This window comes from Artibeus jamaicensis, unplaced genomic scaffold (genome assembly GCF_021234435.1).
Source record: "Artibeus jamaicensis isolate MK-2021 breed Jamaican fruit bat unplaced genomic scaffold, CSHL_Jam_final scaffold_1283, whole genome shotgun sequence".
Classification (NCBI taxonomy): Eukaryota; Metazoa; Chordata; class Mammalia; order Chiroptera; family Phyllostomidae; genus Artibeus; species Artibeus jamaicensis.
In genome coordinates this window covers 23,132,543-23,276,721 of record NW_026522028.1, presented here as the reverse complement: position 1 = coordinate 23,276,721, position 144,179 = coordinate 23,132,543, and the positions used below count along the sequence as shown (strand labels likewise).

Below are 144,179 nucleotides of genomic sequence, written 5' to 3'. Positions count from 1 at the left end.
CCAACTTTTTTGGTACTCTCTGGGCTTCTTGGATTTCTTGGAAGTCTATTTCCTTTGCCAGATTGGGGACATTTTCTTTTATTATTTGTTCAAATAAGTTTTCCACTGGTGGCTGTGCCTTTCCCCCTTCTGGTACCCCTATAATTCGGATATTGGAGCGTTTAAAGATGTCCTGGAGGTTCCTAAGACTCTCCTCATTTCTTTGAATTCTTGCTCCTTGACTCTTTTCTGTTTGGCCATTATTTGCTTTCTTCTGGTCCACTCCATTGATTTGAGTCCCAGTTTCCTTTTCATCGCTATTGGTTTTCTGTGGAATTCCATTCATTTCCATTAGTTTAGCCTTCATGTATTTGTCTAATTTGTGGCTATAATCAACCAGATCTGTGAGGATCCTGATGACCAGTGTTTTAAACTGTGCATCTGAGAGTTTTGCTATTTCTTCGTCGCTTAGATTTATCTCTGGGGCTTTGAGGTCTTCTTGCGACATTTTTGGTCTGTTCTGGCCCTTTAAGTGTGAGAAGCGGCGCCTTGGACTCCCAGGTCGCTGGGTTGTGACGCTGTATGTGGAGGCATGGTCAGAGCGGGGAAATGGAGGCGCCCTCTACCGCCGCGGCCGGTCCAACCGCCCACTCCCTTGCCTGTCCACTCGCGCGCAAATAGGCGACCGCAGTCAACACGCAGCACCGCCTCCCCACTGTCTCCTCTGCCGTTGCTCACCTGGTGGGTTGCTCGGTCGCTCACTAGGTCCAATCCTGCGTTTGGAACCCCTGCGTCTGGATTCGCGCGTCTGGATTCCGCGCCTGGGTCTGTCGGACCGAGTCCTCCTGTGCAACCCCTCACCAGACGCCGGTTTCGCCCCTTACCGGTCGGGCTGAAGAATTTGTTGTTAATGGACTTCCGAAAAGTTCAATTTTCCGTGTTCTGGTTGTGTTTTCTGATGCTAATATTTAGTTGTCCCTAAACTTGGTTGCGTGAGAAGGCACGGCACATCCACCTATACCTCCATCTTGGCGGAAGTCATCCTCTTCTTGCTTAATTTCTTTCTTCAGTGTCCTATAGTTTTCCAAGTACAGATCTTTTACCTTCTTGATTAAGTTTACTTCTGGTACTTTATTTTTCTTTTTGCTATGATAATTGTTTTTTTTTTCTACTTTCTGTATGATATTTCATTGTTGGTGTAATAAAATGCCCTCAATATCATGCCCTGGCTAGTGTGGCTCTTTCATCCTGGCTGGATTGAATGTTGGCCTGTGACGGTGCACATGCCTGGGTTCCTGGCCCAGTCCCCGGTAAGGGAACATGAGAGGCAACCACACACTGATGTCTCTCCCCCTTTCTCATCCCCTTGCCCTCTCTCTAAAAATAAATAAATAAACATTTTATTAAAAGGAATGCCCACAATTTCTGAATATTGACTTTGTACCTGCTATTTTGCTAAATTCCCTTATCAGGTTGAGTCATTTTTTGGTGGAGACTATAGGGTTTTCTCTGTACACTATCATGTTGTCTTCAAGCAATGACAGTTTCACCCCCTCCTTTCCAATTTGGATGCCTTTTTTTTCTTGTCTGATCACTGCGGCTAGTCAACAAATTGTTATGTGCATTCCCCTGTACTCTCCACTCAGATCAAGACACAGAATAGTCCTGTGTCTCCCCAAAATCTTTCATGCCTCTTACCAGTCAATAGCCACAAATGCCTAACCCCTCTGCCCTCATCCCTTGCCCTCATGAATTTGGGTTCCCTTTGTTCAGCATCATGTTTTTGAGAACCACCTGTGTTGTTGAGTGTCGTACCACCTTGTTTATGTTTATTGTGTTTCACGGCAACTGTGCATATACCCAATCTGTATAGCCATTCTTCCACCAATGAATGTTTAGGGTGTCTTCAGTTTGCACATATTATGGGAAGAAATTTCCTTCTTCCTTCCTTCCTTCCTTCCTTCCTTCCTTCCTTCCTTCCTTCCTTCCTTCCTTCCTTCCTTCCTTTATTTAACTTTAGGAACAGAGGAAGAGAAAAACATCAATTTGTTGTTCCACTTACTGACACATCCATTGATGGAATCTTGTATGTGCCCTGACTGGGGACTGAACCTGCAACCTTGGTGTATTGGGATGATCCTCTAACCAAATGAGCTACCTAGCCAGGGCCAGGGAGGAATTTATTGATATTTCGAAAAGAAGGCAATGTTTTCTCTGTAATTTTATGCCTATGCTCCAGCAGCAGGAAGAAATCTATGCTTTGCATGTTTAGGTTTGTAATGAAAGTGAGGCCTTGGTAGGCCTTTGGACATTTCCCAGAGTGCCATGCACGTTACTGTGGCTAGGCTGGTTGTCTCTGTTGGGGGAGCCTGCCCCCAACCCTGAGATGAGCACTCTAGGCAAGGCCAATGGGATTGATCTTCCATCTGCTGTGATCCGCCTCCCAGAGGGAGTACAGGTGTCCTAAGGAGAATATGCAGAGGACATTGTAATGATGTGTGACATGTCCAATCAGACACCTCAGCCATGGGAACAATGACCTTCGGGATCAGAAAATATCTCTCCAGGGAATTCTGGCCAAGATGGAGACATAAGGGGAAACTCTGTGCCCCCCTTTACAACCAAGTTTAAAGACAACAAAGTTTTAGAAACAAACACGCAGCCAAAACACAGAAAATTGAACTGTATGGAAGTCTGACAACAACAAACTATTCAGCCAGACCGGTAAGAGGGGCAGAGTCAGCGGCTGGTAGAGCCAGGTCGGGCAGGAAAGATTGGCTGGGCCAACCCTGGAGCACAGGCAGCGGCTGGCGATTCCCAGGCATGGGGTGGCAATGGGCAGACCCAGTGAGGGCGCAAGGTGGCTGGCTGACTGCGCTCACACATTTGAGCGCAGATAAACCAAGTGAAGGAGCAAACAGTGAGACAGACGGCTCAGGCGAGGGCCCCAGCGAAGGGAAGTAGAGCCTGAAAGCACCAATTGGAAAAAATTTGGGGGTCGAGGTGCCAGGAGAGGCTCCCAGGCTCACAGAGAGTTCGTTGGGGAGACCCACAGGGTCCTGGAGGGTACACAAGCCCACACACCCAGGAACCAGCACCAGAAGGGCCCAGTTTGCTTGTGGGAAGCAGCAGAGGGAACAGAAATCTGAGAGAGAGCAAAACAAATGCCATTGCCCCTCTCTGACCCCACCCCCACATACAGTGTCACAACCCAGCAACTGGGTTACCCTGCCCCAGTGAACACCTAAGGCTCTGCCCCTCATACGTAATGGGTACACACAGACCAAAACATTATGGCTCAAGAACAGCTCAAAGCCCCAGAGCCAATAATTCTAAGTGACCAAGAAATAACCAACCTTTCAGAGGCACAGTTCAAAACACTGGTGATCAGGGTGCTCACAGAACTGGTTGATTTTAGTCACAATTTAGAGAAATGAAGGCTAAACTAACTGAAATGAGGGAAATGCACAGGAAACCAATAGAGATGGAAAGGAAACTGGGACTCAAATCAAGGGAGTGGACCAGAAGGAAGAAAAAAATGACCAAACAGAAAAGAATGAAGAAACAAGAATTCAAAAAATAAGGAGAGGCTTAGGAACCTCCAGGACATCTTTAAATGTTCCAACATCCGAATTATAGGGGTACCAGAAGGGGAAGAGGAACAGCCACAAGTGGAAAACTTATTTGAACAAATAATAAAGGAGAATTTCCCCAATCTGGCAAAGGCAATAGACTTCCAGGAAATCCAGGAAGCTCAGAGAGTACCAAAGAAGTTGGACCCAAGAAGGCACACACCAAGGCACATCATCATTATATTAGCCAAGACTAAAATGAAGGAGAGAATCCTAGAAGCAGCAAGAGATAAGGGGACAGTCACCTACAAAGGAGCTCCCATCAGACTGTCAGCTGATTTCTCAAGAGAGACCTTACAGGCAAGAAGGGGCTGGAAAGAAATATTCCAAGTCATGAAATCCAAAGACCTACATCCAAGACTGCTCTATCCAGCAAAGCTTTCATTTAGAATGAGAGGGCAGATAAGGTGCTTCTCAGATAAGATCAAATTCAAGAAGTTCATTATCACCAAGCCCTTATTATATGAAATGTTAAAGGGACTTATCTAAGAAAAAGAAGATAGAAAAGATGAACAGTGAAAGGACAGCAAACTCAGTTATTAACAACCACACCTAAAACAAAAGCAAACTAAGAGGACAGCTAGATCAGGAGCGGAACCATAGAAATGGAGATCACATGGAGGGTTAGCAACAGGGGAGTGGGAGGAGGAGATGGGGGGAGAAGGTAGAGAAAATAAGTAGCATAGACAGTAGATAGAAAATAGATGGGGGGGCAAGAATAGCATGGGAAATATAGAATCTAAAGGACTTGAGACACATGGTCATAAACTAAAGGGGGGTAATGGTGGGGATGGGGGGTAGGGTGGAGGGGAATGAAGGGGGGGAATAGAACAACTGTAACAGCATAATCAATAAAAAAATTTTAAAAAAAGAAAAAAAGAGCTTCCCAAAGAAAACTAGAGTTCATCATTACCAAACCATTGTTATATGAAATGTTAAAGGGATTTATTTAAGAATAAGAAGAAAATCAAACCATAAGTGATAAAATAGCAATAAATACAATTTCTATCAATAACTAAATCTAAAAAACAAACTAAGCAAACAAGAAGAACAGAGATAGACTCATGGTTGTCAGATGGGAGTGGGGAAATGGGTAAAGAGTTAAGGGGATTGAGAAGTACAAATAAGTAATCACAGCATAGCCATGGAGATGTAAATTACAGTATACAACATGGAGAAGCCACAGAACTTATACACATGACCCATGAACATGAACAATGGTGTGGGGATGGCCTGAGGGCGTGGTTATGCTGGGTGTAGAGGGGCAAAGGGGAAAAAATTGGGACAATTGTAATAGCATAATTAATAAAATATAATTTTAAATGTTAAAAAAAAAGAATTTAAACCCCAAAGAGGCATAGGGTCTGTTGACCATTCTAGCAGAACACCCATCCCACCCGGAACCATAGGCAGTGTTTTGAGAATATATATTTATATAGCTGATAGACTAGCCCTGGCTGGTGTGGCTCAGTGGATTGAACACCAGCCTGCAAACTGAAAGGTTGCATGTTCAATTTCCAACACAGGGCATGCCTGTGTTGTGGGCAAGGTCCCCACTTGGGGACATGTGAGAAGCAACTGACTGATGCTTCTCTCTCTCTCTTTTCCCCTCCATTCTCCTCTCTTGAAAAATAAATAAATGAATAAATAAAAGAGCTGATAGGCTTATGTCCTGGGGAAAATAGTTCTCAAACACTGTGCTCTCACAGACTTGAATGTGTTTTGAGATGAAGGACATTGCAGATCAGCCCTCGGTTTCTTTCCTGGGAACTCCCCGTGACCCTCTGTGTGCGACAGACACCAGGGGAGAGCGTCTAATTTTTAACCTATGAACGACTTCTCCCCCAAGTCATCCATTTAGTTTGGATGGAGTCCTTTTCCACTTTGGAAGAGCTGTGAGCTGTCAAGTAGAGGTTTGTGACATGCATATGCTATGCCCCCAAAGTTCTTGACCAAACGTTTTAGAACACACGTCTCACGTGAAAGACGTCCAATTAATATTTGCTGAAAGAAGCCATCGGCGAGTGAGGCAGCTGGTTGGTGTCTCTCCTGAGTTGGCCTTAAGCATAATTTTGGAATGTAATCAACTGAGGGCATTAAAGTTAGTTAGGCCACCCATGAAGTTTGAGAGAAAAAGGCATCTGTTATCCCACAAGGGCACACCTATTGGGTGGGGTTCTGGAAGAAGTTACCAAGATCGGTATAAACAAGACCTGTGCTTCTAATGCAAATTTTGTAACACTTATCTGAACTGTTGTATTGCTAGTCACTAAAAGGGCAGAAATACCACCAGCACCCAGAAATAACTATAGGTGCTGAATGGAGTGAGCAAACTATGGGTTGAAGGTATGAGAATGACTTACCACACGCCCCAGCCATTCTGCTCTGCTGTATCCAGAGTAATGAAAATCTGCATTCATGTTAAGTCCAAGTGCACATACTGACAATCTGCACTCATGCGTAAGTCCAAGCACGCCTGCGTACAATAACTTTTTTCATAACGTCCCCATCCCGGGAACAACCCCATGGAAAGGAAACTGCTTTACACATTCCTCAAAGCACATTTAAAAACTTGAATAAAAGGCAAGACAGACCACATTCTTGAAGAAGAGGAGTCCATATTATCAGTATGTCAAGTTTGCCTACATTAACATAAACTTAGCACCACCCTCAGAAAAATAGAAAGACTTTTTTTTTCTCAGTCTGGAATAAAACAAATGATTTTGTTTTCTTTATTTCTCCCCATAGAAAAATATCAAATATACCCAATGTAAGGACCTGCTGGTGGGAGCTGCAGTGATGGGCTTCTGTCACTTTTTCTAGTGTCTGTGACCACTGGTCCTCCTCACCCACCCCTGGTGGCAGCTCCAAGACTCCTTGCCTTTGTCCTGGTGACATTAGAGGAAATGATGCCATTAACCTTAACCTTTTTTAATATGACCTGAATTTTAGAATAAGCATGGAGCCATACTTGGTGAGGGAAAGTTTTTCGTTACAGAAGCCTCCCAGCTAATAAATCTGGCAAGAATGTTTGCGTTAGATTGTCACCAACCACTTGTAACCCTTGGTGCCATACGGATTCAAACAAGGGATGTCATGCACTAGGTGGTCGATGGGGTGGAAGTTGGATCAAAGTTACAAGAGGGATTGGCCTGTCCTCTCCTGGACCCACCTGGCTGTCTCAGCATCGCTAAAAAGGACAATTACCATATGCCATCAGTATAACGCACTTCAATACAAGGCACCAAGTTGGAAATCCTCTTCCTCAAAGCGCTGGCCCAGAGTCTAATCAAATCTCAAGAGGTAATAAGTTTAAAGACAGGACAATTGAATCACTGCCCTCTGTAAATCAGTCTGGGATTTTCTTTTTTTTTTTTCTTTTTCTATTTTTTAAAATTTTATTTAGTTATTTTTCAAGTACAGTTTTTTGTCTATTTCTCCCATCCCAGCCTCCCCCGCCCCATGCTCCCCACCTCCCTGCCATTTCCACCCCCCTTAGTTCTTGTCCCTGTGTCCTTCATACTTGTTCCTCCAAATCCCTCCCTTTTTTTCCCCTTAAATTCCCTCCCCTCTCCCCTCTGGTCACTGTCCCCTTGTTTTCTATTTCAGTATCAGTCTTTGTTTTTATTCTGCTTGCTTGTTTGTTTTGTTGTTTAGCTTCCCGTTAAAGGTGAGATCATATGGTATTTGTCTTTCAACCCCTGGCATATTTCACTCAGCATAATGCTTTCCAGTTCCATCCATGTTGTTGCAAAGGGTAGTACCTCCTTCTTTCTCTCTGCTGCATAGAATTCCATTGTGTATATGTACCATAATTTTTTGATCCATTCATTTACTGACAGGCACCTAGGTTGCTTCCAACTCTTGGCTATTGTAAATTGTGCTGCTATGAACATTGTGGTGTATAGGTTCTTTGAAATTGATGTTTTAGGATTCTTGGGATATAATCCTAGCAGTGGAATTGCTGGGTCAAAAGGCAAGTCGATTTTTATTTTTCTGAGAAAATTCCATACTGTTTTCCATAATGGTTGTACCAGTCTGCAATCCCACCAACAGTGAACTAAGGACCCCTTTTCCCCACAACTTCTCCAACATTTGTTGTTTATTGCTTTGTTTATGATAGACATCCTGACTGGTGTAAAGTGGTATCTCATTGTGGTTTTAATTTGCATCTCTCTGATGGCTAGCGATATTGAGCATCTTTTCATGTGTCTCTGGATCCTCTGTACATCCTCCTTGGAGAAGTGTCTGTTCAAGTCCTTTTCCCATTTTTTAATTGGGTTATTTGTCTTCTTAGTGTGGAGTCATGTAAGTTCTTTGTATATTTTGGAGATTAAACCTTTGTCTGAGGTATCATTGGCAAATATGTTTTCCCATACAGTTGGTTGTCTTTTTAATTTAATACTGTTTTCTTTAGCCATGCAGAAGTTTTTTACTTTGATGAGATCCCATTTGTTTATTCTTTCCTGTATATTCCTTGCTCTAGGGGACATATCAGTAAAAATGTTGCTGCGTGAAATATCTGAGATTTTCTTGCCAATGTTCTCCTCTAGGACTTTAATGGTGTCATGGCTTATATTTGAGTCTTTTATCCACCTTGAATTTATTTTAGTGTATGGTGTAAGTCGGTGCTCAAGTTTCATTTTTTTGCACGTAGCTGTCCAGTTCTCCCAACACCATTTGTTGAAGAGGCTATCTTTACTCCATTTTCTGTTGATGCACCCTTTGTCGAATATTAAGTGACTGTAGAGAGTTGGGTTGATTTCTGGGCTCTCTGTTCTGTTCCATTGGTCTATGTGCCTGTTTTTTATGCCAGTACCAGGCTGTTTTGATTACAGTGGCCTTGTAATACAATTTGATATCAGGTATTGTGATCCCTCCTACTTTGTTCTTCTTTCTCAAAAATGCAGCTGCTATTCTGGGTCGTTTATGGTTCCATATAAATTTTTGAAGTGTTTGTTCTATGTCTGTGAAATATGCCATTGGTACTTTAATAGGTATTGCATTGAATCTGTAAATTGCTTTGGGTAGTATGGACATTTTGATGATGTTAATTCTTCCAGTCCATGAACAAGGTATATGTTTCCATTTGTTTGTGTCTTCCCTGATTTCTTTCTTCAGTGCTGTGTAGTTTTCTGCATACAGGTCTTTTACCTCCTTGGTTAGGTTTATTCCCAGATATTTTATTTTTGTTTTTGCTATATCGAATGGTATTTTTTTCCTTGATTTCTGCTTCTGCTGATTCATTGTTGGTATACAAAAATGCCTTTGATTTCTGGATATTGACTTTGTATCCTGCTGTTTTGCCAAATTCATTAATTAGTTCGAGCAATTTTTTGGTAGAGTCTATAGCATTTTCCATGTACAATATCATGTCATCTGCAAACAGTGACAATTTTGTTTCCTCCTTTCCAATTTGGATGCCTTTTATTTCTTTTTCTTGCCTCTGATCACCAACCAGTGTTTTGAACTGTGCATCTGAAAGGTTGGCTATCTCTTGGTTGCTTAGACTTATTGGTTCTGGGGCTTTGAGCTGTTCTTGAGCCATAATGTTTTGGTCTGTTTGCACCTGTTATGTATGAGGGGCGGAGCCTTAGGTGTTCACCAGGGCAGGGTGACCCAGTTGCTGGGTTGTGACGCTATATGTGGGGGGGGGTCAGAGAGGGGCAATGGCGTTTGTTCTGCTTTCTCAGATTTCTGTCCCCTCTGGCTTTTCTGGTGCTGGTTCCCGGGTGTGTGGGCTTGTGTACCCTTTAGGACCCTGTGGGTTTCTCCAACAAACTCTCCCAGCACCTCAACCCCAAAAGTATTTCCAATTAGAGCTTTCATGCTCTAATTCCTGTCGCTGGGGCCCTAGCCTGAGTGGTCTGTCTCACTGTTCACTCCTTCACTTGGTTTATCTTCGCTCCAATGGGTGACTGTGGTCAGCCAGCCGCCCTGCACCCTCACTGGGTCCGCCTGTTGCCACCCCGCGCCTGGTATCCGCCAACCACCGCTTGTGCTCCTGGGTTGGTCCACCAATCTTTCCTGCCTGACCCCACTCCACTGCTGACTCTGCCCCTCTTACCGGTCTGGCTGAATGGCTCGTTGTTGTCGGACTTCCGTACAGTTCAATTTTCTGTGTTTTGCGTGCGTTTTTGTTACTAAAACTTTGTTGTCTTTAAACTTGGTTATGCGAGGAGGCACAGTCTTTCCACCCACGCCTCCATCTTGGCCAGAAGTCTCTTGCTCAGTCATTTTGAATGCAATAGCCACACAGTACACATGCTCACTCGATGGCGTCTACCACCCCCACTGACTAGTACAGTGAAGTTGTCATTGTTCATGCATGCGCATTCTAGTTCATTCTAGTTCATCTAGTTCATTGGCTGCCAGATTACGTCAATGTCACATAAACCATTCTCATTATATTAACAATGGCTGGACATTTTTCAGATAGACCATATCTCATACACACACACATGTTATATATAAGATGTCCATCGAAATGCTTTTTAATTACATTTTATTGATTATGCTATTACAGTTGTCCTGATTTTTGCCCCTTTGCCTCCCCTCCACTCAGTGCCCCCTACTCCCTCAGCCAATCCACCACCATTGTTCATGTCCATGTGTCTTATGTATAAATTCTGTGACTGCTCCATTCCCTACACTGTACTTTACATCCCCATGGCTATTCTATAACTAATGACCCATTTGTATTTCTTTTTTTTTAAAGATTTTATTTATTTATTTATCTTTAGAGGGGAAGGAGAGAGGGAGAAACATCAATGTATGGTTGCCTTTCATGTGCCCCCTGCTGAGAACTGGCCTGCAGGGAACTGGCTTGCAACCCAGGCATGTGCCCTGACCGGGAATCAAACCGCGATTCTCTGGTTCGCAGGCCTGTGCTCAATCCACTGAGCTACACCAGCCAGGTCTCCATTTGTATTTCTTAATCTCCTCACCTCTTGACCCGTTCTAACTCTCCCTGCTCCCATTTGGAAACCATCTGGTAACTTTTTTTTTTTTTTGCTGCCTTTAAGATTCTCTCATTATCTTTAACCTTTGGCATTTTAATTATGATGTGTCTTGGAGTGGGCCTCTTTGCATCCATCATAAGTGGAACTTTCTGTGCTTCCTGGACTTGCATGTCTATTTCCTCCACCAAATTAGGGAAATTTTCTTTCTGTATTTTTTCAGATAGATTTCCAATTTCTTGCTCTTTTTCTTCTCCTTCTGGCAACTCTATGATGCATATGTCAGACCTCTTGAAATTGTCCCAGAAGCTGCTTATACTATCCAAATCTTGGGGGGGATTCTTTTTTTCTTCTTGTTTTTCTGCATGGTTGTTTTTTGCTTCCTGGTGTTCCAAATCATTGATTTGTTTCTTGGTTTCATCCACTCTACTGTTGTTTCCCTATACATTGTTCTTTATTTCAATTACTGTATCATTTGTTTCTGATTGGGTCTTTTTTATGCTGCTGTGGTCATCTCTAAGTTCTCTGAGCATCCTTATAAACAGTGTTTTGAACTCTGCATCTAGTAGATTGCTTATCTCATTTCATTTAGCTCTTTTTCTGGAGTTTTGATTTGTTCTTTCATTTGGGTCATGTTTCTTTGTCCCCTCATTTTGGCAGCCCATCTGAGTTTGTTTTTATGTATTAGGTAGATCTACTTTGACTGCACATCTTGGTAGTGTGGCCTAATGTAGTAGGTGTCCTGTAAGTTTCAGTGGCACAGCCTTCCCTATCACCCAAGCTGGGTACACGAGGTGTGTCCTTCATGTGGGCTGAGTACACTCTCTTCTTATAGATGAGCCTTGGTTGCTGTTGGAAGATCAATGGGAAGGATTTGCCCAGACTGGTCAGCTGCAAGGACTGGCTGTGACCACTCACCACCACCTCTACCCTCTGTGGAGGATCAGCTGTGCAGGGGCAGCATGGTGGTGCTCCAACATGGTTTGTAGCTGTCCACTTGGTGTGCTGGCTCTGGGTTTTCCCAGATGGTGCAAACCAAGGTCAGACCCCATCTGTGTTTTGCCTGGTGCCACCCTTCCTGAGCTATAAAGCAATCTGAGATGGCTGCTACTTGTGCTGGGTTTGGAGGTTCCCAGGCTAAGTCAAGCTGTGAATCTAATCTGGCTGCCAGTAGGGCTCACTGAAGCCAGTTGTTGTTTGTTTGTTGGGATTTAGCAGCCAAGACCAGCTATCCTTAAGGAAAAGCAACCTGGGTGGGGATGTAATTTGGGTAGGGCAGAGCACCTGGGGACCTCCATGATGGGTCAAAGAGTGTGAGCCAGATTGATACAGTCTAAGATATGGCTCCAGCTCTGTGTCTCTGTGTGGGGAGGGTTTAGCAAAGGGACAATGGCCTCTATTTGCTTTGTTGCCATACACTTCATTTTCTACCTGTGTACCACTGCTGCCTTCAAGCTGCTACCTCAGTGCTGGACTCAGAGGGAGTGAGTCTGAGTAGGTGAGTCCATGTGTGGGTTCTTTAAGATGAACTGCTTGAGGCTCCAGAATTTTCTTCCACTGACTCAATCCCCGCTGGATTTTGCAGCCAGAAGGTGTGGGGACTTCTCTTTTTGGCACTGGAACCCTGGGCTGTGGGACTTGGGTCTCTTATCTCCTAAGATATCCCTACCAAATTTTTATTCACATGGATGTGGGACCAGCCTGTTCTACATCTGCACCCCTCCTGCCAGTCTGGATGGATATGGTTTCTTTAATTCTATAGTTGTCAGACTTCCGTTCAACTCAATTTCATAGTGTTCAGATTTTGATTAGGCTTGATTTCTGATGTTCCTAGGTGGTGGTTGTTCTATATTTTAGTTGTAATTTTGATGTGGTTGTGCAAAGAGATGAGCGATGTCTGCCTACAGTGCCATCTTGACCTTAAGTTCATTTTTTTAATCATAGCAAATGACCAAACGATAATCAAAAACAAGAGACAGAACTTGAAGAAAACCAAAATTTCTGGGACAGAAATTTGAAGGATCAAATTACTATTCTTTTTTAAAGAGGCTTCATGATAGGTGAGCAAAGCAAGATTAAAGTAACAAAACCAATTTCAAGCTTAATACCAAAATAGCAGAAAAGTTGACTTCATATGTAATAACAATACACATTTTTCCTTTAAATTATATTTTATTGATTATGCTATTACAGTTGTTCCAATTTTTTCCCCTTTACCTCACTGCACATATCACCCCCACTCCCTCAGGCAATCCCCCCACCATTGCCCATATCCATGGGTCATGTGTATAAGTTCTTTGGCTACTCCACTTCCTATACTGTAGTTTACATCCCCGTGGCTATTCTGTGACTACCAATTTGTACTTCTTAACCCCCTCACCTCTTGACCCATACCCCCATAGCCCCCTTCTATCTGGCAACCATCAAAACACTCTCCATATCCATGATTCTGGCTCTGTTCTTCTTGTTTGGTTAGTTTTGTTTTTAGATTAGATTGTTGATAAGTATATGTTTATTGCCAGTTTATTATTCATAATTTTTACCTTCTTTTTCTTAAATAAGTTCCCTTAACATTTCATATAATAATGGTTTGGTAATGATCAAATCCTTTAGTTTATTCTAGTCTGAGAAGCTCTTTATCTGCCCTTCACTTCTAAATGATAGCTTTGCTGGATAGAGCAATCTTGACTGTAGGTCCCTGATTTTCATTAGTTTGAATATTTCCTGCCAATTCCTTCTAGCCTGCAAAGATTCTTTTGAGAAATTAGCTGACAGTCTTATGGGAATTCCCATGTAGGTACCTAACTGCTTTTAAGATTCTTTCTTTATCTTTAACCTGTGGCATTTTAATTATGATGTGTCTTGGTGTGGGTCTGTTTGCATCCATCTTGTTTGGGGCTTTCTGTGCTTGCTGGACTTGCTATCTATTTCCTTCACCAAATTATGGAAGTTTTGTCCCTCACTGCCTGGGTTATTTCACTTAGCACAATGCTCTGTAGTTCCATCTATACTGTCAAAAAGGGTAGGAGTGCCTTTTTTTTTCCCTCTGCTGTGTAGAATTTCACTGTGTAAATGTACCATAGTTTCTTTTTATTTTATTTTATTTTTTAAATTTTATTTAATTATTTTTCAAGTACATTTTTTTGTCTATTTCTCCCATCCCAGTCCCCCCCCCCCCGCCCCATCTCCCCACCTCCCTCCCATTTCCCACCCCCAGTCCTCATCCCTGTGTCTTTCATACTTGTTCCTCAAAATCCCTCCCCATTTTTCCCCTTAAATTCCCTTCCCTCTCCCCTCTGGTCGCTGCCCACTTGTTCTCTATTTCAGTGTCTTTGTTTTTATTCTGTTTGCTTGTTTGTTTTGTTGTTTAGCTTCCTGTTAAAGGTGAGAGCATATGGTATTTGTCTTTCAATGCCTGGCCTATTTTCTTGATCTGCTCATTTGCTGACAGGCATTTAAGTTGCTTCCAGCACTTGGCTATTGTAAATTGTGCTGCTATGAACACTGGGATGCATAGGTTTTTTTTGTTTTTTTTTTTTTTTTTTTTTTATTGGTGTTTCAGGGCTCTCAGGGTATAATCCCAGTAGTGGAGTTGCTGGGTCAAAAGGGAGTTCTATTTTCAGTTTTCTGAGGAAATTCCATACTATTTTCCACAGTGGCTGCACCAGTCTGCATTCCCACCAACAGTGCACTAGGGTCCTCTTTTCTCCACAACCTTGCCAGTACTTATTGCTTGTTGATTTTTTATGATGGCCATTCTGACCGGTGTGAGGTGGTATCTTATTGTGGTTTTAATTTGCATCTCTGTGATGACTAATGATGCTGAGTATCTTTTCATATATCTCTGGGCCCTCTGTATGTCCTCTTTGGAGAAGTGTCTGTTCAAGTCTTTTGCCCTTTTTTTTTTGTCTTCCTGGAGTCGATTGAGTTTTTTATATATTTTGGAGATCAAACCCTTGTCTAAGGTATCATGGCAATTATGTTTTTCCATATAATTGGTTCTCTTTTCATTTTAATGTGGTTTTCTTTAGCCATTCAGAAGGTTTTTAATTTGATGAGATCCCCTTTGTTTACTCCTTCCTTTATGTCCCTTGCTTTAGCGGACACATCAGTGAAGATGTTGCTGTGTGGAATGTCTGAGATTTTCTTGCCAATGTTCTCCCCTAGGACTTTTATAGTGTCATGACTTATATTTAAGTCTTTTATTCACCCTGAATTTATTTTTGTGTATGGTGTAAATGGGTGATCAAGTTTCATTTTTTTTGCATGTAGCTGTCCAGATCTCCCAACACTCTTTGTTGAAGAGGTTATTTGTACTCCAGTTTATGCTTCTTCCCCCTTTGTCAAATGTTAATTGACTATAGAAACTTGGGTTTATTTCTGGGCTCTCTGTTCTGTTCCATTGGTCTGTGTACCTATTTTTTATGCCAGTACCAGGCTGTTTTGATTACAGTGGCCTTGTAATATAGTTTGTTATCAGGTATTGTGACCCCTTCTACTTTGTTCTTCTTTCTCAAAATTGTTGCAGCTATTCACAGTTGTTTATGGTTCCATATAGGTTTCTGAAATGTTTGTTTTATATCTGTGAAATATGTCATTGGTACTTTAATAGGGATTGCATTGAAGCTATAAATCACTTTGGGTAGTATGGTCATTTTGATGATGTTAATTCTTCCAATCCATGACCATGGTACATGCTTCCATTTGTTTGTGTCTTCCTTAATTAGTTTTTCAATGTTGTATAGTTTTCTGAGTACAGATCTTTTACCTCCTTGGTTAGGTTTATTCCTAGGTACTTTATTTTTCTTGTTGCTATATGAAATGGGATTTTTTTTTCTGATTTCTGTATCTGATATTTCATCATTGGTATTCAAAAGTGCCTTTGATTTCTGAGTATGACTTTGTATCCAGCTGTTTTGCCAAATTCATTTATTAGGTCAAGTAGTTTTTTTGAGGAGTCTATAGGATTTTCTTTGTACATTATCATGTCATCTGCAAACAATGACAGTTTTACTTCCTCCTTTCCTATTTGGATGCCTTTTATTTCTTTTTCTTGTCTGATTTCTGTGGCTAGGACTTCCAGTACTATGTTGAACAGGCATGGTGAAAGCAGGCATCCTTGTCTTGTTCCAGATCTTAATGGTAAAGCTCTAAGTTTTTGTCCACTGAGTATTACGTTGGCTGTAGGTCTCTTATATATGGCCTTTATTATGTTGAAGAATGCTTCCTCTATTCCCCCTTTGCTGAGTGTTTTTATCATAAATGGGCACTGTACCTTATCAAATGCTTTTTCTGTATCTATTGATATGATCATGTAATTTTTGTCTTTCATTTCGTTTATATGATATATTATGTCTATTGATTTGCAACTATTGTACCATCCTTGCACCCCTGAAGTGAATCACACTTAATCATGGTGTATGATCTTTTTAACAGGTTACTGGATGCGGTTTGCCAACATTTTGTTGAGGATTTTAGCATCTATGTTCATCAGTGATATTGGTCTGAAGTTTTCTTTCTTTGTTATGTCTTTATCTGTTTTGGGGATTAGGATGATGCTGGCTTTATAAAAAGAGTTTGGGAGTCTTCCATCTTCTTGAAATTTTTGGAATAATCTGTGGAGGATGGGGTTTAGCTCTCCCTTAAATACTTTTTCAAATTCTCCTGTGAAACTGTATGGTTCAGGGCTTTTGTGTGTCAAAAAACTTTTTGATTACTGCTTCAATTTCATCAGCTGTTATTGGTCTGTTCAGCCTTTCTGATTTTTCTTCATTAAATTTTGGAAGATCTAGAAATTCGCCCATTTTACCTAGGTTTTAAAATTTCTTGGCATATAGTCCTTCATGGTAATTTTTTACAATCCTTTGTATTTCTGCGATATCAGTTGTAATCTCTCCTCTGTCATTTCTGACTGTTTATTTGGGTCCTCTCTCTTTCTTTCTTGATGAGCCCGTTTATCTTTTCAAAGAGCCAGCTCCTGGATTCATTGATCCTTAGAATTGTCCTTTTAGTCTCTGTCATTTAATTCTGCTCTGCTCTTGGTTATTTCCTTCCTTCTACTTGCTCTGGGCTGTCTTTGTTTTTGTTCCTCAAGTTCTTGTAGGCATAAGGTTAGGTTGTTTATTTGAGATGTCTGTATGTTTTTTAAGTAGGCCTGTATCACTATGAACTTCCCTCTCAGGACTGCCTTCACTGTGTCCCATAAATTTTGGATTGTTGTGAGTTTATTTTCATTTGTTTCCAGAAACTTTTTGATTTCTTCCCTAGTCTCATTCTGGACCCATTTGTTGTTTAATAGCATGCTAGTCAATCTCCATGAGTTTGAGTGTTTGGGTTTTTTTTTGTGGGGTGTGTGTTATTTCTAGTTTTAGTCCCTTGTGGTTGGAGAAAATGCTTGATAAGATTTCAGTTTTCTTGAATTAGTTGAGGCTTGTTTTGTGACCTATCATGTGGTCCATCTTTGAAAATGTTCCATGTGCATTTGAAAAGAATGTGTATTTTGCTTATTTGAGATGAAGGGTTCTATATATCAGTTAAGTCCATTCCATCTAGGGCATTGTTCAATGCCACAATATCTTTGTTAATATTTTGTGGAAGATCTGTCCATTTTTGACAGTGGGGTGTTAAAATCCTCAACTATAGTTGTGTTGCTGTCAATATCTTTCTTGAAGTCCTCTAAGATTTTCTTGATATATTTGGGTGCTCCTATGTTGGGTGCATAATATATTTACAATGTTTATGTCTTCTTGGTGGATTGTTCCCTTGAGTATTATGAATTGACCTTGTGGGTCTCTTTTTATGGTTCTTTTTTTGAAGTCTATTTTGTCCGATGTGAGTATTTCTACCCTGGCTTTTTTTTCCTGTCCATTTGATTGGAAAATTTGTTTCTAGCCATTCACTTTCAGTCTGTGTAGGTCTTTTGTTCTGAGGCAGGTCTTTTGTAGGCAGCATATGTGTGGGTCATGTTTTCTTCTCCATTCCTCTGTATCTTTTGATTGGAGCATTTAATCCATTTACATTTAAGGTTGTTATTGATAGGTACTTACTCATTGCCATTATTTCATACCTGTGTTCCTCTCTTTTACTGTTTTTCTTTCTATTCTTAAAGCACACCCTTTAGCATCTCTTGCAGATCTGGTTTGGAGGAGATATATTTTTTGAGGCTTCTTTTGTCCAGGAAGCTCCTTATTTGGCCTTCCATTTTAATTGAGAGCCTTGCTGGATAAAGTAGTTTTGGTTGCAGACCTCTGGTTCTCATTATTTGGAATATTTCTTGGCATTCCCTTCTGGCCTGGAGCATTTTCATTGAGAAGTAAACTGCTAGTCTTATTGGGGCTCCCTTGTATGTTACTTCCTGTTTTTCTCTTGCTGCCTTTAAGATTCTCTCTTTATCTTGGAATTTTGCCATTTTAATGGTGATGTGTCTTGAAGTGGGCCTCTTTGGGTTCCTCTTGATTGGGACTCTGTGTCTCCTGGATTTTTGTGACTTTCTCTCATCATACTAAGGAAGTTTTCCAACACTAATTTTTTAAAACAGGTTTCCTATCCCTTGCTCTTCTTCTCCTTCTGTTCTCCCTATTATAGAAATATTATTACATTTCATGTTGTCCTGCATTTCCTTTAACCCCTCTTCATTTTTTCTGAGCCTCTTTTCCTCTTCTTGCTCATTCTGGGTGTTTTTTTCTACCTTGTCCTCCAGCTCGCTGATCTGATCCTCTGCTTCATCAAGCCTGCTTTTCATTCCTTTGACTGTGTTCTTCAGTTCAGAAATTGTATTCTTCATTTCCTCTTGGCCCTTGCTGATAGCTTCTATTTCCCTTTTCATGTTGATGTAGTTTGCAGTGAGTTCACTGTAGTTTCCCTGTAGTTTTTGGTAATTCTCTGTGACCTCATTGAGCTTCTTTATAGCCATTGCTTTGAACTTAGTATCTGATAGTTGAGTTGCCTCTATTTCATTTAACATTCTTTCTGAGGCTTCCTCCTTTCCTTTCATTTGGAGATTGTTTCTTTGTCTTCTCATTGTTTGTGAGATCTTCTTGTTAGCCTCTGCTTCTTAAATTGATCTGCTCTGATTCCCTGGGTTTATGATGTGAATTTCTATGGTAGAATGCCTGTGAAATTCAGTGGTGCCCTTTCCTTGATTTCCCAAGCTCACTGGTCTTGGGCTGTCATTTATGTTGGCTTTGTGTTTGTCTTTGGGTTTTGAATGTTGTTGAGTCTTTCTTTGGTGGGTCTTTCCCTCCAGCTGGTTTACTGAGGGTCACTCTGTCCACCACATCTTGTATTCTGTTGTGCAGGTGTGGGCAGGTTGTGTTGAAGCTGGTTCTTCTATGTGTACAAGGTTTGGAGGATTCTCTCTTGCTCTTGTTCAGTTGTTTGTTCTGAGTAATTTCTCCACCATTTAGTTGTATTTCCAGATAGTCCTGGGATGAGTTAGTGTGGCTTCCACACCCTCCTTCACCTTCTTCTATTGCTATCTGTTGGTGGTTCCTCTGTTGGTGGGTTTCCTCTTCCAGCAGGTATCCTGGTTCACAGCTTCCACCTACTCATCTGATTTTTCAATGTCCTCTACAATTTTTGGTCTTCAATCTTCATCTGTGCTGGGATACTGTTGGCTGTTCGCTCTGTTCCTCAGAAGATCAGCCAGGTGTTTCACCCATGTGCAGAGGGAAGTGGACTCCACTCCCACCTATCTTGCTGTTATCTTCCCCTCCCCCATTGTTTTTTTCAAATAAATTTCCAATTTCTTGCTCTTTCCCCAAGATATATATACAAATATATTCACAAACTATATATAAGATGTTAGTTGCAATATTTTAATCATACCAAAAAAAAGCCCCCAAACCAATAACTAGAGAGAAAATGTGGAGAACCAAAGTCTCTTAATAGAGCCAAATTACTAACATCTTTTTTTTGTTAGAGGCTTGATGATAGGTGAAAAAACAAAAATCAAATATCAAAATCAAATTCAAGGTCAGGACCCAAGTAGCAGAAATCTTGACTTTATATGTCAATATTGAAATTCTGACAGTCAAGAAATCTTGACTATATATGTCAATCTTGACTATATATGTACACACACACACACACACACACGCACAGAAAACAACTGTACCTTGATCTTTCTATCTCCCCTGCACAGGAACTCAGAGTGCTGAACCAATGGCAAAGTGAGATTCTCAGCATTTTTCTTTGTTTATACGTTTTTGGTATTCTAAATTTTCTAAAATTACCATGTACTAATTTTTATGAAGCTATATGTGGTACCTTTATCAATAAATAAAGGACAAAATCATGGAGACTGAATGGTATGCTATTAAACGATGAATGGCTCAAGAATGAAATTAGGGAAGAAATCAAAAAGTTTCTGGAAACAAATGAAAATGAACTTACAACAACCCAAAACTTATGGGACACAGGAAAGGCAGTCCTGAGAGGGAAGTTTATAGCAATACAGGCCTACCTAAAGAACATAGAAACATTTCAAACAAACAACCTAACCCTATGCCTGCAAGAACTCGGGGAACAACAACAAAGACAGCCCAGAGCAAGCAGAAGGAAGGAAATAACCAAGATTAGAGCAGAACTAAATGACACAGAGACTAAAAGCACAATCCTAAGGATCAATGAATCCAGGAATTGGTTCTTTGAAAAGATAAACAAAATAGGCAAGCCTTTAAGTAGGCTCATCAAGAAAAGAAGAGAGAGGACACAAATAAACATAATCAGAAATGAAAGAGGAGAGATTACAACTGATACCACAGAAATAGAAGGGATTGTAAGAAATTACTATGAAGAACTGTATGCCAAAAAATTTGAAAACCTAGTGGAAATGGATACATTTCTAGAAAAATATAATCTTCCAAAACTTAATGAAAAAGAAACAGAAAATCTGAACACACCAATAACAGCAAAAGAAATTGAAGCAGCAATCAAAAAACTCCCATCACACAAAAGCCCTGGACCAGATGGTTTCACAGGAGAATTCTACAAAGCCTTTAAGGAAGAGCTAACCCCTATTCTTCACAGACTATTCCAAAAAATCCAGAAGGATGGAAAACTCCCAAATTCTTTTTATGAAGCCAGCATCATCCTAATTCCAAAACCAGATAGAGACACAACAAAGAAAGAGAACTTCAGGCCAATATCGCTGATGAACATATGCTAAAATCCTCAACAAAATATTGGCAAATCGCATCCAACAATATATCAAAAAGATCATACACCATGACCAAGTGGGATTCATCCCAGGGATGCAAGGATGGTTCAATATTTGCAAATCAGTAAATGTAATACATCACATAAACAAAAGCAAAGACAAAAACCACATGATCCTATCAATAGACATGGAAAAAGCTTTTGATAAGGTACAACACCCATTTATGATAAAAACACTCAGCAAAGTGGGAATAGAGGGAGCATCCCTCAATATAATAAAGGCCATATATGAGAGACCTACAGCCAATATCATACTCAATGGGCAAAAACTAAAAGCTTTTCCACTAAGATCAGGAACAAAACAAGTGTGTCCACTTTCGGCACTTCTATTCAATATAGTTTTGGAAGTTTTGGCCACAGCGATCAGGCAAGAAAAGGAAATAAAAGGCATCCAAATAGGAAAGGAGGAAGCAAAACTGTCACTGTTTGCAGATGACATGATAGTGTACATGGAAAATCCTATAGACTCTACCAAAAAAACTGCTCAAACTAATTAATGAATTTGGCAAAACAGCAGTATACAAAGTCAATATCCAGAAATCAAAGGCATTTTGGTATACTAACAATGAATCAGCAGAAGCAGAAATCAAGGAAAAAAATCCCATTCGATATAGCAAAAGGAAAAATAAAATATCTGGGAATAAACCTAACCAAGGAGGTAAAAGACCTGTATGCAGAAAACTACACAGCACTGAAGAAACAAATCAGGGAAGACACAAATGAATGGAAACATATACCTTGTTCATGGATTGGAAGAATTAACATCATCAAAATGTCCATACTACCCAAAGCAATATACAGATTCAATGCAATACCTATTAAAGTACCAATGGCATATTTCATAGACATAGAACAAACACTTCAAAAATTTATATGGACCCATAAACGACCCAGAATATCAGCTGCAATTTTGAGAAAGAAGAACAAAGTAGGAGAGATTACAATACCTGATATCAAACTGTATTACAAGGCCACTGTAATCAAAACAGCCTGGTACTGGCATAAAAACAGGCACATAGACCAATGGAACAGAACAGAGAGCCCAGAAATCAACCCAACTCTCTACAGTCAATTAATATTCGACAAAGGGTGCATCAACAGAAAATGGAGTAAAGATAGCCTCTTCAACAAATGGTGTTGGGAGAACTGGACAGCTACGTGCAAAAAAATGAAACTTGAGCACCGACTTACACCATACACTAAAATAAATTCAAGGTGGATAAAAGACTTAAATATAAGCTGTGACACCATTAAAGTCCTAGAGGAGAACATCGGCAAGAAAATCTCAGATATTCCACCCAGCAACATTTTTATTGATATGTCCCCTAGAGCAAGGAATATACAGGAAAGAATAAACAAATGGGATCTCATCAAAATAAAAAGCTTCTGCATGGCCAAAGAAAACAGTATTAAATTAAAAAGACAACCAACTGTATGGGAAAACATATTTGCCAATGATACCTCAGACAAAGGTTTAATCTCCAAAATATACAAAGAACTTACATGACTCCACACTAAGAAGACAAATAACCCAATTAAAAAATGGGAAAAGGACTTGAACAGACACTTCTCCAAGGAGGACATACAGAGGATCCAGAGACATATGAAGAGGTGCTCAATATCGTTAGCTATCAGAGAGATGCAAATTAAAACCACAGTGAGATACCACTTTACACCAGTCAGGATGGCTATCATAAACAAAGCAATAAACAACAAATGTTGGAGAGGTTGTGGGAAAAAGGGGTCCTTAGTTCACTGTTGGTGGGATTGCAGACTGGTACAACCATTATGGAAAACAGTATGAAATTTTCTCAGAAAAATAAAAATCGACTTGCCTTTTGACCCAGCAATTGCACTGCTAGGATTATATCCCAACAATCCTAAAACATCAATTTCAAAGAACCTATGCACCACAATGTTCATAGCAACACAATTTACAATAGCCAAGAGTTGGAAGCAACCTAGGTGCCCGTCAGTAAATGAATGGATCAAAAAATTGTGGTACATATACACAATGGAATTCTATGCAGCAGAGAGAAAGAAGGAGCTACTACCTTTTGCAACAACATGGAACTGGAAAGCATTATGCTGAGTGAAATAGGCCAGGGGTTGAAAGACAAATACCATATGATCTCACTTTTAACAGGAAGCTAAACGACAAACAAACAAGCAAGCAGAAAAAAAACAAGACACTGAAATAGAGAACAAGGGGACAGTGACCAGAGGGGAGAGGGAAGGGAATTTAAGGGGGAAAAAGGGGAGGGATTTGGAGGAACAAATAGGAAGGACACAGGGATGAGAACTAAGGGGGGTGGAAATGAGAGGGAGGTGGGGAGCACGGGGCGGGGGAGGCTGGGATGAGAGAAATAGACAAAAAACTGTACTTGAAAAATAACTAAATAAAATTATTTTTAAAAGTTATATGCGGTACCTTTATCAATAAATAAAGAACACATCTGGATTTTATGAATTATTCTGTTTTCATAAAGCATTCCTCTATTTTCCACTGGGTGGCAGCATAAGCCTATGAAATAAATAAAAATGTCTTCAGGGTGTTTGGTTTGAAATTGGAATTATTCTACATTCATGAAGCTTTCTTCTTTTTCACAGGATGGCAGCATAAGCACATCAAATAAATAGCAAAAATGGCTTCAATGTATTTGGTCTGAAGTCGAATGTGTCTGTTATATAACTCAGTGATTTTTTTCAAAATTTTTAAATTTATTGTTTGGTTTTAGAGAGAGAGGAAGGCAAGAGAGCTAGTGAGAGTGAGAGAGGCAGTGAGAGCTGGAAAGAGAAGTAATGAGGGTTTTTCCACTTGTTTATGCACGTATTGGTTGCTTCTTGTGCTAACCCTGACTGGGGATCAAACTCACAACCTTGGCGCATCAGGACGATGCTCTAAGTCAGGGGTGTCAAACTCATTTTCGCCAGGGGCCACATCAGCCTTGTGGTTGCCCTGAAAGGGCTGGATGTAATTTTAGGACTGTATAAATGTAACAATTCCTTAACGAGGGGCAAGGGACTCGGCACTGCCGCCAGGTAGAAATAAGGTGCGGGGCCAGATAAAACAAGGTGGAGGGAGGGCCGGATTCGGCCCGCGGGCCTTGTCTTTGCCACCTGTGCTCTAAGTAAATGAACTACCCAAGCAGGTTAATACATAATAAATTTATGAATGCATGTACCTACTGAGCAAGACCCTGTTTGGAATTTGCACTATAGTTATGTAATTTTACATATATATTATATATAAAATGTGAATTGAAAAAAAAATTTCATCATAGCAAATAACAAAATAAAAACCAAACACAAGAGATGAAACTTGAAGCAACTAATCTTTGAACAGGGTCAAATTAGTATTTTTTAAAGAGTCTTGATGATATGGGAACAAAGCAAGAATCAAGTAGCGAGACTAAGTTCAAATTTAGCACTCAAGTAATTGAAAATCTGACTTTATATGGAAGAACAACTGCACCTTGATCTTTCTATCTCCTGTACCAGGAACTCAGAGTGCTGAACCAAGGGCAAAGTGAGATTATCGGTGATTTTTTCATTCTTTATGCTTTTCTGGTACTCTAAATTTTCTATTATGAGCATGTGTTAATTATTAATAACTTATAGGTGGTATCTTTCCATGTATAGAACACATCTAGATTTTATAAATTATTCTACATCTATGGAGTAATATTTCCTCTATATTTCCACAGGGTGGCAGCAGAAGCACATGAAATAAATAGCAAAAATGGCTTCAGGGTATTGGATCTGAAACTGAAATTATTCAACATTCATAGAGCATTTCTCTATTTTTCCACTGGATGGCAGCATAGAAACATTAAAAAAAATAGCAAAAAGTGGTTTTAGTGTATTTGGTCTGAAATGGAATCTGCCTAATTTATGAATATTTCAGTGATTTTGACTTTTTTTTGCAAACACAAATTACTCATTAAATTGTTTATTTTTCTGATAAGATGATTTTATATGAATTATAAAAATTGATATATAGGAGAAAGTATATCACCTCTGTCACATTACTTGGATGTAGACAAGGTTGACAATCTGGTACTTATCTTCATGTTTATAGATATATGATGAAAAGAGGAAGTTGCACAGCTTTAAATACAATGTGCCCTGTATACAATTGTTTTCTAATTTACCCTTTCTCATTAAATGTGTCTTGAGGATGTCCCTGTTTCCCTAAATTATTAGATCTGGTAGTTTTTATAGTTTGCCTGATGTTACCAGCCTGTGAACACATTGTGACTTGTTTAACTGGTTCAAATTGGCCAGGTAGGCTTTTAAAACGGGCATTAAATTATAAAAGCTTTCCCAGGTACACAGTACACATGGAAAGAAATAATAGTTGCCCAATCAGTACTCATATATGATACATTTTAATTATTACCATTTACTTTACATATTTTTAAGAAAGAAAAGTTTACAGGAAGAGTTGAAGGTGTCTCGATCCAATTAATTTCTATCAAAAACAAATCTGAGGTTGGTTTTTCATTTTCCCATCCTTGATCTCAGGCTTTAATTCAAAAGTTTGTTCCATAAGCAATATAGGATTGTTTGAATATTTAAATTCTACACATAAATGTAATTATGGTATTCATTATTCACTTAACGTGATTTCAGGATTTACCTGTGTTGATGCAGACCTAGTTAATTTTACCCGCTCTATTATTGTCTGTAAATATAATTTATTAACCTTCCCCTATTGGTACACATTTAGGTTGTTTCTAGTAATGGGGAACCACTGCTCTCCTGACGGGGCAGGTGTGCGTGGTTAGTCTGGGAGCTGTGCCTAGAGAATGAAGGGCTCATTCAAGAGCGTGAGCTTCTTCCGTTCTGCAGCGCACTGCTGAGGCACCCTGCCAAAGTACTCCAGTTTATAATCCAGCCAGTCGTGAAACGAGTCCCATTTCCCCACATCCTATGTGTGGTGTGAGGCATGGCTTTCTTACAGCATCTTTGAGGTTAAGCATCTTTTCACACTCATTAGCCAGCAAGTTTTGTCTTTTGAGCATTTCCACTTCGTACCCTTTGCTTATCATCCACTGGAGTTGTTTGTTTTTACTCACGGATTTGTACAATAGATTTTTTGTGCATATTTCTGATTCAGACGGGGTCCCTGAAAGGGCGCCTGTGGTATGCGCAGACCCAGTAATTTAAGGTGAACTTAATGGAGGGTCTGGTAATTTAAGGTGAACTATTTACAAAAGCAGGGGCTGGTTCAGAAAACCAGCGAGGGACAGTGCAGTATCCACAGTGGGCAGCAGGTGGCAGTGTTCACCGTCTCGGGCCCCAAGTGGCCCGGTAAGTGTTGGGCAACAATTCTCCCAGGGTTTCTGGGCGTTTCCGCCTGGTCCGGCTTTTCTGAGCAAAGGGCGCTGGGAAGCTTTGTTCAAAGATGATTGGATAGCAGCCAGCCTTGAGAGCTGGAGATAGTGGACATAATAAAGATAAAGAACTAGCCCTCTGGGGAGACACTGCAGGATCCTAAAGCCTTCTCCTTCCCATCCGTGAGACCTTTGCTCACCTCCCGGGGAAACAGACCTGGAGAGCCCTCCCCTAGGCCCCTCAGGAGATTTGCTTGCATTCCGGATGGCGGCATCTGTCTGCAGGGGAGGATGGGCAGGCCTGCGGTAGTCCTGATAACAGCTGAGTTTCCTAACTCAGAGCTCCTCTCCCGACCTGCCTCCTCCCACCCGGAGCAGGTGAACATGGGCCCTTTGTCACGTAGCTCTGAGGGAACTGTGGAGCTGGGTACCAACTCAAGGTATCACTCTGGCTGCTGCTTTTTGCTGTAACAGCCTGCGTGACCAGGGCTCTGGTGCCTTCAGTCAGGGTATGTCTCTGAAACTGGGCAGGCTGAATAGTCAGCTTGCAAAAGGGCAAAACCTCAGAGCCCTTAGAGTTTCTGAGGTCGCAGAAGTGAGCAGAGCCCAGGGAAATGTAACTTAACAGGAGTTAAGTTTCTGTGGTCGGACTCAGGCAGCTCTGTCCTCAGGGCAGGAGCCAGAGCAGTAAACACACACCACCTGCCTTCTGGGCTCCCGGGTGCTCCACCTGGAAATCAGAGGGGACTGGAGCACCTGGCTCAGGTCACACAGGTCAGCGTCACAGGCGCAGAGCAGGTTGGACAAGTGGAGGTTGGACAGGGGCACAGGAAAGCCTTCAGGCACAGTAAATGGTCTGGTGCTTTGCAAATTTCCTCTTTCACACTATGGCTTGCCTTTCCTACGGAAAGATGGTCCCCTTGATACTGGCTTTTTTGATATGCATTCAGACTTTGCTGTATGTATTGTACCTGGTCCATATTGGTAAATGTTCCATGTGCGTATTGACTACTTGTTGTAGCTGGCTTCTGAGTATGGCCACTAGCTCAGGATAAATGGCAAGAGTAATAGAGACTAATTGGAGCAGGGTGTGTGTGAGGGTTAGTTAAAAAAAAAAAGAAGAAGAGTGGAGATATAGTACTCCGCAATAAGAACATGCAGGAGTCCCAGTGTCTGCCATTGAAAGTGTCAGAAACCATGACTTCTCTGGGTCAGGCAGTGAGCACATGTAGATCTCTTTTCATCAGAAGACCACATGTGGCTGTCTCCAAGGTTGGTGGAATCACCAGCTTCCTGGTGGTGTGATGGACCTAGACTTGATCATTTCTCTTCTCTATTGTCCTTCTTGTTTTTATCATGTTGGGAACGAGACACTTGTAGCCATTCCTGGTATGTCATCCAAAGAGATAAATATTGTTGTTGAATGACTCTCTTAAAAAGAGAAGAAACTTCTGGAAGCCCTCCTATCAGGTTCCCCTCATCTCTCAGTGGCTACAGTTGGGTCACACTGGCTTTTCTGAAAACATCACTAACAAGGCAGAAGATAACAAATTAGTCATATTGAGTTAATTCTTGAAGCAGGAGATGGGCTTGGCTGTTCCTTTCAGAGACATGCTATGCAGTTGCGGGGGGTGGGTGTTGAACTACAAGCAACATTTGGATTCTTTTAGGTAGAAAGGCGAGTGAGTGGATTCTGGGTAGCCAACCCAAAGCCTCCACTACAGGGGAGACCAAATTAAAGCTAACTCTCCAAACTCCACGGTAGGAAACAAACTAGCCCATTGGGAAACAAGCAAAAGACATGAAGAGACATTTCACTGAAGAGAATAAACAGATGGCAAACACATGAAAAGATGTTCAACATCACTAGCCATTTGGGAAATACAAATTCAAAGTACAATGAGATATCATTACACAGCTATCAGAAAAGCTAAAAAAAAACCAAAACAGTGGCAACACCAACTGCTGACTAGGATGGGAAGAAACCAGACCATTCACAGTAGTAAAATGTAAAATGGTAAAAGCAGTCCCTGTCTTGGTAGGTCAGTGTCACATCTTTTATTCCGATGACGGTATTAAAGCCCCAGCCCTTAATAGTGATGGTCTGTATTGGAATACAGTCTGCTTCTGACCCAGGACAGTGCTGTTTCTCTCTAGCTAGTTTGTGTATTTCATATTTGTATTATATTTTATACAACATGTCTATGTATTTGCAGAAATATGAGGGGCATGGGATGCATTACTCAATCTGCCCAATTGCCAGAACTGAAAGTTGTAGTCTGTTTCCAATTATTTAATATTATAAATAATGCTATGATGAATATCCTTGCCCATTAATCTTTATGCACATCTCTGGTTATTTTCTTTGGAGAAAAGCCTAGAAATGGTCAGAGTATGAACATTTTTAAGGTGTTTGATATATATAATGTCCCATTGCCAACCCCAAAGAATGCCCCACTTTACATTCCCTGTGAATTCCTGTTTTCCTGCACCCTTTCTGACATTTGGGAACTTCAAAAAATTACCATTTAGTTAGATAAAAAAATAAAGTGTGAAAACATTATTTTTTGCATTTTAACTGGTTAGAAAAATATCAAAAGAAGAATAAATTTGTGTGACATGTGAAAGTGATATGAAATTCAGATTTCAGGGCCAATAAAGACAGTTTTATTGGCACACAAAACTATCCATTCCTTCGTATATTGTCTCTGGCTGCTTTCAGCTACAGTGGCACATGAGTTGTTTCTATAGAGACTATGGGCTGAAACACCTAAAATATTTACAATCAGTCCATTTTCAGAAAAGGTTTGCAAGCCTTTGTTCTGGATAAAATCAGCCCATGCACAGATACATTGTAGTACAGTCAGATGATAGTACTGACATCATCATCATTGAGACCAAATCAACTACAGCTACACACAATGGTATGAACAGATCTCACAAACATAAAGTTGAAAAAAAGAACCCAGATACAAAAACAATATGTGAGCATCCTGTCAATGGAACATTTAAAAACTGGCAAAACTGACCTTCACTGATACAAGTCAGGAGAGTGGTAACCCTGTGAGGGACAGTTCAGTGACCAGAAGAGGCCATGAGGGGGTATTGCCAGTGCTGATCTGGGTGCGATTTAGATGGGTGAGTTCACTTCATGAAAATTCATTGAGATCCACACTTACGATCTGTACATTTACCTGTAGGTAAGTGATACTTCAACAAAAAGTATAGAAAGAAAAAAAAGTGATGGGGGTAGGGGGGACCCCTTGGTCACATCTGGGAACATATAGTTAACTCAAAGCAGGCCAACAGTTATTGATTGATTGATTGATTGATTGATTTTGAGAGAGAGAGAGAGAGAGAAACATTAATTTCTTGTTCCACTTATGTCTGCATTCATTGGTTGCTTCTTGTATGTGCCCTGACCAGGGATGGAACCCACAGCCTTGGCGTATCGAGGTGATGCTCTAAGCAACTGAGCTACCTGGCCAGGATAAAGCAGGCCAATATTTCTTCTGCATTTTCTCACTTTCTGTTTCTTAGTTCTTCTATATTTCAGCTTTCATTGCTTTTCATCCTTGCTACCTCCCCTTGCCCTCGTGTTAGGGGGAGGAACTCCTCTTAGGAAGTAAGTTGGTGTTATAGAGGTCTATCCATTTGTGACAGATATTTATTGCTGTGTAACAAATCACCTCCAAAATCAATGGCTTACACAACAATATTTTGTTGTTTACCCATGATTTGGTGGGTCAGGCATGACTCAGCTAAGAGATGCTTCTGCTATAGTCATGCCCTGGGCTGCACAGCTGTCCAGGATGGGAGACACAAGAAACCTGAACTTACAGAGTTTGACTTCTCAGTGCTCCTTCCCACATGGTTGTCCTGGGCAGCCCTTAGCATGATGGGCTCAGAGTATTCAGTCTTCTTACGTGGTGGCTAACTTCCAAGAGCAAGAATATGGAAGTGCCTGTTCTCTTAAGTCTGGGGATAGAAGTCCTAGACCACTACTTCCACCATATTAGATTGGGCAAGTAAGTCATGAGGTGTGCTCATTCAACATGAAGGCAAATAGACCCCCTTTCTTGATATGAACAACAGAAATGCATTTGTGAACTTCTTGAATCCACCCAGAACTTTATCTAGGGTGATAGAAGCTGAGCTGGCTGGAACTTACCACACTTTCTAAGGTACTAAAGCCTCAAGTCATTATAGTGAATATTCCCTGCCCCTTCCATGGTATGGGAGACTTCTGTCGACCCATTAATGTAACATGTTCATATTCCAACCATCCAAGTGCCACTTGCACTAACTCAGTAACAAACACACACATAATTTAATAATTTGTAGAGACAGTTTATGGAATTAATTGAATTGGAACTTGCCAGCTTTTCATTGAAAATAAATGCCATGATCTACTCTGTTGAGCGTGAAACTCAAGCAACACAGTATTACCATAACAGTGCTGCTGCCTGAGCTCTGGTCTGGACCGATGCTTCCTAAACTTTAATGTGCATGGGAATCACCTGGGGCTCTTGTTAAAAAGCACTTTCTGATTCTGTAGGTGTGGAGTGAGGCCTGATTGTGCTGCTCTGTGGACCACAGAGTGTGACGCTCACCATGGTTGGGCACAATCAGACCACATTGTAATTCAATCAGTTGGAGTTCAGTACCTTCCAAAGCACACACTGGTGCAAACACCCCCTGGTTAAATTGGCTTAGAGTTAAGCTGGTCCTTTATAAGAAACATAAATCAGTCAGTTAGGGATGAAATAATGTATTCAGATGACAACCAATCACACACACATATACACACACAAATCTATAAATGGATGAGAACATGACAAGGGCAGAAAATTAGATTCAGGTTCATGCACAAAATCAGAAATGCAAGCACTTTAGGAGGAATGCAACTCGAATCATATCAGACCTTATCAGCTTTGAGCAGACTCTGGAGGGCTAAGCAAGGTTTCTGAGTTTGGGTGGAATGTATTTGATAAACAATATTGGTATTCGATCATATTGACATAGGGTTGCAAAGATGGACTTGTGATTTTTTTAACATAAGCACTGTAATTTGGACATTGTACTGCTCTTCAGAAGTAGTGATTACAGCTCTCAAAAGTGGTGTGTGTATATGAACACAAGAAGATTTATTTAGTGTTACAAATTTTATAGCCAACTTATTTAAGTTACAAATTCAGATGCCTAGTCTTTCTTTAGCCTTTTAAGTTCAGCCTAGAATCTTCATTCTTCTTTGCCTTAAAATTCATTTTTAAGTCTAGCAAACAATAGCAATGACTTTTAAGGGGCCTTTGGAAAATACTTGACTCCACTTGCCAACTTAGTTAATTCAACACTTCCATGAATTTCCAAGTACATTTAAAACTCTTAATGTACTGCACTTAGTTGTCTTCTTAATCACTTCGATGGTCTCAATTAACAAAAACACTCCCAAGTACGCAAATAACTTTTAAATCCAATAAATTAAACTCATAAATATAGTGAAACTTAAGTTCTCTTAAAATGTGCTACTCTTCTGTATAAAATTCGTTTTCAACTACAATCACAAGTTTATACTAATTACTCAATTGTACACTTTACAATGGTTTCCAAAGCTCAGAAATTGCTCGAAACTTTACAAAAGCAAGAAATGTCAACTACGCACACATTCCTTCTTCACCTCAAATGTGAAACCTATAGTTTGGAGTCTCTGAAAAGCTTCTATACTTTTCCTAAATGCTACTGGAGTTTGGAGAGGCACCCCCATCATGGTGGTAGTCACCATCCTGTGACTGGCCTGCTGGCCCCTGGCTAGATTCTTGTCAGTGACCCTAATGGGCTACTTGAAGCCTATTAATGATTGCTATGTCCACAATGCTCTACTTCCCAGGGGGCGGCCTCAAGACCCTGACCCTTAGACTGAAGCTGTACCCATTATTGACTCTTCCGTGTAATCAGGGACATTTGCAGGATGGGCGGCTTGACCCCTGGACTGGATTTCGCATTTCTGTGTTCTCAAAATATGTACTTTTCCTCCAGACCTTTGCTCTCCACGAATCCTAAGATACACTTTTATCTGCTAATAAGACCTTCGGAATCCCCGGAATCTTTCTAAGATGCTTTGATAAGATTGGGTTTGGATCTTAGGGCAAAATTGACTCATAGGTGGGGGTATTTCCTTCCTTAGAGGCATTTCATGTCTCAGTGTCCCTTTTTAGGACTTCAACAGGAGCACGTACGTTTTCGGATATTGCAAATTATAGAGTACTCCTTGCTCTCCTCCATCCTTGCTTTCTGAGGTGGAGCTTTTGGCACGTGCTTAGGTCACGATGGTGGGGCTTCAGGAATGGCATCCATGTTCTTTTATGTATTTACTTTTAAATTTTAAAATATGTTTCTATTGATTTTAGACATAGAGGAGAGAGAAAGAGAGAGAGAGAAACATCCATGTGAGAGAGAAACATGGATTGGTTGCCTCCCATACCATGCCCTGAGCCCTGACTGAGGATTGAACCCGAAACCTTTTGGCATACCAGATAAGCCCCAGCCAACTGAGCCACACTGTCCGGGGTGGGATCAATGTTCTTTTAAAAGAGACTTCTCAGGGCTCCCTTGCCCCTACCACCATGTGGGACACAACCAGAAGTGTATGACCCAGTGTGGGCCCTGCCCGCACCTTAATCTTGGACTTCCAACCTCCATACCTGTGAGAAATACATTTCTTTTGTTTAGCCACCCAGTGTGTGGTATGTTGTGAAAGCAGCCGGCATAGACTAAGACAGGGGCCAATATTTTCATTTTGTACCACAAAATATAGACCCCAAATTATGCAGCCAGTCCTGAGTGGGGACACCAAGAAAATCCAATCAGGCAAAACTCCAGTGTTGCTTACAGTGTGGTTGGCTTGGAGCTGGCTTTTTGCCCATTTCTACTTCTGTGCTAGGTAAGTCTGGCTGAACTTCATGGGGACATGGCCTACAGCTGAGTGGCAAACAGATTCAGGTTCTTAAATGTGCTTTTGCAGAATGAGTGTGAGGGTTTCCTTGGTGGCACAGCTAGGGCTTGGTACCTCTTAGCTGAAATATATGCCCCTATTGAGTATGAGGTTGAGTAGTGAGAACACTACCCAGACGGCTCTCTGAATCAATATCATCAAGTCACTTTTCTTGGTTGCCACATGCCCACCCTCTTCTGTGTGTGTAATTCAGGGCTTTGCAAACTAATAGGGCCAGGCTTTAATGGGATCCTCCACTGTGCTGCTGTTGCGTGAACCGCTCTGTGAGCAGAACGAGTCCTAGAAACAGAGCAGCTGGTGATGGAGTTGGAGTGTGATGGGTCATTCATGTGCCAACCTGACCTTGGGTCAAATGTGATTCTGGGTGCATCTGTAAGGGTGGTTCTGGATGAGCTGAACCTTTGAATCAGTAGACTAAGGATCGCACAGGTGGGCGGGCCTCATCTGATCAGTGGAAGGCCCCAACCAAACAGAGAGATCCCCTCTTCCTCAGATAAGGGGAAGCTGCTCCTGCCTGACTGATTGAGCTGGGACATTAGTGTTTTCTGCCTTTGGACTTGAACTGAAACATCAGTTCTTCCTGCCAGCCTTGGACTGGAACTATGCCATCAGCTGTCCTGGGTTTCCAGCTTGCTGACTGCGGATCTTGGGACTTGTCAGCCTCCAGAATCACGTGGACAAATTCCTTATAATGAATCTTGAAATTTACACACACACACACCCCCTATTGCCTCTGTTTCTCTGGAGAACCATGACCACTATGGAGTTCAGATGGGGTAGCTGAGCTTCAATACTTGCCAGTAGGACCCCTCCCTTCAGTCATGCCAACTAAAAATGTCTCCAGACACTGCCAAATGTTCCCTGGGGGCCACAGTCGCCCAGCTGACAACCACTGATATATAACCACCATCTCGGGTTGTTGCTCTAGGATCTAGTGAGGTTACATGTGTTCCAAAACTGTTCCATTCATGCTACAAAAGAGACTAATTTATAATGCTAGTGTCATCAAATGAAAAAAAATTGTTAATGACCCAGAGACTGTTCATTTCTGTGTTGGCTAAATCCTCCTGCTTGTTTCCGTAAGCCTGAGACTTCCAAGCTGCTCTGCTTGGCTCAGAAAGCAGAGGTCTGCAGTTTAAGAATCTGTTTTTCCAAATACACAGGGGACCAGAGTCATAATCCTAAACAGGAGAGAACGCAGCCAGGAGGAAGCATTTTGTAGTATGCTGGCTCATGGCAGCTGTGTCTTCCTGAAATGATGCTTTGCCTGGAATCCATTTCCAATGGGCTTGTTAGCATTTTGTTGAACACAACCCCCGGGTTGTGAAGAAAAAGAAGTAAAAATGTAGCTTTAGGAGAGGAGACCTGGACATGAAGGAAGCGGAAGACTAGGAGTGTTCTAAATTTGGGAGAGAAATTGGTCTAGCGTTTTTTAAATTCTGGATTTTAATCACTCAGGTACAAATGGAGTCTGCCTACAATATGACAACCATGGACTGGCTCCAAGGACATTGCTCTGCTCTGAGAAGCTGACACAGAGCAGGATGAAACACTAAAATGGACCGAACACAGACTGCCTGGTTTAGCCACACGGCTGACTCCGGAAGAGAATACCCTTCATCTCTTTGCAGCGGAAGATTACCAAATGAGAAAAACCCTTCATCTCCACGCGACGGGATGCATCTATACAAATCAAGGAAGTCCCATTTGAGAAAAGTGCTCCCAGTCTCCCTATCCGCACATCAAATCTAAACAACCGCTTTTCCGATCACAAGTCATAAGTGTCTAAGGTGAAGAGATAAAGGCATGAAATAAGGGCTCCCGGAATAACCCCAGGCCTTCCCCATTCCGATTCCTGAGCCTGAGGGTGGAGGGGAGAGGTGCGGGCTTAGGGACCTCAGCATTTCTCTCTTCCTTTGCAGTTCCTAAACCAGCAAGACAGGAATTAGCAAGAATTACATCTAATCTCTTCCCAAGTGTGTGGATTTGCATTATTTAAATACATGGGGAGCACCCATAACCGAGTAATTATTACAGCATTTGAAGAGTGCCAAACAATGAGCCATTTCTTCTTCAGACCCAATCTGGCCCATTTCCGTTTTCCTCTTAGCACATTGTACAGAATTACCCAATGTGTCACTTCCTAGAACACTTGATTGTTTACACAAGTAAGCAAGAACTTCTTTGGCAGTATTTATTTCTCTCATTTTAGACACGATGATTGCAGCCTTCATGGTGCTCTTCTTTCTAGAAGCCTCTCAAGTACTGAATGTGTATAGACGCAATTTTGTACCTTTCTTTTTAAAACGAAGGTTATCCTTTGGCAAGAGGGGCAGGGAGAAAAGGCTGAATCCAATTGAGAGTAAAAAATTCTTCAAACTCTGTACTTGCTTGTTTGACATGCAAGGAGCGTGCTGGGTTGACTCCTTAACAAGCATTTTTAAAGAAAATATTCTGCAAGGGATTTCCCAGAGGCTCTGCAAGGAGGACAACTATTTGCATCTCGATTACCCAGAGCCCAAGTGGATTTTTCCTGAGCCATTTTTCCATCAGAAATCTCAGTGGGAGGAGAGGTCACTACGATGTTTGTACTTTTGTCGTTGGTGAGGCTGAGGTTTTCATATGGAGGCAATAAAGAATGCATAATTGTGCATTCAGCTAAAACTAAAGATTCCTTCCCCTACAGTGAGTTGTGTGTGCATGTGTTTTGTGTCCAACACGGAAAGCCCCACTTGACTATAAGACAGACAGGCCTTATTCTCCCTAACAATTAACACACGCACACACGATTTCCCAACTTATGGTAAAACTGCAGAGTTAAGAGACCCCTTACCCGTTCCCAGCTTCTCTTCCACCCCAACCCGCCCGGCACAGGTCTTTAGGGACAATCGGCAGCTGCCTGGACAAACATTATAAATCAAAAGGATTAATGGTCCAGTAGGCAGGCCTTGGTCACCCCAAGTTCTGGCATCTTTTAAGTTGGCTCATTTTAGGAAGACAAATGCAAAGAGCCTCCTTCACTTATCTGCGTCAGAGCGGTCCAAGGGCTGCAGATAAAGCTTCTTCAGTGACGTCTACAGTCTGTCGTCTCTGGCAGGCAAGTGCCATTAGGGTACAGGTATGTAGATGCTATTTTGACGATCAAACGATTCATATTTGGTACGTGCTTGGAAGAGAGCCAGGGAAGCAGACTCTCTTACGTCAGGCCTCCTCAAAGCAGTACGTGAGCTGGGGGTTCTCATGCGAGAGATGCTGGCTGATGCGGGCATGGAGGTAGGCTAGGGTGGGGAGGAGCTAGCAAAGCCACTGGTAGCCCTTGGCAGCTCTGGAGTATGAAGTGCGCTAGCATTTGATTTACCAGGGCAAGGGATTTGGGCTCTCATAGTGCAGAATGGGTCCCTGCAGGGTGGGGGGACCATTTCAGACATCTGTCAGCCACTGGTGACCCTCTGAATGGGTGAAGCCCCAGCTAAGGGGATCTGGGTGGGGACAAGTGTTTGATGACAGCAGCTCCACGTGTGGAGGAATAAGGGCTCAGGACTCAGGAATCTGAAGACCTGAGCCCCAGTGCCTTGGTTTTCTCATCTGAGATACCTTCCTTTTGGTCTTCCAAGGCCTCCTGAATCTCCCGTTTGAGGTTGGCACTCTGGCTTCATCTGTAGACAAGTTGAAGTCATAAGTGCTTATTTCTTTGTGTAGTACCAGACTTGGGCAGTGGGGAGTGCACAGACTCTGTCCTGTTCTCTGCAGCACCCCAACACCAGCACAATGCCGGCACACAGTAAGTCTGCAGTGCATCCTTGCTGCCAGTCTGAATGGCTACATCACACCTGTCACTCTCAGTGAAAGGCCTCAGCTCCTAATGGATGGAGCTTCGGGGGATGTGGAGTGTGGGGGAGAGAGAGAGACATTGCTTTGTTATTCCACTTTTAAATGCATTGATTAGTTGATTCTTGTATGTGCCCTGCCTAGGGATGGAACCCGCAACCTTGGTGTATTGGGGATGATGGTCTAACCAACTGAGCTAACTGGCCAGGGCCCCTTCCTCTTTATGGATGCTTCTCGGCTTGCCTTTTCTTCCGGGAGTTGGGAGTTGTTGCTGTGGAGGGGTGTTCTCCCTCTCTTTCCATCTTCCTCTGTAGAGGCTGGCTGCACTCCAATATGCTCCAGCCCCATTCAGAGCAATTTCCAGTGAGAGTGCCCAGATTTGTGACATTCTGAAATGACATGATGCCTGGGAGAGCCATGTCAGGTAGTAAGGTATGTGCAGGGGGTCAGGGAGAGAGGGGAAGAGAAGGCAGTGGCAGCCCTCTGGGCCATAAATCATGCCAACCAGCAAGGCAGATGTCAGAGCATTCCCTGCAACTACACAATCACCAAGGATTTGGGTTTTCGATACTCTCCCCACTTTCCCTTGGACATTTCATAACTGTCCAGGTTTCACTAAAAGGACTCCGGTGATGGAATTTCCGGCATATAACAGGGGGGGTGGGGGGGAGTGCAGATACTCCAGCAGCGAGGGAGTTTCTGTGTTGTGGTGGGAGGAGGGGGGAAGGGCCTTCCTTGGATATGTCCCAATGAGCAGTTTCCATGCCTTCACATTCTTCCTTTTTAAAAACAACTTTCCCCTTCTAAAAGTAATATTACCATTTTACAAACAATTTGGAAGGTAAATAATTAAAAAAAAATTCATTCCTCTGAAAGAATGCAAATGACTGTGAGCATTTTGAACATCCTCCCTCTAGTCTCTTTCTCTGTGCATCTCCGTCTGGATCCGTGTTGGGAGTTTTCACTAGATAGTTTTGTGTCACTGGAATAGTTTTATAACCTCCCTGATAGTTTCCTGCATTTCCTGACATTAAGTCTTGCGGCCAGGGATCTGGAGCACTAAGTAGCTGGGGGTTTTGGAGCAGGAGAGAACCCTAACTCTGGACTTCAGTTTCCCAGCTACGAGATGTGAGTGGAACATAAATTATCATTGAGGTTTCACGTTTTAGGAGTTGTCCTGGCTTCCTCCCCAGCAGGGGCCTACTTGGGTCTCTACTCAAACTATGGGATCCTCCCGACTGGAAGGCGGGACCGCTTAGGGCAGGTCAGGGGGCCTGGCCCACAGCGGTGATTCAGAATGAGTCCTTCTGGGGCTCTCGTGACAGGGACACGAAGTAGCCACCTGTCCAGCTGTCCACTTCCAGGTGGTCCTCCCTGCCCCACCCAAGAGGACTGGCCTCGGGTTCCTCCTGTAGCTGTGAACTCCATTGGCCTCCCCTCGGGGGCTTCACCCACATTCGCGAGACCATCCTGGATACTGGGAAGACCCAGGCCACGGCACCCCCACACCCCAACAGGACAGAGCGTAGGATCCCAGGCTTCGGGCAGTGGGTGAAGTGAGGTGACCGCCCTCTCCCCCGGGAATTGTTTGGGCCCCAGGAGTCAGCCCCAGGCAGGCCGCGCCTGCAGCCCGGGTGGGACGCCGTTCTCCCGGCCCCCCTTCCTCTCCACCGTGGCCCGGGGGCGGACGGACGCGGTGGCGCCCATCCTGGCCCCCGTGCGGTTTCCCCGGCGAGGCCCGAGGAGGTGCCGGAGCGGGAGGGGAGGAGGAGCGCGCGGGGCGCGGGTGGGGAGGAGTAGCAGTGAGTGGGGGGAGAAGGAGCAGCGGGCCTGGGCGGAGGAGGAGAAGCGGCGCATGGGGTGGGGGCTGGGGGTAGAGGAGGGGAGAGCCGAGGAGCCCCGGGGGAGAATGGGGGCGGAGCAGCTGTGGGAGATGGAAGGCGTCGCGGCGGGCCTGGGACCGGAGCAGAAGGGGGCGGAGCCGAGGGCGTGCCGGGGGCGGGACCTACGGGCGCCCCGCCCATCGCCGCCGGGCTGCGCCGAGGAACGAAGATGGCCGGGCGCACCGCGGGAACTGAGGAGTCGCCGGCAGCAGCGGCAGCGGCAGCTTCGGGGTTGTGACTCTGCGCGCGGCAGCGATCCGAGCGACCCAAGCGGAGCGGGCCGGCTGCGCAGACAGCGACGCGCCGGGCCAGCGAGCGGCGGGTGGGCGCCGGTACACCGGCGCCGGGCGGAGGATGCACCGGGCGCGGCGGGCGGCTCCCCGCAGCCGCCCCCGCGCCTCGGGCGCCCGGCCTTAGTGCTGGCTGAGGAGGCGGCGCGCGCGGGGCGGCCGGGCGGCGGCGGGGCCCGCGCCGTCATGCCGTGGTTGAGCGGCGGCCGCCGGCGGCGGCGGGTACAGACGCGAGAGGCCCCGCGGGAGCCGCCGTCGTCCGTGCAGTCCCCGCGGGAACCGCCGCAGCCCGCGACCCCCGCCGCGGTCCCCGTGCCCACTGCGCCCTCCGGGGCTCCGCTGCGGGCCCGGGAGAGCTCCGAGCTACCGCTGCCCGCCGGCTGGGAGGAGGCGCGCGACTACGACGGCCGCGTCTTTTACATCGACCACAACACGCGCCAGACGTCGTGGATCGACCCCCGAGACCGGTAAGGGCGCCGACGGGGGTGCGGGCCCGGGCCCCGTCCCGGACGTCCCATTTCTTGGGCTCTGGGAGAGGCTCGAGGACACAGGGAGGTCTCCGGGTCTGGGCGACGGACAGGGAGCCCACACGCCCCCATCTCCGGGGCTCCGGCCGAGGATCGAGGCGCCTCCTCTCCCGGCTTCGAGCCCCGCAACGCGGAGCTCCAACCTCCTCCCGGTCCTCGCCGCGGCGGACACACTGACTGGGTTCCCTCACGTCACCCGCTGACCGGCGCCTGGGAGCTGGGCGCCTGGAATTTCCTCTCCCGGGGCTGACGGATGGCCCTCTTTTCCTTTTTCCGCCGCGGCCTCGCCCATCGCTGCCGGGCCTCTGCGGCCCACCACCCCCGGCTGTGGCCCCACAGGCACTCCGGTCCCGCCATGGCCAGATGAGCTGTCACCTTGGAGCACGAACGTGCGCCCTAGCTCGGTGGTGTGGGCTCCTGGTCTGGCGGGCTCACCCTGGTTTCCGTCCACAGACTGCTGCCGCTCCGGACACCTCCGGGGTTCCCAGTTCTGGGCGATTCGGGACAGCCTCTTCCCAAACTGGGATGGTTAGTGTACTCTGTAGCGCCTTAAACATTGAGTTAAAGTTCTGATTGAAACAGCCTTGTGTATTGTGGCCAGAATGGATTATGATTAGACCCAGATGCTTTTGGAAAGATCGAAAAACAAGAGTAGGATTTTACGTTTCCTCTTTGTGCAAGATATGAATAGGGCACTATGTTATCTTATTATTTATGTAAATAAATCCTATGCAGTAAAAAAAAACCCGGATTCTTGCATTTAATTATGTTCATGTAATGATGATGCTTTTCTTAAACTCTTTCAATGGTTCAGCCACTTTTGCAGAGATGCATTTTTCGTGGGATTGGGAATTCTGTTGAACCTGAGTGTTTCCAATGGTTATGTGATATCTTGTCCTGTTTGGAACAGCTCCTGTCCATTGCTTGGGTGCCAGAAAGGAAATATACTCCAGGTTTCCCAGTGATTTTAAGACTCGAAAAGGCCAAGAGTGGTGACACTGCACCTACTTCCTCCTACCTGCACAGGAAAGGCAGCGCTGCATGGCACTAGCATTTGAAAATAAACGTTGGAGGGGGGAAGCTGCTGAATTATTGTTTGAATATTTCTCTGGGTTCAGATAGGGAAAAACAAAACAAAGCAAAACAAAGCAAAAGGATCATGGTTCCCTAATATTCTCTCTGAACATCGCAAACTCTGAACTCAGAAACTTAGATAATGCTGGCACAGTTCGATGGGTTAAAAGGATGCTTAGTTATTTTGAAAATCAGGTGAGATCATATTATAATTTTAACCAAAGGCTAGAGCCACAGCTGTTTGATCAAGCCTTGGATGGTTCTGGAATTGCTAGAACTGCTTGGAATGTGGTGCCCTTTTATGCTGTATGTGTGTTAAAAACCCAAACAACTGGAAAATGAACCAATTAAAAATACCGTTTTGCTTAGAAAAGGCTAAGGCTCATTTTATGAGGGTAATATAAAACAGTTGTGGTTACATTGGAGTGGGGATTCCTGATGAAAAGTGTAAATGTAAGAATTTCCCGTTTTCTGGTATGACCCAGGACATAGGTAAGCAGATCCTACACAAGTCAGCTTGTAGAATCCTCCTTTCCGCACATTTCATGCACGTTTCCTGTGTCTCTCCTTCCAGAAATGTGTTACCCAATGACATTCTCCCCGTTTGCAGACATCGCTTATGTTAGAGATTTCTAAAAAGTCTTGTTTCCAGCTCTTGCCTCGGCAGCACATATACTAAAAAGTCTTGTTTCTAATGCTAAAAGTGTCGTTCGACTGAACAAAAGTGGATATTTTACATTTTTTGTAAAGTAAAAACATGTGTATACTTTTATGAGACATTGTTTTTATAGTGAGTGAAAATTCAGCAGGGGACAGCTTGCACTTCAGCTCCCATAATACCTTGCCCGAAATATGTATGGAATGTTCGGCAAGCCACAAACATTTAAGGGGAGTCTCTGAAGGGTGTAAATGGTGTAATAGTCATTCTTCTTCTTCTTCTTTCAAAACAGAACCCTGCCGATTTTTATAGGTGACTGGGTATCCTTTAAAGTTGGAATTGTTTTATTACATGGAAAAAACTGTGTTGGAGCATGTTTTCTCCATGTGCATCTGACAGTTAAAACCCCTTTTGAGTTGCCTTTGATTCACAGTCAGAGAACAGTGTTCAAGAAATGAGGACTTTCCCCCAAACTGCTCCCAGAGAGAGAACTGACAGGGGAAAGGCAAATAAATAGGGTTTTAAAGCAAATGAGAAATGAAATTGAAATTAGGGAGGAATTTCAGTGTAGTAGGTTAGTTGCAAATTATTGCTGACTTAAAACACTTCATATATAATTCAGCATGAACTGTAATAGCATAACATATACTGCTGTAAGCAAAGTAACCAAGGGCCAAGGGTGGTAAACAATCTCTTCTAGAGTTTTCTATTCATTCCATTCATTGTTGTGTTTAACAGCATTTGATATTGCCAGCTCAGGGCGTGTTGGTGAATTATTGTAGCTGAACTTTCTTTTTCAAGTCACGACAAAGAGGTTGCAAGCCTAAGGAAACATCTTTACAGATGTGGCCATAAACATCCCACTATTTTCAAAACAGAATTCTCTTAGTTTGATGATCAAACCCCCCCCCCCCCTTAGGTTTAAATTGACTGTCTCTGCAGATCAGTGCTGTGAGTATAAGTCTCATAGTTTTGGGGATTGTACCAAAAAACTTTCTTAAAAAAAAAACACAGTGAATTCACCATTGCTGTGGCTGGTCATTTCTGTGGGTGAGTCTTATGTGGTTTACACAAGTGGCACATATATGTACTACGTATATTCACTCAGAGTTCAATGACCACTTTATAAAAAGGTATTTACCATTTAGGCGGAAAATTATGGAAAGAACATTTTTGCTTCCTTTGGAAAAATTCAGTGCCTTCAATGGTTGTATATATATACATGTGCGCTTCCTTCGGGTTGCGTTGGTATTATCCTGTAGATTGGGACTAGGTGGTTGACACTTTGTTCTGTTTGCCTTAGCTCATTTATTTTTATTTTAATTTTTTATTATTTATATATATATTTTTATATCCTCACCTGAGGATATGTGTATTGGTTATTTCCTTCTGGAGGGAGAGAGGAAAGAGGAGGGAGGGAGGGGGAGAGAGAGAAAGAGCGAGCGAGAGTGAGAGAGGAGAGAGAGGTATCGATGTGAGAGACAGAAACATCGATTGGTTGTACGTGCCCTGACTGGGGATTGAATCTGCAGCCTAGGTATGTGCCCTGCCCTCAAGTCGAACCCACAACCTTTTGGTGTATGGAACAATATGTTCCAACCAACTGAGCCACCTGGCCAGGGTTAGGGGCAGTTTTTGTTGCATACTACTGGAAATGCCAAGTGTCAGCAGCTGAAGGATGGGGACCATATCACATTTGAGATCAAAGCAGAGTATAAATGATCATGATGCTGGTGGAAGGCCCAGATGATATCATGGCAGAAGCTTTCAGGACATTTGTTCCCGTGATGGATTTGACCTGTGTCACATAAAGGGACTCTGTGGTATATGAAAAGTCCTTTGGGCGGGCTATTGCTTTAAGGAGAAAACAGTTCTTGATTGGTTCAGGAATTTGCCAGGCTGGAGCCCCACTGATCAGAGCCACATGACTCATTGATTGCTCCCTTCTTGGAACCCTTATTCAGTATTAATTAATAAGATGTTTACTATATTTACCTCACAGAGTTTTTTGGGGGATTATAGAAACTCTGATAAACAAGTAATGCTTTCTCCATTTTCCACTTACAGGTAGTGTTTATATGAACATGGGGGAGTGTCTCGATTTTAAGGACATTGGGGTGGGATCCTAGAAAAGTGTTCTTCCATTTAGAAGATCAACAATCACTTCTCGGTCTGTTCTTGGTCTAATATCTTTCCTTTTCTTTCCTTCCTTTTCTTTTTTAAGTGAATGGAAAAGTCATTCATTTCCAAAAATAGCTCCCGGATGTTTGGAAATCTCTAAGTTTCCTTTTCTCCCCTTTCACTCTGATTTTGGAAGTGAAAATAATGTGCTTCACCTTCTCTGGTAGGTTCTACTTCAGGAGCCCTGGGGTCAAGTGACATGTTAAGGGTCACCTGTGAGCCTGGCAGGCTGCTTCTAGCCCAGGTCCTTTTGCTAATGTTGGCTGCCTTGCCAATAAATGAAAATAAAGTTAATCTGATGGAATAAAAGCAGAGTCAAATTCTACTGAGCTCAGTTATTCCCCTTTAAATCCAGTAAAGTGAAGAACTGTTTGCAGAGATTTTTGGCCTCCTGTGTGCAGGGATGGTAGGTGGAGACTCCGTTCCGTCCCGCAGATAAGAGACAAAGACAATGAAGACAATGCTAGTTACCAGGTGCTATTATCAGCTGGTGCTGGCTTCCAGGAAATGGAGGGAGGGCTCACTTGAGCCTGGGGGATCTTCATTATCTTCCATCCTCCCCTGGATTTAGGGTTTCTTGTGCTTTCTCAGTGCTAGAGAAGTAGGGATGTGAGAAAAGTAGTGGAATTGAGGAAGTGCTTGGTGTGTTCAGAGTAAACGAGGGGATCAGAGAGTTTGTCCCAGAGTCCTTGTAAGGGAGATAAGACTCGGGCAAGACCACACATACCTTAGAACCCTACAGCGTTGGGGTTGGAAGAGCTAGGGCTGTCCTGTTTGAACTCCTCATTTCTCACTTGAGGGCCACAGTCAAAGGCTGCGTCCTTCCGGGAGTTAGAAGGACAGGGACTTGAGCTGTGCCTTTTGACCAGGAACTTCCACAATTCCACCCAACTGCCCAACTCCTACTCCGTCCTTCCCTCCCTCCTTCCCTCCCTCCACTCACTGTTGCACAGCCTCTCCATCTCAGGCACTCTCCCAGGGTTCAGGACTCCATGGTGTGCATCAGCAGACAGGTCCCTACCTCCATGGGGCTTACAGCGTGCTGGTGTCTTTTTCCCTGAGGTTTCACCATGCTGTTGCTGCCTCCCAATTTCCCCCACTGGAATCCCTTGGGTCTGTGGTTATGGTGGACATATGTGGAGTGCTTACCATGTGCTAAGTGCTCTAGGCATTTGTGTGGATGCTTTTACTGAAAGCCCACAATGGCTGCCCAAGTGGAGGTGGACGGGTGATGAAACTAGGCCAAGGGACGGTGACTTAGTAACCTTGCTTCCCATAGCCAGTGAGGGGCAGTATCTGTCCAGCTCCAGAGTTCAGCCCTCCCTTGGCCGCGGAGGTCTCCGCGCCTTGCATGGTGTTATACCCACCGGTTATTACCTTGCATTCATTGTTGGTATTTAGCCCCTCCCTCCGGAAGGTAGAATAACAGCCCCCCAAAGGTGTCCATGTCCCAGTCTCTGAAACCTGTTAATAAGTTACCTTCCATGGAAAATAACATTTGTAGGTGGGATTAAGTCACGAATTTCGACATGAGGTGATTATCCTGGATTATCTGGTGGGCCCAGTGTAATCACAAGGGTCTTTACAAGAGGGAAACCGGAGGGTCAGAGTCGAAAGAGGACATGTGACAGCAGAAGCAGATGTTAGGAGTCATGTGGCCGTGAGGCACGAATGCGCGCAGCCTCTAGCAGCTGGAAGAGGCAAGGACGTAGATTCTTCCTTAGAGCTTGGAGATGGAATCCAGCCCTGTTGACCCCTCAATGTAGCCGAATAAAACTGATTTTGGACTTTGGACCTTCAGGGCTGTGAGATAACACATTGGTGGTAATGTTTTAAGCCACTCGATTTGTAGCAATTTGTTACTGCAGCAGTGGGAATCTAATGCACTCCATGCGATGGTTTCCCAGTGAGCGCGGAAGCATCTGGTCAGCCTCGTGTCTTTGATAACAACCACAGTAGCTGATGTTCATTGCGTGCTTAGGGGGTATCATACTAAGCATTTTATATCCATTTCTCCCTGGCTCCTCACAGCACCCCTAGGGGTCCTCATTCCTTGCGGGCTGAGCCTGGAGCCTTGCTCGCATTAGGCGCCAAGTGAGATCTGATGAGCTAGCCTAATACAGGACGGTGGGTGGGGTAGATTTCCTACAGAAGAGGCCAGTTGGAAATTGTCAGCGGTTTTCACAGACGATGATGGGCCTGAGCTAGAGAGATCCGGGGCACTAGGCCTAGAAAAGGCGGGGATTATGTCAGAGGAACTGTGAAGGCAGCAAGAAGTGCCTGGGATTCAGCTGATGTGTGAATGAAGGCAGGTGGAATCAGAAGGGCCCCAAGGGAATCTCGTTGACACCCTGGGAGGAGCTGAGACTTACCAGTGGTCAACCCGAAGGCCTTCTATTAACCCCACTCATAAATCTTTGCTGTTTGGCCGCTGCTGTTGATTGTGTATATTCAGGGACCTGGTTACACAGGCAAGTGTGTTGAGTTGCTCACCATACTGTACTGCTGACGGGCAGTGTCCTAAAATGTGGCCAGACTTGGGCAGGTGTTGCTTTAGAGCAGCGTACTCAGCTTCAACACTCGATATTTGGCGCTGAGTGTTTCTTTGTTGCGGGGCTGTTCTGTCTAGTGTATGATGTTTAGTGGCATTCGTGGTCTCTATTCATAGGTGCCAGGAGCACACCCCTCTAAGTTATGATATCCACAACTGCCCTCAGACATTACTAAGTGTCCGCTTAGGGGGCAGTACAGCCTGGTTGCAAACTTTGAACTACTTTTGTCTACTTGATTACAGTGATTCATGTTTAGGAGCTGAGTTTGTTTCAAGCAGATTGACACAACAGTTTCTGAGCTGTTACATAAGAGAGGAGAAGACCTCAAAGGCCCAATTTGCATGTTTCCATGAAGAATGGATGTTAAACATACTTATATGAAAAACCCTGAATTTACTATACCACAGCAAATAGTAATACCAGCATATGAAACTTTGGGGCTGTATTGTAGTATGAGTATGTTCTTCAGTTTTGAGAATGTTCTCAATTGATAGGTTGTTGCTGAATGTCAAGTGTGTACGCATACATGGTGGAACAGAAGAAAGTGAATCTGTGAAAGCCGCAGTGTTCTACAGCAGCCCAGAGTGCCGGCCTGGCATTCTGAGTGTGTGTGGGGGGCTGGGTAGGTGGGTGGGTGGGGGTAGCGGTCTGCCCAAGGCGCCCCGAGACATTCCAGTTTCTTCTGTGCACGAAGGAGCCGTGCGAGGATAGCCTCCACCTTTGTTCAGAAGCCCTAGAAGGACAGGACAGGGGTGTCTTGAAAGGCTGCTTGTGGGGCTGAGGGAGAGAGGGAAGGAGAACCAGTTCCTAGGGGACAGGCCCCGCAGTCCATTGGGTGGGTCAGGAGTCAGACCGGAGGTCTTCTGAGTGACCCTGCACACTAGCCCCAGTGCCACCAGGAGACAGCACGGCCAAGCCAAGTAGGTTTCCAGGCTGCATGGAGCTCGGGCAGGACACTAGGTAGCCATTGCAGGAGATGGATTCTTTTTGCCTCTGGGAGCTCTGCTTGTGGGAAGGTGCTCGTCTCCAGTGTGGGGGCGCCCTGAGTACATGGGTGGACTGGATTGGCCTTGAAAATTGTCACCATCTATTTGAAACAATTGAGGTGAAATCCACATATCATAAAATGCACCATTTAAAAATACACAATGTAGTGGTTTTTAATACATTCCCAAGGTTGTGCAACCATTGCCACTATCTAGTTCTGGAACATTTTGATCATCCCGGAGAGGAACCTTGTGCCCATGAGCAGTCACTCCCCACCTCCCTGAGCTCCTGGCAACCACTCATCGGTTCTCTGTCTTTATAGATTCGCCTGTTCTGGATTTTTTGCATAAGTGGGGTCATACAGTCTGTGGCCTTGTGTCTGGCTTAGCCCACTCAGCATACTGTTTTCGAGGTTTATCTGTGTCGCAGCATGGATCATGCTCCATTTCTTTTCCTTGCCAAGCACTGTTCCACTGTGTGGCGAGAACACATTTGGAAGCCGCCCTGAGGTGCCCCCCCTGTTGAGGCGTTCCCTGCAGAATACAGGAAATAGCTATGTCTTGGATTCCGTTATGTCAACTCCCAACTGTTTTACTCACAGAAAAATGACCATTCATATGTTTACAATGTCAAAATATAAACATGACCTCGTGGACTCGATGGAAAAAACGAGATCTGGGCTGGCTCTGGTCAGCTGTCTGCTCTGTTCGTAGGCTGCTGGCTTGGGCTCCTTGATAACCAGGACTGGGCCTTCCTGCTGGGGCAGTCGGCGCGCAGGCCACCTGGCCTGGGAGCTTCAGGTGTACCTGTGTCCTCTGCCCTTGGGGCCCAGGCAGCCCTGTGCTTTAAGCTCCCCCGGGGATTACAGTGTGTAGCCAAGAGTCACAACCGTTCTGTGCCAGGGCTAGTGGAAAAGTGATATAGGACGTATTGGCATTTAACCAAATTGGAGTTGGAAATCTTAAAATGAGAGACTTTATGAGTTGATCGATTTTTTTCTCTGCAGAATGGGCAAAGATGATTATTTGTTTATTTTTCAAGGAGAAGGTGCCCTTGTACTGTGGACCGGCTGGACAAACCTGCCTTAGGGTTGTGGCTGTCATTTATCTAACTGGGCCTCCTTCAAAGCTCTTTGAGCTTTGCTTTCTTTCCATAGAAACTGGGGCCCGTGTGGGCTGTGGTGAAGGCCCACGAGTGAGGGGGGCCGTGCACAGAGCCTGGATCCCACATACCAGCAGCCCCAGCCACAAGGCAGCTTGAATGGTTCACATGTAGAACACCACATTGCAGCCGGGTTGGGAAGTTGCCGGTCTGGAGGACAGAGATGAGGAAGTCCATGGCATGTGCAGGTGAGAGAAGGGGCTGGGCATGCGTGCCTTAAGAGGGAGGAATGAGTGTCCATATCCAAATTTGTTTGTGTCCCCACTTGGGGGATATGGTGCTGGGAACGGGGCAGATGGGGCTGGGGGTGTGCAACAGATCATTTTACCCGTTTTGCTTTTTGAACCATGTGAATACATGAACTTTTCAAAGAATTCAATGAAAAACAAAACGGCACAGGAGGACACGGTGGTATTGTTTGTACATGTGAATTTAAGAAGCACTTGCTGCTGCTGCTCCTCCTTCATCCCCCATTGCCCCTTCCTTCATCTAACTCTGTCACTTGCAGGTAAATTTCTCAGGCAGGTTATTACTCCCTAACTCGAGCTCTGAGTACACTGGGTTTCTAACGTGGTATTAACAATTCGGTACAGTGTAACGATGTTGATCCTAGGCGGATATTTTCAGCTTGTCACTGTGCATTTGGAATTTCAATATTGTAACAAAAACTTACTGCATACTACATGAGAATTGCTTATCCCATCTTTTTTGAAACTTTTTTGTTGCCCTTTTTTTTCCTGGGTCTTTGGTAATTTTTGGAAGTGGCAGTTATATTGGGACCAGTGGGCATGCTTGAGTGAAGCCCGTGAGGGTTTGGAATGGAGGAGTTATGGGCTTCCTGGCCCAAGGTGACCGGCAGACCTTGCTTGTAGGTCAGAGGCCAGGCCAGGGGCATGTCCCGCTGGTCTGCCAGACTTCGATCTCCAGGGTGGGGTCTGGCATTGGGAGAGCAGCTCAGGGATGATCTGGCTGCAGTGCTCATATTCACACCGTCCCCTCCATTTTCTTCTGTTTCGAAATGTCCTCTGTGCATACTGGCCTACTTCTAACAGAAAACTCAAGTTTTTAAAGAGGAGGTGATGTGGTCCTAATAGTTGGCTCTTACGAAGCCCGTTGTACTCGTCTATGAAGTTTAATGCACTGCATGTGAGACTGATCGACCAAAGGATGCAGAGAAAGCATTATGGTGAATTGCTTGGCATCATGGTGTCCAAAGAACTGCCTTGAGTTTTCTTTGTAACCAGCTGTGCTTGTCTCCTGCAGACCTCATTCTCAATCCTCAATTGGTTCTGTACTCCAATGCGGATGGATGTGCTTGGAACCGACTGTGGGTGCCCTTTAAAAAAAATGCTCAGGTCCATGGGAACCTGGGGTATTGTTTCTATTACACAGGGACCCATGGAAGCATTCTTGATATATGAGAACAGGACCATGCTTTGTGTTCTTCTAGTCCAGGGGTGTCCAACATTTTGGCATCTGTGGGCCACACTGGAAGAAGAGTTGTCTTGAGCCACATACATTAAATACATTGTGACACGTCATCACACACAAAAAATCTCCTCATGTTTTAAGTAAACTCACGATGTTGTGTTGGGCTGCATTCACAGCTGTCCAGGCCTCCATGCAGCCCATGGACCGCAGTTTGGACACCCATGTTAGCCCCTTCTCTGCACCTCTATCTAACTATGCAGGCATACACCCAGACTTTTGTTTTGGGGTTTTACATGAATGGGATTAAACTACTAATGTTTTTTTCTGTGACTTGCCAGTTTCACTGAAAAATATGTCTAGGTGCTCTTTCCACCATCAGAACACAGAGAGCTATGGCATGGTGACTAGTTAACAATACTATAGTGTATATTTGAAATGTATACACTAAAATCTACTAAAGAAGTAGATTTTAAAAGTTATCATCACAAGAAAAGTATTTTTGTGTCTATGTGTGGTGTGGATATTAACAAACATTGTGGTGATCATTTTGCAGTGTATACATATATCAAATGATGCACACGTGACACGAAAATGGTATTACAGGTCAATTACATGTCAATTAAAAAAAAGAAGAAAATAGAATCCACAGATCTACCAGTATTCTTTTTATTTTTATTTATTTAAAAAGTTTAAAGAATATATTGATTTTCGAGGGACAGGGAGAAAGAGACAGACAGACAGACAGACAGACAGACATCGATATGAGAGAGAAACATTGATTGGTTGCCTCCCATTTGTGCCCTGACTGGAGATCGAACCTGCAGCCTTATGCTGTATGGGACGATGTACTGACCAACTGAGCCATACCAGCAAGGGCTACCACCATTCTTTTTAAGAGTGTATTTTTATTGAGGTAAAATTAACCTAACAAAATTACTCATTTTAAAGTGAACAATTCCGTGACATTCAGTACAGTCACGGTTTTTTGCAGCCACCCCGTCTAGTTCCAAAACATTTTTTTCACTCCAAAAAGAAGCCCTGTACCCATTAGCAGTCACGCCCCACCCTTCTCCCCCAGCCCCTGACAACCAGCAATGTGCTTTCTGTCTCTATGGATTTGCCCGTTCTGGACATTTCACGTGAACGGAATCACACAATATATGTGGCCATTTTGTGCCGGGCTTTCCCTCAGCATCATGTTTTTGAGGTTCGTCCATGCTGTAGGGATCTGGTGTTGTGCTTCTGCTTTTGGTTTCATGCAGAGGACACACCATCTTGTGATCCTAACTGAGGGCAGCTGTGCGAACTTTGCCCACAGAAGCAGCCGGCACCCTTTAAGAAAAATGAATTGAGGATCAAAGGAAAGACATCAACTTAATTTAGCTTTTAGTTTGTTACTTTGAGAAAGAGAGAAATAGAACACATTTCACATTTCTTTCTGAAAGTAGGGATGGGAAACCCCCACACTAATGTGTGGTAAGATATTAAGGCTGCGATGGAGCATAAAAACTCATTAAGCTCACCTGGGCCTTTTCCTCAAGGAGGTGAGAAGGCAGGTCAGAAACAAAAGACCTACGGAAAATGGTAAAACCCAAGGATGGGGGCGGGTCAGCCCTCGAGTCAGGATGGGATAGTCAGCTCCTACCTCCTGCACCACGCCACCACGCAAGCTCCTGAATTTCTTTGTGGCTAGATTTCCTTCCGTGCACTATGAGAACGACAGTGCTTACCATCGGTTGATGAACCAATTTTTGAGTGGAGACTGTCCCAAATGATCATGATGGCTGACCCCATGAGGACAAAGTTTTTCAGAAAGCAACCCAGGGGCTCAATCCAGTCTACCATCTGTTTATGTATAGCCTGCAAGATAAGAATGGGCTTTCCATTTTTCAGTGGTTGAATAAGAATCCAAAGAAGAGTGGTAAGTATTTTGTTAAGGCTACGTGAAACTCCAGTTTCAGTGTTGGTAAATAAAGTTTTATTGGAGCACGGCCGTGCTCACGTGCTTATTGTCTGTGGTTGCTTTTGTACTGCAAGGACAAAATTGAGTCACTGAACAGAGACCCTGTGGCTGCAAAACTGAAAATATTTACTATCTGGCCTTTTAAGAAAACAGTTGCTGACCCCTGATCTTAGGGAAATATGGTGTCTAATCAAGGTAACCATTGGTCAGTGGGGGTGGATGGGATGTGGGGTTCAGGATAAGATCCCAGAGGGAAGTCTAACCAACTAGAGAAGGGACTCAGAATCATAAGAGCTAGCGGGAGCCAGTGGGGGACCTGTTAGGGAATCCTCAGTAGAAACTTCTCCCCCCCCCCAAAAAAAAAAGAGATGTTGCATGTGTCTTAAGACATTCAGGGGAAGTTAGATCACTTAAATAACAGGCAAATTAAAACTATTTTATATAATAAGGCAGGACAATAACCACTTCTAGAAAGATTTTCATTTAAAATAATTCTAGGACGGGCCTGCAAACCAGACAATCGAGGTTGGATTCCCAGTCAGGGCACATGCCTGGGTTGCAGACCAGTTCCCTGCAGGCCAGCTCCCAGCAGGGGACGCACAAAAGGCAACCATACATTGATGTTTCTCTCCCTCTCTCCTTCCCTTCCCCTCTAAAGGTAAATAAATAAAATATAAAAAAAAATAAAAAATAAAATAATTCTAGGGATCTGATTGTGAATATTGGTAATGTATACATGAGAGCTGCGAAGAGAATAGATGTTAAGTGTTCTCACTGCAAAGAAAGAAATGATAATTATGTGATGTGATGCAAGTGTTAGCTAATTACAGTGGTAATCATATTGCAACAAATAAGTGTATTAAATCAACACATTATACCCCTTAAACTTACACAGTGTTATATGTCAGTTGTATAATTGTATCTCAATAAAGATGAAAAAAATACACCATTAAAAGTTATGGTTTAATGCTACAAAGAGTTTTAGTTGCTGGGAGAATTTGGGTGTAGGACAATTTAGAACAGGAAATGTGTGATGGCTATATTTCATTCTTGTTCTTTAGCAGTGGAAATGTATACCTTATGAATATGTCTTTAGAGAAGATTTAGATATGCTTTTGGAATGTGCATATAATGTCCCGATTTGTTTGTGTTTAGAAACGGATGTTTTTTATTATTATTTAAAGAAAAAGTGGTGGATAGTTGCTTTTGAATGGTTGGGTGGTTTGGGATCTAAACCGATAACAGCGCCAGCACATGGTGGCCAACTCCGCAGAGTTTTTTCCATTGTGACTTTCCTTCAGAAGCACCGTGACACCATTTTGTATGCTTCAGAAGGCATCTCAGATAGATCATTCTGTGCTTGCTTTGGCTCAGGTCAATCCCAAATTGTCATGTCATTAATCTCACTATTAAAAGCCAAGGCACCAGAAATCAAACCCTCCCCCCTCCAATATTATAAACCTCCAAAATGTCACCATGCAGATGGCATATTGACAAAAATGTCAAGGATTACCAAAAATAGCTTCTTGAGTTCACATGTACTCAGGGGAGAAGTTCGGAGTAGCATTTGCATTTTAAGTGCTACCATGGTGGCCAGAACCAATAATTCCTGTTGGAGCAACTCCCAACCCTCAGCTCTATCTCGGGGCTTTAGACATACTTTCAATTTTTAAATAAGAACTCATGTACTTATCATACCTTTGAAATTATTAATAGAGAGAATTCTCTTTCTTCTGCCATTTCTCACCCAGCTGCTTTAAAAATATGGATCACTATACGGTTTTATATAAACATGTAACCAATAAAATAACTTGTTTTTCCTGAGTCATTGTCAACAACTCAGTTCTAAATCTAGTGCCAGCTCAGTAAATATTTGGAGTCCAAAGTCTGCATTTCCTTCAGATGGGCTAATTTTTATCTTGTTAAGTAAAGTGGAGAAACATATCACTGGCTTTTCATCTGTTTCAGGGTGGCTAGTAGCCACTCTTTCAGTGGGCGGAATGGATGCCATCCCTTTTTGCACTATTCAAAATAACACCCTGGCATGTCACTTTGGGGACAGAAGCTACCTTGTCCTAAAAATCCTTTTTGGAGTTCTGAAACCTTGTGAATTAATCCCAACCAGGTGGTGGGGTAGGAGCAAGAGCGAACCCTGGACTTCACAGCAGGTAGTCGAGTGTCAGCGGAGAGGCTGTGGACTGTGCGAGGGAAACAGCACGATGTGTCTGTGTCTTTCCTCCTCTCTTTCATGTGCTCTCTGATGTTTCAGGGGTGTTTGGGTGCTTTACCTGTCTCCACCTGCAGCTAAAGAAGGTGCCTCGCATGTTCCAAAGTACTAAAATAAATGAAAACTGGGACATTTTCTGTGAAGCAAGCCAGTGACATAGCGGTACGACAGATGTATGAGTTACTGGAATTGGTTTTGGGAAGCAGTTGGCTGGTCATGTTGGCAAAGGTGGGAGGTGTTAAGAAGTGGTTGAGGTTTTTTTTTCTCTTACCAAAAAAGCAGTCCTGCATTAGAGTTCCTGTTCTTGTATTAATTAATGGGTTTTGAAGAAACGGAAGTTCAGTTCTTTTTCCCTCCCATGAAATTAAAGGTGAGACAGAAGTGTGACTTTTAGGCCATCGAACTTTTGAATTAGGTCTTACATTTACTGGAAAGATAGGATCAAAGGCAGAACTGTCCGCAAGCAAGAAAAAGAAAGTGCTGGAGAGAGTATCAACTGTAGTACAGCTCCTTCATAAAGGAGCAAAGGAATACCACGAATAGTGAGGACTACCTCCACCGCAGTAGACTTGTTGAGTGAAACAATGGCTCCTCATCTCTGATCGATATTGGTAAAGCCAGCTTGCTGAAATGCCTAGAGGAACCATTTGCAGTGAACAGAATCGGAACATCATAGGCTTGAAGCCATAGGCACCATTTCCGTTTCAAGCCCCGTCTTGCTCGTCGGGCTCCCACAAGAATCACAGACTAGATGGTGACCGTCAGTGGTCAGGCGTCCTGGGCCTTCCTGCCCAATGACATCTCTAACCATGGGTCGTTAGCCAGCTCAGGGTTCAGTCATTTTTTCTTTGTTGAGCTGGTCTTGCCTACAGCTTCGCCTACCCCTTTGGCCCTTGTCGTTTCTCATAAAAGTCTGTCAACGCTTGCCCTGACTTGGTGTTTGTAACCAGCACAGCGTGGTTCCTTGGTATTGAGGACGCCTCTCTCATTTGTTTTGTGCTCATCTTTGTGGACTAAACTATGGGCCCTTCCTTCATTCTGGGAGCATGATTGTGAATTCGTATAACTTGCTGGTTATGTTGCTCTTGCAGGCCTCATAGCTGTGATTGCCGTCATTGTTGTGAATGTTACACGTCTATTTCTGTTTTTCTACAGTGCATAGATTGTTTTTCAGAGAGAGGACGGGGCATATTCTTTATCCTCCTTACCCATGGTGAGTGTTGCATCAGGTAAGCTTCTGAGGTCTCAGCCGTAGAAGTGTTCTCATTTTTATAAAATTTCAGATTACACGCTCTCCAGTCCTAGATGCATGTAAAAATCTCCTGGGGAGATGTATATTTGCATTTGTATACACACCTACATACATATCCCGCCCTATCCCAGGAGATTCTGATCAGCAGGGCCCAGGTAGCCCCCTGATATCCATTTCCCCACATGTTTTATTTATTGATTTTAGAAAGAGAGAAAGGAAGGTGGGGGGTGGAGAGAGACAGAGACAGACAGACAGACAGACAGACATTGATTTCCTGTTCCATTTATTGATGTAGTCATTGGTTGAGTCTTGTATGTGCCCTGACTGGGGATTGAACCCTCAACCTTGGCGTATCAGAACGATGCTCTAGCCAACTGAGCTACCTGGCCAGGGGCCTAATTTCCTCCCATCTTTAAAGATTGAGGTAGAATTCAATAACGTAAAGTTAACCACTAACCATATGAAATGGTTAATTCAGTGGCATTTAGTGCATTCACAGTGTTGTGTAACTGCCATCTCCATCTAGTTCCAAAATAGTTTCACCACTGAAAAGAAAAGAAAACCTTGTACCCATTAAGCAGTCACTCCCCATTGCTCCCTCCTCCCCAGCCTCTGGCAACTACCAGGCTGTTCTCTGTCTCCGTGGTTTGCCAACTCTGGACATTTCATACAAATAGAATCAGAGAATATGTGATCTTTTGTGTCTAGCATGTGTTCTAGGTTCATCCATGTTGTGCCATGGATCAGGATTTATTCCTTGTCATGGCTGAATATCATTTCATTATAGTATAGATAGCAATTGTTATTTTCTGTTTTTTTTTTTGTTTGCTTTTTTAAAAAAAATGGTCATCCTCTCCGGTGTGAGGTGGCATCTTATTGTGGTTTTGATGTGCATTTTCCTGATGACTAGTGACAGTGGGCATCTGTTTTCTCATGCACTTGGTGGCCACTTATGTATAGATTGCAGAGAAATAGCTACTCAAGTCCATTGGTCGTTTTTGCTTTGGTTTTTGTTGTTGGTTTTAGGAGTTATTTATATATTCTCGTTACTGTACCCTTATCAGATGTATGATTTGCAACTAGTGTCCCTTTTTCAAATGTTCTCCTGGTGGGTTTGATTAACAACCAGGCTTAAGAACCCCTGATCTGGACCAGCGATGCTTGGAGTTTCCTGCCAAATGCCTGGGAAGCTTTCTTAAAAAACAAACCAACCCCATATGCAGCCCCTTAGCCTCAAACTGCCCAGGGTGTTCCCATAAGCCCCTCCTCTACCCTAAAACACAGAATCGGGTACTTCCACAGAGAATTGGCTGCAGCTCCCTGCTCCCCATTCCCCAGAAAGTTCTGTGCAGGGCGTTTGTGAAATGAGCAGTGGCAGCTCTTTATCCTGATTGCTTGCATTATAGGCTGGCCCAGCCTCCCTGAAGTCTCACCAAGGCTTGTCATGTTGGCAGGCCTTTCAGGATGTGCCATTTTGTCTGCTGCTTTCCTCTGTGCCTACAAGAAGGGCACCATGGCATTGACATATGAGGCACTGAGTTCTGCACACATTTCTTTTCATGTCTTTCTGATGGAGAGAGCGCTGCTTGCCAGAAATGTCACTTCAATCATGTGAGTGTAGCATGTCGTGGGTTTCTCCTCTGAAGAAAGACAACATCAGCCTACTTCCCCTACCCCAAGTTCTCTTAGCTCCAGAGGATGGCTGAGAGGGTAGGATGGCTCTGGGGCTGGTAGGGGAGCTTTCTAGTGACAGAAGGTCTCATGTGGTAGGTAGCTGGGCATGGGAGCTGGAGAGGGTGGGATCCCCCAGGTTCTGTGCTTCTAGGAGTCTCTTAAGAGAAAAGACCCTGGCAGACCAGGCAGCGCCACCTGCGGCACCCTTTATCATCACCCCAGTGGGGCCCTTCTGGCACCTGGGCTCCTAGGCGCTTGGGGGCTGCCACATTCCCTGTGCAGACCCCCTTCTCCAGCCCACCCCTTGGATGCCCTCCCCTGTCTCCTGCTGGTTTAAAATGACTTATCGCACCGAAACTTTGGAAACAATGCAGGGATTCCTAAGAACAGATTTTGACAGGTGGGAAGGGAGAATAAAAACATACCACTCAGGGATTCCGTTCCATAGAAGTGCGTGTGTTTTCTGAAATTTCAAGTCAGGGTGAAGGGTATTTTTGCCTGGGCAGTTTCTATAGATCATTTCACGTATGTGCCGAATCATGTCCAACCTTAGAGAAAGAAGGCAAACGCACCTGGTTCGAATATTCTCCTGGTTAGCTGTACATCTCATGCTTAGCACGTGCTCCCTGTGCCAGTTTTCAAAACTGATGACCACTTTAGGACTGCCATCTCCCTTCCTGAGGCTGGCGTGGCATTTTACCATGTCGACACACACCATCGTGAAGTGCATTGTCTCCATGGGTCTCACCGGCGCTTTTCTTTCCCCCCACGTTGCCAGGCCTTCTGGGGCTGGTCCTCATCTCTCTCGTTTCCCAGAGCTTTTCCTGTACTTGGCAAACAGCAGTGCCATCACTCACTCACCCCTGGGTGGATGAACCAATAATTATCTGATTACAGCTCCTGAAGATATTTTAAGTATTTAAGGTGGAATTCGCAGTTCAAAAAGCAGAGATTGATGACAGTGACTGATCATGTGCTCCCCATATATGGTTCCTGACTCCACTGACCTGCCATCTTCTGATGATGATCTGAAGAACCTTTAAAAACTGCTGTTGCTCACGCTCCACCACAGATCGATGAAGCCCAGCTTCCTGGGCCGATCCCAGCGTCCCCAGTGATTCTCACTGCGGCCAGTGTGGGAGTCCACTGTCTATGGGGCTCCATCTTGTTCACAGTAGTAAACGAATATTTGTTGATGATTTCAACCCCTGCATGAAACTTGGGCAGATAAGCCTTGACCTTGGAAACTAGGAATGTTGAAGTTTGTAAAAGGGCATAGAAAGGTCAAATAGTTATAAAATGCCATCGCATTATTGTTTTGGAGTATGAGATGGGGACATGGGTTTGATATTTTGCTGACCATAAACATAGTTTATATTAATGTTGAATCGTCTCCTCCTTTGAATTTCCACAGCCCTTCTGTCTGTGCCCCTACCATTCAGGGAATTTATTGTGTAGTGGTGATTTGTTGTTTATTTGCTCCCTGGCTGAGCTGAATTCCTTGAGGTTAACTCCTGGCATCTAGCATCTCAAATAGCGTTCCTGCAGTGAATTTCTAAACAAATGAATAGCACTTTACAGTTTTCATAGTGCTTCTCCTAGGGTGGGGTCCCTAAGTTCTCTCATCCTTAGCCAAGATTACATGCCTGAGACCGTGAGCATCATTTCTACCAGGCTTCATGCCTGCCTCCGCTTGGCAGGGGCTCCCTTATGTACCTTCTGTTTTCCGGGCCATTCCTGAGGAAGGATTTCCCCACCTCTGCGCCTCACCTCGGGGTGGCGATTGCAGGCTCAAATGCCCACCAGGGCTGGGCTCCCAACCAAGTGGCCAGATGTCAGAGGTAACAGAGTAGTGGGGACTGGGAAAGCTAGTGAGTGGCCCTCATCAGCTTCAGGCAGTTTCTGCCTCTGGGGATTATAATCCCTGTGTTCCAGCTCTTCTCAGTTTCAGGAGAGTTAGACATCCAGGTGTTTGTAATGAAATCTCCTGAGTTTAAGTGTTGGCAACCTGTTGGGGTTTGGGGAGAACATTCCTAGGGCCAGCACGGCAAACCAGAAAGAACACGTCTGTAGGGTGAGATGGCCCTGGGCGGTCTTGGAGTCATGTGCTCCCAGCTCTTACCGCCGGGCTTGCCCTCCTCTGAGGCAGAGAGGAGCAGGAACCCAGGAGCATGCAGTGGCAACATTTGTCCTTGAGGCTCATGGGATAGGAAGCGTCTATGCTGGATTCTGGGTAAACTCCTTTAAAAAAAAAAGACTCATTTTATTTACATAAACAGTCCTCTCCAGCTCTCTACCTACAATTACTGCTGTGTGGGGTGTCTTCATTGGGCTGTTTTGTTTTTGTAAACAAAGGATCCCAAACTAGATCATATCTCAAGCAATTTTATGGCCATACTTTCTCCCTGATCAATAACCAAAGCACTTACAAGTTATCACAGTGTATGAAAGTGTCACTAAGCACACTTTAAAAATGATCCCAGGTGGGCCTCTCAAGGATGGGAATTCAGTTTAGTTTCTGTTCTGTCCATCCACTGTGCCTGAGCAGAGGCCGCTGTGTATTATAGTAGGTACTCGGGGAGTAACTATCAAATGACTATGACTGTTGGTTTGCCGCACTCTTTTGAATCCCATCCTTATTGCTGACTACTTGTCTTGTCTCCTTTTTCTTGTTATTGTGCATAGTACTGTGATGCACCTCCCGATTCATTAAGTCTTTACATGTTTTAGATCATTTTTACAGGTATACTGTTTCATAGGGTCATTCTTTGTGGTGGGTCTGTCCTGGACACTGTAGGATGTTGAGCAACATTCTCTGTGTCCAACCAGCAGACGCCTGGAGCACCTCCCCTCAGCCATTGGGACAACCAACAATGTCTTCGGAAATTGCTACGTGTCCGCAGGAGGCAAAATGGCTCCTGGTTTGAGAACCGCTGTGCTAGTGGGGTTCGTGACCTGAAGGATGCCAATGTGTTTAAGATTTTGAACCTTATAATATGTGTTGCTTGGAGAAAGTCAGTGAACTGTTGTTTGCTGCCTCTCCCTACTCCCCTGTTTTTCCACTCTCCTTCCCATGAGAGACCAGTGTCCTCTCCTTGCCCCTGGACTGTGTACAGCCATGCCCTCCAGTAGGACACTCTGTGATGAGGGAAGTACTCAGTATGGCAGCCACTGGCTGCTTGTTTCTTGAGGACTTGAACTGTGGCTGGTGCAACTAAAGAATGCACTTTCCATTTTCCTTCATTTTAATTCATTTAATTTTAAATAGCTTCATGTAGCTAGTGACTGCCACATGGGCAGTGCAGGACAATCTCTCTCTGTGGCACCCCAAAATAATCCACCCATTTTCACAGTGGCCCTGCTGAAAATCAAACCACTAGCAAATTTGGGGGCAACTTCTCCGTGGCTGCTATTGGGTTTGGCCCTTTCTTTTGTTACCTTCCAGCGTCCCCGTTAGGAACGTGATCTGTGGAAGAAGGCACAACTGGGATAGGAAGGAACCGGGCTGCCCTCCGCCCCTGTAAGCCTGCCTGGAATGTGTTTGCCTATAAATCCTGAGGGACCTGCTTTGGGAATTCTGGTTTATAGGAGAGACGTGATAGGAGGCAGGAGTCTTCTCTTGACTAATAACATTTGCTTCCTCCTTTTCAAGAGGTTTCCTCTCCACTGGCCTGTGTAGATGGGTTCTTCATCTGTCTGCCTGCCCCTCCATCTATTCCTCCCTCCCTTTCTTCCTCCCTCCCCTTTTCCCGCCACTCTTCTATCCATTTCATCCATCTTTCTGTCTACCCATCCATTCTTTCATCCATCCTCCTGTTCATCCTTTGTTCTTCTGTTTGCCTAGCCATCCATCTATCCTTCCATTGACCTACCCACTGATCCAAATTCTTATTTATCTGTCCATGCATCCATCCCTTTGTCCATCCTTCAGTTCATCCCTTCTTCCTGTTATTCATTCCTCCACCAATTTTTTCCTCTCTCTCTCCTTTCCCTCTATCTGTCCACCCCTCCTTTCTTCCCTCCCTCCATCTATCCATTCATCTCTCTGTCACACCATTTCTCCATCCATTTGAGCCTAGTTCACTGCTGCTACAGGGTCAGGGCCTGTGTTAGGTACTAGGCGGGGGGGGGGAGGCAAGACCACTGTAATACTTGGCTTAGTGGTGGGCAAAGTCCAGCTGGGGTTCCTGAAGACATTTGCCCTTCAGTGAAGATTCAGAGCAGAGCAGAATTTTGAGGGAAGGTTTTCTGGGTTGTGGTGAGGCAGCCTCTCCAGGGAAAGGGGGCTGTGGATGCTTGGAGCCAGAAGATGAGTTAAGATCATTTCTGGATTCAGAGCATTGTGCCAGATTTTTGGAGGGTACAAAGACGGGCCTGTGTCCTCGCAGTCTCATCATGATCCACAATTGGGTTGCCTGGTCATTATGTCCAAAAGCCAGGCAGGTAAGATCCTTTGGTCTTCCTTGGTTTCTGGTCCTTGGAATAACTCCTCGCTTCCTCACATCTCTCTGGCACACGAGGTTTGCTTCAGTGAAAGAACTCACTGCAGAGGCCTGATAGAGTGTTCCCTTGGTGTGAGGGATCAGATCGTTCTGCATGGGTAATTAAGCAGGTCCCATTGACCTTATCACTACTTTTTCATGACAGTACTGAACTCTGCTGAGATGGCTCAGGCTCCAGGTGACATGGTCTCAGGGATGTGCACTGGTAAGTGTGACAGAACAGATGTCTTTCAGAAAAATAACGAGTTAGGTGTTCAAGGTGTTACTTTCTGGTTTGGAGACAACTGGGTGTTGTGCTTTTGTTTTAACGGGCTGGGAGTGCTACTCAGCCAGACCTCCGGGCCAGAGCTTCAGGTAGCCATGTGCATCAGCAGAGAGGGGGAGCCCAGGCACAGCCACAGGCATCTTTGCAGGGTCAAAGGGACAATTCCACAGGCTCCCTAGTGGGGGTTTTACAGATGTTACAGGACACCCTGAGTCCAGCCTGGTCGCACCTGGACTGCCTTACCCATTCATTTGCTCTTGCAGCCATGTCTCAGGCCCTGTGGGTGATGCTGTGAGAAGGGCAGCAACCCCTTGTTCCTGTCTCCTTGGAGAGTCTCAGGGTAGGCCGGTGTGGGCAGAAACTTTTATACCCATAACGAGTTATCCTTTGGGCAGGCGTGCATTAGAGCGGATACACTGCAGAAGACCTCGACTCAGTGCCTCCATCACGGCCCTTTGAAGGGAAACTATTAGGGTCATGGAAGTATGCACAAATGGTTACAAAGGATGCTCGTGTTCCCGTCACACTTCCATGGTATACACCTGAGATGATGATGCACACCTTGCCTTGCTCAGGGGCCTGGTGAATGGCTTCCCAACAACTCAAGGACCTAGGCCCTGTCACTTTCCCTGACCCAGGAGTCTTCAGGTGTCATCATTTTCTGGCCACAGCTCTAGCCCCACTCCCTGCTATCCACTTTCTCTGCAGCCCAAAGATCTTTCTGCAAAGCAGATCTGATGATAGCCCCCGCCCTGCCTCCCATTCCCTGATCTTTGTCTGGACAGCCCACACCTTCGGGGGGTGTGGGGAGGCTTTTATCGGGCCACCTGCACCCTTGCCCCACCTGCATGGGGCCAGGGCAGGTCCACAGTCCATCAGTGTCATCCCCTGCCCTTTCTGGGCAGGTTATAAGTGGCTCTCTCTCGGGTGGGTTTGAGACCTTGACCCCACCACTGGTGAAACCAGCCCTTCCCCCACCGGAGCTGCACTCTCCACCTGGTGCCTCTTCCCCTGGGCGGGGAGCTGGAAACAGGACTTGCTGGACTGGCAGCATTTCGCGCATATACGAGGGCAGCATTTTGGGTGTATGTGGAGGCACATTTTTCTAGGGAGGAGATTGACGGCTTATCTCAGGTTCCCAGAGAGATCCAAGACTTAAAAGCACCGCTGTCCCTGCAAGCTCTCCTTTCCTGGCACATGGTATTTCTCATGAGCTTGATGGATGACTGAATGTCTTAGATGCTCAGGCATTTCCCCCTGTGCTTTGGTTTATGGATTCAGTGGGTGATGTATGCAAAGATGACATCTGTAAAGAGTGGAATTCTCATGCCAAAAAGAAAACAGATGAAGTGACTGCTGAAAGTTGTTTTTGAGGGGTGGGGCAGGGGGAGCGAATGAATGCAGACAAGGGTGGGCAGTAAAATCCTTTTGCTCTTACTCTTAGAAGCCTAATGCGGGACTTTGCGACTGGGTACAACACACAGGGAGAGTTTGATCTTGGCGCTATTTGCGAAGCTCCAAGTGAGATCACAGAGCCCTGAGGACTGTGACGTCCCTGCTGCTGTGTGCCGCTTGTCTGAACAGATGGCCAGAACCGTCTGGGTCGCCTCCTTCTGTGATGCCATTTCTAAAGAATGTGATTGTTGGGCCTCTTCACTCCCCTTGGCCAGGCCCTCTTTCCTCTCCCATTTCAGCTGACTTGACTTCTTCCGTCAATTGTCACTATTTGTTTCTTTCCTCAGAATCCTTCCTTAAAACCTCCCCTTTTAATTTTTACACATCCTTTCCTGTCCATTATATTCAGTCGTAAGTTAACCAAACTCTTGTAACAATGTAGTTTACTTTAAAGGACCGTGTTGAGACCCTCATCTAGCGCTTTGCACAAATGAAAAGGCAGCAGTCATGACTTCCCTACCTGTACCCTCATCAGAGGAATCATTAGAAATTTGTCAGGAGGGTAAGGGAGGTACAAAATTATTCAAAAGGGGGGAAATGGTACATGTCTGCTTCTTCCTGTAGCAGTCATGCAGCATCTTTATTTCTAGTTTTCCTCAGGGATGGTGGTGTCCTGACTCATTGGCTCTTCGAACTGATTGATTTTTGCTTGAAATTTCTTCCCTGAGTTCAGTGGGAGTACAGAGAGCTGCTGGGTACCCGAGCGGGCTTCTTCTGAGTCTGCACTGCCCACTTTTGTGCCTGGGACTCACCACTTCTTAGGCGTGCATCCCCGAGCTCCCCGAGGTCAGGTTCCTTCTGGGTGAAGTAGGGTTGGGATAACGGACCCACCTCTTAAAACTCCAGTGCCGATTAAAGGAAACTCTCCTTGTCCACCTGAGCTCAATGCGGGCTTTGCCTCGGGCTGGTAGGTGTGGCTGCAGGTGTTTAGGCCTGTTTGCGAAACCTGTGCACTGACCTCTTCGGTGCTATGTGACCGGACATGTGCACCTGGAGGCATAGCCTGGAGCACTGCCTTTCCAGGTGCTGCTGGCTGCTTCCGAAAGGAAGGACATCATTTTGTGTCCAGTCCATACATCAGGAGCAGTTTCCTGGCAGTACGACTTGGGATTCGTGGATCAGAATCACTAGTTGTGTGTGACAGCCTAACATGAGTGAGGTGGCAGTGAAGCGACCGACAGTACCCAAGATTTCTGATTGGTTTCTTCTCCTGAGTATTTCAGATGACTTGGCATCCTGAAATGGTTTCTTCCAACTGTAAATGAAGTTTTTACTAGAAACCTCAAAATGGGAGGAGGGGTATAAGGGGCCAAAATGGTATTGGGAAAAAAATTCAGTTAAGATTAAAAAAAAAAAAAAGACCCAGAAACCTCAATATGAGTGCATGTGAGTGCATTTTTTACACAGCTTAGTGAAGTGTCATTTACTTAACACAAAATTCACCCATTTTTGTGTACTTTGGTGAATTTTGGTAAATGTATATGGCTGGTGAACCATCACTGTGGTTTGGTCTTAGAACATTCCCACCTCCCATCCTCCTTGCCCCTCCATGTCCCCTTCCTTGCTCCACTCCCCAACAACCACCGATCCGCTTTCTGCCTGTGTGTATATCTTGGAATACCGGCTCTTGTGGTTCCTCCTTGGAAAGGCGGCTTCCAGGAGTCAGGCTCTCCTGGGAGTCATCATTTCTCCACCCTCCCTGCTGAATGAACTACAGTGGCTGGGCTTCTCCCTGGTGGCCAGCTTCCCGCGGTTGGGGGCCCATGGAGGAGGACCCACGTAGGCCCATCTGGAGAAGACTGGCTACTGGGGTCTGGTCCGTGTGCACAGGGGGCAGCTGTGGAATACTGGCTGGTCCAGAGCAGACTTTGGGGTCTCCTAGCGAGGGCCCTCCAGCCTGCACTGGCTCTTCTGTGATAGCACTGTCCGTCCAGGATGCCATTCCTAACCCGACAAGCCTGTGTTTCCTATTGCGCTGGTAAGCAGATCCTGGGCACCTGTTAGTCCCATCCCCAAAGAGGAAGCGATGTATCCGTCACGCTGCAGCCCACTCTCTCGGATCCAGTCTCTCAAGCCCCAAATCTGCACACCTGCTCATGGGCATATATTCTCTTAGGACAGCACCACCCCAAAACAGCTTTAGAGCTGCCATAGTTATAGATGTGGTGGCAGACTCCCCTCGCCATGGCTCAGGTCGTCTGTGGCTCGCCCTGTGTTGGAGCGGAATACCTACTGGGCAGGTCAGACAGCTGGAGGAAAGGCCATTCTTGCCCAGAATTAACAAACACTGGGGGAGATGCGACGTGAACAAATAACCACTCACAGTTCTACTTATAGTTTTTTTTTAAGATTTTTATTTATTTATCTTTAGAGGGGAGGGGAAGGAGAGAGGAGGAGAAACATCAATGTATGGTTGCCTTTCGTGCATCCCCTGCTGGGAATTGGCATGCAGGGAACCGGCCTGCAACACAGGCATGTGCCCTGACTGGGAATCGAACCGCGATTGTCTGGTCCGCAGGCCTGCGCTCAATCCACTGAGCTACACCAGCCAGGGCTTACTTATAGTTTTAATAAAAGTCCAGGAGGAGGAGAAAGTGCTGAGGCTGCCCAAAGAAAGGACAGCTTATTTCCCCCTGGGGTGGCCTGGGCCTGGGCAGGAGGAGTCTGGGCTACATCTGGGAAGATGCCTAAGGGTTTCAACACAAAGTGGGGGAGGAAAGCATGGCAAAGGGAGAGAATAGTCCCCTTCGGTCCACAGTGGGTTTCGCAGGTTGCTGGGAATACAGAGGGACGGAAGGGGGTGGGGCGGGAAGCTGAGACTTCCCCGCATAAGGTTTTATGGTCTTAGAAACTTGACTCTTTAAGGTTCCCAGTACAGGCTTGTGGAAGATGGTTCTCAGGCCAGATAATTCTTAAGTGCTCGCAGTCTCAGCTGGTGGGTTTTGCCACGATCTTTCATAGGGTCAATTATAGAACTAGGTAAGGCCCCTGAGCTGTACCGTCTGGCACAGTCGGCCCTGCCACGTGGGCTACCAAAAGCCTGAGTTGTGGTGAGCCTGGACTGGGATGGGATCTAAGTGTAAAACACACAGTGGAGTTCAAACATTTTGTAGAAAAAACGGATGCCAAATATCCTGTTTATAATTTTATAATCATTACATGTTGACAGTACTTTTAATCTATCGGGTCTAATAAAATATGTTATTAAACTTAATTTCACTGGTTTCTTTTACTCTCCTAGCTGTGGCTACTAGAAGTTTTTGAAATAAGAGTTTGTGACTCTTATTGCAGTTTTATTAGATAATGCTGCCCTAGAAAATCCTCTTTACCAATTGGGTCCAAGTGTGTCTTTATTTTACTCTAAGTTGTATTGTGAGAGCTTATATATGGAAATGAGCAGTGTTTTTAGGACTGTATACTTGATGGGCTTGATGAGAGATTCTTTTTCTGTTATTTTTATGACAGCAGGACCCTGCTGGGTGACGTGTGTTAGGATTTCAACCTGCGAATTTGGGGGCACACAAACATTCAGACCCTAGTGGCCATCCTCTGCTGGCTTGCCTGATTTTGGGCATGGGGGGTCCTGCAAGAAGCTTATGGGACAAGCCAGGAAAGGGTGTACATTACCTCTGTCCCCCAGCCCAGTCTCATGGTTCTACCTGGCTGTCCAGGAAGTGGGGGGATGGGCTATTTCTGTGTGCCCAAGAGGAAAATGAAGTAGGGGTCTGGTGGAATTGTTGCATTGTTGCTCCTCCATTGCTTTGGGGGACTGAATGCTAACTTACCAGAGGCAGCCTTTAAATATCAGTTCAGCCTGATGGGGCAAGGCCGTTTTGTTGTGACTATGAAAAGATGCATTTGGCATGATTTGAAGTGGAGTGCTATGACCTGAGTAATATCCCCATTGAAGTATCGGCAGCATTGACCTTCTAACTCAGGTGAATTGATTGTGAACAGACTCTACCATCCATCTCCCTGCAGGCTAGTCAGTCCATGACTCCACTATGAAAAGCTGTGCCCCTCGGAATGTGCTGGCCCCTGGCTTTGCATGTGGCAGTTCAGGAAGACAAATGCATCCATAAATGATGTTTTGTTCTGAGGAATGACACCTGGGAGTAGCTGAGTGAGATGTACCTGGTAGAGGCATAAAAGCTAGTGGTAAAACCTGTCTATACTAAAGCATCGAGTCTGGTGGTGGACCTTTTGTTTTTTGAAATGAAGCCATGGAGAGTGGAGGTCTCCCACAAATGCAGTTTTGGGCTACTTGGGGAAAGGGATTCACCCACATCCTATTCTCTGCGATCATTTGTCTTGTGGCTACACTGCCATTCATAAAACCTCCATGTCTTTTCTTTCCTAGAGATGTCTTTGAGGAGCCGTTTGCTCTTCAGATTAGTCTGGAAATTTGTCCATGAACCGTAACTGTTAGCTTTCTCTTGAAGTTGATGAAAAGACTGATGATGTAGAATTTATTTTTTATTCTCAAGAAGACTTAATCTTTTCACACAGAAATCATGAATGTAATTCGAGAATGACTGTAAAACTCTTAGCACTAAAATCGGGTCCCTCGTGCTATATTAACACACTGAAATGTCGATTGCAGTGCTTCGACTGAGTTCTAGGTGTGATTAGTCTTTACCATAAATTCTAGAATTGAGACTCGATGACAATTGCCAGTCAATATGTTATTCGAAATAAATGTGTGGAGTTAAAATGTAAATGTTGTGATCATTCGAGTGACTTTTCAAGATGAATGTGGTAGGTTTGTGGTATATTCACTGCTCTTTTAACCTTGACAGAGAAATGAGGAATCTTTCTAAAAGAGCTTCTCGTTGGTTAAGCTCCACTTAAAGGTAAGATCATATGGTATTTGTCTTCCACCGCCTGGCTTATTTCACTTAGCATAATGCAAACAAGCAAGCAAAATAGAATCAGAGACATTGAACTTAAGAACAATCTGACAGTAACCAGAGGGGAGGGGACAATAGGGATAAAGAGGGGAAGGGTTTTCTGGAACAACTATAAAGGACACATGGAGAATACCAAGGGCAGGGGTTGGAATCAGGGGAGGGAGGTAGGGACGGCTGGGGTGGGTGGGAGTGGTGGGGGGTAAATGCAGACAACTGTACTTGAACAACAATAAAATGATTTTAAAAATTTAAAGAGTTTCTCAACTTTGTTTCCCGGGGATGATTATCATCTCTGGGAATATGCTGAAAGTCCCGGACTGTGCTGATCAGTTTTAGTGCAGTTTTAGGGAGTCCAGGGACCTGCTCAGTGCTAAGTGAGAACCCTGGCTGTCGAGTGTCCACGTTAGGTCATTGGAGCTGGGAAGGCACAGCTCATGGGTCCTGAGTCACCTCATGGTGTCCATGTGCTGGCAGGCTCTGAAGCTCACTGTGAGCCGGATATGTTAAAAAAGGTGAAGGAAGTCTTTGTAGTTTCTCGAAGGTTGGTCTGTAACTGAAATTGTAAATGAAGAGGATCCTCTATGAACAGAATACTCTAACAAGTAGAACGTGGAAATACAAAGGTCATCTTGTTCCAGGAAACTGGAGAGTGTAGTCCACTTGCCATAGGGTTGTCCTGGACTTTTTTTGTTTTGTTTTTGTTAAAGAAAATGTGTTAAGAATCAGTGTTCATACTTTTGTCTCTGCTCCCACTGTCTGCTGCTCGCCTCTTAATTTTCTGCAGTTTGGTGTAGCCGATGTCAGGTTTTCCAGGCCCCTGAGCCTGGCCAGGAAGACGAGCGTGGTCTTCAAGCCCCTGCACTGCCTGCCACCTGCCCTGCCCAGCCTCTGGCCCTGCAGTCTCCCCCGAGGCTGTCTGTAGTTGGCAGAATGATGGCCTCCCAAGATGTCTGTGTCCTGATTAGGACTAGAACTGGTGAATATGTTACCTTACATGGCAGAAGGGACTTGGCAGATGTGACTAACTAAAGGATCTCGTAATGGGCAGATTATTCTGAATTATTCAGGGGGCACCCGATGTAATCACAAGGGTCTTTGTAAGTGGAAGAGTGAGACAGAGGAGGAAGAACCAGAGACAAGGCCTCCTGAGAAAGACTCAGCCTGCCATGGCTGGCTTTGGAGGCAGAGGAAGCTGCTGTGCATGATAGACCGTCTTTAGAAGCTAGACTGGGCAAGGGAGTGGATTCCTCTCTGCAGCCTCTGAAAGGAACACAGCCTTATTGACTCTTTGGTTTAAGTTCAGAGAAACCAACCTAAACTTCTGCCCTTTGGAACTGTAAGATAATAAGTCCGTGTTGCTTAAAGCCACCAAGGTTGTGGTCCTCTGTTAAGCAGCAAAAGGAAGCTCATACAGTGTGAAGCAAGCGTACTGGGGCAATGAGAGGGAGGCAGGAGGTGCAGTGGATGGAACTGGTTTTTGCAGAAACCGAAAAGGCTGTTCCAGCTAATGTGACCCTGGGAGGTTTGTCTGATCATCCTCATTTTCAGGATTAGGAAACTGGGCTCTTTTGGAGCTGGCACAGACTGGAATGGCCCAGGGCTGCTTCTAAAACAGCCCCTTAGGATGCAGCATGCAAAAATGAATGAAAAGAAGTCCAGTGTTGGTGCCTCCCACCCTTTTCTCCCTTCTTGTGGACCAACTCTGGTAAAAATCCAAAATGTATCCGTTTTCTGTGCTGAGGCCAGGAATGGGAATATCTCTGAGTGGGGGGTTGGAGCAGGGAAAGGGGGCGCCTTTCCCGGTTGAGGTTGCTCAGATAGGGAGACGGAACAAGGAGATCAGTGAGAGCTGGCCCTGGGACCTTGAGATACAATGTTAAAGCACACTTTGAAGCGTGGGAACAGTGGGTACCCTGCTTATCACTTCATTGCTCACCATGTTTTTCCAACTCCTCCACATTCTGAAAATGCTATTAAACTTACACTGTACTCCCTACCAGCTTGTTCCTTGAAAGTAACGCATGCTTGTGCTGTATGGATTTTTTTCTGAGCCCTTGAACAAATGTGTTAAAGGTATCTATCTCCAGAGGGCGGTGAAAAAGACCACCACTTACTCAGTGGTAGGTGTGTATGCTGATGATGTTAAGCACCTTGGCCATACACATCAAGTGTTTACTATAAGCTCCTATCTGTTCTTTACAATAAAGAGCAGAAAATTGGAACATGCTTAGATAGATGACTTGAGATGCCTGGTAAATAAATTATGGTTTACTGTACACAATGGAAGGTTCCAATGTGATAGAAAGTGATGCTAACAAAGAGTTAAAGAGCCTGAAGAAATACACAAACAAAAGAAATCAGTGTATGAAATAGTATCTAGTATGATATCAGCTGTGGAAAAATGTAGGAGAGAAATGCAGGAGGAGAGAAAATAAGCAGGGCTTCTGGATTATAGGTGACTTCATGTCCTTTATACTTGACTGTCTGGATGTTTCACATTACATTTAAGATATGGTTAAGGGAGCTTCACATCTTTGACTTTGTAAATTTACTTCTGGATTCTTTAAAAAAATAATTGTAAATACAGATTATGAGCTTTACACACAGAGATGTTCCTTTCATTGTAGATTTAAAACCTGAGATATAGTTCACATATACCATAACATCTACCATTTAAAATGTACAGTTTTTTAAGGGTTTTATTTATTTATTTTTAGAGAGAGGGAAAGGGAGGGAGAAAGAGAGAGAGAAGCATCAATGTGTGGGTGACTCTCACGTGGCCCCCACTGGGGACCTGGCCCAAAACCCAGACATGTGCCCTGACTGGGAATCAAACCAGCGACCCTTTGGTTCGCAGCCCACACTCAGTCCACTGAATTACACCAGCCAGGGCTGTACAGTTTGTTTTTATTGCATTCACAAAATTGTGTGACTGTCACCACTATCTAGTTCTAGAGCTTTTTTTTTTAATCAACTCCAGAGGAAGCCCCGTATGCATTAGTAGTCATTCCCAGCCCTTGTCTCCCCCAGCCCCGGCAGCACTGGTCTACTGCCTGGCTATAGATTTGCCTCTTTTGGACATTTCTTATAGATAGGACCACATGGCGTGTGGTCTTCTGTATCTGGCTTCTTTAACTCAGCACAATGACTTCAAGGTCCATCCATGTTGTAGCCTATGGCAATACTTTATCCTTTTTTTTTTAAGGTTTTAAAATTTATCTTTAGAGGGGAAGGAGAAAGAGAGAGAAACATCAATGTGTGGTTGCCTTTCATGCATCCCCTGCTGGGAACTGGCCTGCAGGGAACCAGCCTGCAGCCCAGGCATGCGCCCTGAGTGGGAATTGGACCGTGAACCTTTGATTCGCAGGCCTGCGCTCAATCCACAGAGCTACACCAGCCAGGGCTACTTTATCCTTTTTAGTGGGTGAATAATACTCCACCGTATGGATAGACTGTGTTTTATATGTGCATTTATCACTTGCTGACCTAGTTGTTTTCACCTTTTGGCTGTTGTGGGTAATGTCGTTATGGACATTTTGTGTGTGTGTGTGGGCGTGCTTCCATTTCTCTTCAGTGTACACCTAGGCATAGAATTGCTGGGTTATAAGGAAACTGTTTAACTGTTTAAGACATTGCTGCCCTGGCTGGTGTGGCTCAGTGGAGTGAGCACAAGCCTGTGAAGGAAAGGGTCGCAGGTTCAATTTCCAGTCAGGGCACATGCCTGGGTTGTGGGCCAGGTCCCCAGTGGGGGGCGCATGAGAGACAACCACACATGGATGTTTCTCTCCCTCTCTTTTTCCCTCCCTTCTTCTCTCTAAAAAGAAATAAATAAAATCTTTAAAAAAATCACTGAACTGTTTCCCATGTAGCTCTCATGAATATTTATACTAGTGGAAATTAGAAAATAAAGTAGCTATTCCATAGTGGGAACGTGTTTAGATAAATGATATCAATCCCCTTAGCGAACTCTTTGTAAAAACTGGAAGTTATTTATTCCTAGACTTTATTCCTATGCTTAACCGGGGCTGGCGGAGCCGCTTCCAAGGAGGTTTGCTCATACAGCTGGCTGTTCGTGCTGGCAGGAGGCCTCCGTCCTTCCCCACGTGGGTCCCTTCACTGGGCTGCTTGAGTGTCCCTCATGGTGTGGTGCTGCTCTCCCCCAGAGCCAGCTCTCCAAGAGAACATGGCGGAAGCACCGTGTCTCTTATGAGTCTACCTCGGAGGCCACACACCGTCCTTTCCACAGTATCCTGTTGGTCGTACAGGTCAGCCCTACTCAGTGTGTCAGGGGTTCACAAGGACCCGAACATCAGGGGCAAGAAGCGTTGGGAGCCATCTTAGAACCTGGCTGCCGTGGCTGTGCTGCTGCAGGCGCCGTATTTCACAGTGTGACGGATGAATCTAGTGAGTGGCTGTATGGGCCCCTCTGTGCTGGCAGCTGCCCCCTTTGCTGCGTGGGATCCCTGTCCTTGCCTTCTAGTGCGCCACTTTTATCTTAGCCAGAAAACTTCATCACTGTCCAGGCTGCTGACAAGTGAGAGTAAACGAGCTCAAAATGTGGGCCTGTGGAGTGGGTAACTTTTCTCGGGGTGCAGAGACCGAGAGCCATGAGTCCTCATCATCGGCTTGCTTTGAGGCACTGATGCTGTGGATGGTCCTGCCAACCCCGTGCTTTGTCTAGAAGGGCAGTGGAATCAGAGACGTGGACTCTATAGAAAGCCAAACTGACATTCACCAAAATGGTCGATGTATTAGATTAGTTTTGGAGCGAGGAGTATGGAAGTGTTATTATAATGACCTGCATTGGTTATTGGACAGAAAATTGAAAACTATGAACTTAGAAAGAATATTTTCATACCAGTTCTGAATTGTAAAGTGAGCAAGGTAGGCTCAGCGGCACTGTGAGGTCCGGTCTCCCACCCGTGTCTGTGAATTAAGTGAGATCACATATGCAAACATGCTTAGACTGTGCCTGCGACTGGGCACTGTTCTCTAGGCTAATTCGTGAACCTAGGATAGCAGAGGTGTGCTCAGGACTCAGTTCCTCTTAAAGCAGCATTGCCTTTGTTGTGGTTTTGTCCCATTTACAACTTGAATCACACACAAAATCCTGCTGTTCCCTGCTTCACTTGGAGCCAGTTCAAGCCAGTCAAACAGATCGGTGCACTGTTCCCGACCCGTAAAGGAATTGTGCTGTGGACGTTGTGTTGTGGGATGGGACCAGCACACAACAGGCTTGCGTGATGTCATGGGGTTTTGAGTACATCGTGTTTGGGAGGACGCCCATGGTGACTGCTACCTTTTGTATGTTTCTCTTTTGATACAGGCTCTAATTTCTGAAAACTGTATGTTTAAAATGAAGAGGAATTGCAATCAGTGCCTTTCTCGTGGTGTTCATCAACTTCTAAATGCTACTAGGAGAGACAAAGCTTTGTTGCTGAACCAGTTTAGGGGACTAACATGTTCAGAATCTGTGGTGGTCTCGTGGGGTTTGGCCGTGGTGGTGGCTTCTCCCTTTCCTGGGGCCGGGGACTCAAACAGAGGTTGTGGGAGGATTGAGTTAGTGAAATTTAGGTTATCGGCTTCCCATGCATGTCAGTCCGTGCATTTATGGAGACTACTGAATAGACAGCTGCCCAGACTCAGACAATTACAGGTGTGGCCCGTTTCATACAAGAGCTGTCTTGTCAATCAGTGTGATTGCAAGGTGTGGGGAGGGGGAGTTCTACTTGAAGAAGCCCATCTGGAAACCTTTTATCTCTCTGTGTCAAACCAAGGTTTTAAATGAGCTGTACTTCAAGGAGAGAAGTCTGTAGACAACTTGATTTTGTTGTTTTTCTCCAGAAAACAAGAGGGACCCTTTCCAGTCTTGATCCCAACTGCATCAGGCACTGAGGCAGTAGTCAGTACGCATCTCCTTGTATCGTTACCCTGCGTGTTTGGATTTTTGTGCTTGGGCAACTGTTATGTTTAACTCCTTAATTTATGATCACCGGCCATAGAAAGATCACATTTTGGCTAGATCGCAGCTGCAATGTCTGGAAAGTTGGGAGCATTTCGCAGGAATGGAGAACAAAGCGGGGCTGCCGTCCTGTTGTTGTGGAAGAGCCGCATTCCACTGTCACCACCTCATTACACACGCTGCTTGGAAGAAGATGCTTGTCTTACCTGTTTTGTAACTTTTGATATGTTTTTGCTGGTATTTAAAGTTGCACTATGAGATAGCGATGATTTTAACTGTGAGTGTACTGATATTGTTACCAATTATTACTTGGGCAAAACCAATGACTTAATTTTCCAAAAGTTGGGGGCAAAACTGGTCAATGAAATAATGTATCATTTCGTATTACAGCCTGATTCTAGAGTTGATTCAGCGAACTCTCACAAAATTGACCCGATATTCAAATTTGCTTTTGTAATTTTATTTTGCAGGATAACAAAGCCACTAACCTTTGCTGATTGTGTTGGAGATGAACTTCCCTTAGGATGGGAAACTGTATATGATAAACAAATTGGAATTTATTACATGGACCACATAAATAGTAAGTAGAATGCCACATTTGAGTTCTTATACATGAGCGAGTTTTCATGTTGATCTCAGAGATGCTAAAAGCTCTTTTTGTAGAGCAAAAGGATCCTTACTGCCCGGTGCATCATTAAACTGGACTTTATAAATGTAGTCTGAAGTTTTCATTAGCTGATTCCTTAAAAAAATGAAGCAGTATGTAGCTGCTTTGCTTGTATGCTGCTGAGGACTGTATGACGTGTGTTTAATGGAGGGTCATAATATCTAACATAAGAAATATCTTTTCCAGACACTTTGGACCTAGAAATACCTCTCATAATGAAAAGGTTGGTTATCACAAAGTGGAGGCTTACACATTCTTGGAATAATTAGCTGACCAAGTGGTTACCTTAACTTCATTTTGGCTTATACGTGTAACTGGAATCCATCAAACCGTTTTGATCTCTGTGAAGGGAGGGAATGGTGTAAAGACTACAGCTAAGACAGCGGGTCCCTGACCACACCCGCCTGCTTTGGAGGACTGTTTAGAGCAGTGGTTCTCACCAGGGCTTATTTTGCCTTCCAGGGACACTAGGTAATATCTGGTAATAGTCAACTGTCACACAGGACAGAGGGGCCTCCCGGAGTCTAGTGGGTAGGGGCCAGGTATGTTGCCAAACCTGCAGTGCACAGCACAGGATGGCCCCACGAGAGAATGCGCCGACCCCGAATGTCAGGGTGTGCCGCGGGTGACACACCCTGCCTCACAGGCCCCATTTCATTCTAGATCTGTTCTCCATCACTGACTCACTGCTGTGTTTCTGTCATTGTCCTTTTTACTAGCAGGGACATAAAGCATGGCTTCCCCTAACTGTGTTTTCCGTCCTCTGGTGTGTTAAGTGTGGGGCAGGCTAGGGAGCCCGACGATGCCCCATGCCCCTCACATGAGTGACTTCGAAGCTCTTCCCTCCCTCTAGTCCCATGGCTTTGCATGTCCTCTTAGTGTGACTGGCCCAGGTTGGTGCCTTTAGGGTCAATTCCTTCATTGTCACTTGCCAAGTTAGCCTCTGAATGGCAAATGTGAGTGGCAGTCATGTACTTTACAGAGTGGTCCTCCGATATTTAATCTGAAACTTATACAGAATAATATTGAATGTAAACTGAAATTGAAAAACAAAACCAAATAAAACAAAACATAGAAGGAGTTGATACACACACCATTCCCTGAGGATAGTGTTGTTGTACACCCAACCCGGATTAGATAGTTAAACAAGAAAGAAACATGCTCATTTGTCACATTAAAAACTTAAAAATATTAATATGCATGGTGTTTACTCAAAGTATGCAAAAATGGTCTAATCTAGAGAATTACTAATTCAAGCATAATTTCTTCAGTTACAATCGAAGAACAAGAAATGAGTTGTAGAAATTCTCAGGATTAATCTGAAATGCACATTTTTAATGAGCAAGTTTTTCAGTCATTATTTTCTCTTTTCCTTTTATGTTTGTTCTAGTTCTATTTATTGAAATTTAATTTTATGTTCATTCAATCAGATAATAAAAAATTTGAGCTAAAAAAAAAAAAAAAACCTGAATGGCCAGGCTTCTCATGTCGGCCCTGGGGCAGTGCCATTTCTGAGACGTGGCACTCAGCCTTGCGCTCTACTGTAGCTCTTACCCAAAGATTGGGCACTCGGCATAGGTGCTAGTGGCAAGAGGGCTTCTAGGTGAATTCACCACCCTGGCCGACCCGCTAGTATGTTTTTGGGGTGTCTGGCCATCTGGGCTTACTTTCCCAGCTGCTGGTGGGAGCGCCCACAGTTGAGGGCCGCTCCTACAGGGGAGAGTAGTTCTCTTAGGGGAGGGCCACTCCCACAGGTGAATGCAGCTTGCAAAGGTGAAAGCAGCTCCTACAGGTGAGGGCAGTTCCCACAGGGCAGAGCCACTCCCACAAGTAAGGGCAGTTCTCACAGGGAAGGGCCACGCCCACTGGGAGGGCCACTCCCACAGGGGAGGGCCGTTCCCACAGGTGCAGGCCCCTCCCACAGGTGCAGGCTGCTCGGCCGGGTCGCTGTGTTATGGGCCTGCGCACAAAATAGCTTCATCTCCAAGCTTTCGCCTCTAGGGCCCAGGTGGTGTGACTGAGCAGCAAAGGCATCTGCCTTACACAACCTTTCTGGAAAGTCGGCCTGCCTGCCGCTGGAGGCCCGGGACCTGTCCTGGCTCGTCCCTCATAAACTCATCCCTCCATGGCCCCTGCTCATCTGCTGCTGAATCACAGCAAGTGTGGTAGAGGTCTCTCTGTTCTGGCCCCTCTTTAGGCCCTGGGGACTCAGGAAAGTGAAACCCAGTCTCCACCCTGAAGGATTCGACAGCACACTCTAGACATTAAGGACTTTCTTAATGCCACCTTGAGCGTAACTGGGTTGACACAGCACCCAGAGGGGACATGAGTAAACACATCACCTCCAGGGTCACGCCACCTCTTCCCTCTGAGGTCTTTAGAAAATCCCCCCTTTTTTTCCCTAGGAACAAGAAAGGTTATTATCGTTGTAATAATGTGTACATAGGGGGCCAAAGACCCCATTCTAGAAAACTCACTCCTGAGAAGCCGACTCTTGGTAGCACAGCTTTCAGAAAGCACAGAACCTGAGGAGGCAATTCTATTAAATTGGAGCTGTGCAGGTTGACAGTGGGATAGGGATCAGAGGGACCCTGGGTTGACCACCTTGAGGAGCCCAGGACCCTCTGGTGCGCTGGACAGAGTGCTGACAATGCTGGTCATTGCAGCAGGTCTCATAGCCGAATAAATGTCAGAGACATCGGGCAGTTACAAACAGTTGTGGCTGTACTGCCCCAGGCCCACTGAATCTGAACTCCGGGGCTAGGGCCAGACTCTGCTTTTTGCTGTTTTCTTATTTCCCCATGTAAGCTTTTAAAGCCAGGAATGGCTTTCTAGGAGGGCCCTGGGGTGGCAGTGTGAAGGGGGGGTGAGGGGTGTTGGTGGGAGGGGGTTTGAAAGAACTTACTTGAAACATCCTAGGAAGCATTCATGTGTGTGTGTATTAAAGTAAACTAGACATAAAATTTCCATTTTTAACCATTTTGAGTTGAAATGCACAGAATATGAAATCAACCATTATAAAGTGTACAGTCCAGTGGAGTTTGGTGCCTTCTCAACATTATACAACTGGCACTCCTGTCTAGTTCCAGAACATTTCATCACCCCAAGGTCAAATCCCGAACCCATGAGCAGGCACTCCCCATTTCCCCTCCGTCTCCGAGCCCCTGGCAACCACCAATCAATCTCCTTTCGGTCTTCATGGATTTGCCTGTTCTGGAATTTCATGTAAATAGAACCAGATACTATGTGATATTTTGTATCTGGCTTCTTTCATCATGACGGCTTTGAGGTTCAAGCACGTGGTAGCCTTTGCTTCATTCAGTGCTTCGTTCCTTTTTACGGCTGAATAATACTCCACGGTGGATCCATTATACTTTTTCATCCATTCCTCAGGAGATGGTGGAATTAGGGTTGTGATAGCGCTGCTCAACACCCACTGCAGGGGTTATTTTGCATATTTATTTAGAATTTGGGTGGGGGGAATTGGACCAGCCTTTCTCTCCTATGAACTATCTCTTACTTTGTTTTGGCTGCCAGCAACCTGCATATGCTTATCAATATGTCAACATTATAGCAGAGCCACCATAGCCTGGGGACACTAACGTGGAACAGGGACAGTGCTTTCCATTTTTCACTTGTGTTGAAACCACCCCCAGCAATTTCTCTTGCAAGAAGAGAGTTAGCCTTTCCTGAGTCTGGGCGTCTCGTCTGTTTGCTCAGTTCGCCCCTCTGCGTAAGGATCTGATTTCAGGACTGTAGTCCTCTGTCCTTGGAGCAGACTTTTTCTTCCGTTCCTCATTCAGTGAGCCCGCAGTCAACAATTGATGGCTCTCTGGGTTTCAGGCTGATGAAGGGTCCTGAGAATATGAAGATGACCGAGGCTGTGTGCCCGCCTTCTAGGGGTTCGCACTTTATGTAGGAAACAAATATAAAAACGATTACATGCTAGTGGGAAGAACAGCAGTGTTGGCCATTGTATAAAGACGTGTGTTCTCTGAGGGCAGAGAAGGCTTCAGAAAAGAGGTGTCTTGGCAAAAAGGGACTTGGAAGAGGGTAAGGTCCTCAGTGGGCAGGACAGGAGCAGCAGGAACAAATGCACAGGTGAGCAATGCCAAACATGGGGACTTGGAGGAAAAGTCAGTCTGTTTAGAGGATGTTTGTGGGGGAAAGGACAGAGAAGCTGGCAGCTGAGTTTCAGGACTCACAACATAACATGCGGAGGATGTTGGACTTTGTGCTTTAAAAGAGGCTCATGTGTTCAGGAATTTCAAGCAGAGGTAGAAAGGCAGCATGAGCCCTTACGGCAGCTTGTGGGGTGAGAAAGGCAAACTGGAGAGTGGGGAGTTCATGGATCGGAGGAGACAAGCCAGTCCATGAGGAATGCAGATGGGCTGCAGGTGTGAGGTGGGAGCGATCTGGGCCTGAGGGCAGCGGAGCCGCCGGCACCCTAGTCAAAGAGGTCAGTGAGCAGAGGGCTGGAAATCGTTCATCTCTGCCAACAGTTGTTTATAGTTTGAAAAGTTATCTAGTATTGTCTTCCCCCTCCAGTCAACCATTTCATATTTATGGACTTTTCTCCGTATTTTAACTGTGGATGCAAAAATAGAAGTGTTCCATACTCTGGGGAGGTTTGTTATGTAGACTCTCTCATAATGTGTATCTTGGTAATTCATTTTCATATTGACGCGTCCCATAACCACACGACTATTAGTCAACCTCAAGATTTGACTTTGAAGTCACTTGCATTCTTTGTGTGTGTGTGTTTTACTTACATCTCATGCTTTTCATTTCAGAGCTGACCCAGATTGAGGACCCCAGAGAACAGTGGAGGCGAGAGCAGGAACGGATGTTGAAGGAATATTTAGTTGTAGCCCAGGAGGCTCTCAATGCCAAGAAAGAAATCTACCAAGTTAAGCAGCAGCGGTTCGAGCTGGCTCAGGAGGAGTACCAGCAGCTGCACAGAATGTGCGAGGATGACAGCCGCTCGTACGCCAGCTGTGAGTTGACTGACTCCTTCAGTTAACATGTGCCATTTCAAAGCCATTTCTCTGCTAGGTTATCTGCAAACACCAAACTTTACTCGGGCAAGAGTGCTTCATCAATTTTTTATTCCCGTACCATTAGGTCATCAGCAGGCCGCAGTGGAATCAGATGGTCATCTGCTAGCCACTCCTTTAGCAAATACTTATCAAGTGCCCACTTTGTGCCCAGGCACTGCGGTACCGTGGCGCGTAAGAGACGACGGGCCCCTGCCCTCGTGGAGCTTACATTCAGGTGGGGAAGGTGAAAAACACGCACATTTCAGGTAGTGACATGAAACAACCTCGTGTCTCCTGTTTGTCAGTGTGGAAAAGACCTCTGCGGTTAGAACTGTGCCGGGTGATCCTTGGGAAATCTACACAATGCTTCAATGTCATGTACCTGTCTCTTTGTAGGGTCCTTTCTTGGGCAACCACCAGAGGTGGAGGAACTCAGGGAATCCGGGGAACTCTTTCTGCCCCTCTAGTTAGATAGACACACACCAGTGTTCTCAAAGGGAGCCGCTCATAGTTTAGGAAGCTGCCAAAGGTAGGCCCCTGTTTTGTTAGTAGTTAGTAGATACTCAGGTATTGAAGGAGCCAGGTCCAGTCTTGGAAGTCAAGGCATTCTGTTATTAACTCCATCAGTCTGGCTGAGTCAGTCCCTGGCCACGTTTAACAACCCACCACAGGTACGCATGGCCGTGACTGTCCTGGGTACCACAGAGCCTGGGGAGAATGAATGTACCTGCTGAGCACTAGGTTTTATTTTATAAAACCAAAGTGTACTTGAGACATGAAAAGACTTACCTGTGACATGACTGCCACATTGCCAGGTATTTGGCTCTGGTGACACAGCTCTGAATATTAGACACATGGTCAGAGCTTTTCTTCTGTGTTGCAAGTCAGAATGGAGTTAAGGCTAAGGGGCCATAGATCTTTATTTTACTGCAGCTGTTGTTGAAGGCAAATAAGCCATGCAAGCTGTGAGGGAGAGAGAGAGAGAGAGAGAGAGAGAGAGAGAGAGAGAGAGAGAGAGAGAGAGAGTGAGGTGTCTCCCCCACCCGCAACAGCAATTTCAGATCGTTCTCTTAGCACATGCCTCAAGAGAATGTAGGGCCTCAGGTATAATGATATGTTGTTTCCAGGTGGTTTTCTCTCTTGTTCTTCAGCTATTGGTATGTCCTAGACATTTTTTCATTTTTGTTTTTCTATTTTAACTTCTCATCAAAATGTGACAAGTCAGCTCCGTGCTAAATTTTAGGGGCTGGTTTCTTATCTCCATAGTTTTTCTTTCTTTTTTTTTTTTTTTAAAAATGTGTTTTTCTGATTCCGATATCAGGATAATACTGTCCTCACTGAACGAATTGGGAAGTGTTCCTTCCACCTCTCTTTTCAGAAAGAGTTTGTGTGGGAGTGGTATTAACGCTTCCTTGGCCATTTGCTAGAATTCACCAGAAAAGCCATCTGGGTCTGGATTTCTTTGTGAGAATGTTTGTAAGTACAAAATCCATTCCTCTCATAGATAGAGGTCTGTTCAGATTCTCTGTTTCTTTTTCAATCAGTTCTAGTATTTGTATTCGTCAAGGAATTGGTCTACTTCATCGGATCCTACTGTCAGTAAACTTTCCTCTAAAGGGTCAGGTAAAAAATATTTTCAGCTTTGTGGGCCACATGGACTCAGTCGCAACTACTTACTCAACCCTCTTCTACTGCAAAAGCAGCCAGAGACCATGTGTGTGGCTTGTTCTGAGAGAAGTATAAAAACAGGTAACAAGCTGGAATTAGCCCACAGGGAATTAGTCAGGTTTGTCGAGTTTTCTCAGAGTTCTCTTATAGTTCTTTTAATTCCTGGGGGCTCTGAGGTGGTGTCCTCTCTCTTTCATTCCTGATCTTTATCGTATGTCTCTTCTTCCTTCTCTTAATCATCATAGCTGACGTGTTATCAATTGTATTTATCTTTACAATCGACTGGCTTTTGGTGTACCTTTTCCCTCTGTTTCTTGTCTGTTTTTATTTTATTGCATTCTCCTCTTTATTGTTTCCTTCCTTCTATTTAGTTTGACTTTGATTTGTTCTTCCTTTTCTAGCTTCCTAAAGTGAAAACTCAGATAATTGATTTTAGACCTTTCTTATTTTCTCACATGGACTCTAAAGGTATAAATTCTTGTCTAAGTGTCACTGAAACTGCATTCCTCAAAATTTGGTGTTTTCCTTTTCAGTCAGTCCAGAAATGTTCTCATTTCCTTTGTGATTTATTTTTTGACCCATGGGTTCTATGAAAGTATGTGGTTGGGACTTTTTAAAGGTGTCATGTTGTTGATTTCTAATTTAATTCCACTGAGGCTGGAGACTACACTAAGATTTCAGTTTTTTGAAATCTATTCAGACAACTTTTATGGCCCAGCACATGGTCCCTTTTAAGTGATCTCGTAGGGTTGGGAGCCCATATGGACTCGGTTCCTCGAAGTCACACCCAGCCGAAGCACGGGCTTTGAACTGTTTCTGAGAACACATAGTTAGCAATTCTAAACTTTTCAGAAAGTTACTCAGTAGAAGCTAGGCTGGCCCATATAAAGTTGTCACTTCTGTAGCTTAGACTGGGCTGAATATTGGTAATTTCATATGATTCAACCTTCAGACACCTTTTCTGTTCCATGGTCCCTTTTGGATAGGTCTCCAAAGAGGCTCTCCAATCAGTGTTTCCAAGGATGGAACGGGAGAGAAGGACATATCAGGAAAACTTGAAAGGAAGTTTCTTGCCAGTGACGGAAAGGAAAAATTGCCCAGGGAAGGTGTGTCTTACCTACTGGCTACTATACCAGGGCAGTCAGGACATCAGTTGCAGTGAGCTTGGGGACTCAGGACTGGAGCCCTTGAGGATGCAAATATAGCGGGACCTTATTGCAGCCCTGGGATTCCACACCCAGCCCGAGGGGGAGTGAGGTTCTAGGTTAAGGGCATTCAGAACTTGTAGTCCTATGGAGCTGGGACATCCATCGGCATCCATTTTTATATTTTCATGGGCTTTGTACTCCCCTCACACTTGGTCAAGTAGGGAATCACAGTCAGTTACATTCCTTCCTGTGCTCAGGGAATTTTATTAATGCCCAGTGAAAAAGAAGCTCTGGAGATGCTGTCTTCAGAGTGGTGTACGAAGAAACCTACAGTACAGGAAGCAGGTGACTGACTCTGTGGTGTTGACTTGAAATTCTAACATGCTCATCAGATTCCATTTCCTGACCCACTACAAGTCTCTGCGTAGATACAGCCCCCACATCTACTTGTGTAGGTTGCCTTGGAGGTCAGATTGGGCCTGCCTGTTTTCATGAAGGGCTGGAGATGCCACCCAGGTCATATGTCAGAGACCATGAATGGCATCTAGAGTTAATCCAGGCAGTTTATCAGGTTTCTGCTGCCCCTGGGTTTTGACCATGCTCTAGCAATTTGCCATTTACCCTAAAGTTCCAGTCGCAATGAGGAAAATTCTTAGATATGACTCAAACGTATTCTTTTTGGCCACAAAATAAAGTTCAAGAGCGTGATCTCACCGGCTTGAATTGTCATGATCTAACCGATGTCGCCTGTAGAGGTCTGGGCCCACGTCAGGAGCTGCTGGTGGTAGGATCCAAAGCATTCCTGAGCTGCACGCGGCCAGGCCAGCCAGGTCTCCCACAGCCTAGCCCCCTCGCAGCGCTAGTCCTGTAAAGTGGGGAGGTGTGCCCTTGTTCTGCTCCTAGAAGCAGGTTGACATTTGGACTCATTTCCCATTATTCCTTCATCGTTAATGACTTGAAGCTAAGGGAAGCAATATTCAGTGAACTACTGTTTTCTGTGCATTGTTATGATTGTAACATTGTGAAGCACACATTGCAATGTTATCTTCATTGGACACACGAGGGGCTGATGTTGGGGAGGCTAAATTACTTGGAGGTTACATACTCAGTAAATGGTAGAACGTGGATTTGAATCCGGAACTGGTTGTGTATGTAGTCTTCAGTGCTCTGTACTGTTTCCTAGATATGGAAGAGGCAGCTTACAAGAACCGATTGTGTTTTTGGAACACCTTGCCCTCCCATTGTTCAAGTTATCTGGAATTAAAGACCGGTTGTAAGTTGACAAGTCATCTATTTTGCAACACTCAATGGGGCAAGTGGAAGGCAGAGCACTTTCTACTTTTTGACTTTCTCATGGTCCACGGTAGGATTGCTAAACTGTTCATTTAGTTTTCAGGAGATATTTCTGTAGCACCTGGTGTTGCTATACACTAAATGTTGGGGACCTAATTTATGCCTAATGGCTAATTATAGGGGGAAATGAAGCAGTAATGGTAAACAAAAGAATGATCTAGAACAGCCATTTGTCATATTGGGGCTGAAGGGTATAGAGGAGGGCGGAGGGAGGAGAAGTGCATCTTGCTCACACCCTTCACAGATTTTCCCGGGTTATGGAAATCACCAGGTTAAAACTCCATTCATTGGAGACTTTGTATGAATATTGTGCCATCTGGTATCTAAGAATATGTAAGACTTGACTTTTTGTCCCTGACCAAAGCAGACTTAGATGCTTTGGTGGATTTGAGCATGCATGTCGCCAGAAGGTTAAGAACCCAACTTGATTTGTATGAACTTGTGAGCTAGCTGGTTGGTACCCGGTCCTGGTAGGTTTTCCACAGCTCCATTTTGCAAGAGTTTTTGTCTACTTTGTTTACGCTAATATGTTCTTCTGTTTGCCTTCTTTTTCACATCAAATACATTCGTTATTTCAGAAAGTTTTTTTTTTTTCCCTGGAGTTACTCTTTCATTCTTCCCAAGAAACTCTAGCCTCCGGACGCGTTCAGATGAAGTATATGACCATTTACAGCATCTTTTGGAAGGGATTCTTGCATGGGGTAAACTATAGTCTTAACCACAGTTCACCAAATTATGGATGGCCCACAGATTATAAAGTGTGTCCACTCAGGGTATTTGTAAATAAAGTTTTATTGGGATACAGCCATGTCTGTTCATTTACCTATTGTCTATACCAGCTACAGTGGCAGAGTGGAGTTGAGACAGAGACTGTATGGCCCACAAAACCAAAAATATTCACTATTGGGCCCTTTGCAGAGAAAATTTCCCAGCCCCTGGTGCACACCAATTGTTCTCAATGATGCCTGGCTGCATCATGGAAATCTCCTGGAGGGCTTTTAAAACCCCCTGCCGCCTGGGCAGAGATTTCAATTTAATTGGTCTTGAGCGGGGCCAGACAGTTTTTTAAAAAGCTCCCCAAGTGATTCCCAGATTTGAGATCCACTAGTTTAGATCTATTCTTTTAGCAGCAGGAATATGGCTGTATTTGTTACCTTAGCTCCTAGGAGCTCCCAGAAGTCCGCACCAGAAGTCTCTTTGGGTGGCTGGGAAAGAGTCAGCCTTATCTCTGTTGGGAAAGTGCTGATCCACCCTGAATTCCTGAGTTAGGTGGTGGTGAAGCTTGACCTTATCAGTGATCAGTGCTGCCAACATTCTTTCTGAAGCCCCAAGGCCCTCCCACAAAGACTATCTTCCTTTAGTTCTCTGGTAAAGGGTTTCTCATCTACTATCTAGATTAGGCTTCGGGCCAAAGTCCATCCATTTAGCCTTTTGTTTCCCCTCTTTGGAGCATGTTGGAGCAGGCAGGGGAAAAATGGATCACACAGCATTTTTCACAGGTATTAATTGGCAAGACTCAGTCTTGAATGTTGTAGTAGAGCACGTGTTTACTGAGAGATCATCCCCCAGTCTGTTCTCTTTGCATTTGGTGGCTTCTTGTGTTACTTCGGTAGCTCTTGAGTAGGCCTGATTTTTTTGATCCTTTGCTTATGGTACCTTTAAAAAATGTTCATGCCCTCCTTTGTTGACCTCAGTTATCCCTGCTCTGGTAATTAGTACCTGTCAGCATGGAGCCGGTCAGGGCTTGCCTCCTTTCTGCCAGTCTTTGCTGGCTCTTTTGAGCAACCCCTTACAGTGCTGATGCTGGGGGTGCCCCTGGTCTTGAGCCATCTGTCCAGAGGATGTCTTTGGAGAGACAGGGACAGACACACACACAGCTTCCCTCTTCCAATAACCCGTGCAATTGAAATCCATGATAAGTACTGTGGTCTGTAGCACTTTGAGTGTTAAATCCACAAGTCTAGTTCAGCTAGCAGGCAATGGGCTTTAGCGAGCCAGAGGGCCATTTCTTCTTCCACTGGAAAAGCTAATCAGATGAGAGGATGTTGGATAGCTGACCCATTGGAGGCCAAGTTCCAGGCACAGGTCCCTCTGTGACTGATGGCATAAAGCAGATCAAGTCACTGCACACTCAGTCTGGAATCTATAAAGTGGGGGAGTATCATCATCACCTCTCACAAAGATTTTTATGAGAATAGATGAAATAAATGTGAAAGGCACCCTATAATAGCAAGGACCAATAATTTACATTGTTGTGGTCCAGATGAACGAAAACCTTGTTATTATGTCATTGAAAACAAAGTGTGTACCTGAGTGGACTCCTTAAGCTATTTAATAGCTCTGCCCACTCAGCTCTTCAACAGAGAAGAAAGCTTCAGAGGTGAAAGTCTGGTATTTATCATAAACCCTGAGATTGGAGACATGTCTTAACAGAGGAAGATAGTTTTTCTCTAAATGATGTACAGCACACGCTGTTAAAAAACAGAGTCTAGACTCCTGAGCTATTTCTTGGATTCCAGAAATGGATTCCATTAGTCTTACTGGCAGACATGAGGAACTGAGAACTTGCATAAATCGAATTATATTATTAAAAGTTAGGCCAGTGTTCACAACTTTCCTTAGCATTTGAAGATAAGGTATGCTCATGGTCTTAGGTGCCTGAGCTGACTTTTCCTTTATCCCAGGCCTGGAATTTTATAATTTTCGAGGCTGTATCAAGGCTAACATGAATGGTATCAATAGAAGCAAAACCTAGTCTATCATCTGGGATGGTTTCAGCTGTTCAGTCACAGACGAGACTAACTCCCATGGGCCTAGACAATAAGGAAGTCCTCCAAGGTGGAGTGGCTTCCTGTTGGTGGATTCGGTGGCTCAGGGATGTCCTGTTTCATGAGTAGACTCCTTAGGGAGGAGTGGTGGATGCCCAACAACCTCAGGCTACTGGTAGTCAGGAGGGAGAAGGGGGGGGCAGGTTGCCATGTATTTGTCCAAGTGTACCTGCCACACCTCCCATGTGCATTTCACATTTTGTGGCAATGATTTCAGATCATTGTTACTGATGTCTAACATTGCGCTTCACTTCCCTGGACTTTGGTGGCGGGGTTACTTTCTACCCCAGTGGGAAAGATCCCATGTGGTAATTGTTGGCATGGTCTTCCTCAGCTGCAAGGTGACAAGTTGACACAGTGGAAATGAGGAGTCAGCAAACCTTAGGCTCATTTGCATATTGTCTGGCTTCCAAGTGAAAGCCCCTTAAGCTCAGGTCTGAGAAACTTTTAAGTCCCAGGAGTTTAATGCGGAGATTTTATAGAAATGATTTCTGCCTCTTCAGGGCATTGTCTGAGGTGTTGCTTTCATTACTGATCTTCGGTGAAACCAAAGAGTCAGACAGAATAGAATTTGTAGGATTTGGAGATAGACATTCTTCATCTAAGAAAGAATTCTACTTAAAAACCATTTTATTCCGTGTCTTGAGAGATTACGATTCTAAATATAAGAACATAAAGTTGGCAAACACTTAGCTCCTCCAGATATTTATTTCCAGTGGATTCTAGAGGTTCAAAATTCCGACAGAGTAGATTTGCCATAGAACTGTTTTTTTTAAAAAAGAGGTATCTCAACTCCCCAAATTAACTTTGAATATAATTAGGGCTGTTAAATAATCTTGCTGTTGAAGCCATTTGATGGTTTCGAGCCACCCTTTGCCATAGAAAGTCAGAACATGGTTTTGAACTAGTTTCTAGGTGTTGGCAGCTAGTTATCTGAATGACAGCCCTCGTTCCCCAGATCAGAGGAGTAAAAGAAAGGATGCTGGCCCTGCTGATGGGTATTCTGAGCAGGTGACATTAATGAAACTGACCTGGAGGCAGAGGACACCAGTGTGGGGTGACCATAGAAGCAGACAGAGCAGTGCTGCACCACCTAAGGAAGGCATGGAATGCAAGTCACTGTAGCCAGAAGCTGATGGCTTGAGGAGCCTCAGAGCAAGGAGAGAGAAGCGTCAGGAGCTGGCCATGCTCAGGGGTGTAATGAGAAGCAGCCACTAGCTGCTGCAGCTGCTGAAATGGCAGAAGGGGCTTGTGGCTTTCAGTGCAGATAGAAATTGGCTAACGGCTTAGCATCCACAGGGGAACGTCTCTTTGTGTCTCCCCTACCCCCAGATATTGGCTCCTCATAGAGATGCCGTGGCCGTAAGGAGGGTACGGCCTGTGCACTGCACCATTTAAGAACACATTTAGGTCTGTGATGTACTGTAGCTAAACAGCCATCAAAAACAAGGTGCCAGAAAAAAAGAACGGGTGCTTCCCTTTTGTTCGTGTGGAACAGCCTAGAAGAATAGCTGTTCTACAGCTATTATCAGCCAGTATCTGACAGGCACATTACTAGAAAGTTGTCTTTTTCATTTTGCAGATCTTTAGTATTTTGTTCTTTCTTATGTCAAAAATTGTTCCAGACAATCGCAGTTCGAATCCCAGTCAGGGCACATACCGGGTTGCAGGCCAGTTCCCTGCAGGCCAGTTCCCAGCAGGGGATGCACAAAGGACAACCATACATTGATGTTTCTCTCCCTCTCTCCTTCCCTTCCCCTCTACAGATAAATAAATAAAATCTTTAAAAAAATTGTTCATCTGGGGACTATAGATATGAAGGAAATAAGAATAAAATCTTTTGTAATGAAATCATTGAAAATAACCATAGTTGACTTTTTGGCTCTGTCCTTCCAGAGACTTCCGTGTGTGTGCGTTTTAAAAGAAAGTAAAAATGATTCATAGTACATGTACTATTTACACAGTAAGAGCAGTTTTTCATAGTTAATCATACCTTTCCCTCCTCATACGTATGTGGTTTTTAAGCCTACTAGTTTTGCAGTCGATGTAAGCAGAGTTTTGATTTACCTGTAGCCACCTATTTTACTATGTGGGACCCTATAGAAAGGCCTCATGCAGAAATCAAACATCCACACTTGAGGGTGGGAAATGCTGATTTCTCTAGGAGCCAGTGCCAACTTGTAAATCTGAGACTTAATTATTTAATACAATGAATCAGAAATTCCTATCTATGTGTATTTATTTATTTCAAAGGATCCATTCTAATATAAAATATTTTCCTTCTCTTTAGCCTTCTCTGGATATTCAGCAAATACAAAGTATGACCCACACCAGATTAAAGCAGAAATAGCAAGTCGCCGGGATAGGGTGAGTAAAACAAATGTTCTCACAACGACATGCCCCGTATGTATTTTTACATAACACCACTTATCCTGGTTTATTTGGGGGTGGTCAGTGTGTCTAACACTTGTAGTTTAATAAGATTTTCGATTTCATGGACCATTATTGTATTTGGTTGTACTCTCCACTTGTTTTCAATAGGAGGGAAAACGTTTCATTTTAAAACCTCAGCCCATCTAACAAGAGTCGCCTGTGTTCCCGTGTGTACCTACCTTTCTCCCCCTCAGCCCCTGCTCTTGATTGCGGGGGGAGGGGGTCTGTTTTGTCGCACTGGCATGGAAGCCTGGGAGACACCTCGGAGATGAAGCCTCCTGCTGTGGTTGGTGTCTCTGTCCCCAAAGCAGAAGGGTATCTTTCGGGGCTGTGGTTCTCAAATTCTAGTGCACCTAAGAAAAGCACCTGGAGAGTTGGTTCGCCAGGCGAGCTCCTGGGCCCACCCCCTGAGCTTTAACACAGGCCTGGGGCCGGTACCAGAACCTGCTTAAATGAGACCATGCTCTCAACAGCCGGGCTTCACACTGGGCTCTGTGAGTAGCAAGAAAAAGGGAAGATGGACAAAATGTTAACACACTTTGCTAATTGTAACGAGCAAATCGATACCTTGGAAGGGAAGATAGTTGCCATTCCACCTGCATAGGAACAGTCTGGGACTTTGGTTTGTAAGCAAAGCAGTTCATTCTTCCAGGGTGGCTGTTTTTTTTTGTGTGTGTGTGAATGGAAGTTCATGGAGACAGTAGATGATACAGTACATTGCAAGCTAATCAGAAACTTCAATGACAGTGATAACAACTGTAGAAATAATTTTTCACAGCAAGTTTTTGTGAAAAAAATGTTATTTGTCTCTAGCTTTCCAGATTGAAACGGGAGCTGACCCAGATGAAGCAAGAACTGCAGTACAAAGAAAAGGGGGTGGAGACCCTGCAAGAGTGAGTTGCCTGGGGTCATAGACGGGAGCTTCCCGAGGTTTCCTTCTGTGCTGACCTTGCCGGTGCCTGGACATGAGTCCTAACGCTTCAGGGGCACCCACTTCTGTGCTTTTGTTTGTGCCCTTTCGTTCTCAGCCCAGAGCCTCAGAATCTCTGTTTTGCCTGAAGAGGTTTCGTTCCTTTAAATGAAATGACTGGGGAAATGGGACCTTTATTTTATTTTTATGCACATTCTCAATAGCTGCACATGGCTGCTTCCATTTGAATTCCAGTTTTGTTAGTTTTAGTCTCTTACATTTTTTAATTCTAAAGGTTAAAATCAAATTAATTAAAATAAAAAAATTACATCCCCCAGTCTCAGTAGCCACGTCTTAAATGCTCAGTAGTCACATGTGGCTAGCGTAGACTCTCTTTACCTCAGCGCCATTGACCCTTTGGACCAGAGAACTGTTTGTGGTGGGGCTGTCCTGTGCACTATAGGATGTTTAGCAGCATCGTTGGCCTTGGCCCCCTAGATGCTGGTAGCACCCTCCTGCCCATCTGTGACAGCGAAAAATGTCTGCAGACTTTGCCAAGTGTTCCCTGGAAGGCCCATTTGCCCCCAGTTGAGCACCAGTGGGCTAGCAGCTATTGCATTGGACAGCACAGTTCATGGAATATTTCCATCCCCACAGACCATTCTGTTAGACAGTCTGGTCTATAGATCTTCCTCCTGTTGGCATTTTTACAATGAAAACTTCATCCCTACTAGGAGTTTGGGGATGGGTTTCTTATTATTTGTGAGCTTTATTAAGTCAGCAAATTCAATGAACAAAAGTTATTTTATAAGCGGTGATATTGCTGGTCTGCAAGAACTAATTTTCTTAAGAAAGGGCATCGTATGCTTGTTGGTGAAGATTCTCTCTTCCTGCAGAGCCTGGCTTCACGTGCTGAACTTGGGCATGTGCTTCACCACTTCTGTGCCTACTCTTCTCACGGCCAATGGGGATTGCCTTCGCCAACTTGGCTGCTAAATACCTTAGATCTGGGGATGTAAACAGGAGACATTTCCTGTCACAGTTCCTACTTCTTGCTGTGCCTTCACAGGGTGGGGGTGTTGAGGGAGCTCTGGTCTTTGATATCTCTTCCTTCTCTTCTAAGGATGCTAATCCCATTTTGGTGCTCCACTCTCAGGACTTTATTACCTAGGTCTAATCACCACACAAGGCCCCATCTCCAAACACCATCCCATTGGAGAGGGGCTGGCACGATCCAGTCCCTAGCAGCTGTCATCGGGATAAATTGTCCAGAAGGCAGCACCAGCGCCTGCTACCTAGTCAGCCTCAGCAGACGGCAGGAATTGTGGGTGTTTTCAGTGAGGCGGGCAGCTTGCCTCTCTCGTGCAGCCTGTGTGCAGATGCAGGGATGGTGTCAGATGCGACTGCATTATTGCTCTTTATAGGGAGGTGCTGTGTGAGTGCGAGCATTTGACAAATGTAACTATCTCTGCCTCACATAAAGGGTAATTACCGGGCATGTCAAACCTTGTGGTTTAACACTAGGTTCAGCCTCGCTTTTTGAATCATCCAGGATTGATTTGGGTGATGATTCATTTGGCCATTTCTTTATTAAGGGCATGTTATAGGCACCTGGGCAGACACAACAGAAAGGTGAGCTGGGTCCTGTCTGGAGGGGCTTGGCTCTCTCTGGCGCTGACGCCTGGCCCTGCCCCTGCAGGTTCTGCCAGGCGTGGATTTGGGTACGCGCTTAGTGTCAGCTGGAGTCTTACCCTTACGGCTGCTCTATTGGTTTCTCCGCCATTACCCAGCAGTTTGTGTGCTCATTCTCCTGCAGTTTGGATGTGCAGTGGGGCTTCCTTAAATTAGCCTCAGTCGCTACAACTTGTAAAAAGTTTTGCTGAAGCAAATCAAGCAGCTTTTCCCCTATCAGCCACCGGTGTTGGTGGTGGTGGTTGCTCACTTTTTCCGTTTGTGGCAATGTTTCCCATCGCACCACTGCGTGCTCAGTAGTTTTACCCCCAGGTAAAATTGGGGTACCCCCAGGTACAGCCCAGCCAGCCGCCAGAGCACGGACGCCTGCCAGGGTGCTTCTGTGTGTGCGGTGGCTCCGTCCTCCTGGTCACTTCTGCTAAGAGGCTGGATAAGAAGTAATAAGAAGTAAGCAGAACCAATCATTGAATTTGGTAGGTCCTTGAACATTGCTAGGACTCACTTGTTGAATTGGAGTCTGCTTTCCTTCTCTCATGTGGCTATTGCTTTCTGTCATTACGAGGGAGAATCACGACTTGGAGATGTCTCTAGATGGTGCTGACTTTTCACGCTAGGCATCACACGGGCTGTGAAGGTGATCAGGCTTCAGGGTGGTTCAGGGGTGCTGTGAGGGGGCACAGGACCCCTGAGCCTCAGAAGGGAGTCTGTCTGGTGCCTTCCCTCACCGGCTCTGGCTTCTGTGGCGGGATTGCCAGGCCAGGCACCTGTCCCTCTGCCTGGTTGCAGTCACTCTGGTTATCTCCATTTCCTTATTCGAAGACGGAGGTTATATTGCAACGTCAGCTAAGATCGAACACTCTGGAATAATGATGTTGAACCAGTATGCTGTAAGAATTTTTAAAACGTGAAATACCTGAGTATTTGGTGAGGCGCACTGACCTCTTGTCCCTTTGATTGTCAAAAAATGCCAGCAGCCAACACTACAATAGCCGCTCAGTGTGAATGAATCAAAATTTTACCTATTTTTGTCATATTGTCAAAAATATGTATTTTTTGGTGTGCCACAGAATTTTAGTAATGAGTTTATGTGTGCCCTGAGATGAAAAAGGTTGAAAATTGCTGGTGAAGAAAATAAAAAGTGCCAGGACTCAGGCTCTTGCCATTGCTAGAAAGTCAGTTCAGCTCACACTTGAAGTAGTTTTAAGAATAGGAAAAGGCGGCCTCGGTTTCTCCAGGTTGACTGGACAGGAAGCGGAAGCCAGTAAGGGGGGAGTTGTAACTTTACACCTGCAGTCAGCGTGGAGTATGAGCTATGCTCCTGCAAAGAGGGGGCCCTGCGCTGCCTGCATTTTCTTTCTACTTTTTGAAGTAAGATCCTAGGTTTGGGAGCAGCGATGGTAAACAGGCCCCCACCCAGGGGACAGTCGTCACTTCCTGTCAGAGCCTGGTGGAGGCTGAGCGGCATGGGGGGAAATTGTGGACCTTCCCTTGGTCCTGAGAGGCCCACCCCAGCTTTTAAGACGGAGCAGCCTCAAGAGGCAGCATTTAATTAGATGGCGTGTTGTCACTGTACATGTTTGCTTTGTTCTGTGACACAGCCTTACAGCTTCAATTTCTCTGCCAGCGCAAGTCATTTGGTCCCTTCCTCCAAGTGACACAGGCTGTGCATGAGTTGGATACAGCCTCATTATTTCTTTGGTGCTAAAGATGGGCTCTTATGTTTCAATTTGATCAGGCAGCTTGCTATTATTTACTGGGAAGTTTTGAAAGCCTTTGGTGTAGGCATTGATAAGGTGATTGGCCCACCCCTCCTGTCAGATTCTAACTCTAAGAACAGAAAATACACGAGCTCTTGTCCATAATTGGGCTTCTCGGATATTATTGCCAACCTCAATTTAAGGCAGAGACCCTAGGTTTTCCTCCAGAAACATTTCTGCTGTTCTCGCTTCCCAGAATATCCAGTGTGTTCTTTTCCAGAGCACCTCACCAGGAGTTTGGCCGCTTATAACATCTTAGACTCAACTTGTTTATCTTGGTGAACTTTCCTGGCTAGCAAGAAAATCCATCATTACGCTTGGGTCCAAGTGAGGAAAAAAGAACCTTTTGTATTTTTTTTAAGTCTATGTATGTTGTTAATTTTTGTAGGTGGGAGCTGGCCATGAGCACAGTCTCTGGGTTAACGATAGAATATGTACGTGTGTATATTATATATACATTATATTATATTGTATATTGTTTATATACGTATATATATGTATACACACACATATATAAACTTTTAATGATGGAACATATCAAACCTACCCAGAAGTAGAGAGAATAGTATAACGGACCCCCTCCAGTATCCTTCATCCCCCCTCAGTAACTAACACACAACAACGCATCTCGTTTGTTCTCACACCGCATCATCCCCGAAGCTGTACCTTATTGAAGCAAATCCCAGAATCATATTTAATCCATAAATGTCCCTCCCAAACTTCTAGACTCCTTTGAAAACATAACTATAATACCTATATCCCACTTAATAGTAATCTATCTCTTCATACTTTCCCTTGTCCAGCAAGTTTGCCCATTTCCCTAGTTTGTTTGGGTCCAGGTTCAGAGGAGGCCCACACAGTATGTCCGACTGGTGTGTCTCTTCATCTGTCCTCCCCTCTCCTGTGTTTTTCTCTCTGAAAACTTTGTTGAAGAAGCTGATTTGCTTTCCTACTAGAATTTCCCCGACAGTGGTTTTGGCTGCTTGAATGCACATGGTGTCGTTTAGCTATTTATCCAGACTGGGGTCATCAGTGTGCGGGGCATCATCTGATTCAAGTTCAGTTTCTTTTTCTTCCCTTTTTTGGGGGTACATATGTCTTGTGGGTGAGGATATTGCTTTCATCAGGAGGTACACTCCCGTGGTCTCTTTTTGTGGTGTGAAGATGATTGGTAGGTTCTGTCCTTGTCTGCTTGGAACATCCGTTTATAATGTTGGCCATCAGCTTTCTACCTGGCACTGGGCACGTGTAGATACAAAAGATTTCAGCACAAGTCCCCGGAGCTGGGTTTGCTGGGTCAAAGGGTAAGTGCACCGCTGGTGTCATTAGATATTTCCAAATTCCCCTCTCTAGGGGTCGCTCCACTTTGCACTCCCAGCACTAATAGGTGAGTGTTCATGTTCCCACGGCTTTGCCAACAGAATGTGCTGTCAGGCTTTTGCGTTTTTGCCAGTCTCACAGGTGAGAGATAGTATCTCAGTGCAGTTGTCATTTGCATTTCTCCCGAGGCCCTTTATAAAAGTCTTCAGCAAATAGGAGTGACATTTTCAATTAATGAAAGTTTTCAGGAAAATTGGGCTTTCCCAGTGAAGGAGCTACTGGGCTGCGCTGCTGTGACGTTTCTGAAGCTTGTTCGGAAGAATTGTCTTACTGTAGCTCAGCATCCAGGGCCGAAGGGGGAGGACTCAGAACCCGTCTGCGTGCAGTTTCCCAGATGGGTGATGCACGAGGACATGCCAAGTGTGCCAGTGGGTGTAGGGAGATCTCCCTCTCCAGCTATGCTAGATCTCTCGCAGATCTGGAATGCACCTTGTGTTGGATTCCGAGTTGTCCTGCAGCCAGGAGGCTCGTTTAACATCGCTTCACTCCGAGTTTCCCACGCTTATGTGCCATTGAAGCTTTTTTCCGCCATGACACCTATAATGTCCCTGCGTGCTGGCACGATGGCCCAAGACACTTTGGGGGTGGGCACTGTCCCTGCTCCCTTTGTACTATCTGCCTTTCATGGTGGGCTGTTACCAGACCTGGCACGCACTCCATTGTCATAGCTTCCACTGTGACTGCTCAGCTGTGCCGTGTTGGTGGCTCGCCATTGTCACACTCTGGCCACAGGGGTTCTTCTAAAATGTCTCTTCTGTGGGTGACCCTTGCCAGCCTTTTCACTCTTACTTAGACGACAATCTACATTCTAGAGGCGTTGGCCCCCACCCTGATCTCATTTCCCTCTGGTCTCACTGTCACACCTGTGCCAATCCCCTGGCCCTGTGGCCACCCTGCTGGTCTCTGCAGCATGATGTCAGTCAAAGAGATAGACAACAAAATAGAAATCATCATGTCAGCACTGATTGGTGGTCTAAGAAAAACAAAGCTGGATTTGGGGATAGCATGGGTGCTGTGCTTAAGTAGCTGCTGTTACTGCTTCTGCCCGCCGGGAGCCCTCCCACAATGCACTGCATTCTTGGACACTGGGACCCTCGGGGTGAGGGCCTGGGCTGCAAAGATGTCAGAGAGGTCTCTGTAAATCGCCCAGTCACCTTCTCATTAACTGCCCTCTAGCATTTCCTTCCCTGCTACATACCATGTTTTAAGAAATTCTATTCCTTATTACTGCTCTTCGAGTCACAGAAAAGGGCTGTAAACTAAATGTTCCAATAAGCAGTTTCCATGAGGTACATTCTTAGCTTGGTGGCCTCTTCACTTCAAGCCTTTTAATTACTTGATGAACTTCTTTCCGATTGGGGTGTTATGAGTGAAGTTAAACCCACGTCTCCTTAAATAAGAGCCCCTACTCTCTCCTGAGCACTCGATACCAGAATGAGGCACTATTAGATATTGGAATTAGCGTTTTCTGTCCGAGGGGATTTAGTGGTTTCAAAAGAGAGTAAGATTGTTCGCAGTTAGAACAGGCTTAGACCAACAATATCCCATTAACATAGCACATGAGGTACAGCCCGTGCGCAACCCCGGCACTACTCAGATAACAGTGAAACACACAGGAATGGGGGCGGAAACAAAAAGAGCATTGTTCCTGCTGCGGGACAGGTCTGGCGCTCCACACAGGACCTGCTGTTGATAGAAAGCTGCCGGAAGCTTTCTGAGGTTCATTCAAGGCCCCCTGCCAGAGCTGGTGATGTAAAAGGTAGAGTTGTAACAAAACTTCTCATTCTTTTGGGTTGTAATGTGTGGTATTAACATGGAATATCTTTAGAGGCCTGGCAGCCCTTTTCTTCAAGATGTGGGTTGAAGAAGTCGTTTGGTTTTCCTTTTGCCAGTGCACTTCTCTTGACATCTTGAATTGAACAACAAATATGGAAACTTGAGGGCAGCAGGAGGAAGAGGTCGATGATAAACATCTCACAGCTACCTGCTCAGTGGTACTGCGGTCACCGTTTGGGGCTGCGCCTCTCTTCTCTCTAACCATCTCTTTCTAGAGCAGACCATAAAGACCAAAAAGGTTCAGTCTGGGATGACAGTTGACTGGCTATGTGGGTGGCCTTCAGATTTGACACGGTGTGAGTTTGGAGGCCTTGACTTGAAGGGTATTAACCCTCTGGTGATGAAACGGATCAGGGCTGGTGTGAGGGGCCTCAGTGGGAACCTCACTGTGCCCCTTACTGGCTGAGTGACCTTCAGCAAGTCACTTAACCTCCCCAAAGCTGCTGAAAAATGTTGAGAGGTAGAAAGTTGAGACAGAGCATTCCGAGAACTAGACTTTTTTTTTAATAGTGCATCTTAGTCCATTTGGCTTACTCTTCTAACAAAATACCACAGACTGGGTGGCTTATAAACAACGTAATTATATTTTCCATAGTTCTGGAGGCCGGCAGTCCAAGATCAGGGTGCCCACATGGCCAGGTCTCCTCAGAGCCTGCTTTCAAGTTCAAAAATGGCCGCCTTTCCACTGCGTCCTCATGTGGTGGGAGGGGCAGGAAGCTCTCAGGGTCCCTCTTGTAGAGACACTGACCCTACTCACGAGAATGTCTCCCTCATGACCTGATCACCTCCCAGAGGCCCCACCTTCTAACAGTGTCACGGTGGACATTAGGGTTCCAGCATGGGGATTTTGGCGGGAGGCAGGATAAACACTCAGATCATAGCACACTGCATAACAGCGGAGGTCACTCCAGTACCACCTTTTGTTGGGCAGTTACCAGTTTCCAATCATTTTATTTGACAAGCATAAGCACTGTCTTGAACTCTTCGTTAAACATTTTAAAAATTATTATTCTTTAGAAAATGTAATATATTGATATTTTAGAAAATACCAAATCGTTGAGCACATCCTCTGACTTTGACCCAAGTTCTAGAGAGAATTGGACAAAATGTAAGAAAACCCCCAAATGATTTTGCAGGTGTGAAGGAAGAGGTTATCTGGCCTTTCAAGTTTTTGTTAGATGAAACTGCAACATGTCTGAAAAGTGGAACTGGCTTGAATTCCGTGAAACGTTGCCTGTATATGAGCCTGTGGATTATACATTGGCCGCTCCGAGTAAGGGTACACCCGTGGTATCAGAACCACGCCCCCCCAGCAGACTTGAGAATTAGGAGGTGGGGCTTTGAGTCCCAGCTCGGCCAGACTTTACCTTGTCACCTTGGGCCGCTTAATCTCTCTGAGACTCAATTTTTTTCATAAAAAAAAACTCAGAAGATTATGCTTATCTTGTAAAGCCATTGAGGGGATTAAAGGAGGTGACAAACGTAAAGCACACAGCAACACTTTGTCACCTAGTAGGTCCTCGAGACATTAAACTACTTTAATATGCTATTTATATAGTTATATAATGTAATCAAATAATATATCCTATATAAGATGTTTATATGAGATACTTATATAATGACATTTTTGTTATATATTGATGTGTTCTATAGTAATATATAACCATTTTTAAATGACAATATGGCAGAGATTCCTAGAACATTGAGATCGTGTTCTCCAATAGCTTTCACACTGTTTAAGCAGTGGCATCTCTTTCCCTTCCCCACAAACATCATCTTCTGTGGAAGCAGAATAGCTTGAGACTACTGAGCAGGGGAGGTAGTTGCTGAAGTAGGGCTGATGGTCCCCAAGCCCTAGCATGCTTCCCCTTTAGCTACTCCTGCTCACCACGTGGGCATACCCTTGGAACTGAGTGAAAACAGCTGCTCCAGGCCAGTCTTCATTCTTCTTCAAGGTCTCAGAGTGCTCCAGTAGAGCTAAGGCTGGAGCCCATGTCTGTGGTGGTAAAGTTGACCTTCTCCTAGGCACTGTGCAGTGTCTGCTGATAGGATGGATTACAGGGTGCTGAGCCCTCTGCCTGAGGGGAATTGCAGCCCATTTTCCTCTGCGTGGCAGCCGTTCCCAGCTTGGAAGCTGGGGCCTTAAGAGACTGCTGGCTTTGTCCCTGGGTTTCCTGGTGGCCACCCTTAGGCTTTATAGTCGCTAGAAGTGAAAAGGAAATCACAGCACTTAAGTACAAAGCTGGGGCTCACGGAGCTGGCATCCCTCGGTGCAGTCTGAGCGGTGGCTGTGTGTCTGTGGCTATTGGACTAGCATAGATTTTCGGGCAATGGCAACAACTTCGTTTAAGGCAGTCAAGTTTCATTTCTCCATATGGGTGTCAGTGTCAGGAGGTGAACCCTCGGCCGTATTTTTCATTCGGGAGCAGCCAGTAGACCTGGTTAGCAAGGGCTGTGGTCACTGACTGTTACAGACAAATCAGAATTTTCTGGCCTTAGGTTTTTGTTGTTTTTTCAGTCTGGAAATGCCATCATCTTTCTCTACAGAGTTCATCAGCCTATGTGGGTTGTGGTTTAATGCCATAAATGAGATGTATTGGGAAGCCTTTGATCAGAAGATGAATACAAGAAGACATTATTATTATGTAAATGAGTAGATTTTTTTTCCTGCAAGAAAAGTCAGGCCACTTCCTTGGCAGATGTGAGATGGATGGCCTTTTATTTCTGTCTTGCGTTAGAGACTCTTGATTCTCCATACAAAAGCCGAAGTGGAAAAACACATGGCCAGGCCATGTTGGGATTTAGGGATGTCCCCATTTAATGTGTGGGGTCCCATGGTGCGCCTGCATCCGCTGTCTGTGGAAGAGGACTTGGGAACAGTTTTCATAAATATTTGATTTGAACCTGATGGCAGTCACAGCACTGCCGCTGAGCCCCCGAGCCCATTTCCAAAGGGAGGGGATGGTTTCCTGCTTGTTCTATTTGTCCTTCTCTCATTCCAAGGGCGCTGACAGCTCAGATCAGCTCCGGTGCTGAGTTTTGCTGTGAGTCGTGACGCATGTGGCCAGGAATTTGTTAATGATAATAAAGTACCAGAGTTGGTGAATTATTTACTTTTACTCCCATGAGTAAGTAGGTCCAGAATTGTCCTGATAATAGTAATAATCACCACAAACATCACACACCAGGCCTCTGCCAGATCAGCCCTTTCCTTATACCTTCTTAGTAAATGGGAGAAACATTGTTAGTATCTGCATGTGAGATGAGGAAACTGAGGTTTAAAGAGGTGAATTGACTTGCGCAGGGTCCCACTGTAGACCTGGAGTGTCACCTGTACTCACCAGCATGCCAGGATGCTTTTGCGTGAGTGGAAAATAAGGGCATTTGGACTGGCCGTTACGATCTAGATTTTCAGTTAACATCGGGGCAATAACTTAGAACCATAAGCAGTGTAATGGTCGAGGTGGAACGCGCCATGTACGCTAGTCACATTCTAGAGGAATGCATGCCATTTCTGGAGCAAAGGATTTCAACTTCTTCAGCCCTGAGGTCTTGTAAGACTCAAGACTTAGGTATGGAAGATGACAAAGGACATAGTGCAGGAGGTTCTGTGCTCTTGGAAGGTCAAAGCCAAGCCTCATTTTGGTCAGTCCTGTGCTTCTGCTACCCAGAAGCAGGCCTTGTGCACACAGGGGCAGGTGGGAAGGAAGGAAGAAAGGAATGGATGTTTGAATTGAAGGAAAGAATCGAGGAAGTATGTAGTAGAGAGAGAAGGATAAATTAGAACCAGCATGAGATAAAAGAAAGAGATACATAAAGGAAACATGAGAGTTTTCCACTTTCATACAAGGCATCCTTAATGAAAGGTCCCTGCTTGTTGCTCTTTCCCATATATCCCCCTTGCACACAAAACTCAGCTGTATGTTTATTTAGTGGATGGTTCAGACCAGATGCTGGGGATAAGTGAATAAGACCTGATCCTGCTTAAAATCCCAGGCAGTTATTCAAGCTGGTGACCTCGTTGCCTTATCACTAATGGAACCTGACTGTACATCGTGCTCACCTGATGGCACAAGTCCCGTCTCTGTGCTCACCACAACAAGGGGGTTCTATGCGATCTCTAGCCTCCTTTGCCAAAACCTTGTTTGCACTGTTTTCCACCTTCCTATGAAGCTTTTGAGGTTTTTGTCATGTGTAATGGAATGCGATCATCTCACATAGAATGACAATATTTTACTTTTTTAACCAGGATTGACCGTAAGATGTCAAATGCTCACACCAGCTACAAACTGGATGAGGCCCAGGCTATAATGAATGAGCTCCGGACCATCAAAAAAGCCATCTGTACAGGCGAGAAGGAGAGGCGGGACCTGATGCAGGTGAGAGGCCAGGGCTCTTCAGAGCCCCGTCCATCTGTCTGCCACTTGTCTCTCTTTCCTTCATTTAGGATTTAAAACACATTTTATATTTATTACATGCACAATTCATATGTATTCTAAGATATGTGTATATATATTATGTGTGCATATATCTTTTATGTATATGTATACATATATATTTAAAATAACACATATGACTTTCCTAGGGCTGCCAGGACACAGTACCCCAAACCAGGTAGCTTAGAACCAAAGAGATGGATTTTCTCAAAATCTACAGGCTGGACATTTGAAATCAAGGCATCAGCAGAGTGGCGCTGTGTCTGAAGACCATAGGGGAAGCTCCTTTCCTCCTCTTCCAGCTTCTGGTTGCTGCTGGCAGTCCTAGGCTTGCAGATGCAGCATTCCAGTCTCTGCCTTCATTGTCACATGGTGTTCTCCCTGCGTCTCCGTGTCGAAATGTTCTCTTCTTATGAGAACACCAGTCACTGGATTAGACCCCAGTCTCATGCAGTGTAACCCATCTTAACTTGATTCCATGTGCAAACACTCTGTTTCCAATAAGCTCAAATTCATAGGTTCCCAGGCTTAGGACTTGAACACATTTTTGGAGGACACAGTTCAAGCCACAACCATGGATGATACATTCATGGTGTTCAATAATCAAAGTAATTAAAAAAGTCAGTGAGAGGGAGTCTTGCTATGTCCCCCTTCTCGCACCACTCATGTTTCTGTGCACGCTCAGCTGCCCTCACAGACAGCAAGGGCTGTGTCTGCTGGTCTGCACCGGCTCCCTCACACAACGATCGGACCCACCTTCTCCCATATCTGTGTGCAAAGAGCTCCTTCACCTTCAATATGGCTGCATAATGTTCTACCATGTGCATGGATGTAATTGTATGACTTGGATCACTGTAGCTTTAGGTTGTTTTAGTTTTTTGCACCTTCGGTTTTTGTCATTTCTCTTATTTTGAGAAAAAGTTGACTTTTTACAAATGGATGCATGCTGGTCTTTTTATTCCACTCTGGCATGCGTGCAGTTGTTTCTGTTATGACTTTTATTTTTTGCTCATTGGCCAAATGAGACAGGTATACACGTAACTGCTTTGCAGGGCATTTCTTCCTAAGATCAAGAACAGGTGAGACTTGCAGAGTGTCTCCAGGGTGCTCTTTAAATTGCCGGTTACCGAGCCCTACTCCAGACCTACTGGACTGACTCTGGTTGAGGGGCCCAGAAATCTGTATTTTCAGGCACCCTCTCCCAGTCATGAGAGGTAAATGGTCAATTGTCAGCTTTTCTCCTAGCACTGGTAAGGAAGGACAACAGCTGTCATTCACTGAGGCATCTTGTGCACATTGCACAGGTGCTCTGTGGCTGCTGTCCACCTAGTCCAAGCCTGAACCCCCAGGCCTACGCCAGGTGGTGTTCCACCGCAGGGACACAGAGGGCTCACCCTAGGTGGTGGAGCTGGTGCCTGTGGCCTGGCCTTTCTGAATGTGCAGAGATGGGGCAGAGCCACCCAGTTGCCTGAATTGGGTTCTGCACTATGGCCGCTGAAGGTAGAATTTCTTGAAGAAGCTTCAGATCTCAGCATCTTTTCAGAGAAACTCCAGGGCAATATCTTCTAGTAAAATCTACTAAGCTGTTTTGTTTGTCTTATAGAGCCTTAGCGATATTGGCCCAGTCCAGGATGATGTTGTCCACATCCAAAGCCAGCTGCATGTGCTGGACTGTACCTGGGCGCCCTGGTGTCTGCAGAAATAGTCTTTCTAAAAAATTGTAGGAAATTGATTTCTCTTTAACCTTCACCCAAAGGGCTTCTCGGTGCCAGAATCCATGCTTCCTCTGATTTTTGGCAAACTAACATACATATATGACATGACTTTTGACCATGTAGAATTAGGCTTGAAAAGTTAGGTTATAAAAATGTGTAAACGGAAGCTGTTTTCACCTTCTGTGTGGTTTATAAAGATATCAAGGTAGCGTTCGTCTCAGACTCATTTATTGATAGAACATTTGGGGTGTGAAAGCCCCTCCCCTTACTTCATTGAGGTACAGTTCAGAAAGAAAATGGTATAAATTTAAGATGTACAATGTGATGATTTGATATACATATATATATTGTGAAATGATTACCACAGTAAAATTCATTAACACCTCCATCACCTCACATAGTTACCTTTGGGGTGTGTGTGCGTGCATGCGATGAGGACTTTTAAGATCTGCTCTCTATGCAAGTTTCAAATACGCAGTACTATTGTTAACTATCATCACCATGCTGTACCTTTCTTCCCCAGGACTTAGTCATCAAACTGGAAGTCTGTCCCCTTTGACCGACATCTCCCTGTTTCCTCCTCCTCCCAGGCCCTGGAAATGGCAACCACCCTTCTACTCTCTGGTTCGAGGAGTTTGAGTTTTTTTGGAGGGAATGTTTTTTTTTTTTTTTTTTAAGGAGACACAAAATTTTGAGAAACCATAAGAATGGTACCACAGTTCTCGATATTATTCACATGGTGCCAGGAGGGCTCAAGTGCTGTCTGATTTAAATCACTGAGCATTTTGTTACAGCTACATGCAGTGCTGGACATTTCTTTTAAATCTAACAGAATGGGATTGGGGTGGCCAGCCCTCCGGTGAAGAAGCGGCTGACCTGCAAGCGGAGTGAATCAACTGCTTTTAGAAAGAGAGGCACATTACCATCTCTGTTCAACTGGCTTGTTCATTCTGTTGCAGAGCCTGGCCAAGCTCACTGACGGGTTCAGGAATAACTTTTCTCTGACTGACCCACAAGAGCTCTCTCACCATCAGGGCGCTCCTGGCGAGTCTCACCAGTTCTGCGATGCTGGGTCTCAGACCGACATCATCGGAGAGGTATGCTCACCAGGGGAAGAACCGGGTGGGTCGGGAGAGAAGGGCTGCTTTTGGGTTGCCATCACTCATTTGCTTGAATTTTTCACCACCTCTTCAGAAATGTTTTGGCTTTTGTGACACTAAGTTTGAAGAAAAAAAAATGGTTTCTCATATCCAGCTGTGAAGGTTCAGTGGCCTGGGATACGATTTAATTGCTTATTCCCTCCAACTTTGATTCGGATTTTTGAAAATGGCAGAATCCTTTTGAGAGTTGAGTTTAGATGTTTTTTCTGACACACATAGGACCTTCTAGAGTATGAAATCAGCTAACATTTTCTGTAAAGGTCCAGATATTAAATACTTTAGGCCTTGTAGACCGTGCAGTCTCTGCCACACCTACACAACTGTGTTGTAGTACAAAAGCAGCCATAGGCAATATGTGAATAATGGGTGGGGCTGTGTTCCAATAAAACTTTATTTATAAAAAGAGGTGGTAGGCCAGATGGAGCCTTCCAGCCTTAGTTTGCTGATCTCTGGCTTAGACCAGTGATTTTCCAAGGCTTTGTGGCTGGAAGGCTCAAAGCCACAAAGGCTTGGGTTGTACTTTGGTGCCATTTCTTACTCTTCTAAAACAGTGGCAGGAAATTAAATTGAATTAAAATTAATTTTGTTTGGGACTTGAAAGAATTTCATAATGCCCCTTTTTGGTGATTAGTGAAACCTTGAGTTAGCCACAAAAATAAAGTTGGCAATTGTCACTTGAAGCAGGGCGGCAAATGCTTGAAAACACTACTACTGTAATGCCATTGAGTGACATTTATCATTTATTTGTTATAAATGGAAAAACAGCTTGGATGGCTTCTTTTCCTTTGGGCTGCTTAAGTCAAGATGCAATACCAATGGAATGGAATGCCCTCCCTTAAATTAAATAAAGAGGAAAAAAAAGGAAGGGAAGGACCATAGACAAAAACCTCTGGGTTTTAAATAATTAGCTAATATTTTCAAATTTTGGTAGGTAGTGCCTCTTTGAGGGGAATCTAATATTTTAAATAATGTCTTCTTGTGTCTTGGATGTTCTGGACTAGCCCCGTTTTCAGTTTTGCCCTCATTGTTTTTTGAAGTAGGATTGGGCATTTGTGACCAGGCTTCTTTGGTTTAAAGAATATGGTGACCATGAGGAGAATCTGTAAGTCAGAAACATCTGGCATTTTTGCCCAGAGATGTTGGCAGGAAGGAAGGCAGGAAAGAAGTACAAGACTCAGTGAATCGCGTGACTCAGTCATTGCTGCTTATTGTGAGGTTAGAATTAGAATTTAGAGACTCTTCACTGGTTTGAGAGAAACAGGTTCGTGTGAAGGTTCTCTCCTGGTTTTGAGAGTGTTTGGTTGTGCCATTGTGCCCAGCCAGCAGCGAATTGGCACGGTCAGTGGAGGAGAATGTGCTGCACAACGTGGGATGAATTGTTTTGCCTTTGTACCAACTTTTATCAGGTAGTTCCCCATTTCTCTGAAAACTTAATTTATTGTTTGAAATTACACAATAAATAAGTATACTTTCACTGTCTAAGAAAAAGCTACCAGCGTTGGGAAAGCAAAAGTCGACCAGCCCCACTGATCAGAGGTGGCCACTGAATACTATTTGGTGTGTTTCCTTCCAGACCTTTGAGAAGTGGAAATGGAAAGATGAATTCAGATATTCTTCATTGTTGCTAAAAGTTTAAATGAATTTTCTCTTTTGAAAATATGTTTTTAATATGCTTTCCTTCCCCCGCCTGCCCCACTCTGTTTTGGAAAGTTTGTCTTCGATGATAAAACAAGACTGGTAGACCGAGTCAGGCTTAATTGGCAGTATGAGGAAGCCAAAAAGAGGTAAGAAGCTCCTTTTTCAAATCTTGCTTTCTGCTTACCCGCTTTCTCCTGTGCAAAGACTTTCTGGCATTCCATTGTGTCACTGTTCACTTTTTATTGGAAAGTAGTGTCTGATAGAATAAAAAATAAAGTAACTTCTTAATACATACGAGGGGGGACGCCAAAAAACCAGAATTATCTTTTGGAGGGTGAGCCCCTTGTAGTATAGGCTTCCCCTGCTAGGCCAAGTGTTCTAGAAACCCATCTGGATCAGTGCACCAGTTGGTGGTGTTGTGAGAGGCTACATTTGGCTTCAGCGAATTTTTTTTTGAAGACTGAATGCATTTGCCCATTTCATGATGGGTGATTTACGAGCACACCTGGACACACAGTGCTGCGTGTTCAGCAGTTTTTGACCAAAAATGGCACGACCCCCTTCCCCACCCTTCCTATTCACCTGATCTTGCTCCGAGCGACTTTTTTTGTTTCCCTGGATGAAAACCGGTTCTCAAAGGGAAATGTTTTGCCAATGTGGAGGAGGGGAAAACAAAAAAGGGCAGAAGCACTGGAAGGCATCAAAATTAATGAGTTCAAAAACTGTTGTGAGCAGTGGAAAAAACGTCTCCATAGGTGTATTGCATCAGATGGAGAGGACTGTACTTTGATGGTGACTGAAGTTTCAACATGTAAGAATGAATATACAATTTTTGTAAATAAATTCTGTTTTTTTTGGGGGGGTCCCTCCTTGTAGACAAAATTTCATATTCTTTTAAAATGGGCAAGCTCTCAAAGTGGCAAATAGTTATAAAGATATGATGTAATAAAAATAGAGTCTTTTTTGGCTTTCCTTATCCTGTCAGGTAGTTCGGAACTCCCCACCTCCTCGGCTTCCTACCATCCTGTCTCCTCCCATCCCTTCCGACCCCCTCCCTCCTTCCCTTTTATCTGAGCATCAATCCTTCAGACTGCCTGAAGCAAAATGGTTTTCTCTCTTCAATATGTGCCTTCTAACTCCATAGGTTAATGGCAAAAGTCACGTATCTTGGTTTGAGAGACAGTTTAATAAGGATTAGGTCAGCAGGTGCTGGCAATACCTAATCCAGGGGTATCCAACTCATTTTCACGGGGGGCCACATCAGCCTCACAGTTGCCTTCAAAGGGTCGAATGCAATTTTAGGACTGCATAAATAAATGTAACTTCTCCTTAACTAGGGGCGAGGAGCTCGGTGCTGTCACGAGGTAGAAACAAGGTGCCGGGCTGGATAAAACAAGATTTCGGCCCATGGGCCTTGTGTTTGCTGCCTGTGACTGAATCTGTTTCATTTTGATAGTGAGAATTGAAAGGCCATTATTTCCGTTAACCTGTGTTGTAAATCATCTGCCTTTTGAAAATTGAGACTTGTCCTTGTTTGTGCATTTTCAAGTTTGTCTTTCCCTCCCTCCCTCCTTCCCTCCCTCCCTCCCTCCCTCCCTCCCTCCCTCCCTCCCTCCCTCCCCTCTCCCTCCCTCCCTCCCTCCCTCCCAGTCCTAACTATAGGGCACGGGCCAAATTGAGAGGTGGTGTGTAGCCCTCACAGGCCCGCGGGACTCTCGGCATGTTCCGCTTCACCCCATGTGTGTAGGGGCCCTGGTTCCAACAGTCTGACCCTGGCCTAGCGTTCATGTCCTCCTTTTAGAGACACTCTGGTTTTGTTTTGTTTTGTTTTGTTTTTCGCATTCTGGAAAGAGTCTTAAAACCAAATGATTTGAAAATATGTACTTTGGAAACCTATAAAGCATATCTTTTTAAAGTTTCTTTTGTCTTAGGGGGTGGGGGAAGAGGAGTGGAATGCCAAGTGGGGCGAGGGGGGTCCTTTCTGGAAGCTTAGTAGTTGGGTCTGCTCAGTATACTGTATCATTCATGGATGTCTGGAAATCCACTTTGTTGCCTTTTTAGAAAATGTAAAAATAGCAACAAAAGCCGATCATCTGACTCCCCGCTGGAGGGCAGGCTGGGACTGACATGGGCCTTTGTTTGCCCGGGCCTGTACCCCATCCTTCCCGTCTTTTCCCGAGGTATCCGTGGTGGGCTTTCCATTTGCCCATGGACTGTGGCCAAGCCCCTGCGGCCGCGCTGCTTATCTCCGAGCTCAGATTCCCCATCTAGGCTCATTCCTTCCCCTGAGCCGCCTGGGGTTTGTCAGGCGGTTGTCCCTTCGGAGTGTTCCTCTGCTCATTCTCACATGTTTCTTCTGGAACTGCACAATGTGGGCGCTGGAATTTGCTGTGTTGTATAAAACGCAGAAACTAGGTGGTTGCTACACTTGGGAACATAATTGTTACGTGTTTCGCTGTGACATTTACCAAACATAGCAAGTGATTTCTTTGTTTTCCAGAGATGGTATGTTGAGATAATACATTTGGGCAAACAGTTGAGTATTTGAGAAACTTATTCAGGGGAGGACAGTGCACTTCCTCGTATCTGTTAAATGAAAGAGGTATTTCAAGATTGCTGGGACCTCGGTATGAAAAACACTGCAGCTACAGAAGAGGGTCCTGTGCCCAGTGTTTCAGCCTTTGTGGGACAGTAGGAGCTTCTCGGAAATGCCTTTCTGGGATGCACCGAATAGACATCCTGGGGCGGCCCAGCCTGCCCTTTCCCCACTTGGCGGTGGTTCCCAGCAGGGGCAAGGGGAGCTCTCCAGGGCACTTCCGGCCACAGCTAGAGACGTTTGGGTTGTGACAGCTCTGGGGGAGGTGCATTGGGCATCTGGTGAGGATCAGTGATGCAGCTCGCCATCCTATAGTGTCCAGGATGCCCCACACAAAGAATGACCTACCCCCAGTGTCACCAGTGCCAAGGCCGAGGACCCCTGGTCTGTGCTGGAGGATTGTGGCATCTTAGTGGGGCCATCACTGCATGATTTCCCGATGGCTGATCTGTGTGGGCAGCCCCACTAGCTTCATCCACGCAGAGAATCTGCAGGGGGACTGGGAGACTGCGTTTCTCCTCAATACCTGCCCTGTTGCAGGTGTTCTGAAGAAATCAAGTGGTCTATGCGGTGTAATCTGTTAGAGACCACACATGTGGTCTTTAATCTGTTTGGGAGATAAAGTCCTTCACAATTAACAAAAAGATGTGAGGAGCCCAGGGGTTCTGCCTGGGAGTGGGGCTACTCCTGGTTGGATATGTGTACATATGCCAGGGTATATATGTGTGCTTGTACACACACAGCACATGCATGTTTGCATACATGTGTATATCTCCACATGTATTTTAGTTTTATTATGTGAATAATACATGCATACCTTGTTTTTGTCAAAGGCACTGTTATAGAGGTCATCTGTCTTCCCCTGTCTGATCCCACCTGCCATCGTTAACGGTCCAGTGTGAAACCGTCCAGTCTTTTACGTGAACATTTAACTCAGTTCAGACCAGTGTAGTTGAATGTGATGCATAGCCTCTGTCACGTGATAACCACTGGCCAATGGATGGACATTTCCATGGTTCCAGTTTTTCCTTTCCACAAACGGCGCATCTGTTAGTGGACCCAGTCTTGCAGAGATGACTGTTTCCTCAGATACTTACTAATGAACTGTCTGGGTCTAGAGACACGTGCATAGAAAGTTTTCATAGATGTCACCAAATTGCTTTCCAAAATGACTTAACCACTTCATACCGCCACCTATGACGATTGGGAGTACTGGTTTCTGTCTCCTTAGCATCATTAAATATCACTGTTCTTTGTAAATTTTACTAATATAATGGGCGGAGGCATTCTCTCCGTTGTCACATGCTTTCCCTGGTCACAATGGTGCAGTTTTGTACTGGTGGTGCAGCTCAGGGTAATTTTCTGTGACTTTGGGCTGTTTAAATTGCCATGTCTGAATTTTTTTCCAGATAAATGATCCTTTCAAAGCATGTGAGATCCCATCATTCTTCTGTTCATAGTGAATCTCAACCATTGACGGGGCAATTTTTGGCCCCTAGGGGACATTTTTGGTTCTCGTGACTGCTGTCATTGAGTGGGTGGAGCCAGGGGATTCTACCAAACACCCAGTCTGCACAAGACAATGCCATAGCAGGGACTTAGGTGGCTCAGAGCATCAGTAGCACTGCAGTTGAGAAATCTTGCTCTTGTCTTGCTCCTAAATTTCTACTGTTTGTAGATAACATGGGCCTACAGGAGCAGGTGGAGAAGGAACTCTGCAGGTGGGATTGATAAATTCAGGATCTTGAGATGGCAAAATGATCCTGGATTATGGAAATGAGTTCAGTGTCATCAGAAATTGTACCACCCCTCTGCAAAACCTCCAGGGCTTTGCCCTTTCTCCCTCCCTCTCTTTTAATTCTCACTCAAGGACTTGCTTATTGATTTCAGAGAGAGGGGGGAAGGGGAGGACAAAGGCAGGGGGAGAGAAACACCCATGTGAGAGACAGATCAGTTGCCTCCTACACATGCCCTGGACTGAACCCGAAACCCAGGCTTGTGCCCTGACTGGGGATTGAACCTTCGACCTCTTGGTTTATGGGATAACGCTCCAACCAACTGAGCAACCTGGTCAGGATGGCTTTGGTATTTCTAAACCAGGAGAAGTTTCTGTATTTAAGCACATCAGAGAAGTCTTTCCTTGTACGTCTAGATGTGAGTGTTTTTCCACAGTTGGGAAATCATCAAAATGCAGTGTTGTGGACAGTGAGAGGTTTCATGTATATTTGAATTTAAAGGGTGTTTGTGGAAATGCCACTCATAATTCCAAATGGTGGTGTGATTTCCAGAGAATTCTCCAGACCAAACCAGCACTCTCATGACTAGCTTTGTGTTCTTAACTCTGAGTCATGTGAGATGCACTCAGACAACTGCTGCCTCCTTTCCCTTCAGGAACATCAGTTTGGATTCTCAAGGAGACTCTAGGATGGGAATATTGGTTAGGATTTATCGGTTAAAAATTGCAGAATTTTTCAAGGCCAATTTGGAAGAGCAAGTCTTCTTGAAGCAATCCCGGTGACGCAGATAGCTCCTTATTTTTAACCTAAGAGCACTTGTTCCAGAACTGTGCACAAACTGTAGCTGTTTCCATAGAAACGCTTGCCGTCCAGATAGGAACAAAACATTCGGCCCATCCAGTTTCTCTGTGTCTTAGTGTTTGTTGCCAGGATGGGTCCTGCTGTTCATCCGTTGTCAGGAATCAGGGTAGTGTTAGGATTCCAGTGGAATTTGATCAGTCGCTTGGATTTTTTCTTCATTTCTCAAGTGACTGTGTATCTGGGTTTTGGGGGTGGGGCTGGGCTACGAGAAACAAAGGAAAGGGTCCTTGACGTCGTGGCTCCCTCTCCCCATTCAGGCCAAGAGAAAGAAGCCTGCAGACGGTCTGCTTTTCATTTAGGGAAGTTGCTCTCTGAAGATCTGTACATTCAAAGGGGAAAAGATGTGAGGGCAGGGAGGAATGTTGGGGTATTAGTAGACCCTTATGCCGCGTATTCTAGATTCAGACTTCTCGGATTTCCAGTGTAGAATAAAGAGTTGAGCTGAATGGGTGCTGGTTTATCGATAGTTAGTTCAATCAGCTGAAGTGATTTCATCATTCATCTTAGATCTCAGCTGAGATTTTCTTGAAGTTACGCATTTTTATTTAAATGGATATTTACAAAAAGAAAACTAAGGAGAGAAACCTAGAGTATCAGATCTGTAGCTGTAATTGAAATCTGAAGGCCCGAGGCTCTAAGCTGACACTGCGTCCTGGAATGTGGCATTGGGATCCGTCACGTCTCATCACTGTCACATGGGCCCGCGGCTTGCCTGGACTGCCACTTCTGTTCCAGAAAGCAGCAGTATTTTAGGAACATGTGAAATTATATAGTAGACTGCAGAATTTGCTGTAAGTCAAATAATTGGGGATTACTCTGGCTGTGTAAAAATGCCTCCAAACTGTGTAATACAGAAAGTGCATGTTTTCTTGGAAAAATGCAAATCATATTTAAGATTTTCATGTGAATTGTGAGGGTCCGAGTTATGTCTGCAGTATAAATGCAGGTTTCCACTCACAGTTTAATGGTGCCTGGATTGTAACAGAAAAGGTGTTTGGGCAAAACTAGGAAAGGAAAAATGATTCTTATTTTAGTTCTGTCCACATTAGACCTGTTCAGGGAATAGAATTTGGAAAGCACATAATAAATATGAAACCTGAATTCTTGACTGACGGTTTGCTTTCATTTCTTCACTGCCATGAGCACGAGGTCATAGATTTTAAAGCTTTTGAAGGCATTTGTGAGAGATTATATATAGGCCATAAAATGTATCACCTATCGAAAATAAGAATCAATAAAAATACAGTTGACTTGTAGGGAAAAAAGAACCCTTGCCAATTTTAAGTGGCTCTCAGTTCTCTTTAAAAATGAACTGGGAAAAGTTTCTTTTTTGTAAACTCGAATCATGACCTTGCTTTGCTCCCATGTATTTAATTTCACTGAAGTGATATTTCAGAAAAGGACCATTCTGGACATTCCCCCCCCCCTTGTTTTACCCACAATTGGAATGATGGTAGTCCAGGAATGGGGTTCCAAACCTGGGGTCAGCTGTTTGGCATGGATAGAGAAGAAGGGGTGTTAGAGCTGTGTTAGACTTAGCCTTAGGCAGCGAGTTTGTTTCCTCCAGTAAACCTAACATGCGGCAGTTGCTCCTCAAGGGTGGCTTATCTCCAGGCCAGTGGTGTGTTAGACAAGGGATATTGTTTTGAAGGCAAAGCTGTCCTATCCCTTGGTGAATGTACAAGAAAGCTCTTCTAGAGCTTTTAGCTTCCAGTGCGGATAGACACATGTGCCTCTCTCGACCTGGCCGAGAGCAGGTGCTGGGTGTCTGCCTCTAGAGCGTAGATACAGGGAAAGAAATTGCACCTCGCAGTGGATGCCAGCATTGTCCCAGAGTCATATATGGCTCTGAAATGGACGTAGAGCCATGTGCACCATTGGCAAATGGAATTATTTTGGAAAAGCACTAGTCTTAAGCACAGAAATGCTTGCCTAGTGTTCAGCACAGCCCAAACAGCTTTTCCAGATGGGTTGCATGAACTCAGCTTCTTCCAGATTTTGTTTCTGCTCCTGAGGTTGTCCCTCGCCATATATCCTTGCATATTTTTCTCACAAGCTGTGGAAAGTTACAGTACGGTGTTTTACTTGGGCCACGGTACTACTTCTTTGGTGCCTGCAGTGGGCCGACCTTTTGAAATTTGCCCTTTGCCTCCCCTCCCTCATGCAATTCCTTCTCTCCTCCCTCATTCTTTGTTCTTATAGTGGATGTTCCTTGAGATTTTCTGGGAAAGAGTAGGATTATCTAGATTTGCATCTTCCGTCACCCTCAGCAACTTAAATCCTTGTAGCATGGCGGCTAACCTGGACCCAACTCAAATGGAATCTTGATCCTATGTGTAAACTTCAGAAATCTCAAAAGGAGTGCTTCTAAAATATGCCTGCTTATAGTGTATGTTTGAGAGTCAGTATATATTACAAGGTAATAGCGCTGACTTTAGCTGGGCTCACTCAGATTTTCCTGTGGGTCCACTAAATTGAAATGGAAAATTATGAGGACACAATGGATTTGCTCATTGTTCTTCATCACTTTTATATTTATTCCCTACCTTTGACTTGTCCTGATCTATAGTAGAAGGTTTCAGAGATTTCATTGGGTATAGTGTCTGATTTGGCACTAACTTATTTATGGGTCTGCTTGGAGTGTATTTTCCTCAGGCTTCAGTTATATGATGGCCATAAATTTTCATTACGCTAATTAGACAGAGGTGGACGCCTAAGCGCAGTTGGATCCCTAACTCTATTCAGCTGCCTCTGTCATTAGTTTTTTCAGTGACATGATTTGGCACCATTTTCCAACACATTTGCAGGAAATTAGTTTTAACTTAGAAAAGAACTTGTCTAATAAAGCTACTGACGTTCAACTATTTTCTTTACCTTCTTGGGGAATCGGAGGTGAGTAAATGCATACATTTAAAGTAGTTGACTCTGGGCTTTCTGGTTGCTTTGGTACTTGAGGACGGGATCTTGCCTGGTCCTTTGGCCAGGCTCACTGGCCCCCGTGCTCATGTCTGGTTCAGGAGGAGACCGCCTTGGTTCAGGGCTGGCTGACAGGCTTTAACACATGGGCCAGTGCTCGTTGATTGTCGGTACCTGCAGGGAACACAGTGTTGAGGAGGATTCTGAAGTCTGGGCCCAGCAGGCAGGATGCCAGCTTTGGTTAGTGACATGTGCCCTGGGCATAGGAACTGGGAGTCTCAGGAGCACTTTCGCCCATTCCCATTTTGGTGAGGATTGTCACATGGTGCCTAATGCAAGTTCCTAAGAGCCCCAATGCCAATGAGCATCCTGCAGATCAGGTCCGGCTGCCCGAAAGCAGAAGGTATCCAAGTTAAGCAGGCATCACACATAAGCACTTGGAAGGCTTGTCAAAAGCCAGATTGCCCCACCTGGTCCCCAGAGTACCCCTGTCAGCAGGTCTGGGTGGAGCTTGAGGTTCACATTTGTAACAAGCTCCCATGTGACGAAGAAGCTGTGGATCAGGAACTCCACCATGAGAACTGCTGCCTTAGAGGCTGCAGGACTGTGTGCTCCTGACATTGGCCTCCCTCGAAGCTCTCTGTGACCTCAGAGAAGTCTTTGGATTTGGTTTTTGGACATGCATGCCAACCGCCGTCCTCCACAGCGCTGGGTTCGGGTTGAGTCTGACATTCCTTGTTTCTGTCTGGAACTAGATCATGCTCATGTCTAGCCACACTTAAACTTAAAAACATTCTACCCCTGCTTCGAAAGGATGCTCTGAAAATATGAGCCACATCTATTTCACTTGATCTGCACTTGCCAACACCCCAGGACACGAAAAACAGTACAGTCTGTTTGCTGGGCAAACACATGGACATGTAGGCCCACGGAAAGTGAGGAGAGAGTCTGTAGTTTGCACCTTGAGGACGCAGTGCCAACAGCGTTAGTGCGGCTCACTGGGTTGCACCCAGAGTAGCTCACACCATGCCCTCGCGCACACTCACCAGGGCTGCCTCTCACCCTTCCATACATTTGCCGGTGTGTATGTTCACTGCTCCATGCATTCAGCCCTAGTCGACTCTCTGCTCTCTGCACGGCATTGGGAATTTCATACACAGTCAAGGTCTCCTGGGCAGGAGAGAGCCCACAGAGCACCGGGCTTCGGGGTTTCTCATTTAGGAGCACGGTGATGGGTGCATGTCTCTCCTGGACTTTCTCACGGTGGGTGTTGGCAGTTAGGCACGACCGAGTGGGCAGGAAGCAGGAAGCCCCTCTCATGTGTGCAGTGGTGTTTAGCTGGCGGTGATGGGAGATGGGGGGGAAAAGAGCCAGCTCCCTCCTGCTCTGGGACAGGACTACGCAGGAAACCACGAATCTGAAACCACACAGCACATGGGTGTGTGGAGGACTGCCAGCCTTTTTGTCAGTTCTTTGAAACAAGCATGATGTGGTCACCCTGAGTCTCATATACAGGGTACTTACACTCATTTTTATACACGTATTTTCAAATTCTTTATTTCTATGAGTTCACGGTCACTCGGTGCAGTAATTTCAGTATTTACTTAGTAGAGTGAGTTTCTAGAATCAGTGTGCTGGTGCTGAGAACAAGTGAAGACAGTTTGTAAGTTCCTGCCTTTTTCTCTTTCTTGCAGAGTCTCAAATATCCAGCAGCAACTGGCCCAGCTTGATAACGAGTCCTGGCCAGGCATGGCCGAAGCCGACAGGGACCGGCTGCAGCTCATCAAGGAGAAGGAGGCCCTGCTTCAGGAGCTGCAGCTCATCGTCCAGCAGAGGCGCCCGGCGGAAGATGTGGCCCGGCTTGAGGAGGAGAGGAGGCGCCTGGAGGAGGAGGTCCAGCGTGCTCGCGCCACCTCTGTGCAGGGCGCCACGGAAAGGTGGGCTTGTCCTCCAGACTTCCAGGAGTAGGACCCAGCTTCTAGTGAAGAGCTAACCCGAAAAGCTACGTTGACAAACTTGTGTATGGCTTGAGAGGGTGTCTGTCAGGGCAGCTACTGCCTGGCCAGCTAGCTTCCTTGCCAAGCAGAGAGAAGGTGGAGAGAGTGTGTGCCTTACCTTCTGTCCATCTACCTGTCCGCCCACCTGTTGAGCTCCTGCAGCATATCAGGCATTGTCCAGGGTGCTGGTGGTGCATTTTCTAGCAAGACAAAAACAGCCTCTGTTATTTTGGCATTTATGACTTCGGTGTGCTTTTTAGTATTTAGCCATTCAAACTGAAATCGCTTGGGGGGTGGAATTTATAGTTGAATTTCTTATTAGGAAAATATATTTGATGTCTTCGAAATCCGCCAATAGGCTATTTTCTTTCCTACAGGATTCTACTTCAGGAAAAACGAAATTGCCTGCTTATGCAGCTGGAAGAGGCTACTCGCTTAACATCCTATCTCCAGTCCCAGTTAAAGAGGTAGGTACCCTCAAAAGAGGGAAGTATGCTTCATTACCATGTTATGAGTACCGTGTTATAAAGACATGTCCGGAAACTTCATAATTCCATTTAGCTTGGTTTTCTCCACCAGAACTTAGAACCAGAAGGGGTGGAAACACAGAATGCAAAGTGGGCACGTTGTGTTTTCAAGAGGAGCTGCTAATATATGATTCAAAGACTATAAGGAGACCAAATTTGGCTGCAGAATAACAAGTCTGAAGTCACATTTGTTCGAGGATTTTGAAATTCACATCTTCCGAATGTGTGTATCCGTCTACATATATGCAGACAGACTTTTTTATTTTGGGTTTTTAAAAATCATTATAGATAGTATTTTGGTGGTTATGGATATTTTAAAATAAGATTTGGATGCTCCATTGTAGCTCCTGTTTTCAAGTACTTACTGTATCGTGAAGTGTAATGGTCAGGGCTTTCTGTTCTAATTTTGTCAGTTATTCCTTGTAAGAGTTTCAGGTGAGAGGAACTGTTTTTGCCACAGCTCCCAGTGAGAAAGTGGAAAGCTCAGAAAAGGCAGATAACTTGGCCATGTGGGCTCAGCTAGTCTGCCTTTGAGCTAGGCCTTGAACTCAGACATGATTTCTTGATGTTAACTACTGCTCTCTACTAATATTCAAAGGAAACAAAGGAAATATTAAAGAAGGTGCCTTACAGCGCTCGCGGGTGTTTAAAGAAATGCTCTTCTTCATGGGAGAATGAGTCAGGAGTCTGTTCCATCGGGAACAGACTCGCTGCTCAGCCTCACTACTCAGCCTCACCACGAACAGCAGGGCTCCAGTGCGGATCTTCGGGCTGCTTTCCTAAGGGCGTGGGTTCTCTCATTTCAGCCTGTCTGCCAGCACCCTGACCATGTCTTCGGGGAGCAGCCGTGGGTCCCTGGCCTCCAGCCGGGGCTCGCTGGCCTCCAGCCGGGGTTCCTTGAGTTCTGTTAGCTTCACCGACATCTACGGCCTGCCACAGTACGAGAAACCTGATGCTGAGTGCAGCCAGCTTTTGCGCTTTGATCTGATTCCCTTCGACACCCTGGGACGGGATGCTCCCCTCGCAGAGCCCCCGGTTCCCTCCGGCTTCCATAAGCAGAGGCGCTCCCTGGATACACCACAGTCTCTGGCTTCCCTGTCCTCCCGTTCTTCCCTGTCCTCTCTGTCTCCCCCAAGCTCCCCTTTGGATACACCCTTCCTCCCAGCCTCTCGTGACTCGCCCTTGGCCCCGCCGGGGGACAGTTTGGAGGTGCCAAGCCTGGGTGCCCCGGACAGACTGCGGACTCAGGCCTCTGCTGTAGGAGAGGAAGACTTGCAGGGCGCGGCGGCCCCTCCGCCGTATGCATTCCCTGCTGATGGGGAAGGACCTCGTGAGCGGGCACCCCAAGTGGCTGCCATTGCCACTGGTACAAGTAAGTATACACAAGTCCTGCGGGTTTTCCTGGTCCTGGGAGGGAGGCTTCAAATTTAGGGAAGAAATCATGTGTAAGGGCACTGAAGCCAGCAGGTGTTTCAATGACACAGCGAGCTTTAATTTCTGGACCATTGCTAGGGTGAGGGAGGCTGCTGGCTGGCTGTATCCTGGAAAGGTCACCGAAATTGGCAAAGTAGTCTTTCCCAGGCTTGTTTTCAGGAGGTGCTTAATTGTGGACAAGGAGGGCAAGAACGACACAGTCTCCCACATTGAGGGGCTGAGAGACAGGCGCTAGGGCCTCAGTGAGCTCTCAGGGCGTGTCCAGACGGAATGTTCCCTGGGTGCTGCTCCAGACCCGCACGTACACTGGTGTCTGCCTGTACCTGAGGGGAAGGTCTACTTCCTTTGTCTTTATGATTTCATTTCTTAAGTCTTTGTCCTCATAGTTTAGAAGGTTATGGTTCTATCTCTCCAGAGTGGAAATGAAAATAATTGGCATACCGGCTCAGTTTCTCTGGTGGTCTTCAGATTGAGAAACATGTAGCCCCGGGGAAACTTCATTTCTCCAGTCACTGTTAACTCAACTTCTATTTGGTACCAGGGCCTGTCAGCTTATAGTTCATGTAGAAAACTGAACTGCTGTTCTAGAGAATATTCCAGCTGACGGCTTGTGCACTAAGCAGGCCCTGGGCTTCAGCCCTCCTCATCTTGACCCCTTCTGCTTTTCTAAGCCAACCTCCAGGAACTTTTAAGTTCCTCAGGTATGAGAGAAGACCAAGAATAAGCGCTCTCATCCCTGAAGTTCATTACTTGATGAACTTATTAGCACACCAAAACTGCTTTAAGCATTCTGTTAGGTGAGCAGCGGATAATTAGTATAGCACAGTGGGCATCAAGCAGGGGCGTTTTGCTCCCATTGAGGTACTTGGCAACCTCTGTCTGGAGACATTTTTGGTGTTCACAACCTGGGGACAGGGGGTAGTGGTGGGGGGGGGGTTGCTGGTAGGGAGGTGCTACCGCCATCTAGCGGGAGGAGAGCAGAGATGCTGCTCAACACCCAACAGTGCAGAGGACAGCGCCCACCACAGAGCATGATCCCAGCCCAAGTGTCACTAGTAGCGGGGCTCAGAAATCCTGGTCATGTAGTGTTGAATAATTTAGCAGTAAAGGGTTGAAATAAAATCTGAATACAAAACCAAATTTGATATCAAGCAGGTAGTGTAGTGGAAACAGTTTTTAGACTAGCAACTTACAGACCCAGAATCTGTTCCCTGCCCTGTTGACTTGCTACCTGGGTGACCTTCAGCGCGTTCCTGGACATGGCTGGGTCTTATCTTCCCTGCCCTGGAATGAGGTGATCTTTATGGGCCCTTCTATTCCCCACTATTCTTTTACCCATGAGGGTTTATATATAACCACGCTGGTTACTACATATATATATATATATATATATATATATATATATATATATATATATAAATATAAATATGAAGAATGGTCTCTGTTAACATGTATTTCATCAGCTCTGAGGCTTTTTGGCATCTGTATCACTTTCTGTCTTCCCCTCCGTGTAAGCAAACACACCTTTTACATCCCCAGGCACAGGGTACACATAACAGGTGATCTTTATTGGTTTTGTTTTTTAGAATCACAAGTTCAGGGCTCCATGTTTATTCCTTTCATTCTCAAAAGAAAATACAAAATAGAGACTGAATTAATCTGTTGTTACTTAAGCTTACTTTCTCAGTGCCCCTGCCTTCCATGCAAACTTCTCTTTAAAGGTTTGAGATACAGGAGTGTCAGTCTCATTATGCAGAAAATCCACGTTTGGCCCAAGGGCCCTTTTGGGCCAAGAGAAAGACAAGGTAGGGAAGAGTTGGCTTAATTTCTAATCCTGATTTCTTAAATTTTTTCCTTTCCCCTTTGTAACTGACATTATAAGGCTTCCAACTTCTTAAGACTAGAAGGTATTCGTGTATGCTGTGGTCACATATTGCCACCTGGTGGCATATTCCTTCATGACACTGTCAGTTGACTTGATTCCTTACGAACTAGCAATGACCCAGCAGATGGGTCCTGGTGGGAGCTCCCAGAGGGCTGGATTGGGGAACCAGCTTCAGACTCGGACGCAGGGTGGCTGCTTGCTTCCCTGATTCTGGGGGGCCTGCCTGATCCCAGAGTCATCATAGCTTCATAAAGGTACTAAGGGTCTCAGCACTCATGTTACTCTGCCCCTCATTTATGAAGCCCAAGGTCACATAGTTCCCTCTGACTTTCCATTCCCGTCTGCCTAAGAACAGTACGGTCTGAATATGACCTCAAGCAAGTTTTAGTTAGATACAATTTTAGGGAGATAACATTCCAAATTGCTGAAACCTACAAGACAAGCCCTAGGATATAATTTCTCTTAAATCAGTTTCAAGGAACAGAAGGCGGTACAGGGAAGTATGGCAATAGATTGTGATCTGGAACATTTTTTTACATTTTACTACAGTTTTATCTTCCCTGAGTTTTAAAAATCAGATGTTTCATCATTTTGAAATACTTTCCAGTTTTTAATTTCCCATTGGTATTTGCTAATCTAAAGCCTCGAAAACCTTGAGTTTGCTTATCGACTCCTTGATGTTTTTATGATGTTCGTGCTATTTAAAATTATTGGCTTAAATTCTGAAGTTTTTTCACTTTGTGCTTTTATCTCTTTTTCTCATGCAACTCCACAGAAACGCTCACTGTAAGTGACCTTGGAATTTTCCTTTACCTTCTTGGTCAGGCTGTGGCACATCTTTGGGCAATGAATCAGTGTCTTCAGGATGGTTGGGGTGTGACCAAGAGGGCATGGCTTATAGTTGTACTTCAGTGAAATTCAACGATTATCATTATTATTTCAACATTAGTATTTGTCATGCCAGCTAGAGTTGTATAAGAAAGAAAAGCTCGAACTGTTTGTTCTTCTGTATACTTTCCCCTGGATTTTTAATGGCTTTCATTTTTTTTTGCTTTCATTATTTTTAATATGCTAGGTGGCAGCTTTGCTTACAATGTGATTTTCATTCTGTCTTCTTCCTTTCTGTCAAGCAGCATTGATGTTCTTAGGTCTCAGTGTCTGTGTGTCTGTTTTTTAATGATGAAAAAGGTAGAGATTTTAAAAGCAACTGTTTGGAAGCTTGTTTACTCCTGAGTTCATTGGCGTTGCTCCCATGCTCCATCTCGTTGCCTTGACACCTGAGATCAGACAGGTGGGGTACATGCGGGGGGCAGGGGAGTCTGCTGTGCGCTTTTTTCCTCACCCAGGGCAACTGCTGGCCTCACTTCCTTCAGTTAGCTCTGCTTCTGGTTGTTTAGTGGCATATCCTGGGATTACTGAAGAGTAATTGCTTCATTTCCCTTGTCTCTTCGTCCACCTTCCTTGTGATGAGAGAGAAACTTGGTCCGAGTCACACCATCAGGTTAACTGGAAGTGCCTATTTCACAGTGTTAAAGGAACACAAAGCCACATCAGAGCTGTGTCAAGTGTTAGGGCTTCCAGTGGAAACAGCCGTTTTTGTTTGCTAGGATCTGTTCATTAAACTGAGGGTTTCCGTCTACAGTTCAGAGCTGGGGACTTTGGGTTCTTCTAGATGGCAGGAGAGACAGGAAGAGCAGCACTTGCGTTTGAGAGTCGGTGGCTCTGGCCCAGACTAGAAGAGGAGCTGGTGGTCCCCAGGCGTGGCCCCGTAGACCTTTGGAAGGTCAGCTTCTGTCTGCAGTTGAGATGATGAGACAGAGAACCATAGCTGTGTCTGTTTTGTGTGTCGTTGGAAGTGTTTAGATTTCACTGGTGTGTGAATAGTAATTTGATTGACAAGGGAGATGGCCACAGGTAGACTCGCCATTTCCCTCAAGTTGGGGGGTGCACAGATGTCTAGATTTTCCATTTCTAGAGCTTAGGTGGCTGAAGAAAAGCGCAGGCACAACAGAGAAGGTGCGTTATGAACAGGAGGCACCGCCATGTCAGAGTGGGGCTCAGTTGCACAGTAAAGGTGCTCTGGGGACATAGCGACAGATGATGAGCCTGTCTAGTGATGGTTTTGTTAAAAGGAACTTGGTGCTATGAGGGAAGGAGTAGAAACAGTTGAGGAAATGCTGGGAGGAAAGATATCAGTGGTTATCTTCGGTTCTTCATTAAAAATGATGTGAGGTGAAAAGAAACTGTATAGAAACGGTTGTGTTCTAATCCCAGGAAAGCAATTTTGGAAGCAAACCTGGGCTATGGAGGATAGTGCAGTTGGATGGACAGACGTTCAAGGGCATGTTTTCAAAGGCTGCATCTGTGGTCAGCTGTATTCTCTGATTTGAAAGTCACTACATTTTGGTTAGAGTTTACTTAGAAAATTTTTTATGTTTTCTGATTTCAAAATGCTAGTGTCCGTTTAGTATATAAAACATGGAAAATGCCAAACAGCATAAAGAAGGAAATGAGAAATCCCTGCCCCCCACTTGGAGAGGCAGCTGTTGCCTGCATGTGGGGTAACATGTCTCTCCTAGTCGTTTGAGTGTGACAGTCTCCCAGTGCGATATGAAGGGGCTCCCGACTGACATCTCATGCTCTCTGCTCCTCATTTAGGAAGTGAAAAGACATTTGTAATAGTTCAAGGAGCTTTCAAAGAAGTAGGCAGAAGTGTATTTCTTTGATTTTTCAGTGTTTGAGAAAAAGTTGAGCAGCGCATGTTTAACCACATGGGCGTACATACGGAGTGTCTCTGGAGCACAGTGACCGTGGATATGCTTGACCTAGAAGTCATCCCTGGCCTCCCGTGCTGGGTCCTCCTGATCTGTGTCTCTTATTTGTAGCAGTGACTCTTCGAGAAGACAGCGCCAAGAGGTTGGAGAGGAGAGCGCGCCGCATTTCTGCCTGCCTGTCGGATTACTCGCTGGCCACTGATAGTGGGGTATTTGAACCTCCAAGTAAAAGGTTAGAAGCTGATCTTATTATCTCCTTCTCCCTAAGCAGCCATCCCACAGTGTTACTGGTGAGCACGAAAGGGACCCATCCCGAGAATCCCACATATTGAGACTTGATGTGTACCCAGGTGGGGCTTTTTGGGGCTTCTCTCCACACTGGTGGTTGGGGCTTAAGAACCTGCAAAGAAAAAACTCCTCTGGCTTCTGTGTGGGGTCTGATGGCCGGCTCTCATCCTGTGGTTCTAGGGCTTTTCTCTCTGGCCCTGGTAGGTTTAGTTCTTAAGCTGAGCAGAACCAGAAAAAGAGAATCCATATACAAGAGAGACCTGCTTGACCTGCTTTGCTAGAAAGGACGCTCATTAGAAATGAACTTCCTCCTCTCCCGAGCTAGAGGAATCGCTTTGCGATGACAAAGCACCTTTTGGGATCTGGAGGTTCCTTCTACTTGGAATCTTTACCGTCATTGTTTCATCTCAGTGATTGCAAACTTCTTAGAAGTTCATCCTTGAACTTTGTTCCAAGTATCACAAGTGATTTCGAAAGGTATGCAAAGTTGTTTTCGAAAACATACCAGTTCAGAGGCAGGTGCCCAGCGAGATGTATCATGGACCTGGGGACCTGCAGTCGCTTGAAGCATTTATTTACTCATGTCACAATTTAATAAATCTTCTCTTGGTATGAAGCACCCCTCACATGACAGAGCATGTGCTAACCCCACGGTCACCAGTTGCCTGTGGAGTGACCGCTGTGACTTTCTGGTTGTGCTCAGGAGTGAAGATGCTGATGAGCCTGCGCACGGAGACACTTGTGTTATCGAAGGGCCCCAGATCCACGTTGGGTTCTGGTGAGTACAGAAGGCTCCTCCCCTGACGCTTGTAAAGGTGACCTACAGTAGATTGGGGCCTGCCCAGCGGCTCACACCTCCATGCAGGGACCAGGAGGGGCGGGTGGACGGACCTACATGATTGGGGGCTGTTCACCGGCCTAGATACCCTGAGGCCACGACGGCGGTCCCAGGTGAGGGGACACAGGTGGCAGGAAGGAGAGCTGGGGAAGAGCAGCTCCATTGCTGTCCTCCAACACTGAGAGTCACAGCTGAGAACTGTCACCTCATGGAGCCAGAGGTTTGGGGCCATCATGTAGAAACACTAAAAGCCCCCGGCGAGGTGGGGAACTTCTTGGGGAAGTTCTCACTTTTCTGCACAGAGTTGCTTGTGTGAACTGCCGAGCAGACAGCAGGCCTGCCGCCTGCTCCCCAGAGTTGGTAAGCAGCCATCTGGTGTGCAGTGCGTGGCTTTTTGGTTTCTACTTACTTTCAATAGTGTTCAGACTATACCAAGGCAGGATGTTCACTGCCCAAGTTTTCTTTTGCTCACTCTTGTTATTCCAGTTGAGTGTTTCTCAGTGTTGGCAGTAGTGTCATTTGGGACTGGGTCATTCTTTGTTGTGGGCGCTGTCCTGTGCTCGGTGGGATGGTGAGCAGCATCTCTGGTCCCCACCCACCAGATGATGGTAGCTCATCCTCTGCCCAGTCATGACGCCCAAAGTGTCTCCAGCTATGATGCATGTGGCAGAACTGCCCTCAGTTGCGGGCCACTGCTGTAGTTCAGTCAGAAGCATTTACACACCTTGGGGAATCGGTGGTTGTTGAATTAGCATTTCATTTTCTAGGCATGACACTGGCAACGAATGTCTCCTCGTGAATGTGCTCCAGCTGAAGAACTTTGCCAGGCTGCCTGTGAAGGAAGACTGCAAAATGTGAGCTTCTGGGCCGGTGGACGTCCCGTCTACCATCCCCGGCCTCCCGGGCCTGCTGCCTGCGGTGCCACCCGCTGGCCTGCTGCACTTGGCAGTTTGGGTTGGGGACATGACCAGTTTGGAACCCCAATTTACAACAAAACCAGGGAATGTCTGTCTTTAAAAGCAGGACTGTAATTTTAAGAAGAATCTGCCTTATTATTTGAGGCAGACAAAGTGAATGGAGCTGGGCCGCCCACGTGCTGCGGTGATACCAAGAAAGTGCCAAGTGCCCATCATTGGCTACATTTGGGCTTAAGTTGTCCATCCAGGTCACGGGGCTGGGTGGTAATGAAGCCACACTTGGCTCTGTGATCCAATGAGGTGCCTGAAGAGGCGTCTGGCTGGGAAACAGGGCTCCTTGTCTGAGGGGAGGAAAAGGAAATACAAGTTGTCACCAGTTGAGAGGCGCTACCTCTGTGGGCTCCAAAGCTGAAGGTGGGTGCTGGATGGAAGTCCCAGTTACCCAGGTGGGTGAGCACACCTGGAATTCAAGTCCAAGGGCATACTCCCCTCCATGAGTCTCCTTCATAAACTAGTCTTCCAAAGGCCTCGGAAGTAGCCGGGGTGGAGGTGGCTGAGGGCTTCCCGGGACTTTGTTCTCCCCATGGTGGACTTAGTGTGTTCACCATTATTCTTGAGCCTCCCCTGTATGCCAGCATCTGTGCTGGGGCAGACAGGGCAGGAGACCCAGCCCCCCGGGCCAGGCAAGCGAAGCTTGAAGAGGGAGCCAAGGCACACTGGGGAGATCAGGGCAGATGTTTTCCCCAAAAGACGGGAGAGCAGAACCTCTGCTTGACTCCTCTGAGGCCTGACTGCTGCCTTTGAAGTCTTTCTCTTTGAGCCTGGCTTTCCCTCCAACCTCTAGGGACATGTAAGTTCCTAGGCCTTACTCTTTGCAGAGAAAAGGACTTTCTCCAGAAGACTTTGCAGTTTTGCCCACGGGTGTTCAAAGAGAGCTACGTGCACACCCGCGCCCGTGTTCGTGAGTGGTATGCAGACTGTCTGTAGCCTGACTCTGTCTGCTGCTTTCTCTTCTCCGCTTGCAGACATGTCCGTGTCTACTTGCCATCGCTGGACTCTGCCACACCAGACACTTACTGCTCCAAGTCTGTGGAATTCCAGCCCCCCCTGGTATTTAATGATGTTTTCAGAATCCCTGTGCATTCAAACACGTTGAAGTCCCTTCAACTATATGTGTGTTCAGTGAATCCGCAGCTGCAGGAAGAACTGCTGGTATGGCCTGCGCATCTGCGCATCACTCCCTTCTCTGTCTCCCCCCTTCCTTTCTCTGTCTTCCTATCAGTCCGTCTTTCTTTGTCTCCCGTTCTTTCTTCCTCCCTCTTTTGTCTTTCTTCGTCTTAGTCTGCCAGTCTATCTTCCTTTCTTTGTCTCTGCTTTTGTCCCTCTTCCCCTGTCCTCTCGGTTCCCTCCTTCTGGTTCCCAGCCATGGGTTGCTTAGAAATCAGCATGTTAAGAAGGGTCTCTGTAACTGGGACTACAAAAAGATGACACAACCAGTTATCTTATCATGTGTGTTGTACTGTAAATATATTATATCATCTCAAATAATACTTGCAAAACTCCTATTCGACAGCTTCTAAATTATCCCCATTTTTAGTCGAAGGAACTAAGTAGGGTACACAAATTTGGCAAATAAAAATATGGGTGGTCAGTTAAATTGGAATTTCAAATAAATTATAGGTACTTTTTTAGTATAAATATGTTTCATACAATATTTGGGACATACTGATACTTTTTTAAAAAGTTGCTCGTTTGCAATTCACACTTTACCTGGATGGCCCTGTATTTTTTCCTGGCACTTTGCCTTCAGTCCCCTGACCATCCACTGCCCGGCCAGACTTGGGGGCCAGAGTGGTTTCCTTGTAAGGCTGGAATATTGTCCTTTGGTCCTGGCCCCTCAGCAGCGGAATTGGGGATTGTAGGTTCAGCCAGGCCTCTCTGCTCTCAAACATTCCCGAGAGCATCAGCCCCATCAAGTGGCAGATCCCGAGCCCACCCCCCCATTTTAGGTTGGCCATTTTCTGGCCCTGTCCCTTCTCTAGTGTTTTCTCCCATCCAAGTACTAACCAGGCCCGACCCTGCTTAGCTTCTGAGATCAGACGAGATCGGGCGCGTTCAGGGTGGTATGGCCGTAGACTCTAGTGTTTTCTGATTAGGCTGAACAAGCGATCGAGAAGCCTGTCCCATCCCCATTAGGCTCCTCTGTGACCACTTTCATTTTACTGCAGTCAATTGAAGGGCAATGAAACATCTTACCTGCTTTTTGATCAGGATCAAGGGGGTGACCTTGCTGTTTTTAGAAGATTCCCGTTGGTTGTTAAGGTGAAATCACTCCGTACCTATTCTGCCCTTTTTTTTAAACACCCGTGCAGGGCATTGCTCAAATTAACTTGGCCGACTGTAACAGCCTGAGTGAAATGCAGCTGCACTGGTACCCAGTCCAGGTGTTCACCATCCCTGAGCTGCCCAGGACAAGGGAAAATTCCCGGGCTGAAAAAAGTGGGGCCCGGGACCCTGTGCACACCGCCGCCGCCACCTCTGCTGCCGCCACCGCCTCTGCTGCCGCCACCGCTGCCTCCTCTGCCGCCGCTGCCACCACCGCCGCCGCCGCTGCTGCTGCCACTGCCGCCGCTGCTGCCACTGTCCCTGCTGCCGCTGCTGCCCCTGCCACTGCTGCCACAGCCACTGCTGCCACAGCCACAGCCGCAGCAGCAGCCACCACTGCAGCAGCCACGACTGCAGCAGCCGCCGCCATTGCCACTGGGAAGACGGTGCGTGTGTCTCTCCTACAGAGCATCTCCCTCCTGCTTCCTGGCCTTGGGACTGGCTTTTCCTGGGGGAGGTCCTCTCCAAGAAGAGTCTGTATAGATGTAGTGTTAGAACGTAGCAGTGAAGCAGCAGATTTATAAGGGAAGTCATGAAAGTGGAAGGTATAGATGTGCACGGCCATTCAGGACAGTCTTTTCAACACCAACGTGTTCATGATCGTGAGCGGCACATTTATGGTTTTTAAATTTGAGCCTTTAGCTGTTAGCAGTGGGGTGGACTTCTTCCCACTGGAGAGCGGCTGAATACGGCCGCCAGCCTGGAGGAAGGGACCTTACCGAGGGGTGGGCCCCAGGCCTGCTGGTCTGAGCTGGTTCTCACACATGTCCCTCTCCTCCCTCAGGATGCGGTGACGGTGCTGCTGGCTAGAACCACAGCCCAGCTGCAGGCAGTGGAGAGAGAGCTGGCTGAGGAGCGTGTGAAGCTGGAGTACACGGAGGAGGAGATCCTGGAGATGGAACGGAAGGAGGAGCAGGTGGAGGCCGTGTCTGAGCGGTAAGGCTCCTTGGAACTGTCAGCGAGGCGACGTGCCTTTTGTCGGGGATGAGGCCGGTGCAGTGTTCATCAGCCATGGTTCCGGGAGCCTTTGGGCGCAAGTTGCTTTTCTCATTCAGAGAAGTGGGGATTCTCCTGGGAAATTGAATGCTGATCTGGATGAGGGCAGAACTTTGACCTCTCTCCCCCTGCTCTCTGTGTAGGCTTTTCACCTTCTCCTTCTGTTCCGGGATTTCTCCTAAAGAGCAGGACTATTGAATGACTCCACTCTGCCAGGAGTGAATACAATAAGGTCCCTTTAAGTTTTTTTTTTTTAACAGCTGTATTGAGATGCAATCTACCTACCATACAATTCACCCATTTAAAGTGGACAATTTGGTGGTTTTTCGTTCAGTCACAGAGTTGTGCCACCATCACCATAATCGATTTTCATCAGGCCAAAAAGAAACCCCACACCCATTAGCTGTCACCCCCATCACTCCTTTGCTTGGCCTCTGGCAACTGCTCATCTGCTGGCCGTGTCTGAGGACTTGCCTGGTCTGGGCATTTCATCTAAGTGCAACCGTGTGATGTTCCCTTCCGTCTTACCAGAAGTGGCCTGTGGGTGAACCCCTGATTCTGCGCAGACCCACCTGCCGTAGAAGAGTCATTTCGATGCCCAATATGTCTAGTGGACCGGCTTCTGTCTAAACCTTTCCAGAGGCACTTCCATGTTGCTTTCCTTCCATGGTTTTCCATAAAGAGTGTCGCATTTCTAAAGCTTCCTGCTTCTTCCTGTAGCTCTTCCTGGATTTGTTTGAGAGGGATTTCTTTTATGGAGGGAGGTGCATGGCCGAGGGGGACAGTGTTGTATTCAGGGCCGGGCAGCTGCGAGAGGCCCGGGGCGGGATTTTCAGGACACTGGCATCTTCAGCAGGTGCGACTGGGGGATGAGGACAGACAGAGTCTCTTCAGGAAAGTCCTTGGAGCGTTGTCCCCCTAGAAAACATAAGTGCATTTCTATAAGAAAAGCAGCTATCTCCAAAGACTGGAAGCGGAAATGGGGCGTTTCTGCTGCTGTGCTCTGCGTGCAGCAGGGAACTGTTCCTTGGGTGAGCGTTCTGTGGGCTTTGCAATATGCACCTTTAGGAGCTGGCAGGCCGACTCGGTGGACAGCGGCTGTAGCAGCTGCACCCAGACCAGCCCCCCGCACCCAGAGCCCTGCTGCACCACTGTGGACTCCACCCACGGACAGCCGTTTGCAGGACAGGCAGATGCTTATGGCCCTCAGAAACCTCAGCCCCCTCTGCTAAAGGTAAGTCATTACGGTCAAGGGGGTCTCTGGAACCCCACATGCTTCGTCACCCAGTGCCTGGCAGCAAAGCACACGTGCCCCGTGCCATTCAGGTGAAACCATGGGCATCGGCGGGTAGAAGGGCTAAAGGAGAGCGGAGCCAAGAGACTCAGAGGCAGGAGTAGTAAAATGCCAAACCTGGCTGAGCGACGGAGAAAACGTTGACAGTGGCCTTGGCTGTGTAGTCTAAAATGCACAGTGCTGTTGAATTAGGCTCCTAGTGAGGGCGTTACTTTGCCGAGAGCCAAAGGAAAGGAAAAGCAGGGACTGGCTTAACATCAATCAAGAGGCTCATAGAAATGTGTGTCAACTTCAGATTGAAAAGAAAGGACAACTACAACTAAAAACGGTTGAGTTTAACCCCTTCACATGCCACCTGGTGATGACCCAGTCCCGCCTCCAGGGCCAGCCAGGCGCAGGCTATTTTGGGGGTCCCGCGGTTTTGGACACTTGCTTTTCTCCCTTCAGGATGTTAAAAACAGCAAAGCATCCTTTTGCCTCTTCTCTTCACCTGACCTTAGTTTTTTCATCCCCAAATGTTCAGGGAGGTCATCTTTCAGGCTTGCAGTGACAAATGTCTAAGGGAACCAGTGCAGGTGGAAGATAACTCACCAAGGCTCTGTTGAAACTTTGTCCCCAACCTGTGAAACCCACCCCCCTGGCAGCTTCCCAGGCTGGGGTGCGTATGTGTCAGGGCCAGGCTGCTGCGTTGCCACCGTCTGATTTCCCAGCCCCTTCGGAGGCACTGGCCAGGATCACGGCAAGAGGCTGTGGGAAGCTAGTGCGGTGTGGCCCACTCCTCACCTTTTCATTTGGAAACACTTCAAATCTGTGGAAAAGGGGCTGGTTTGAGCCCCATGGGTGACATGATCTGACTTCAGTTTTTTGGTGGATTTGTTTCTAATTTATTGACATGCGATTCACATAAGATGAAAGGCACTATTTCAAAGTGAACAGTTTGGTGGCATTATGGATATTCACAGTGTCGTGCAGTCACCACCTCTGCTGGGTTCCAAGCACTTGTGTTACCCCAAAGTGAAGCCCCGCCCCCACTAGCAGTCACGCCCCATTCCCTGTCTCCCTGGAAACCACCAGTCTGCCTCTGTCTCTATGGATTTGCCAATTCTAGACGTTTCGTGTAAATAGAATCACACGATATGTGGCTTTTTGTGTTGGGCTTCTTTCACTCGCCTAATGCTTTCTGGGTTCATCTGCGCGCATTGTGGCGTCTCTCAGGACTTCGGCCCTGTTCCTAGCTCAGCAGTTTGCCCTTGCCCGGGCCCACCACAGTGCCTTATCTGCTCACGTGTTTGTGCATGTTTGGACTGTTTCCACCTTTCGGCTATCTGAATAATGCTGCTGTGAAAACATTCGTGCGCAATACTTGTTTTGTCCACAAGAAGAAGACTTGAACCTTTGTAGATTTAAGAAAAGACTTTTATGTGGGCCTAACTGAGGACATGCCCGAGAGCAGAGTTCCGAGAAACCATAAAACAGTGTCCAGCTTTAGACAAGTGCGTGACAGTAGCTTCTATGGGCAGGAGGACACAGAGTAAGACAGCTATGTGTCAGCAGTGTGAGTAAGCCCCATACATTCAAGGAAATGGACAACCTCAGGCGGAGGGAATGTGCAGATAAGGTGGGGTCATCAAGTGTCTGGAGTCAGGGAGTCATGGGAATGGGCCTGGAAGCAATTATTTTGAAACCTTTATCAGGATGTAGAAAGAACAGGCCTTGCCTCCTATAATCATTTATCTTTGTAATTGGGACTGTTAGAGAGTGTACGTGACCAGCCCCATGGAAGGCCTTGGGTAGGACTTTGCTGTTCCCCTGGTTACCGATCAGGTTGGGGCAGCTTACACAGCCTTTCCTTTCTCGGTAGCAAACTCCTGTTTTCAGGTCTTTTCCATATACTCATAGGAAAGAAACAGCTGCATCTGGCTGCGGTTCTAGCAGGGTCTTCCTGGGTGCTGTGTGCAGAGGAGATGGAAAGGGGGCAGGCATGCAATCGAGGGGATGGATGAGGTGCCTACTGCATTCATTGGGCATCAGACCATAGTGACCCAGATGGAGGATTGGTGACAGGTGGTCCAAACATGCGTCATCTTGACTGTAGAGCCAACAGGACTTGATTTTGGGCCAGATACAGGGTGTGCGAAAGAGGACAGGAATCCAGGATGACACAAAGGCCTTTTTTTTTTTTTTTTTTTTTTGCACGAAAACTGACCAGTAGAGATCCTTGTCAGAGGAGGACGGGTTGGGAGATAACCGAAATTCAGTTTCAGATGTGTTAAGTGTCACATGGCAGTCAGAGTTCCAAGTAGAGAAGGCAAGGACATGGTTGTGCGCACAAAGTTTACTGCTGTGTTCTAGAAAAAGTGGTGGTAATAATGAATTACTGTCTAGGTTGATAAGGAAACCAACACCGAAGACCTCTTCCCAGAAGAAGTAGCCAGTCTTCCGAAGGAGCGGGCCAGCCGCAGGGTCCGTGGGTCACCTTTTGTCCGCAGTAGCACCATTGTCCGTTCCCAGACTTTCTCACCTGGGGCGCGAAGCCAGTATGTTTGCAGAGTAAGTTGGAATTCCTTTGCCACCAAAAAAAAAGTTTGCTTTTCCCCCTCCCTTGGTTGTGTTTTCATTTTTATTCTTTATGCTAAAAGACATAGGTGTTCTCACAGCTAATCCCAATCAGTGAGCAGCATCCTTGTGATACGAAATCCATGCTGCTGTCCTCTGCCCTACCTTGTCCCATACATACCTAACTGGATTTCTTCTGAATTCCAGTCCCTTTCCCGTGAGACTTTCAGTGCTACGTATGCACTGACTCAGGGTCAGGAAGCAGGGTGACTCCTTTGTACATCAGTCTAAAGGTTAATGAATTGAAACAGGGATATCCTGGGGTTGAGATCGGCAAGTCAGCTCACTGTGGGTCAGTCAGAAGTGCTGCAGGATAGCCATGTGGGAGGCCCAGGGAGGATGGCAGCCCTGAGCACTCGGGGGCCGGGGCTGCCGCTTCCGCCTCCCTGCATGTAAAGTCGTGCCCCACGGGTGGTGGCAGGAGGTGCTGGCTGGCTCTCAAGCCCAGCTGCTCCTTGCAGCGCAGTCATGTTGGGAATATATATTCCCAAATGCCAGTGCCTGGGTACCACCCCATTGGTCATGCTGGGGCCTGGGCATTGGAGCTCTGAGATGTAGCGTGCTCACAGGGTTGAGAGCCTCGAATAACCGGAGAGGGAGACCCAATCCACTGTAGTTTTTAAAGAAGGGACAGCATCTTGGAGGTTAGCGGGCAGCGACAGTGTGAGAGTGACAGCACAGACGAGGACAGAGAAGGGATGTTTAAGCATAAATGATTTCGACACAGTGACCTGAAAGGGACACTGGACTGGGGAGAAGTTTGACCCTTTCCACTCCTCTGAATTGGACTTGAAGGGACTGCCAAGGAGCTGGCTTCATTAGGGCAGGGCCATTATTATGTTCATGATCACGATCGTTTACAGTGACAGGGTGTAGACCAAAGTTAGCAGAAGGAAGAGGCACGTAGGGCACCGTTCAGGAGACACTGGGCACAAGCTTCTAGTCGGTCTCTCCAGCAGAGCTGTGCAGACAGCTCGTATCTCTCCCAGCAGTGACAGCACGCACGGGGTACTGCCCAGCAGGCAGGGTCACCTGAGCCTTGGTGTGCAGGGTTTCTGTGGGGTTGGCCATGTTGTCCTAGTCCATTGCCGTGTGGCTGAAGTGGCTCACTGTGATCTCCAGGCCCTTCAGAGGTCAAGGTGATGGCCAGAGGCCCCTACCATAAATCGCATTGTCAGCAGAGACTATGCAGCCTGGCCCAAGGTCCCCAAAGATGCCTAGGCAGCACATTCCAGGGCCTTCCAGGTGACCTCCCAGGAGCTGGCTAATGACCTTTCTTGGGGTAATATTAATCCTTTACCGCATACACTGAACAGCAGGAGGTGGCACCTAGGGGGCCATAGCCGCCTTCCTGCCACATTTGTGAGACTTGCTGCTCTTCTTTGCACGGAAATGAGCTCACGGCTGCCCTGGGTGGCACAGAGTGAAGCCCAGGCACTCCTGCCCCGTCAGGGTTCAGCTCCTCTGTTGGGCTCCTGGCCCTGCTGCTTCTGTCTGCTCCGCAGTGGGAAGCATCTTCCCCACAGGACCTCAGTGCAAGATTGGATAAGAAAACCAGTTTCTTCCTCCTAAGCTGTGGCATGTCAGGTGCACAGAAATACCACTTTGGGGAACAGTCATCAGGAAGGCCTTGCTGAGGTCATACAGTCTCCACAGATCACTCCCCAACCTGCCCTTCCAGTTCTCCTTCAGTTTGATAGGGCTGTAAAGTCAGCATTGGCTCAGAGGCTCAGGAACAGTCCATTTCAGGGGTTCTCTAAACATGTACAGATTCTGCGGTAATGTGCGGACTTTTGCATTGAACGATGTCGAATTCAGAGAGGTGATGGAACTTATTAAAGTCAGGGGGAAAAGGATTCAGCCCTGCGCGAGCCAGTGTTGATGAATCAGGCGGCTGGAGACGCTAGCTCGACGGCCATCCTCAGGCCTTCCTAGGACTCTTGCCAAACGCTGCGGAGAAGATTCAAGCCTGCTCATTGCGAAGGAGAGGTGGAGGAGGAAAGCCTTTCCTTCCCGGAGGAAGGCGTCCGGTGCCTGTCTGCATTCCGTGCCCTGCCTAAATGCACGCGTTTACTGACGGCACTGTCAGAGGCCACTTTGTTTTCATATATATATTTGTCATGACCAGGAGGCGCGGCAGCTGCCATGCCGTGGCTCTGCCTGAGTGTTTCGGGTTAATTGGCGTGGAAAACAAGGCCATGAAGGCCAGGACTTTGGCTTTCACACAGATCCACATTGATCCTGAAGCGAGAACCCGCCACCAAATGAAATACATAACGTCTTGGCTCCCATAAAGAAGGCATTATTTATTTTTCTTTTCCAAGGCAAGCCTCTCCCCTGGACTGGCAGAGCGGGCATGAGGGCTGCTGCCGTGTCCTACTGCAGGAACGAGGCTCGGTTTGGGAAAGCACTTTCTTTCCAGCTCTTGCCAAAACCAGAAACGCAGCAGATGACAATGACGAAGAGTGCCAAGCGCTGAGGACAGTGCTGGCTTTCATGAGCATCACACATCATATCAAGTCACAGTTGCTGTTGGTGGAACAGAAATATTGTGGACTCAATTAGCCTAGAAAGTTCCTGTGGTTTGGTTGATAGACATGAAGGAGGGCCGGGTTGGCGGGGAGTGGGGAGTCTTGGTATGCTTAATTGGTTTGTTTTTCTTTGTCTTTTGTTTTACTTAAAAGTCTTGTTACTGAAACCAGGAATCTTGGTAAAAGCACTACAATTCATAAATACATTTGAGTGCCTCTGAGGAGAAAGAAAATAATCTGATTCAGAGTGCAAAGAGAAGGAATCTTGAATTTCCAAGAAAGTGTTTGTGAACCTCATTCTTTTTGGTGCAGCTCTATCGTAGTGACAGTGACAGTTCAACACTGCCCCGGAAGTCTCCCTTTGTCCGAAACACTTTGGAAAGACGAACCCTTCGCTATAAGCAGGTGTGTGCTGTGTAAGCTAACATGGAGTCTATACTTACCCTGGGGGTTACTTTTAGAAACCTTAAGAAGGGGGTCTTTTAGGTTACTGGTTCACCTGTGTTCTTTAATTGTGGGAGAACCTTCTAGAAGGCCCAAGCTTGCTGGCCATGTGATGCTTGCATACTTTGTTAGCACACGTACTCATGGCTGTGGTCTCCTGCAGTCCTGTAGGTCATCCCTGGCTGAACTCATGGCCCGCACCTCCCTGGACCTGGAGCTGGACCTCCAGGCGTCAAGAACTCGGCAGAGGCAGCTGAACGAGGAGATCTGCACCCTCCGGGAGCTGAGGCAGCGCTTGGAAGATGCCCAGCTCCGAGGCCAGACCGACCTCCCACTCTGGGTGCTGCGTGATGAGCGATTCCGGAGTCTGCTGAAGGAAGCAGAGAGGCAGGTAAGAGGCCCAGGGCCTGGTCACACTGTCACTGCCCTTTGCTCTAGGGCTAGTGGCCCACAAGTAAGTATTTCAGATGATAAAACTACATGAGCGATCCAAGCACTTGTATTAAGGAGCTGGGTTTCTCCCTCTGTTCGGGCAGCACCAACACATACCCGCATGCTTTGCAGCTGACGCACAGGAGTGCACTGGGGTTCCTCCCGCCAGCACCCCAACTCCCTGCTTTGTGATGGGGTGTTCTGTGTCCCGTGTCTGTCAGGCCATGGCCCCAGGGACCCTGAGTAGGTGCTCTGAAGATTCTCTGGGAGGAGTGGGTCCCCTCTGGGTCCCCAGGGTTGGGGGTGGCTTCATTCATTCTTCCTTAAAGTGGTAGTAAAACGTCTTGTTCATCCAATGTTGCCAGACAAGACAGACCAAACTTGACTTCCATCAAGAACAGGCAGCTGAGAAGATGCTGAAGAAGGCCTCCAAAGGGGTCTGCCAGCTGCGTGGGCAGAACCACAAAGAGCCCATCCAAGTGCAGACGTTCAGGTAGGGAGGACGTATGCCTCGCTGTCCTGCTCTTTGCTGTCTGACTTGTCTTTAGAAACACGAAAGCCTTATGAAAACCCGCAAAAGAGGAATCCCCACTTCTATTAGCAGTTTCATGTTTTCTTCCAATCTTTTTTTTTCCTGGACACTTTTTTTTTGCGTGCTACTTGTAATCATAATGTGGGTTCAGTTGTGCACTTAGCTTTGTTTAAATTCAATAGCCTGTGTTGCCACACAGTCTGTTATCTTTGTTGGCTGTCGTGGCTCACCTAGTAGATATAATTTACATGAATATTCTACTTTATAACCCTGCTTCTTTCCAAATGTTTTCTATGGAAAACGACGCATTGATTTACTTATATATACATCTACGTAGCACATTGGCCTTTTTCGTTACCTTCTGATTGTACATAATGGACATACCGGGAAGTGTGCACATCATAGCCGTGAACTAGTTCAGGGAATTATCACAGATGCTACAACCTCAGGCTTCCCACAGCAGAGGGACCACTGTTTTGAATCTGAATAGCATAGATGAGTTTTCCCTAATCTATTCACACAGCATAAAATTAAGTATTTAAAGTGAACAATTCTAGTCCTGACCGGAGTGGCTCAGTTGGTTGGGCATTGTCCCACAAAGCAAAAGGTTGCTGGTTTGATTCCTGGTCAGGGCACATGCCTGGGCTGTGGGTTTGGTCCTCGGTCACGGCACGTGCAATATCTCTCTCACATTGATGTTTCTCTCCCTCTCTTTCGCCCTCCCTTCCTCTCTCTCTAAAATAAATAAATAAAACACAAAAGGTGAAAGTGAACCATTCCACACCATTTAGAACATTCACAGTGTCCTTCAACCATCCCCTCTGTCTAGTTCCAAAACATTTCCATCACCCTAAAAGGAAACCCAGTGCCCATGACGCAGTCCCTCCCCATGCTTCCCTCCCCCAGCCCCCAGCAGCCTCCAATCTGCTGCTGTCTCTATGACTTGGCCGATTCTGGATGTTTCATGTGAGTGCAGTTATACAGTATGTAGTCTTTTGTGCCTGGCTTCTGAGGGTCATGTTTTTAAAGTTCATCTACATTGTAGCACGTCTCAGAATTTCCTTTTTATAGCTGAATAACATGTGCCCAACTTTTACTCTTCATTTTTTTATACCCTGAATTTTCGCATCCCCGTCATAAAAAACAAAGTGCTTAACTGTCTTCCTTCAGCTATGATTTAGAATGGCTTCAGTTGTATAGCTTTTATTCATTAATTTATTAATAAAGCAAATATTTACTGAGTTCCTACTATATACTATATACCAGGTGCTGTTCTAGGCCCTAGAGATAAATCGGTGCCCTCAGGGGGCTTTGTAACGTCCATTAAAATTTAAGAGGCTCTGTATTCAAACAGGTGCGTCGTTCAGATTTAAATTCAATTTGTTCCGTGAGTAAGAAAAGCTGTCATTGATACTGAGAGCCTCCCAGTAGCTTTCAATGCATTTATATCAGCTTCTAACCAGTAATTCTTTCCAATCCCAGGGAGAAGATAGCATTTTTTACAAGACCAAGGATTAATGTACCTCCTCTGCCCGCCGATGATGTTTGATGTAGTGCTTTGTACACATGAAGTATTTATCTTCCTGTCTTGTTTTCATGAAGTTCTTAGACTAGCTAAATTTGTCTTTAAAATATTTGTGCAAAGCTATTAATATACACATTTTGTAAAAAAACACATATCTATACATATATATTTTATAATAGTGACGGCAACAGGGCTTGGTTTTTCCTTGTTGTGAAATTGACATCTCTGAAGACAAGTTATTTTATAAAAGATCAACTATCATGTTAAGAGTGTACAGTTTTTACGCTGTTTTATTTGACTTAAAGGCTGGAAGACAGAAACGAAGTGAGTTCAGGCAAATTCACTGTATTGTAATTTATTTATAGTACTTTTTTTTTTTCCTTGAAGGAAAATACTGACTTTTAAGATGTATTTTAAGACTGAAATTTTGTTCTTCAGTATTTGTCATGCAGTAGAATGGAACTTTGGGGCCGGTTTTGTTTCTGACACGGAAATGCAAACACTTTGTGCTACATTCGTTACTCTTACCAGCTTCTCATGTGTGCCTTTATCATGTACATTGTCCACTGTCACACTCGTGTTCTGTTAAGATCCTGCCTGGGGGCTCAGTCGTAGTTCACACGTGTGTGTGTGTGTGTGCATCGCAGAGCTCTGTCTCCCACGGTGACTGCGCGCCGAGAGCCCCTCATTTCTGTGTTGTGTCAGCATGCACAGCTCTGTGCCCCCTCCGAGCTTCCCCACAGAGCCCCCGGTGCCCTGACTGGGTCCTGCCCGTTCACGGCAGCTGTCCACCCTGCCCTGTACCGGACCCAGCCACCCGCCCTTCCTGTGCGCCCCATCCGACTGTGACCGACCAGGAAGGCGGTGCCGGGGCTCCCGTTCTACTGCTCTGTCATGAAGGAAAGTGAAAGGGACCTAGGAACGCGCCCTCGCATCAGTCAGTGAACCTGCTGATGTAGACAGCGGTTCTGCCATAGACATGATGACCTCTGAAGGCGCTTTTCTGTGGAAGGAAGCGCACGCGGGTAACTGCAGTTACCCAGCAAAGTCACTTAACAGGAGAGTGTTTGATTCATTTGATTTAAATCATAATCCTTCTCCCCGGTACTGGAATGTACCTAATATTTCTTAACAAATCTTAGAAGTAGTTCATGAAAAAAAGTTTTATGTAATTAAGAAAATACCATTATTCTCTTGAAATGCCAAATGATATACCTATTTTGCCTCATACATATTTATTGTATACGGAATGCACTCTCCTTTCTGAGGCCTCGGAGAAGGAAGCGAGGTGGTCACATAAAATAGAAAAGAGAGCTTCCTCGTCCTAGATTTCTCTGCCCCTCCCTTGGAAATGCCACCTTTTAATCAACGTCTCTCTTCCCATTAGTCTGTAATTGTCCCCCTTGTATAATCCACCTTCCTTTTTGCATTTATTAAAAGTGAATTTTGTAAAAGCATTTCATTGACACGCGACCTGTCACGGGCAATGGACTTTGTCAGTGGTGGTTAAGACCGAAACCTCTATGCTTTTCACAGTTGTTGTCTTTTGCTATGTATTTCTGCCTTGAGTCTTGCTGGATTTTTGTTTTGTTTTTTTTGGGCCAACTTCTCTGTGAACATACCCACAACAGAGAGAGAGACACGCAGAGCCCTGTGGTCCTGTGGCGGACAGCATCGCTGAGCATGTGAGGACGACGTGAGGACGACGGCAGGCCTTCTCTGTGCCCCAGCTGGGAAACTTGAGCCAACAACAGTCTGCCGCCGGACTGGGGTGGGGGCAGCAAGTCGCCCACGCCTTGCCTGGGCTGCACAGCTCCTCCCCTGGGAGAGTCCCCCGGCCGCATGGACTGGCCGTTTCTTTTCAGCAGCCGCCACATGGAGCTGCCTCTCAGTGGGTCTGTGGGTTGAAGCCCCTTTTCTGCCAACCCCCATTAAGTGGCACTGTGGGGGAAACCTGCCGTGCTCATGCATAAAGCAAGGGTTTCCAATAAATGCCACTGCTCAGCGTGCACAGATTTACGGTCAGAGTGCCTCCCCACCTGAGGGTTTTAAAAAGAAACCCGGAAGCCAACGTGAGCCTGCGTTGCTATCTTTGCGAGGCAATCTTGTGCTGGCCCTCCCCGATCCCCTACTGTCCTGTCCCGAAAGGGCACAAAGCCAGTGACAGCTGGGGTGGTCACACAGGAGGACTTGAGCACCTGAGTGGCTTCTCACTCATGACTCGATTTTGTAGCTTTTGAGTAGTTAAGACTGCCACCCCGCCCAAGCTGAACACCCACGCGGCAGAAAGTGAAGCCCTGTCGTCTTAAGGGGTAGTTTCATCTTCTGTTGAGCTTTGCCTATGTTATGCCTTGTGATGAGCAGCACTCTGCCGTGTTTGTCGGCAGTCGTAGTCCAGAGATGGGGAAAAGGGAATTTGATCTTCACTTCATTGATCATTGAATTGTCACCGCTGTAATCAGTAACCTGTTGTGGGAATAAGTTCTAATCAGTAGTCATCTCTGTTCTAATTGTGTCATTTGTATTGCTTGAAATGATTTCTTCTATAAAATTAAACTAATCTTCCTTAAGCGCAAAATGGAAATGTGTGATTTTTTAAAAAGAAACATGTAATTACAGAGACAAATATATAAAAATATATATCATGTTTTTCAACATAAAAATACAGGTATGAAGATAGTAAAATGAACACACATGCAGCCGTCCCCTGCTTCAACAGGGACCACTTGTGGGTGATGTTTTGTCTACACCTCCACCTGCCTCCTTAAAAAAGAAAGGGTCACCCTGCCTGGTGTGACTCAGTGGATTGAGCACAGGCCTGCAAACCAAAGGGTCACCAGTTTGATTCCCAGTCAGGGCACACGCCTGGGTTGTGGGCCAGGTCCCTGGTGGGAGACGCACAAGAGACCACCACACATGGACGTTTCTTTCCTTCTCTATCTCCCTTCCTTCCCCTGTCTAAAAGTAAATAAATAAAATCTTCTTAAAAATTTAGCATATAATTCAGCAGTGTTTAGTATATTCAGAGCTGTGCCAATATCACTATAATCCATTTTAAAACTTTTTCATCATTCCCCCCAAAAACCCTGTACCCACTGCCAGTCCGCTTTCTGTCTCTGGATTTGCATGTTCAGGACATTTCAAACCAATGCAGTCCTGCAACATGTGGCCGTGTGTGTCTGGCTTCTTTCACTCAGAACTTCATTCATTTTTATTGCTGAATAATATTGCATTGTATGGAGGAGCCACATTTTGTTTCTCCATCTACCAAATGGATATTTTTAGCTACTATGAATAATGCTGCTGTGATCGTTCGTGTTCAAGTTTTGGTGCGGACAGATGTTTTCATTTTTCTTGGGTCTCAAACTAAAAGTGGAATTGCTGGGTCATATGATAACTCTATGTTGAGCTGTGTGAGGAAGTGCCAGCAAGGCGGCTACACCATTTTACATTCCCATCAGCCGTGTTTGAAGGTTCCAATGTCTCCACATTTTGGTCAACACTTGTAATGTCGTTTTAAATCATAGCCATGCTAGTAGGTGCGAAATGGTGTGTCATCATGGTTGTGTCTATTTTTAATCTAAGGGATCAGTCCCCCTCCCCTCACATACCCATGTCATTTGTCAAAGAAACGAGGGTACATGTCCTTAGTCCCCACGTTCTGGACTTTGCTGATTATATTCCTGTTCTTCTGAACTTTATTTCATATAAATAAATACTGGAAAAAAGCGGTTGAATCTGGAAGCTTGGTCCATTTTCCAGCTCACATTTTCCCTTTCTTTTGGGGGAAATGGGCGGCAAGACATTCATATGCTCATCGTCAGGTGGCTTTATAATGTTTGCAACATCGATCAGTACCTAGATCCATTAATTCACTAAGGGTTGCAAAATGAGGATAGTTCTAATTCTATCATTTTTTCCAAAACTTAATATTTACTTTGATATACATTCGTAAAGAGAAAGTTCCTCATCTATTTGGTTACCCAGTGATAGTTTGTATGGGAGAAGCAAGATAAATACTTGCTTCTTGTCTTTATTGACCAGCTTCAAAAACAATGGATTGTTTCCATAGTGTACGGTGATGACCAATTTGTTTTTGGTTTGGGGGATTAAAAAAATACCATTAACACATGAATTACAATATATTTGGCGTGCTTCAATCCACTGGAGTTGTTATCCTTAATCATGCTCAAATTTCCCTGTCTTTGGCTGTGGAACCTCTCCTGGTGGGCTCGTGGGCCCTTATGTTATGGGCCCAGGAGCCTCAGATGGCTTTGTTGCTACGCCGCATGACCAGGTAGAAGATTCTGACCTGGAAATCATCACCTCCAGTGACACTTGGTTGTTCAGTGGTGGGGTGCTCACTGCTACTGGGTTGGTCATTGTTTTTAGGTCTTTTCAGTAGACAATATTTTTTTTTCAAGGTAGAATTAAAAAAAAAAGGGATAATAGAGAATCTCACATAATTACTCCTTTGCTTTATCCCATATCATGCAGACACACAATCATGTCAGAACCACGGTACCAGTATGACCACTGACTGATATACATAGTTACTGAAAACTGACATTTGTCTTGCAGTTATTTTTGACCCTAAGGCATATCTCACTAGGAATATGTCATCAGATTACTGAGTTTTAAAGTAACTTGGAATATTTCTTTTCTGTGTGGTTCAGCTATCAGTCAGACACATACATATTTCATTTTATTTTGGATTTAAAATTTTATAATGATGGCCCTGGCTGGTGTGGCTCAGTGGATTGAGTGCAGGCTGCAAACCAAAGGGTCACAGGTTTGATTCCCAGCTAGGGCACATACCTTGGTTGTGGGTCAGGTCCCCAGTGGGGGCCACGCAAGAGGCAACCACACACTGATGTCTCTCTCTTACTCTCTCTTTCTCCCTCCCACACCCTCTCTAAAAATAAATAAATAAAATCTTTAAAAAATACAATTTTACAATTATGTAAAATATTGATATGATTGCAAAGGGAAACCTACAAAACAAAGTATACCAATGGGGCTTCCCTGTCCTTACAGGAGATCATTTAAGAAGTATTGTTTTTCTTTGCATTATTATTTTTCATATACGCACATATATAACTATATACATACATGTACAACCATGTACACAAAATGGGCACACATATGCATGTGAACACACATACATGAATATACACACATCTATGTTTCTATCCACTCCCCCCTAATAAATGGTATCACACCAAACAGACTTTTCTCCATCTGGCTTTTGTCACTTAAAGATCTATCTCAACAACCCACCAACATCTGTATTGGCTGCTCTGATAATTTACCACAAACTCAGTGGCTTAAAACAATAGAAATTTATTGTCAACAGTTCTAAAGCCCAGCAGTCTGAAATCAAGGCATTGGTAGGACTTGCCCGAAGGCTCTGGGTGAGGCTCCTTTCTGCCTCTTCCAGGCGGGGCTGCCCCCACCACCTTGTCCTTGGAGATCTGTTGCTTGTTGAACCATCACTCAACCTTTGCCCCATTTCCACACCACCCTCGCCTCCTTATCTCCCCCTTTTCCTCTTCTGTGTATCATGAGAACACAAGTCCTTGGATTTAGGACCCACTAGTTAATCCAAGATGATCTCATCTCCAAATCTTCGATGACCTCTGCAAAGTCACTTTTCCAAATAAGGTCACATCCACACATTCCCGATGGGCATATTTTTGGATGGTCATCATTCAACCACTACCATCTGCCCTCTGGTTCCCCCAAATTCATATTCATCCCACACGCAGATTCCATTGACCTGCTCCCATGTCCCCAGAGCGATATGTACAGTCTCTATTTGTCTTTACCTTTGCACTCTGCATTAGTGGAGGTGACAATTTATTCCATCCCCTCTCTGCTATCTCCTGGTTTTCTGCTATTAAAAATATTTCAGCAATGCAAAGCCTGTGCAGACATCTCCTCATGGTTTCACCAGGGTTTCTGGTGGATAGATGCCTTGTTGTGGGGACCCATGGTCAGAGGGGATATGCGTGTGGCATTCAGCCAGGTGTCACCACCTTTCCCTCCTAGGGGTGGGCCACTTTGCATTGTCACTAGCAATGCATGCAACAGTTTCCCCACAATGTCACCAGTATAATGTTATCACACAAGTGAAACTGCTTTGCAGTTTTATCATATATTTTGGATAGTTCTTTACAGGTTTTTGTCTATTTAATTTTGTGTTTTTATCAACGTGATGTGTTTTTAACATGAATGGATGTTGGATTTTTTTTCAAATTCCTTTTCTCTATCTCTATAAGATGCTCACGTGATCTTCCTCCTTAACTCTAAAAACATGATTGATTGTATCAATGGACTTCCTAATGGAGAACAATCCTTGCTTTTGTAAAATAAACTTCTTTGGTCATGATATGCAGATAGGAATGTGCTTTGGAGTTGGTTTGCTAGTGATTAATTTATTATTTTTGCATTCATACTCTGTAATTATTTTCAGTATATTATCGGCCAGGGTGATCAATGTTATACTCTACAAAACCAACATGCCCATTTTTCTTCTTTTTCTTGGCTCAGAGAAGAGAAGTTTGGGAGAATTCTGCTGTGGAAACACCTGGGTATGGTCCATGCTTTTTCCACATGGGGCTCCTTAAACAATTTTTTCTATTTCCTCTATGGAAATTGAGCTTTTTATACTTATCTCTTGAGGCCAATTTTGGTAAGTTCTATTTTTCTTAAAAATGCCTCATTTTATCTATGTTTCCCAAGTTATTTGTAGAAAGCTGTACAGAGGAATGTTTTGTAATTTCCTTCATTTTGGTGGGTCTTTTCCCATCATCATTTCCAGCTTTTTGTACTTGTGTTTCCTCCTTTGTTTTTCCTTGAAGAGGTTAGTTATTGGGTTAATTAAAAAACATTTCCTTTTTAAAGAGAACCAGCTATTAGTTTTGTTAGTTATCCTGTAGTTTGTTTTATAACTCATGAAATACTGTTTTATTTTCATTAATTCTTCTTTTCCAGTGTGCGTGTGTGTCTCTGTGTGTCTTACATAATTGTCTTTTTGTAGTTGTGTGAGTTGGGTGTATTTATTTTTACTTT

General features: G+C 45.3%; 1 protein-coding gene across 9 annotated transcripts; it reads left to right on the top strand.

The window, feature by feature from the left end:
• The first annotated feature begins 39,005 nt into the window (after positions 1–39,005).
• On the top strand, positions 39,006–139,683 carry WWC3 (WWC family member 3). 9 transcript variants are annotated; one of them, XM_053655781.1, is made up of 26 exons: positions 39,006–39,607; positions 74,392–74,501; positions 79,382–79,585; positions 79,713–79,862; positions 82,282–82,401; positions 83,627–83,716; positions 88,915–88,991; positions 89,871–89,950; positions 100,882–101,011; positions 103,743–103,880; positions 105,654–105,727; positions 115,385–115,627; positions 116,065–116,154; positions 117,021–117,586; positions 122,422–122,539; positions 123,299–123,373; positions 124,201–124,287; positions 125,376–125,562; positions 126,723–127,121; positions 127,520–127,671; positions 128,800–128,965; positions 131,411–131,575; positions 134,485–134,577; positions 134,780–135,007; positions 135,414–135,541; positions 137,063–139,683. In XM_053655781.1, the coding sequence occupies exons 1-26, from the start codon at positions 39,327–39,329 to the stop codon at positions 137,127–137,129; spliced, it is 4,218 nt and encodes a 1,405-aa protein (XP_053511756.1). In that variant the 5' UTR covers positions 39,006–39,326; the 3' UTR covers positions 137,130–139,683. The 9 variants fall into 9 exon arrangements, with proteins under 9 accessions (XP_053511756.1, XP_053511755.1, XP_053511758.1 ...); XM_053655780.1 differs by having other exon boundaries at positions 122,419–122,539; XM_053655786.1 differs by lacking the exon at positions 39,006–39,607 and adding an exon at positions 48,041–48,468 and having other exon boundaries at positions 122,419–122,539.
• Positions 139,684–144,179: the final 4,496 nt, after the last annotated feature.

Bases quoted from the DNA above. Each gene is read 5' to 3' on its own strand.
- WWC3 (XM_053655780.1), top strand. From the start codon at position 39,327: ATGCCGTGGTTGAGCGGCGGCCGCCGGCGGCGGCGGGTACAGACGCGA. The intron at 79,863-82,281 runs GTGGGGAAGGTG...CCTTTTGGATAG, and splicing joins CTCGTGGAGCTTACATTCAG to GTCTCCAAAGAGGCTCTCCA. The intron at 128,966-131,410 runs GTAAGTCATTAC...ATTACTGTCTAG, and splicing joins CTCAGCCCCCTCTGCTAAAG to GTTGATAAGGAAACCAACAC.